The 121,896-nt window shown below is 51.0% G+C and overlaps 5 protein-coding genes, 1 long non-coding RNA gene and 1 pseudogene across 10 annotated transcripts; 3 read left to right on the plus strand and 4 right to left on the minus strand.

Moving 5' to 3' along the window:
* Nucleotides 1–700: 700 nt before the first annotated feature.
* LOC148638849 (uncharacterized) lies at nt 701–2,286 on the plus strand (annotated as a pseudogene).
* A 3,627-nt stretch (nt 2,287–5,913) lies between these two features.
* Nucleotides 5,914–34,858, plus strand: LOC148638850 (insulin-like growth factor-binding protein 4). Of its 3 annotated transcripts, XM_088623224.1 has the most exons (5): nt 5,914–6,419; nt 6,474–6,924; nt 27,438–27,604; nt 28,278–28,403; nt 29,229–34,858. In XM_088623224.1, the coding sequence occupies exons 2-5, from the start codon at nt 6,585–6,587 to the stop codon at nt 29,364–29,366; spliced, it is 771 nt and encodes a 256-aa protein (XP_088479350.1). In that variant the 5' UTR covers nt 5,914–6,419; nt 6,474–6,584; the 3' UTR covers nt 29,367–34,858. The 3 variants fall into 3 exon arrangements, with proteins under 3 accessions (XP_088479350.1, XP_088479349.1, XP_088479351.1); XM_088623223.1 differs by having other exon boundaries at nt 5,914–6,924; XM_088623225.1 differs by having other exon boundaries at nt 5,914–6,924; nt 27,441–27,604.
* Nucleotides 34,859–57,717: 22,859 nt separating this feature from the next.
* LOC148638851 (tensin-4-like) lies at nt 57,718–72,280 on the minus strand. Its single transcript, XM_088623304.1, has 13 exons — nt 72,034–72,280; nt 68,986–69,415; nt 65,591–65,966; nt 65,095–65,471; nt 64,923–65,009; nt 64,103–64,234; nt 63,259–63,351; nt 62,307–62,414; nt 61,570–61,632; nt 60,377–60,545; nt 59,273–59,341; nt 58,935–58,961; nt 57,718–58,831 (listed from the first exon to the last, which is right to left on the minus strand). The coding sequence occupies exons 2-13, from the start codon at nt 69,362–69,364 to the stop codon at nt 58,687–58,689; spliced, it is 2,025 nt and encodes a 674-aa protein (XP_088479430.1). The 5' UTR covers nt 69,365–69,415; nt 72,034–72,280; the 3' UTR covers nt 57,718–58,686.
* Nucleotides 72,281–78,549: 6,269 nt separating this feature from the next.
* LOC148638852 (death-associated protein 1-like) lies at nt 78,550–86,566 on the plus strand. 2 transcript variants are annotated; one of them, XM_088623305.1, is made up of 4 exons: nt 78,550–78,800; nt 81,323–81,425; nt 83,771–83,813; nt 84,003–86,566. In XM_088623305.1, exons 1-4 carry the CDS (start codon nt 78,746–78,748, stop codon nt 84,120–84,122), a joined length of 321 nt encoding a protein of 106 aa, XP_088479431.1. In that variant the 5' UTR covers nt 78,550–78,745; the 3' UTR covers nt 84,123–86,566. The 2 variants fall into 2 exon arrangements, with proteins under 2 accessions (XP_088479431.1, XP_088479432.1); XM_088623306.1 differs by lacking the exon at nt 78,550–78,800 and adding an exon at nt 78,973–79,473.
* LOC148638853 (uncharacterized) lies at nt 80,239–86,606 on the minus strand. Its single transcript, XR_015931023.1, has 3 exons — nt 86,572–86,606; nt 82,861–82,926; nt 80,239–80,553 (listed from the first exon to the last, which is right to left on the minus strand). It is a non-coding gene; the product is annotated as an uncharacterized LOC148638853 (long non-coding RNA).
* Nucleotides 86,607–87,144: 538 nt separating this feature from the next.
* ccr7 (chemokine (C-C motif) receptor 7) lies at nt 87,145–94,945 on the minus strand. The gene is made up of 3 exons (XM_088623303.1): nt 94,774–94,945; nt 91,167–91,213; nt 87,145–89,438 (listed from the first exon to the last, which is right to left on the minus strand). Exons 1-3 carry the CDS (start codon nt 94,787–94,789, stop codon nt 88,374–88,376), a joined length of 1,128 nt encoding a protein of 375 aa, XP_088479429.1. The 5' UTR covers nt 94,790–94,945; the 3' UTR covers nt 87,145–88,373.
* Nucleotides 94,946–106,643: 11,698 nt separating this feature from the next.
* smarce1 (SWI/SNF related BAF chromatin remodeling complex subunit E1) lies at nt 106,644–121,407 on the minus strand. 2 transcript variants are annotated; one of them, XM_088623301.1, is made up of 11 exons: nt 121,302–121,407; nt 120,374–120,425; nt 118,930–118,973; nt 118,233–118,337; nt 116,925–117,005; nt 115,649–115,780; nt 114,814–114,985; nt 112,002–112,174; nt 111,763–111,864; nt 110,247–110,514; nt 106,644–107,362 (listed from the first exon to the last, which is right to left on the minus strand). In XM_088623301.1, the coding sequence occupies exons 2-11, from the start codon at nt 120,378–120,380 to the stop codon at nt 107,145–107,147; spliced, it is 1,302 nt and encodes a 433-aa protein (XP_088479427.1). In that variant the 5' UTR covers nt 120,381–120,425; nt 121,302–121,407; the 3' UTR covers nt 106,644–107,144. The 2 variants fall into 2 exon arrangements, with proteins under 2 accessions (XP_088479427.1, XP_088479428.1); XM_088623302.1 differs by lacking the exon at nt 118,233–118,337.
* Between the last annotated feature and the right edge of the window lie 489 nt (nt 121,408–121,896).

The following is a 121,896-nucleotide window of genomic DNA, read 5'->3' on the forward strand; positions in this document are numbered from 1 at the left end:
ACTCTTAACAGTTTCTTCTCGCAGGCTGTCAGGCTCCTCAACAGCCTGGAATCTACTTGTACCCACCCCAATTCCAGAAACAGGGTTTAAATCCCCCCAGTGGGTTGTGTAGATTGTATTATGTATTTGCCTTGTAATTTGCACTATCTGCACTTGGCACTGTGTGTCCTGTCTACAATGTCTGTCAGTGTCCTGTCTGTCCTGCCTGTATTTGCACCGTGGACGAGGAGGAGCGATATTTCCTTCCACTGTATACTTGTATATGGCTGGAATGACAAATAAAAGTGAACTTGAACTTTTCAAAAAGCAGCCTTTTTTCTTTTAACACTTTCAACAAGCAATATCCTACTGTCTCCATCTTCACACATCCAGTCTCAAACTCTGCAACACCTTTATAATGAAAAAAAAACGCTTAAGGGTTAAACAAATAAAGAAAACGGGATTAAAGACCTTATCCAGAAAAAAATAATCCATGTATTTAAAAGTACGGGGGAAGTATTTCTTCCTTATGCTGCAGATTGCGCCTTAAAGCTGAATAGGTCGCCCTGTTAGACGCAGCGCGCGTCTGTAGTGTGGAAACACGGGGACGCGCGCAGCGCTGGTGACGGCATCCCCGACTGCGGCGCCGCTTCCAGCGTGTCCTCCCGCGCGGCCCGCGGCCACCAGGGGGCGCGCGCCGAGCGCTTCCTGGAAACGGGGAAGTGGCAGAGACTCGCGCGCCGTCAGGGCTGCCCAGGTGGAGCTGTACGCGCTGTCAGCCCGGGGGTATAAATATGAGCGGCAGGCAGGCAGGCGGGACAGCACAGATTCTCTCAGCCCTGGAGAGGCAGAGACCAAGAGAGCCCGCGAGCCTTTCTGATCCTCCTGCAAGCGAGACGCAGGGACTCTGCCGGCAACTTCTTCAGATCATCGGCTGTTCCACGTATATTCTCGCGCCCAGAGGACGCCGGAGCTGAGCTGCTTGGGCTGACCGAGCTTTCCCCTCTCCTCCTGCCTGCTCCGGCACCAGATTAGAGAACAGCAAGAGCGAGCAGCGAGCCGGGAGGCAGCATGGGCCTGATCTTCAGCCAGCTCTACCAGGCGCTGCCCGGCCTGCAGGCACGCGTCCTGCTGCTGGGGCTGGACGGCGCGGGGAAGACCACCGTCCTGTACAAGCTGAAGCTGAACGAGGCCGTCTGCACCATCCCCACCATCGGCTTCAACGTGGAGCCGGTGGAGCCGGTGCGCGGCGTGTCCTTCACGGTGTGGGACGCGGGCGGCCAGCAGCAGATCCGGGCGCTGTGGCGGCACTACTACAGGGGCGCCCAGGGGCTGCTGTTCGTGGCGGACTCCGTGGACGGCCCGCGCCTCGCCGAGGCCCGCGAGGAGCTGGAGGCCATCCTGGCCCACGCGGAGATGAGCGGGGTGCCCTTCGTGGTGCTGGCCAACAAGCAGGACCTGCCGGGGGCCCGGGGCCCCGCCCGGCTGGCGGACGCCCTGGGGCTGGGCAAGCGGAGCGGGCAGGACTGGCACATGCAGGCCTGCTGCGCCACGAGCGGCGAGGGCCTGACGGGGGGGGCCCTGGCGAGGGCGTGCGTCTCCAGACCGCTGCCTAGGCTCACCCGCGGGATCCCTGTGGCCCTGTGTCGCAGCGTCGCGGGATGTGAGCCCCACAATTCAATTCATTCGATTTATCTGTCGTGATCCTTCCACGGGTGCATAGTATAGTGAAAAGTGTTTCTCATTAGTCTCTCAGGTGCAGTATATAAATAGAAGACAAGACAATAGACTGTAACACAATAACTGTGTGGTAACAACCAGGACAAAGCAGAGACAGGTGTTCTTCTCAGCACCCGTTTGAGTTATAAAGTCTGTTTAAAGGACGCAGTCTTGTTCACCACAGCTTGTGACTTTGCCTTCTTCAGTTTGACGGTTGAGACGGGTCACCGGTGGCCACTCATGTTATATCTGAGGCTGGGCGTGGTCTCAACCCTGTACGAGATCAAGAGGAAACTCTGGGCACCTGGCACCTCATCTCGCCTTCTCCTCTTTCCTTCGTCTGGGCACTGTTTCTGGGGGTTTCGTCCCTCAGCAGGACAAGCATTCATGTTTTCGTGCTCCGTAACGCAACTTTGATGTCAGTGCGTGTTCATGCACTTTAATGTACAAAAATGGGTTTTTTAAATATATATTTTTTCAATTTAAAGAATGCCTTTTTTTTTCAAAAAAAAAATGTAAATCTGTCAGGTATCTGCTCTGATTGTATTCTTCCTGACTGTAAAAATCGAAATAAACAGAAGTTCTCAATCTGGTGTCGGTTTGTCGCTCCCACAGCCGAGAGTTGCAGAACTGGGCTGAGCCGCCCCGCCTGTGATCCACGTGTCAGAGAGAGACGGGCCGACAGTTATCACAGGCGAGCAGCAGGGCCACTGTTCCTCAGCCAGTGTCCGCACCTGAGTACTCTCGAGTGCACAAGTCCACAGAGCTCATTCAGGCTTCCTGTTAATTCTCTGGGCCACAGCACCAGCTCTGTATGAATGAATTTGCCTCACACATGGCCCCGGCGTCCCTGGATAAGCCTGATCTCTGCAGGTGTATGAGGTAGAGCTGGGCTTGTTCAGCATTTGCACAGACCAGCCCTTGAATACCAGGAGCACAGATCCAGGTTTGCTTCTGTGTGCCTGTAGAGGGCGCCAAGATCCCACACATTTCTGCTTTTCTTTTGGCACAGTTCAGTCACAGCCTGCTGACTGCCTGCTGGACACTGTCTCAGAGGGGGGGTTTGACACAAAACCAGAAGACACATCAGCAGTGATAATTTTGCTTTAGTTATCAGTGGAAGGCACTGAAAGTGCACAGTACATTAACACAACAGTGAGAGGATTGGCTTAGACAGAAGACAACAGTGAAATAAATGAATGAATGAATATCCACTTAACTCATTTCCTGCTTAAGGTGGAACAAGCCTCCTGTGTATCTAAGTACACTGCTGGGAAGCTCTGATCTTGCAGGGCCACGGCACAGGGTTTGCAGCTGGTCTTGAATTCAGCCAGCAGCTCACAGCTGGTAGCCCACTGAAGCTCAGCAGGTTTGGGCCTGGTCAGTACCAGGAGACTCCTGGGAAAGCTGAGGTTGCTGCTGGAGGAGGTGTAAGTGGGGCCAGCAGGGGGCGCTCACCATGTGGTCTGTGTTGATCCTAATGCCCCAGTATAGTGACGGGGACACTATACTGTAAAAAGGCACCGTCCTTCGGATTAGACGTAGAACTGGGGTCCTGACTCTCTGTGGTCATTAACAATCCCAGGGCATTTCTCAAAAAGAGTAGGGATGTTACCCTGACCTCCTGGCCAAATTTCCCCCTGGCCTTTACCCATCATGGCCTCCTAATAACCCCCATTCCTGAACTGGCTTCATCACTCTGCTCTCCTCCCCACTGAGAGCTGGTGTGTGGGGAGCGTTCTGGCGAACTATGGCTGCCGTCGCATCATCCAGGTGGGACTGCACACTGGTGGTGGTGGAGGGGATCCCCATGACCTGTAAAGTGCTTTGAGTGGAGTGTCTAGAAAAGTGCTACATAAGTGTAAGGACATTATTATGATACCTGGAAAGTGGCTACATTTGTTCAATTCAGTAAATTAAGGGGTTCAGTTAGGTAAATAAAAACCCAGGGCGAAGGGAAAACCAGGAGTGGCTGCTGCTTCTGAGGATCTGTGGGTCACTGTTGTGGGGAACTGGGTGGAATCATAGAGATCTGCCATTAGATGGCGATAATGTACTATCAGTAGCAGGACTGGCCACTCTCTGGATTGCTCACAATAACGTGAGTGGGGCCATGTAAAAGATCTGACCAACATTTCACGTGTCCAGAAACTGATTGCTCTTCCACAAGAAATACGAAAGCATGTCACCAGTGTACATGTAAATTATAGTGCTGCTGTGATAGAGAAGCGTGCCGTCAGCTGCTAGAGCTCTCGCTGTGAAGTGATGATTGGAGGTCAGTTTTGGTAGATCCTGGCCAGGTCACTAGAGAGGTAGAAAGAGCCATCTGTCTTTTCTCCATCTTCTATACAACAAAGAGGGAGACAGGATGACTTCAGCACCGACCTTCTGCATGAATATCTGTGTCTCCCTCTGTGATGCATCAGGAACATCTTCCTGAACCTTCTGAGTGTTTGGGGCTGCTCAGTTTTATGTTCAGTGTTAAGCTGCACACATATAGCCCTTTTGGCTTCTTGCTGGAATATGAAAGGTTTTTTTTCCAGATTAAAAAATTCTTTCAAAAAATACGCCTCACAACTCCCTACTGTCCATTCCCCTCTCTCACAGTCCAGCAGGGTCCAGCACTCCACCAGTCCCAAGTCTGATACCTCAGGTGCAGCTTTCTCCTAATTTTTTTGTCAAGCGGAGCTTCAAAACGAAACAGTTGAGCTCCCAGGAGGCCTGTTTTTTAAACACGGACAGTTTTGAGACAACATACAAGTTACAAGCCAGCGTTCGGATCAAGCCCCTGGTGCCTCTGGAGAGTGGCTCCCCAGCGGGATTGTGGGAAGGAGCGGAGCTGGGTGCAGAGCCCAGTCCCTGACCGTGTTGTTGTCACGGCCGCCACAGAGAGAGCACCGCCCCTCCCAGAGGCCTTCCTGTGCCACAGGGTTCCCATGGAAACACTTCCCTTGCCTGCTCTGTGTTGGAATGGGACTCAGGACTGGTCAGGCTCTCTCTCCGGCCTGTGGCTGATTGACAGGGCTGTTCCATCCAGCTGCTGCTTCTGAGGGTTAAAGCTGGGCGCCACCAAGCACCCAGTCTGTTCTGTTCTGTTCTGTTCTCTGTCCTGTAGGCCAGGGGTCCCCACGGTGCTAGTGGCCTCCCTTATACTGATGGCAAAGCAAAGCAGTTTCCTTATAAAAAACATAACAAATTGAAAAACGAATCAATAGCTCATGAGGAAAGTAAAAAATGTGACATGACAGACCAGTCTTTGGCCTCGCCCCTTCCTAGCCTGTGCAGTGCCCTGGCCAGTGCGTGCTCACAGTTCCCAGCAGAGCGGCACCTGCTGGCAGCCCGTGCACACTGCGGCTGAGGGACGGGAGGGCAGTGTGGGCCCAGTTCGAGCCAGGCCTTGTGGGAATCAGGCAGCGATCAGCTGCGCGGGCCAGCGGAGAGCCTGCAGTGCTCAGAAGGAGTACCGTCCGCCACCAGCACACAGACTCTGGGCACATCCTGCAGCGGTTGTGGGTGTGACAGCCCCCACCCTTCCTCCCAGCTGCGCCACCTGTCCGAGCTCACCATGTCTTGCCTGCTGGTGCAGCTCGAGGACAATGTTTCACAATTGCTCTGCCCTTGCCTGTAACAGCCGATAATGGTGTCCTTCGGCTTGGGGAAGGCTGTCACGGTCGACGTGTCCCAGTTTACTGGAGGACAGGACTGGACACTTGAGACCCCAAAAGACCTGGTTAGTCCATCCTCTGTCACACTGCAGCCAGTGGTGGCAGGAGCACCGCGTGAGAAAGGAGCAGTGGGATGATTCAGTGAGAGACCTGGGAGAACTGGGAGAGCTGGGAGCACACCGGACTGCGTCCCTCTCAGTCCAGCTGGAGAGCTCTGCACATTCCTGCTGCCTGCGTGCCAGGCTGCCTGAGCGACTGAGCCCCAGAACTGCGAGCAGGGATACTGCCTGTTTTGTAATTAGCACAATAACTGCTGAACTCCTTGTGTGTGCAGGGGTGGGTGGGACTAGGGAGGTGGTTTCCAGAGGGGGGAGGAGGGGTTACTGGGGTAGGGGGAGGGGAGGTGGTGTTGGGGAGGGGGGGGGGTTTGCCTGCTAGTTCTTCCCAGTGTGAGAGCTCCTCCACCGGGCTGGCCTCCCCCTCCAATCCCTGGAGCTGCCTGGAGGATGGAGGAGGCGTGTCTACAGGCCTGTATAAAGTCCAAGGAGCTACTTCTGTGGAGCCATTCTAGAGTGCTTCCCTGTGCAGAGAGCGTGCGCACGAGAGAGAGAGAGAGAGAGAGACAGAGCAACAGGGAAAGGGCCTCCGCGCTGTTTCGTGCTATCAGTCATCAGCACCTGGGCCTCTGCAGATCCCCGCCTGGGTGGACTTTGTGCTGCCAAGCTGTGCTTCAGGGCGCTTTCCACTTTAAAGGGACCTGGGCGTCCGAGGAGATTTTCTTTCAGAAGCTAATGAACAGATCATTCTTTTAAAGGCAACTTTTTTTTTAAAAAGCATTCAATGTCTACCTGTAAATTACCGGTCTGAACCAAAGCAAGCCCTCGCGTTCCGACGGAACGAGAATCCCCCCCTGGCAGGGAGCAGCTCCTCGCCCTCGGAAGAGCCCCTTGCAGAGGCACGCAGCCCGGAGGAGGGACCACCAGCCTCCTGCACCTGCCCCAGCTCAGGCTCCGGCTCCTGCTCCGGCTCCGGGTCTTACTCCTGCTCCAGCTCCAGGTCCCACTCCGGCTCCTACTCCGGCTCCGGGTCTTACTCCTGCTCCAGCTCCAGGTCCCACTCCGGCTCCGGCTCCTGCACCTGCCCCCAGCTCCAGTTCCCGCTTCCGGCCCCTGCACCTGCTCCGGCTCCTCGGCTAGGGGGGGGAGAGAGAGTCCGTTCCCCATGGGGCGCGAGCCTCGGACCAGTGCCCTGTGGGCGGCGTCCGCGCTGCTGCTGGCGGCGCTGTGCCTGACGGAGGAGGCGATCCGCTGCCCGCCCTGCTCCGAGGAGAAGCTGGCGCGCTGCAGCCAGCCGGCCAACTGCGAGGAGACGGTGCGCGAGCCGGGCTGCGGCTGCTGCCCCACCTGCGCGCTGCCCAAGGGCGCCCCCTGCGGGGTGTACTCGCCCCGCTGCGGCTCCGGCCTGCGCTGCTACCCTCCCCGCGGCGTGGACAAGCCCCTGCACTCCCTGATGCACGGCCACGGCGTCTGCACAGACGAGCGGGAGGTGGAGCAGCTCATGGGTAAGGGAGGGGCGCTCTTCGCTCTTTCTGTTCCGTCTTCCGGGTGTCCCCCTCCCCCCCCCCCCCCCCCTTTCCTGAGTCTGTGAAACCCTGTCTCTGCATGTGTCCGTCCTGCCAGGAGCACGCTCTCCCTCGCAGGCTGGATCCTGCTCAGTGTTTGTGATGGTTCCCCTGGCTCTGCTGCGCTGTGGGAGGCTTTGCTCTGCAGACCAGATAAGATCAGATCACTTTATCAGCCCTGTACAATTTCTTGCATTAGGAATTTGTCTTTTCGCAGACCCCTGCTTGCTCTCCCTGAGACACGCAGACAGGGAGAGAAGCTGGGGGTCAGAGTGCAGGGTCAGACATTTATACGGCGCCCCTGGAGCAGCTGGGGTTAAGGGCCTTGCTCAGGGGCCCAATGGAGTAGGAGTCCCCTGCCGGCTGTGGGATTTGAACCAGCAACCTTCCAGCCACAGGCGCAGATCCTGAGCCAGAGGGCCACCGCTCCGCCCCAAACCCGCCGCCGAGTATGAGCCGGGCAGTTTCTGAGCCCCATGGCCCCCCAGGCTCTCTCCTGTCCAGCAGCAGGACTCCGTGCCTGGCGGGCTGGCACCGTGCCCCTCATGCGGGCTGCTGTGCTGGAAGAGCCCAGCGCAGCGCGGGCCCCAGGCGCGAGGAGCAGGGCGCCAGCCTCCTCTGAGGGTCAGTGCTTGTGCGCCGTCCTCACACAGCTGCGGGGAAACGGAGCCTCTCGGTCGCCCAGCTCTGTCTGCGTGCGCCCTGCGATATGTGTGGCTCTGTAAAGCTAAATTGCGAAATTACCTCCCTTGTTTGTCCCTTTATCGTGGCTTAGTACGTCATTCCTGGAAGTCTCTCGCCGGAGAAAGCCGAATCGAACAGCTCAGTTAGTGAAAGGTGAAAAGGTTTCGCGGGGTCTGAGCGTCCGTTTGAAGGATCGTCTGTGCGGTGTGACCCGCGTCCAGCGCTGCCTCAGCGATGAAGACAGGGAGGGAGGGGCTTGTAAGGCCACCAGCAGAGCTGAGCCCCAGGGAGGGCAGGTGGGCCGAGTGGAGAGACCCCTGTGCTCCTTCGGGAGCCTCTGGGCTGCTGGGAGCAGGTGTGTGACAAGGGGCAGGGTGTTCATTTGTAATCAGCGGCTCAGGGCTGGGGGGAGAGGGGACACCTGTGCTCTGGACAGAGAATGTGAGACAGTTGTGGTCAAGGACTCTGCTAGACAGACAGGAGGCAGAAGTCACCCGTGCAGATAAAGTGGGGCGGGCCTGCAGTCCAGAGAGGTCCATCCAGCCACTGGCACAGACTGGCACAGGCTGACATCTGTACCTGCCTGAGAAAGACATGGCTGATATCAGTCAAGGTGGCCACCATGGGCCCAGTGATGTTAGCCGAGCTCTGTCCCGTTGTGTTATTTCCACTTACTGACCTGCTCTTTCGATGCTGCGTCTTCTGTGCGACAGAGGTACCCAAGCTCCCCAAACAGCGGGTTCTCAGCCGAGCTGTCTGATTAAATAAACGCTTGCTATCATCGTGAGTATTATGACCATTGGACAGAGTGTCCTTCTGTTTCCTGAGAGGATTATGCTAAGAATCCGAAATGGGACAGGAAAAGACATTCGCTGGGTTCTGGGTTCTGCGTCCCCAGCTCCTGTCTCTGTGACTCGCTGCGCCCCGAGATTGGCGTCACAGCAGGGACCTCTTCAGGCCAGTGAGTGAAGTGTTGAGAGGCTGTTTCTCATCAGAAAGACGAACCGTTCGCACTGGGCTGCGCCAGTCAAGTGGAGTGAAGAGCACAGCACCGACAAGTCAGTTCCGGAATAATAATGAAATCTCGTAAATTCCGAGATTTCACAGAGAAACCCCTGCCTCCGCTGTTCTGCGTTCCTGGGGGCAGGGCCTCCTGTTCTGGGCTCTCGGAGGTTAACCGGAGGGTCGTGGGGTCGGATCCCAGGTTACACTGCTGCTGCACCCCTGAACCGTGGGGGCGCCCTCACGAACGGCCCCTGCAAAAGTCCCAGCGGTGCGGACGGGCGCAGACGGAAGTCGCTTCGGATAAAAGCGTCAGCCCGAGAAAGTCGTGAAACGCAGACAGGAGCGGGCCCTGCCCCAGGGGCGAGAGGTGAAAAGTCACAGGAAACACAGAGTTAACGAGCGAGGCCTCTCGAATCGAGAGCCTCTGTTCTTGAAAGTTCTCTTAAATGCCTGGAATTCTAATTTCAATTTGGAAACCCCCCCCCATGTCTCCAGCTGCTGTGTCATGACAAAGCAAGTATGCCTTTTAAACAAATCTGACATCACCGCCGTGCTGCAGCCCATGACATACTTTTCTTTGGATCGAAACAAAAAAGAAAAGAAAATCTGACTTTCACATCTGTGGCACAGTCGGCGGAGTTATCCATTATTAAATGGAGTGGAGTGAGTATTCTGGAGATGGGAGCTCTGCAGCCCAGAGTCCTAGCAACAGCGAACAGACAACAGTTATAAATAGCAGGGAGCTTAACAAACTCTCCGTATTAACAAAGCCCATGTAAAAAAGGCTGGCGTTTCAGCCTCTCAGAGCGCACCGAAAAGACGAAGAACTAGCGCCTGATACAGTCCCAGCTTGCATCTTAAGGCGTGCACTGAAACACCCCAGTCTGCCAGGGGTCCCCCTGGGGAGTAGGAGGCTGTTTCCTACTGTCCAATTTGCGAGACTGAAAAACAAACAAGAAAGAAAAATTGCTTTTGTGAATCGGAGCCTGCCAAGCACACACACCCAACGTGCAGCTCGGCTCAGCAAACAAAGAAGGCCGAACTCTTTTTTTTTCCCCTCTGCGGGCAGACCGTCCCCTCTGCAGCAGGCCCGACAGGAAGCCAGGGTCAGAGTGGGGAGTCCGCTCAGGTGAAATTCAGGGCGTGGGGGAGAAGACAGAGACACAGGGCAATGCCAAACCGGGCAACTCTGGGGCTACAGCCGTTTTGGACACAAGCGCCGAAAGGACTTGAAAGCATCTGGCGAGGTGGGCGGGTTTGGCTGTTTTGCAACTGAGAGGCGGACGGGACTGGGGAGGAGTAGGGGGGATCAAGCTCTGGGGAGCCTGGAGGAACGTCAACATCCAGAACTCTCAGTCAGAGAGGCTGGCGCCCAGGAAAGGCCCGACCTGGGGTATTCAGTGTGGATGGACGGGACAGCACAGCGCCCCACAGAGATCCAGGCCAGTCTGTCCTCTGCTGGCCGTAGACGTGCGCACTGGGATCGAGGCAGTGGGATACGATAACCGGGGTAAAACACAGCAGACATTTTGGGAAGGAGCCCCCCAGGGATCCCCCCAGCTCCTTGCAAGGAGATCGGAGCAAAATGAAAACCGCACTAACTCTACCCACCTCTAGAGGTCTGGAGCCGCCCAGGACTCAAGACTTCCAGAGAAACCTGGCAGACTGGGATCGCGACAGCATGTAAGAAGCGGGTTCGAACAGAGCAGGTGTTCGACTAAAGCCAGAAGGAAAAACCCGGGGTCGAATCTGTGTCACCAAGGGCCGTGGGCCCAGAGGGACAGAAGGGACTCTCCGGGCGGGGGCGGCGCTGCCCCTGCAGGCCCGGGACCGAGACGGGTGCACGCTGAGGAGCCGAGGGCAGAGGAGCTGCACGATAAGATGAGTCTCCTGACGCAGGAGCCACGGGTCGCCTTACTTAATCAGTAACTGCGCTGCTGAACCCGGGTTTGACTTCGACTGGCCGGCCGTGCAGCCCGAAGGGAGGCTGCTGACGGAGCACAGGGGGGCACGGTGGGGCTGTTTATTCTGGCTGATAAGGGATATGGGGGGGGTCAGGTCGAGGGAAGGGAGATGCAAACACATAACACAGCTGGTGAGCGGGCAGCACAGCTCGTCTCCTCTTCCAGCTGCGTTTTCATGACAGCGATGCTTGTTTAATACCCTGCCTTGGCAAACTGGCCAAACTGGCCATCAGTCCACACCTCCAGTTCCCCCAGCCAGCGAGCACCTCCAGCCTGGGAAGGAAACACTAAAAACACCGGCTCTCCTGAGTCACGGAGTCAGATCCTGCAGCCTGTCGATGACACTGTCAAGCAGCATCCCTGCAGACGCCCGCAGCAGCAGGGAGAGGAGAGAGGGAACTGGTCCCGTCTGAAGCTTCTCTCACCCAGCAGAGCTCCTCCTCAGCCTGGATGGTATTGAGCTGCTGCAGCTGGTCTACATGGCCGTGAGGTCTCGCCCAGCCTGGTGCGGCTGCTCTCTGACCTGGGTAAGAGCCTCTTCCATCACGAACTGCACTCAACCCCTCTCCCGTAAGAGGAGCTCTTGACATCCTCCTTCACAAACTCCTAGCAAGGGCTTTAATATTTGCGTGGAAGGGGCTTTGTGCCATTTCAGTACCTACTACTACATATTCATATTGTCTTACAGGGATAAAAAAAACTTTTTCAGTGCCAGTTTGCAGAATCCCAGAGCCCATCTTTGACAGCTGGCAGGGGATCAGAGTGTTTTCCCAATGCAGACTCCCAGGCATTGCCCCTCTCTCAGCCCCCTCCCCAAGACCTCAACCCAGGCAGCCCTGAGGAAGAATGTGCCCGTCCCAGAGAGAGTCTTCCTGGAGCTTCTGTTGGGCGGAATGCTGCCTCCTTCCCAAACAGAAGGGAAAGAAAATCCGGAGAGCTTATCGGATCGTCACTCCTGATCCCTGATGCCCTGGTCTGGTACCACAGTCCGCCACAGATCCAGGCTATTAGAGAAGCCGGCAGACAGTTCTGCTGACTGCTTGTCCACCTGTTGCTGAGAGGCCTGATCTGCGGGACTAAGCAGGTCTGACATACGGGACACACCGCCCGGCACAGAGCGGAGAAGACACACACAGCACAGTGTGGCGTGGCTTAGCGCATCATGTGGGGCCTGACGCAGATGCTCACGCAGGAGGAAGTGGAGGTGCTCAAGTTCAATTCAATTCAATTCCATTTAGTTTTCTATAGCGCCTTTCACAACAAGGTTGCCCCAGGGCGTTTAACAATGCAAGTGATCACACATGAGAATACAGAACAGAAAAGACCAGAAGACAACGGAGGAGAGGAACCAAAAACTCCTCAGTAAGGAGAAAAGAAACCTCTAGGGGTCCAAGGTCAACTGGCTGCCCAACCCCTTTGGGCATGCTAACATTATACAATTAAAAAAAGAAATAAATGAATGAGGGTATTAATCCATCCATCATGTCTTCTGTATGTCACTACTCCATGAAAATCTCTGTAGACCAGCAAAATCCTCCTAAACCACAGCTATATCCACGATGTCCCTCAATTTGTGTCCACGATGTCCCACAGTTCAAACCAGACATTTCTCTTGCTGCTCCCTGCGATGTGGCCTGGCCTGACAATTAACTCTCAGTGTGTGCTGGAGCTCAGTCACACACAAAGCAAAGGACTGACGTCACAGGTTCAGGCAGGGTCACCATATCTCAGCATTGTTTTCACAACATGCTTCTTAGAAAAACGAGCCTGGCAGTTGGACCTGAGCTGCAACAGTGCCTGTTTGCTTGTAGTAGGGTCAATCATTAACGTCTGAGCTCTGTCAGGGCAGAACACTGTCATTTACTTAGGAACTCTCTGAACTCCAGAGATACCACCCTGTTCCCATCACAGGGGCAGGTGACATGCCACACAATCCAGTTTCAGAACAAGCAGCCGTCTTGTCCAGCAGCCTGTGGAATCTCTTCTCTGCAAGTGCACACTGGAGGAAAATGAGCAGGTGCTCAGATATCACAGCGTTTTCTTACACCTGCTGTTCAGCCTCCTCCTGGCACTGCTAGCACTGGTGTTGTGTTAACCACCTGCTACAGATGGGTCTGGAACAGCGCTGCCTGGGGTCAATGGTGTCTGGGGGTCAATGTGTCAGTGGAATCTATGGGTCAGTAATGTCTCTGGATCAGTAGTAATGGTGTCAGTGGTGTCTATTGTGTCAGTAGTGGCTCAGTAGTATCTATAGTGTCTGTAGCTCATTGTGTCTATAGTGTCAGTAGAGACTGTGGTTCAGTGTGTCTATAGTGTCAGTAGAGACTGTGGTTCAGTGTGTCTATAGTGTCAGTAGAGTCTGTGGTTCAGTGTGTCTATAGTGTCAGTAGAGTCTGTGGTTCAGTGTGTCTATAGTGTCAGTAGAGTCTGTGGTTCAGTGTGTCTATAGTGTCAATAGTGTCTGTGGTTCAGTGTGTCTATAGTGTCAGCAGAGTCTGTGGTTCAGTGTGTCTATAGTGTCAGTAGAGTCTGTGGCTCAGTGTGTCTATAGTATCAGTCGAGTCTGTGGCTCAGTAGTGTCTATAGTGTCTATAGTATCAATGGAACAGCAGCATCTTCAGTGTCTGTATGTCAGCAGTGTCTATAGTGTCCGTGGATCAGTGGTGTTTGTAGTGTCTGTGGGTCAGCAGTATTTATAGAGTCTGTGGGTCGCAGTGTCTGTCTCTGCAGTGTGTGTCATCACTGCCTGAGAGTCTATAGTGTCAGTATGCCTGCAGTAACACCGAGTCAGTGGTGTCAGCGGGTCAGTGGGTCAGTGGGTCAGCGGGTCAGTGGGAAAGCTGTCGGAACACTTTGAACACAAACAGACCCTCCTTGGCTGCTCCTTTCTGGATACAGGAGGTCCTGCATAGGCCTGCGTCCCAGCCAGCTGGAGAAAACACTCCACAAGCACAGTCCTCCAGCTTACTCGCTGACAGGACAAAGCTGATCAGAAGCAGCTCAATCCCTCTCAGGCCCGGGTTCAGGACTGTGTGGGCCACAGGGAAGAGTCGAACCTAGAGTTTGACCTCCGATGAGTTTGGAACATTTACCTAGAACATTCAGCTCCAAATCCCTTCACCACCTGCAGCCCCAGCCCAAACCCCATCCTTCACCCTCACCTGCACTGGCTGCAGGGCTCAGTCTTGGTAAAGGTCAATAATTAGGCTTAACCCAAAAATAATGCCCTTGGGACACAACTGCAAGCCCAGAAGAGACCAGGCACAGATTCGTTATTTTGTACCTTGGGCCTTGTGCATAAAGTAGATCCTGATGCAGATGTTTGTGTTTAAGATTCATTTCTAATAAGGCAGGGCTTTGTCATGAAACACTTCCAAGAGCATTATCTTCTCTTTTTTCAAGGCAATTTTTAAATTGCAGCAAAGGAAAGGACTTGATAAGCATTGTCTCCCATGGCTCGTGTTGCTGAGAGATATTAGATCTCCTGAGCTTTGTCAAGCATGTCACAGCTGAGGGAGGCGGAGGAGAGGAGGCAGAGAAGCCCGGCAAATTGCCGGAGGAGAACTGAGCTCTGCGATCTGCCGGGAATGTTAATGCTCAGGCTGTGCGCAAAGCAGACCTGGCTGGCCGAGCTCTGCAGCAGGATACCTTCAGAGCAGCGCCAATCACTCTCCCCACAGCCCTGCCTTCCAGGAGAGAAAGCGCAGCCCCCAGTGCAGGCTGAACAGTCCAGATTCTCTGCATTGCGCAAGTGTAGCAGTGAGCATCTGTGTCAGGACCTGCAGGTACCAGATGCTTATATGTTTGTGCCTGTTCCTTCTTGGACTAGGTGTTTTGCAGCATTCATATTCTTCACACTGTGCTATACACAGATTTTTAGGACTTATTTTCAGAGGGTTTATTCTGTGCAGGCTTTATAGCTATCTGTTCAAAAGCGAAGGCCAACTCCACTACGGTGTTACCCCAGATCCCTTCAGCAGGCTGCAGAAGACACAGTCAACTTCGTGTGCTGGCAACTGCTCGCACACACTCTGCACGGCCTGTTTCAGCTGCCTCGAAAATAAACGGACAGCAGTGATAATAATACAAACACTAAAATTAATCCCACAGCCTTCCCTGTCACCTCTGGTATTTTCAGCTGTGTATTTTAAGCGCTGAAAACACAATGCGCGAGACCCTAGAAGGGCATTTTAAATCTCCGCACAGGCATTAAGTTTCTCCACACCAGGCCAGGGGGGCAAGTCCTCTAAGGGAGGAACAGTGCTGAAAACAGATCAGCGAAGACGGGAGGCGCTGGCCCCAAGCACAGCGAATACAGTTGTTTTAATGGCAGCTGTGATGTTTTAGGCCGCGGCTCTACAGCTAAAAAAGAAATAAAAGCACAGACACACACAAAATGAAAGAGAAGAGTGAAAAACAAGACTCCAGGGAGAAGCGAGCACAATCGCTCTCCGCCTCCCACACAGGAAAAGCCCCGATGACTGTGCCACCGCCGCGCAGAGCTCAGGAAGCAGCGCGGTGATGTCATGACGAAGGAGCAGGCCGCTGCGCCGCTCTGCAGCCCTGGCCTGGGAGGACCCTGTCCTCAGGTGAACCCGGGAAGGGGGCGGGGCCAGCGCTGCAGCCAGGGGGGGGGAGGGGAGGGGCTTCACTGCTCTTCCCCGCCCCCGCTTTCCAAGTGCTCTCTCTGTCTCCAGCAGCAACACGCCGGCCCGCAGGCTGGCGCAGCCCCACTGGCGGGAGGGCGACGGGCGCTCCGCGCGGCCGGGGGCTCTGAGCAGGCGGCCCGTCCTCGCCTAGCGAGCGTCCGGCCCGCCGCTGTTGCGGGCCCGCGGGCCATCCCAGCAGCCCCAGGGCTCGTCGGGACTGAAAACAAACCCCCCCCGTGGGACCCCCTCTGCTGCAATTCCTGCCGGGACCGGGTCGGACTGACCCGAAACTCTCCGGGCCTGGAAAGCTTCCCGATGAGGAATTAGGAAAAAGGTGGGGGCGCACACTGTAGGTGGGCACGGGGGGGGCCACATGCCACTGTGCGTCGGCTTTCCGAGACGAGACGGGGGCGGCAGCAGAGACCAGACCAGGTTCTGCCTTTCCTTCCTGTGCAGCGCCGCGGCTCGGAGAGAAGGGCTCGAGACCGACGCGCTCCGCAGCCTTCTCTGTAAGAACCCGCATGGCAGCTCGGGGGCCGGAGCTTTAGATAAACAGTGTGAGCTAATGTTTCCAGAGCGGGAGGAGAGGAGGAGAGAGGGAGAGAGGGAGGGAGGAGAGGGGCAAGGAGGAGGCGGGGTGGTGTTGGAAGAAGATGGAACACGAGCTGGAGGGAGAGCAGAATGAATTCTGGCACCAGGAAATACCTGTGGAGAGACGGGGAGTAAAAAAGATAGACCAGCAACCTTCCCTCACATCCCAGACTCCCTGCCCCGGGACCGCAGGCCCCCCCCGAGGCCGGCGGACAATGGGGCTGGGGCTCCGGGGGTCGACAGCAGGAAACCCAGGGCTCCTTCCTCTGTTGCCGTGGTGACCGCAGGCAGGGAAGGAAAAGGTTCGGACTCCAGGATGCCGCGTGAGCCGCGGCGCTGGATCGGCCCGGGCCCGTGCTCACAGCTGACACACGGGCCGGCTCCGGTCGCCTAGCAACACAGCTTGACGTCCGGATCCATTTCTTGGAAAAAAGTGTTGTTTTTGAACGGCGCACTGCAGCACCTGGATACAATAGAAAGAGTTTCTCTCTTAATTAATTTTAGCTCAGCCCCCTCCCCCCCCCCAGCCTGTTGGCCTCTGTTCGGTGACAGTAAAACATTACAGTAGCTCGGTGCACCTAATTGTCTCCTGGGGGGTTTAAAACCCCTTTAATCCGGCCTGTTCAAGGGCAGAGCCTGGCACACACTGTGGGAGTAAAGTGTTAAACAAAACAGCCTTCAGACCAAACGGGCCTGCCACCCCACAGGACACTGAGTTAGTACCGAGTAACGAGTGAGTACCGAGTGAGTACTGAGTGAGTACAGGGAGCCCTTTAGAGATTACTGAGTTAGTACCAAGTAGCGAGTGTGTACCAAGTGAGTACAGGGAGCCCTTTAGAGATTACTGAGTTAGTACCGAGTAACGAGTGAGTACCGAGTGAGTATGGGGAGCCCTTTAGAGATAACTGAGTTAGTACCGAGTAACGAGTGTGTACCGAGTGAGTATGGGGAGCCCTTTAGAGATAACTGAGTTAGTACCGAGTAACGAGTGTGTACCAAGTGAGTACAGGGAGCCCTTTAGAGATTACTGAGTTAGTACCGAGTAACGAGTGTGTACAGAGTGAGTATGGGGAGCCCTTTAGAGATTACTGAGTTAGTACCGAGTAACGAGTGTGTACCGAGTGAGTATGGGGAGCCCTTTAGAGATCTTGCGGAATAATAATTATACTAATCATAATAATTGCTTACACTTATATAGCGCTTTTCTGGACACTCCACTCAAAGCGCTTTACAGGTAATGGGGATCCCCTCTACCTCCACCAGTGCGCAGCCCCACCTGGATGATGCGACGGCAGCCATAGTGCGCCAGAACGCTCCCCACACATCAGCTCTCAGTGGGGAGGAGAGCAGAGTGATGAAGCCAGTTCAGAGATGGGGATTATTAGGAGGCCATGACTTGTAAGGGCCAATGAGAAATTTGGCCAGGATGCTGGGGTTACACCCCTACTCTTCGAGAAACGCCCTGGGATTTTTAATGACCACAGAGAGTCAGGACCTCGGTGTTACGTCTCATCCGAAGGACGGCGCCTGTTTACAGTATAGTAATGGAATGGGAGTCTCGGAGTAAACAGGGAACTCAAGCAGGACCGGAATGTTGTAGGGAGGTCAGGCATGCAAGCGCCCCTTCTAAATGCTTACTGGGATGACCCACAGGAAACGCACTGTGATGGGCATTGTGGGAGTATGAAGTGAGTACTGTGGGAGTGTGGATAAATACTGCCCAGCCATGGTTTTGAGGCAATATTTGGGCTTCTTTCAAGAAACATCTGGATACGATTCAGGGATTAATTAGCTACTACTGACCCAAAGGGCTCCTCTCATTTATGACCTGTGTTGTGTTCTGATTGATCAGGTCAGAGTCAGCCTGGTCCGGAGTTGAACCTGGTTTCTAAAGCATGAAGTAAAAAGAGGGGTGTACAGACATGAGGACTGCATGTTAAAAAAAGTGTATTAAGGCCCACTGAAATCATAGTAAAAGCACCCTATAGATGTGGTAAAGCGTGGTACCAGATGCGTGGAATCATGGGGCAGCACAGCAAACGCAAGGCCAGAGTCTGACTGCAAAACATTCCAGGGGTTTGGGGTTCCAGGGGTCAGGGGTCGGGGGTCAGGGGTGAAAGTGCCAAGAGCAGGGTGGTCTCCTGAAGTCGGTGCCTCGGAAGAGGCGACAGAAAAGACTCTGCGCTCCGTGCGCCTGGCCTCCCCTCCTCCACCCGCCTGCCTCTCCGGCTGCCCGATCCGATCCAGCTGTGGGAGCTGGCTGGCTCTCCGGCCTCCTTCTGAGGAGAACCTGCCTGCGGCCGCGCCAGGGCGGGGGGGGGGGGGCGTGGCCAGGCGCCAGGCCCAAGGAAAACCATTCTAATCCCAAGGCCTGGCCCAGCTCCACATTCCCATAGGCCCCGAACAGAGATTAAACTCCCTGCTCCACGACACGAGAGAAGGGAGGCAGGAAAGCAAGAAAGAAAAGGCAGCACTTGAGTTTTCGGGCATCAGATCAGTTCTGCTCCTCGGCTCACAGGCGTGTTTATTTAAAGACGTGGAGCTCGGGGTTGGCACAGAGAGGAATGCACAGCAATCCCCGTGAGAAACGCAGGCGAGAGCGGTGGGCTCCACTCCCCCCCCACAGCCACTCGCTCTTCAGAAACAGTGAGCAAGATGGCAGGACCCCCCTGTGCTGCTCGGGGCTGCAGAGAGAGGCGATTGAAACAGCTGGAAAACAGAGAGGAGAGAGAGGAGGAATAATCACCCCAATGCCCCTCTCTTCCTGTCCTGCAGAGAGTGCCTTACTCGGGGTTTTCACCCATGGGCCACCATGTAGCAGCTTATGGGGCGTAAAGATCAGTGCCGGTAACACAGCTCCCCTGTGATACACAGGGCTAAGGTATGACCTGGTTTCCAACGCCGTTCAAATACTCTTCTGATTAGACAATGATCAATTCTAACAATCGTGCAATAACAATCATCTGCAGGCTGGCTGATGCTTTTATCTAAGGCAAAAAATCCACAATTCACATAACGTAGTCTAATTGTCAGAATTCAACAGGATGTTTACGCCTTAAGTATGCAATCATGCAGAAATCGACATGTGGACTACATACAGTAGCTCGGCCTTTTACCTTTTTTGACGGGTACATCTGAGAAATAGCTCCAGATGTCTTCCTGAAATGACAGATTTCTTCCAAACCTGTCTTTCCTGTGTCCCTCAGTAACGGTGAAGATCGTTACCAGGTGTTTTGGAGTTGCAGTGCAGGTGACTTTCCCTTGAACATTTCTGTCAGTAATTTATAGCGCTTTTTAAATCTAGCACTGATGCGCAATGCATTTAACACTAAATATAAAATGCCTGTAGTGCACAATCTACAAGGGCAAATAAAAAGACTTGGTTGTACCACGGTATTGTATAGGGACCACTTGCTGAGAAGCATCAGTACAGCAGTGTGAGAGGAGAGTGTGTCGATACCTAATCAGCCCTCTCTCCTGACCGCTGCCCCTGGACAAGCTGGAGGTGTGGGCAGTTACTCTCCAGCCACTGCAAGGTCAGACCCAGGGGAGTGAGCAGGCTGAGCTCAGATCCTTGTTAATCTTTCCTGGGCTCTGGTGCTGCTGCAAAGTGGTGGGGGGAACACGAGCAGACTGGGGGGGGCGGGGGTCGAAGGAGGGGGCTTATTCCACAGCATGCGGTCTCAGATGGCTGGAAACCATTGATGGGCCTGAGAAAGCCCAGCTCGGAGCTTGAAAGAGCAGAATGGTAGAGCAGTACGGCATCCTCTGAACACATGATGACTCATCATTCCAGGGAGAAAGCCCTGGTGCGAGCTGGGCATTGTCATCCTGCCCTCCCTTAGAGCCCTTATGCTGCTAAGGGCCGGGAATGCTTTCACAGCAAGCCAGACGCTCCTTCAGGAATTCATTCATCCTCTCTCTCTTGTTTAAGTCTTTCTTCCCGTCTTTTGTAAAGAGGGGGAGCGCAGCCCCTCACCATCCGACCGGCTGCGGGCGCTGATTCAGCTCCCCGGTTCGCTGGGGGTCCGGTGGGGCCACCCGAGGCGCAGGAGGCTGGCAGGACAGAGACACGTGAGGGACCGGCCGCAGGAGAGCTGCCACCTCCGGCCCAGGAGGCCCACTGCCTCTCTGTCGCCACCTGCAGGGCCCTGACTCCACAACCTGGACAGCTTTCAGTTTCACTTGCTATCAGGCAATACCTCGGCAACATACACACACGCCTTATGGCTACAGCAGAGAGCTGAGCGTTCTTCCTAAAGAACTTCCAATTTCCTAATGCCCAGAGCATGACTGAAGAAGGTGGAGGATTCACAGGTTGACTCGATTCGAAACAAGGCAGCCCCAGCCGCTGCCTGTAAGAGCAGTGAAAGATACTGGGCAGAGGGTCCACATGGGAGACTCTCCACAGGGACGCAGGAGGGGTCTGCAGCAGATGGAACAGCTGCTCCTGCTTTATATCCGGACAATGTCGCTCTCCCTGAGACTGCACTGCCCATCAAAACTGAAACTGCATGAGCAGTGTGACAGAAGGGAAGAGACAATGCCGCAGTTGATATGAACGGTTGATATTTTGTTCTTTTATTTTAATGTCCAAAAATTCTGGGTCTATTCTGGTATTGTATCACACAGTTTCGAATCACCAGTTGCGCACGTTTAATCAGATCAGATCACTTTATTGGCCCTATACAATTTCTTGGATTAGGAATTTGTCTTTTCGCAGACCCCAGCCTGCTCTCCATGAGACACACAGACAGGGAGAGAAGCTGGGGGTCAGAGCGCAGGGTCAGCCATCTATACAGCGCCCCTGGAGCAGTTGGGGTTAAGGGCCTTACTCAGGGGCCCAACAGAGTAGGATTCCTCAGCTGTGGGATTTGAACCAGCAACCCTTCCAGATCCTAAACCACAGTGCCACCCCTCCGCCCCACTGGACTAATGTCTCGACTCACGGCCATGGAGCCCCGAATTGAGGGCGTCTGGAGCTCGTGTCCCTGCTTTCAGGAAACACCGGCTGAGATCCTCGGGTCCGTTAGCCACTAACTGCCCAGAGGGCTGGTGGCTCGCATGGCCTCCTGGCGCTTGTGTTCTTGAGAGACCTTGTGGCCGCACACGGGAGAGAGTGAGGGGGAGCAGCAGGCTCAAGCCCCTTGTCTTTCAAAGTGATGCAGACAACACAGCCTCATCCCGACTGGAGGAGAGCTTGGGCGGCATTCCTTACAACCAATGGGAGGCCACAGGGGGGCGCTGTGAAGCTAGCCCCCCTCAGCTAACAGAGGCCCCCGCATAGAGAATCCAACAACGTGCCACTGGCTCGAACCCGTGGTCGCAGAGCTCAGCCCGCACATGGGAAGCCCTTGCAAAATCAGCCTGGATCATCAAGAACATGACCGTGGGCTGCAAGGCGCTGCATGTTTCCCGGCAGCTTGCACACGGAAGCACAGCGCTCGCCAAGGAGGAAATTAGAAAAAGGAAAATCCCAGAAAGTCAGGACGAGAGAAACGGAAAGGACTGAAGCACCGTGAAGAGGCCCAACCTGTGAGCGCTGGTGCGTTTCAGTCACGGCGATTGTGGAGTTTATTTTCGGGTTGTTTTTCTGCCTCTGCGCGTGACGAGGGGCAGGGAAGTTGGCAGGAGGCTCCGGGGGTCTTTGTGGCAGTGCCCCACCGCCAGGCCTGTGTTATTGTTGTATCTCCGCTGAAAGGGGAAACTCATTCAGCCTGTTTCCTCTCCTCTCCTGCTCCATCTGTCAGGATGGATCGCGGAGGGCCGAGGAGGGCGAGGGTCCCGTGGAACTGGAGCTCGGCCGCGTTCCCACGCAGTTCCTCTGCGACCACGGCTCTCCTGCCCCCTCTCGCTCCGGGATGTGTGCCAGTCCTGCCGAGGGAGCTCTGGCGCTCACGCAGAGAAGGGAGTTTCCCAGAGAGTCTCTCGGTGCGCCCCGAAAAACACGCAGCAGGAGCAGGCTGAGGTCGCTCAAGATGAGCTCCCTCCTCCTGGGTTCAGCAGCTTATTGCGGAGCTGTGTTTCTGCAAAAAGAGGGGGAGAGGGCTTCGGATCTTAACTTCCACCGCCCGAGCAGTCTGGAGAGAGAGACACGCCGGGCTGAGCTTGCCTGCTTGTGCGCACATGACCAGGGCAGGACTGCACCTCAGCATGAGACCAACCTCAGGACAATGTGGGACATTTAGGAACGCAGATCGAATTTAGATACGTGAAGCCTCGATCACTTCAGCAAGGACACCCCTGGTTCCAGTGGAGAGGAATCTGTGCCGTCAGCCCAGCAGCAAGAGTCCAGAAGGAAACTAAAGCTGAAAACTGACTCTCTGTGGTCATTGAAAATCCCAGGGCATTTCTCAAAAAGAGTAGGGGTGTTGCCCTGACCTCCTGGCCAAATTTCCCCCTGGCCTTTATCCATCATGGCCTCCTAATAACCCCCATTCCTGAACTGGCTTCATCACTGTGCTCTCCATCTCACTGAGAGCTGGTGTGTGGGGAGCGGACTGGAGCATCATCCAGATGGGGCTGCACACTGGGGGTGGTGGAGGGGATCCCCATTACCTGTAGAGCGCTTTGAGCTGGGTGTCCAGAAAAGTGCTATATAAGTGTAAGCAATTATTATTATTATTATTATTATCATGTGTGCACAAAGCCTTTCCCTGCTGCTGTCTGCATGGGGACCCCTGTCCGTCTGACTGACCCCCCCAGCGCCAGGTTTGTTTCAGCTTTGCTGCTGGACCCTGGGCAGCCTGATGGTGCTTCCACTGGACTGGTCACTACGGCCCAGGCTCCCAAGCTGGTCTACAGTGCCTCAGTGGAGTACAGACGTCCTTCTGCAGCAGCTCTTCTTCCGAACACAGAGGGAGCCCAGAGAAAACACTCCTGAGCACAGGTGCACCAACCCAGATCCCTAAATATGTGTCTGAAGGAAACCACTGGGCTCACTGTCACATCCGCTGCTAATAGCAATCCTCCACACGAACGGTCTCACCCCAATCAAACAGCAGCTGGAGGCAAGCCCCTCAGACACCGCCGATCTTCCAATCAGAGCGCCTCACTTGCTAACACACCCTCCACTGCCAAACCTCCTGAAGCTACTCCTCCGGCTCACTGAACGCGGCTCGGGATTTTTAGCTGCTTCGGAACTCCCTGCCTCGCCCGAATAAACCTTCGGATCTTGCTTTTGGAAATGCGAATCCCCGAATTCACCTTCGACCGTGACCCTCGTCTAGCAGTTTGGATTTGTCTGCCTTTCTCCTTTTGGGTAACCTTTGGAATCGGACCCCGGATCCGCCCTCGACTACGTCTCTGCCTGACGTTTTGGGCTCGTCAGGAACCTCTCCTGACTCTGCTCCCCCAACTCCGCACAGGGTTCCTCTCTCGAACAACAAGGCGGCTCGTGACGCTCACTCACTTGCACCTCTGGCTGTTGAGCGCAACACGAGAGATGTTGGGTGAGCTGTCGGCAGCTCCGAAACGGTTCTGTGCTGGCACATACCTTCCCCTTGCAGAGAAACCCTCCAACCCGGCATGTGTGTGCAATTTCCTTGCCCGTCAATCGCTTCGCACTTCTGTTCGGGGGCGTTGTGATTTATTGCAAAGAATTCACAAGAAAAATACTCCAACGTTGTCGGGGAAGGTGGGGGTGGGGGAAGAAGAGTGCGGCTCACAAGGAAACCCAATGTCTTCAATATTCTGCGACTCCCCTGCCAACATCTGGAAGACGAAATTCCAAAGATTAGCGTAGAAATTCCTGCGTCTGCTGCCCAGACCCTCGGGCTTGGAAACTGGCTTTCTTGCTCTCTTTCTTCTTGGTCCTAAAGAGATCAAGAGACTACGCCCCCCCCCCCGTGCCCCTCGTCCCCGATATAGGAACAGCCAAACCTCAGAGCAGCCGTTTCCCAAAGGGGACAGCGCGAGCCGAGCAGAACAGGGTGAGCAGAGGACAGTTTGTCTCCCTGAGGACTTCATCAGGAGCCCAGCTCCGGCTTTCAGGGGTGTCAGGCACTCAACAAGCCAGCTCAAAAGTCACCAAGCGCAAAACAAACAGACTTCACGGGTTTGAAAGTATACGAACTGCTGGCTGTGGCCCTATCACAAAGAGCAATCAGAAGCTGACATGAACATGTCTGAGGCCTCTGCCAGCCCCTGGGTGTCAAGGATGCCTATCCCTACACAGGAAAGCAGTGCTCACTGCTGAGCACACTGGGCCTGCAAACGGCACAGACAAGGGCTCTGCATCAACAGTAACAAACAACAGAGGGAGCACATGCTGATCTGGAGCCCCCCCATAGAACATTCCAAATATGCTGCATCCTGAGCACAGCAGAGCCCAATCAGTGCTGAAAACGATGATGTTCTGGTCTTTACCTGTTTACGCGGCTGGCTGTAGTGAACTTCCTTGCTAACAGGCTCCATGTGTTGTGCTGCGGTCCGCCTGGAGGTATACCACCCAGGAGCTGCTGCTCGTTAGGCCCGGGAATCTCAGGGGCTCGTGATCTCAGGAGAGACTGCCAGGGCTGTCTCAATGCTGCAGTGCCCCACGAGCTTCTACAGAGGGGGCTGTTCTGTTCCTCAAATTTGGACACATTTTTCTAAGGTTGTGGAATGTTTTACTGCTTCCTTGACCTCCCTGCTTGTCCCAGTAAAATTTATACCCATGGTAATCTTGTGCCCACATGCTCTGCCTCTAAAGAGCCCTGTCACATTGTAGCTGACTAGCTGCAAGGACAGGGCATCACCAGCACAAGAACACGGCAGAAATGACAGCAGCACATTGCTTGTCCTGCAGGGCCTGATGCTGACGAATGGGTGCAGTGGGACTCCTAGTTTTAAAAGTCATATACCTGTGAAACTCCAGTTGCGCAAACATGTGACCTGCCCTCTAACTGCCAGACAAAATCAAGTTAACTTCAATGTTAGTTACAAGGAATCATACAAGCAGCCCCTGTTATAACTGCTGTATCTTTACAGGTTGGGAAATGTGGTCTTCGGGATACGTGATTCGGGAGAGTAGGTCTCCATTTTTGTGGCGGGCCCTCTTACACACCTGCCAGGAAGTAACAGTACAGGAAACCCAGCTGCAGAGACAGCTGAAATGCGAGAGACTGGGAACTGGGAGTTTACTCTTGGCAACACAGTGACACTGGGGTGTCTTCTAGAGTTTGTATGCATTCCCTATGGGTGTTTCCTCCCACATCCCACTGATGCATCCTAGGTTAACTGGTGTTAATACACGCATGTGTCAGTGTCCTGAGATGGACTGGTGTTGTCCTGTCTCACTCCCATCCTGCCTTGCACCCTGTCTTCAGGGATCTGCTCTGTGTTGCCATGACCCTCACCAGGAAAAGGCAGCTTTCCGATAACAGGAAAGCAGGATGGGAGGTCAATCCAGCAGGATTTCACCTGCCTCCCCAGTCTCGGTATTTGACATGATCAGCTTTTTCTCTGAATTTCTCCTTGTGCAGGGCTGGTCGGACCTGCGAATTCTCCAAGGCAAACAAACGCAGTTGCCACTGCACAGACATTTGATCTTCTGCAGGTCTCCCTGCGCTCCGCACCACACAGCTCCCTCTCAAACAGAATACAGTATCTCTACCTCAGCATTGCGAGACACAAGACCAGGTGGGGTCGAGCAGAGACCCAGTCTGAAGCAGGCAGATAATCCGAAGCAAAAGGAACAATATCCTCACAAATGCAGCAGCTTTCTGTGAACTGAAGTGATCCGGTCTGCTCTGTGAGTGTTCACATTCCATCAGAGCCTAATCTCCTTTCAATGCATATTTTCTGGAAAAAAAACACACAACCTTTAGTAGCACCTGTGCAGCTTGCTTCTCCAAAGTGATCTCCCATGTAATAATCTCTCTATCCCTTCAAGACCAGATCTGACTCTCGACCCCAACAGTTCCCTGTTCTGACCCGGTTCAGAACCCTCGTGCACTGCACGTTCCCAAGTTAAGCTTGGCCATCAAAGCCCACTTGCATTAACTTGAATGCTGAGCCTAATCAGAAGACTCAATTGTTGCCCCTTTGTGCGGGGGCTACCAAGCTCAGCCTCCACGCCACTGGTCTGAGTCTCTGCGCTCTGGGTTCTGAAATCACCCCCACCACAGCGCTGCTGCAGGACCCATGGTGCGTCTGAACACCTGGCGCGCTGGAGGGCTAAAACCCTGAGCAGAGCCCTGCCAGCAGGCTTTCAGAGAAGGAAGAAAAACGCCGTCTTAAGGCTTTTGTCAAAAAACTCTTGATTGACCCCAGCGCTGCACTCTGGTGATAAAGAGCTTAGTCAGCATGGAAGCCTTTCTCCAGGAAGGAAAAACTATCTGAATGCCTCTATGTGCCCTCTTATGTGAAACAAAAGAGCCTGAAAAAAAGAGTAAAAGCGTTCCAGCGCTCTGTTTAAGCACGCACAGTGCTTGTGTTTACCGTGTGAAGTAATCTGGTTAGAAGGGCTCTCTCTCTTCCTCGGAAAAACCCCGGCACTCTTCAGGAGATTAAATTCCACGCTCAGAGCCACTGAGTGCGGGCACGAGGAGCGAGAGGGGAGCTCTGCCCATCACACGGCCGGAGCTCTGGGGGTCACGGGGCTGGGAGGTGCTGGGAGACCACAGCTCTGTTGCGAAAGTTCACGTTGGTTTTGTTGTGGGAGGGGGGACAAACCTCTGTCCATTAGGCACGCGTGAGGAGAACTCCATGGCTTATTCCATGTCCCTATTATGAAAAAGATGAGAGACCTATAGGGAAAACCAAGCTGCTGCTGTAGTTGGTGTTGGTGGACCAGTAGGTGGCGCTGTTCCCTCTTTCCATAACAATGTCCCATTGTGGTGACTGCAGTACAACAAGAGGTGCAGTTAAAGAATCCCTGGGACTATTGATACCAGTGTCCTGGCAAAAATTAACTTCTCTACCTGATCTGCTGTGTGGTGGGGCTGCTGGTGCAGAACGGCCGCGGTGTGTCTCCCAGGTGGGGATACTGGTGCAGAATGGCTGCGCTGTGTCTCCCAGATGGGGCTGCTGGTGCAGAACGGACGCTGTGTGTCTCCCAGGTGGGGCTGCGGGTACAGAACAGACCCTGTGTGTCTCCCATGTGGGGACACTGGTGCAGAGTGGCAACTGTGTGTTTCCCAGGTGGGGACACTGGTGCAGAGTGGCCACTGTGTGTCTCCCAGGTGGGGCTGCTTGTGCAGAACAGACGCTGTGTGTCTCCCAGGTGGGGCTGCTTGTGCAGAATGGCGGCTGTGTGTCTCCCAGGTGGGGATACTGGTGCACACTGGCCGCGGTGTGTCTCCCAGGTGGGGATACTGGTGCAGAATGGCCGCTGTGTGTCTCCCATGTGGGGACACTGGTGCAGAGTGGCAACTGTGTGTTTCCCAGGTGAGAGACGCACTGCAGCAGTATAAAGTGGTGCAATTTCCTCTTGCAGAGAAAGAGCCAGCAGGGCTCATTCTCCATAAACAGTGCTACAGAAGTGCAGGGAATGATTAGTCCTCCCAGCTCCAGGGCTGTGGGGTTCTCTGTGCCTCCTGCCGCCTGACAGGACTGTTCTGATGTTTTGTCTCTGGAGCAGCGGAAAAGGAAGAGCAGCTGAACTTGGATCATCCCAACAACAGCCACATCCCCTGCAGCCCCCAGGACAAGAAGTGCATCCAGAAGCAGATCGCCAGGCAGCAGCGGGAGAAGGGCAGCAACCAGAAGACCAAAAACAACCGCGAGGACCCCAAGCCTGCCCTGGTACGGGTCACGGGTTCGAGCACAGGCCCCATTGCCAGCCGATCGAGACCGGGGGTTCCCCTGGCCCGCAAAAGCGGCCGAGCCCTGCTGAGGTTAGGGTGGGACCCGATTCCCGGCCTTCTCCTGTCTCGTCTTTCTCAGTAGAAAGAGCGCCCCCCTGTGGCCTCCTAGCCGCCTGCAGGCTCGCGGTTACGTCAGCGAAGGACGTGCCCCTCCTCCAGGGGGCGCTGAACCTTCTGCATGCAGCTGCAGAGCTGGCAGAGCATCAGAACCGGAACTGGTGGGCACAGAGACAGAGGGGCCCAGCTGGCGAGAACCAAGCAGCACACAGGAAATGACCAAAACAAATGAATTCACTAGTAAAAGCTCAGCCACCTTTTGCATGGGTAATGATCATTCAACCTAAATGAGAAGATGGGTTATAAAGCACCATATTAACTTGGATTCATAACTTAGAGCATAACCTTCAGAGATGTAGGTACTGCACGTAACTACGTGCCAGGAGAGAGAAGAGAAACTATCAATGCTGAAGGAGAATGAGCTGATTATGTAACAAAACCTGCAGGACATTGCTGACCGAAGAACCTGACGGAAATGGTGGTGCTGTTGCTCTTGTGTCGGTATCTCGTAGGCGTGTGAGCACAAACTCTTAACTTGCGATTGTGCCCTGCAGGCGCCGTGCCGTGCTGACCTGCAGAGGGCGCTGGAGAGGCTGGCGTCTCACACCCGGACCCACGAGGACCTGTACACCATCCCCATCCCCAACTGTGACAAGAACGGAGACTTCAACCCCAAACAGGTCTGTGCTCCTCTGTCGGGGGTCCCCCACTACGTCACTGTCCTGGACAGTGATCCTCATCTTACACCTGTAGATTCCAGAACTGGGGTGCTGTCTGTGTTGCAGCCCCACCTGGATGATGCGACGGCAGCCATAGTGCGCCAGAACACTCCCCACACACCAGCTCTCAGTGGGGAGGAGAGCAGAGTGATGAAGCCAGTTCATAGAGAGGGATTATTAGGAGGCCATGATTGGTAAGGGCCAATTGGAAATTTGGCCAGGACACTGGGGTTACACCCCTACTCTTTTCTCCTCGTGTCTGAGTGGGTTTCCTGCAGGAGCTCTGGTTTGCTCCCCCAGTCAAAAGACACACTGGTAGGGCAACTGGCTTCTGGGAAAACTGGCCCTGGTGTGAGTGGGTCTGTGTGTGCCCTGTGATGGACTGGCCTCCTGTCCAGGGCGCACCCTGCCTTATACCTGTTGCTTGCTGGGATAGGCTCCAGCTGCCCTTAAGAAAATGGGTTTAAAGACACATTCACAATCTGGGACATGTTCAAATAAAATGGGTTTTTGGGTGTATTCCCAAGCCTAGGAGTTAATCTGTGAGGTTGGGTCTGTATTGCTCCCGTGCAGTGCACTGACTGGACCCTGACCCAGCTGTACTCAGGGGGTGTGGGAGAATGGGGGTTTCTGCACCCCGCTTTCACCTGGGGCTGCGTCCAGCCTGTATTGCACCCCCACCTGCGTGAGTCGGGCCCCACTCATGTCACAGGATTAAGAGCAGGCAGGCCAGGGACCGGAGAGCCCAGAGCTGACTGTCTCTGCGCGGGCCTGTCTGCTCCACAGTGCCACCCCGCGCGCGATGGCCAGAGGGGGAAGTGCTGGTGTGTGGACCAGAAGACCGGCATCCGCCTGACCAACCCGCAGGACATGCGAGTGGACCAGAGCTGCCAGCAGCTGGCCGCCGACCCGCAGAGGAAGTGAGCCGGGCCCGGCCTGGGGCCTGAGGCCCGCGGGCCAGACTCCCCTGGCGCTGATCTGTACAGTAAAGGAAGGACTAGACCACACAACCTCACCGGACCAGCGCGGAGGAGCCGGTGTGGGGGGAGGGGGGGGAGATCCGTTACTTTCACTTCGCGTTTCGCGCGAGTAGGGCGTTTTCCGTGGAGACAAAGCCAGCCGTTCCCTCTTCCAGTACGATTCGTTAGTTTGCGGAAAGAAACCCAAGAGAGACCGACAATCAAAGCAGTTAACATGATGCTCTCGCAGGGGGCGTGAAAGCAAGGCCATGCAGTCTCACGCCACAGTAAGACCGTGAAACTGGGGCTTCGACGGCACCCCCAAATACCCGACCAGGGGCCGTGGGTGTTTTCTGAACTATCCGGGGATTAGGTGAGCTCTCTGGTTTCACATTCTTACTGTAACATGAAAGTAAGCGCCAGTCCAGACCATTAGGAGAGGAGCTTGGAGATGAAGTGAAGTTTTTTCACTTCGTTGCTAAAACTACAGGGGCGACAGGCGAGGAGCCCCCCTCAGCGACCTGGAGACTTGAGTTTATTTGCACATCCTGTCCAATGTTTAAGCTATTTTTTATTTTTATTATTATTCTGTTTTTTTTTCTTTAAAAAAAAAAGGTTTGTTCGGTTTTTTTTTAAATCTAGCCTCACAGATAGCAAAATGCACAGCCTGCCGGCTCTTCAGCTGCAGCCTGTAGTGCCAATAACATCAGGGGAACCAGGAGCGAAACTGGCAGGAATTATGAGCTCCAGCTTTCCAGCCCCGCTGGAAGAGAAAAGGGATCGCTTTGAAGAACTGCAGTCTAACTTCACAGGGCAGGAACACATTCTCTCTCACTCTCCGCTCTCGTTTCCTGCCCCGCGTTTCTGCATCGCCGCCTGCGCCAGGGTCCGAGCGCCGCGCGCCTGGAGACGCGGGGGCAGTTTGCGCTCTTGCCGGCGGCCTGTGGGAAGGAAGGGTATCTGCGTGAGCGGTATCGGCGCTCTCTCGGTGCACAAAGAGCAGGGTGGGGGATCGTTTAGGGCTTTAAAAAACGAAACAAGACATCGGCCACGGCTCTTCATAGCCGTCGGCGGTCTCCAAAAAAAAAACTTTCCGCTTATCCCGACTCTGGCAGCTGACTCTCTGAGACAGAAAGCTTCGTATAAACAAGAGGATTGAATGGACGTGCTCTGGATTTGACTTCCAGGGGAGAGCTTGTGAAGATGAATTTAAAAAAAAAATCTAGTTTTTCCTTTTCTAAAACGCGCGCGCCTCCTAATTCGCGCGAGCCCGTCCCCGGATCCGGCTCCGCTCTCGAGACCCGACACACACAGCACGGGCCGGCGCTCGGGGCCCTTCCGCAGCGCGCGCGCGGCCCGCGAAGAGAAGCTGGACTCCCCGCTCGGGGAGCGCGCGCGCGCGCGGCTCGCCCCTGTCCGGAAACTGCTCGCGCCGGTTCCAGCACCAGGGGCGTGTGCTGGAAAATCCCGATAGCCGCGCGCAGTCCCGCCGGGCCGCCGTGTTTCCTGGACACACATTCAGAAACGGCTCACTTTCCCACAGGGAGTAACAAAAGAACAAGGCCGGGACTTTGCAAAATCAACCACTACTAAGAAAAGGAAAGCTCGATCTAAAACCACTTTCCCACTCGTGTCCGCACTTTCCCTCCGAGAGCCTTCGCTCGGGACGCAGCGAGGAGAGTATTTCCTGTTTAGTCTCGGTTCTGTTATCTGAATAAAAAACTGGGGAAAAGTAGGTCGAGGTGGTTCGAGTCAAGGAAGCGAACGCATGGCGAATCCCAGACGAGCCGCTGTGATAGTGATGCCAGACGAGTGCGTCTTGTTTCACTCCATTTACACGCGTAGCTTCAGTCTGTAACGACCGCGGGTTTGGGACTCAGGAAATGGGGTGGAACAACACAGTTATTAACTCGAACCGGGCAAAGGTACACACCCAGGGACAGGGGTGACAGCGCTGCACCCTCACTGACACACACGGAGGGGAAGGACTGTCCCCCACCCTCCGCCCCACTACATACAGTCCCGCAGTCCCGCCCCCGGGCGCTGTTCTCAGCGCGCCCCGCGTGGCGCTACATACCTAAACGGCGTGAGGGGGCCCAGCGCACGTGCTCAGCGCGAGCCCCTGCTGAGGGAACGAGCCGGTTTAACCCGGGTCTGCCCGGGCGCGCGAGCGGAATCAGCATGAAATCTGGGGATGGCTTCCTCTCGGCCCAGCCGGTGGATCTTCAGCGGGCTGTCGAGTGTCCGTGCTGAGACAGCGTTGCAGCATCTGACTCTCCAGGACATTATAGCAGCACGCTAATCAAAGCCTTTTAAAACTATTCAAACGGCGTGATGACACTTACATCAGCATCACAGCGTTACACAGCGTGCAGGTAACCTAACGACACGCCAGTCATTAACCCTTCGCCTCTCAAACCCAAGTTCTGTCTCCCCGAAGAGCCGCGTCGGACCCCGGACAGCACCGGGGTCACAGCTCGCCCCCCCCGGGCACGGGGCGCGCCCTCCCCTCTTCGACACCGCGCTCTTCCGCTGGGCGCCTGTCTGCACCAGCAAGACCCGATGCCACATGAACCCACGGAGGAGCTCCAATATCCCCTGGAAGCCCACCCCATGGTGCTGCCTGTTCCACGAGCAGAACACACTCCGGACGCTTCTCCGTGTAAAATAACCGCTTGCCAACAGCCCGCGTTCCGCCGCGCCGCGGGCAGGGCTGTGTTCCTGACGCTGTCACATCGAGCGCGTTCCCCGCTGGGGCGAAACACAGTGGCTCATGAGATGGGAAACGAAAACCTTGTGGAAGGCACAGAGTTGTACAACATGGCGCCTAGGGTCACTGGCAGTTAAAAGCAGAAGTGCCCCCTGAGTTAGAGGGGTACAAGTGCAGCCCCAGAGTCAGGGTCCCGGGGGGTCAGGGGGTCACACTATTGCCCTAATCCACACCGGCAGGGGAGCAGGCTCAGCGCAGTACCGAGACGCTGGAATTCAAGACACTACTGTGTTGCAGGAACCGAGTAATGACGTACGGACACAAAAACCTTTACTGTTTATGAAAGACATCTTGAAAATGTACCTAGATTGCATCGGAAAAGCCAGTTAAATCACATTTAGAAAGCTACTGTAGCTAGACCTCTCCTATCTAGAAAGCGATCTAGATTCCACCTGGAAAGCTATCTGGATTACGTCTGGAAAGCTATCTAGATCGCATTGAATCTGCAAATGTTATTCACGTACTATGCTAAAAAGCAAGATCAGAATACAACCTAGCAAGAGATATATTGCGGAAGAGACAGCCGTCTTTCAGACAGAAGCCAGATTTCAAACACTATCACAACAGTAACGCTGTTGTCAATGTTTTTGTAGAAGAAGTTAGAGCTTTACCATTTTGTATAAACAAACTTGAATCTTTGTCTCAGTGTAAATCTTAATTCCGTATTTAATTTCTATTTTTTTTAATTTAAAGGTATTGCTGTTTAATGTAGGGTAAATCAGTATTTGATTAAAAAAAAATAATTTGCTGAAAGACTATATTGGGAAATTATGAAATATTGTGCCTATGTAATTGGACAAAACTGTAATTGTTAGCTTTTCCGTGCCATGAGGAATGAGTGGTGTTAGGCATGTTTTTACATGATGATTTGCTTTAGTGGGTGTGGCTCTCAGTGTTACTGGCGAGGGCGCTGGGGCTGGCTGGTGAGAGCTCCTGCAGTGCTCTTCTACGGGGTCAGAGAGGAACGTTTCACACTTCATCACAGATTAAAATGCTGTCATTTTGGTTTGGCTCAGCACAAATAACCGATTGCACGGCGTGTATTTATATCTGTCTGTTAGCAGATTTAGAAAAATAAGCCCTCGAGTCATTTTGCAAAGCCAAAGAGTGGCCCACAAATTCTCTCCTGGCGTGGAACGAAGCAATTTGATTTTGTGTTCCTTCCATTGTTTAATCACAGACTCCCGTGCTGGGGGGGGGGAGGGAGCCCCACGCTGCACGTGGTTCAGAATCTGAGGCACGAGCGATCCGAGTGTGTTACTCTCGGTTACTCCCTCCTCAGAGGCGCGCAGGGAGCCTTCGGCAGGTGCCAGAGCTAAGCTGAGAGAGCGAGACAGCCAGACCAAAACACGGCTCTGACACTGAGTCTCACTTCTTAGTAAAGTGCTTCAATATCGGATCTGTGCCAAAACGAGAAAAAGCTCGACTCGGTGACATACATGTACAGTACGTTTATATAAAAAAGTGTTTTGCTTTCTGACATGTTGATGCACATTTGTTCAGTGGGGCTTTACTAACTGAGCTGATCTCTGTCTGCTGTGTGGGTGTAGCCAGCGTGCTTTGTGCCCAAAACCTGATACCAAACAGACTGGACTGTATGTAAACCCATCAACGTGTGAACCTCCACAAGAGATTAAAGACCTCCCAGCCACCTGCTTACAAACTGTCAAACACCAAGCAGAAGACACAGGCCAAAGCCAGACTGCCGCTCACAAAATTGACTTCTGCACCCCGGCGTGTTTGTGTTTCACTCCTTACTGCTGTCCAGAACATTCAGTTGTGGCAACACACGTACAAGAGGCCCTGAATAGATTCCACCGTGGCAGCGCTAAGCTCTGAAAGGAAATGCATACGTGCTGCCACAATTTTCATGACCAGGGGATTGTGGGATAGGATGCCCTTCATTAGAGGATTAATGAGGTGCTGTATTCCGGAAAGGGCACATAGGGCCTGTCTTTTTCCCAAGAAACAGCTTGTAGACCCAGTGCCGCTGTTTGTTTGACAATTCCTTTTAGTATCAGCGTAATCTTTTTTTTAAATAACAGGCTGAAAGAGAATCTTTTGTTTACTTCCTGCAAGGCCAAATAAACAGGGGGAACCGTACTGTAAAGATGTCGGCAGGAAGGTAACTGTGCCAGAGGCGGGCTGGATGAGACAGTCTCAGGAGAGTGGTGCTTGGGTCGAGTCCTCTCTCGGCTCGGCTCGCGGACGGCGTGACCGTTGGTCCCCCTGGTGCGCGGGGAGGCTGTGGGGGACCGAGGGCCGCCTGGGGTGGGGGAGTCCCAACTGCACCGGGAGTGCCAGGACACCGGGCCCACTGTAGCCCCGTCCCCTCTGCTCCGCTGTCAGGGCAGACAGCTGCTTCTCTCGTTTTCTGTTTCACTTGAGGCTGAAGCAGAGGCCCCAGACCGGCCTGTCTGACCCTCTCCGCTCCGCATGAGGACTCTCTCCCTGGACGGCAGACCCAGCCGTGGTTCGGCACCAGCGCCCGGGTCCGGAGGCGCTCCTGGGGCTGTGTGTGTGTGTGAAGGCAGGACGAGCCCTGGTGGGGTGGGGTCTGGCTCTTCCCCACCTGGATGACATTGTGTATGTGCTATAAACCACCAATTGTTTTCACTTCTTAAGGATGTATTCAAGACAATTGCATAAATGTATTACATTTTATTAAAGGTATAATAGTACACCACTTCCCGCCTTGTGCACTGGTCTCTCTGGGTGCAGGCTTTGACTGGTCCAGGGTCTCTCAGGTAAACTGGCCCAGCAGCTCCCGCCGGAATTCCCGGGTCCTGAATATTCCGGCTCAAGGGTTGTGAAGACACTGCATCGCACCTTAAGAAGTTTCCAAACAATTTCATCTTTAGCTGAAGGGTGGGGAGGGGGTGTCATTACTCTTTTGAATCAGTACGTGAATCGTGACACACCGTAAATGGAGAACTATTTCCTCAAGAGCTTGAAAAGTGAAGCGTCTTGTGCGCTGGCTGCAGCGGGTTACACGCAGAATGTTGTCCCATGATGCTCTCTGCTCTGCCGTCAGATCCGGCTCAATCAGTGACACTTTCAACCCGTTCCTCTCCACCGGCCAGCGCGTGACAGCTCATTAACACTGAGCGGAAGCAGGGCTCGTCAGCCAGCATCAGTGCTGATTTAGCACTTTCCAGAAGAGGTGCCGAAAATAACCTTGGTAAGAGCTGTGCCGGCTCAGGACGTAGGGGTGGGTGGAGGGCAGGGAGAGCGGTCCTGCTCCACACAGCCCCTGCGGACAGAGCTGGATTCAGCTCACTTGGCATCTGTCCCGCGCAGGAAGACCTCTTTAACGGTAATAATTACTGAGTCATCACAGCAGGTTGGGCAGGGGACCCACAGCAACACTCTTGTCTCCTGGCTCAGAGTTCTGGCAGAGTTTGCGCAATCTGGGCACCCCCAGGGGTCGCCCTGCTCGGTATCGTCCGGGTTCGTCACTGCGGCTGCTTTAATTGGAGTCGGCGGTTAATGCCCACCTTGGCGAGGGCAGAGGAAGGGTCTCGATGCAGAGACTAACTCTGCGCAGATGGATGCGGTGCTGCTGCTCCCCCGAGCGGCTTCCTCGACTGCGCTGGTCAGCCCGATGTGCAGAGTGGGGGGCAGGTGAACCCCAATCCAGCTGCCAGGCACAGAGGCGGGCACAGCTGGGCATGAGGTGGGGGGGGGCTCACTGTACAAACCAGGCTGGAGAAGGGTTGCTCTTACGACAGTAAGGACAGAGTGGGGAGCCTCCTGGCACAGAGACAGCTCCTCACCTGATTCCAGGAGAATATTCCTGCTCCTTCTTGGTGACCTTTGACCCGAAAAGCTACCCGTTCCGCACTGTGTGAGCTGAGAATCTGAATCAAGGGATGTTGTGTTGAGAACGTATAAGGCACTTATAGGGCCCCATTTCGAAAAACTGTGTCGAATTTCGCTCACGAGGATATAGAAATTGCTGCTCTGGAATCTGTCAAGGGACGATCAGCCCGATATGGACATGGGTAGTGTGGCCCCCTCATGTTTGGCTTTTGTGACTTCACTCTGTGCCACACTGGGGCCGCTACCGACCAACAGACTGACCTCTAGCCCCCCCAGGGTCCTCCCACATCCACATAAGTGTCCCCCAGATTTTCAGGCCCCATCGGAGAGTGGCCCCCATGAAGAGGGAGGGGACAGGGGGCCGCTGTGTGCTGCTCCTGCAGGTCAGGTCTGCTCTAATTTAACCTCCAGTCAATTCCAGCTGCCCCCGTCATGGGGGGTCAAGGCTATTGTAACACTGCAGGGATCATGTCTGTGGGCGGGGCGGTGGCTCTGTGGCTCAGGATCTGCACCTGTGGCTGGAAGGTTGCCGGTTCAAATCCCGCAGCCGGCAGAGGAATCCTACTCCGCTGGGCCCCTGAGCAAGGCCCTTAACTGCTCCACGGGCGCCGTATAAATGACTGACCCTACGCTCTGACCCCCAGCTTCTCTCCCTGTCTGTGTGTCTCATGGAGAGCAAGCTGGGGTCTGCGAAAAGACAAATTCCTAATGCAAGAAATTGTATAGGGCCAATAAAGTGATCTGATCTGAAGCGTTTCTCTCAGGTGTGCTGCACTGGTCGCAGATCTTTCCATGTACAACGTGAGAGAAGAAAAGCATAAACCCCAAGTTAAAAAAGCAGACCTGGATCGCAGAAAGCGAAGACAGTTCTCCAGGGTGAAGGCTGCACAACCTCCCATGGATTTTACAAACCTCTCCGAGGCTTCGCTGGTCTTCCCAAAATCCCAGCCCCCCCCGGGCCAGCTGATCCCGGGAATCCCCACATCTCTGTGGCGCTGCCACTCGAATCCAGCACCAGCTCCGGGTTTTGCCCAGGACGCTCTCCGGTCTCCCAGCAGCCCAGAGTTCACACGGTCTGCCCGCAGGAGGGCCGTCGGCGTTGTTTTCCTGGCCAGAACACGGAGGGCCTCTCCGAGCAAAATCGGCCCAACTTTAAGAAAACGTGTCAATTTTAATAATAGCATTTGGTTTCCATTTTCCAAGCCATTAAATGTTAGACAGCGCAAGTAAAGCCTCCGAAGTATGTTTTCATAAAGTCTGCTGCCCTTTAGCTGTGAAACCATTAAAACTATTCAAACGAAGAATGTGCACAAGTATGTGAGGCATCCCAGCTCTAACAACAGCGTCAGGGCTCCAGGGGCCAGAGCTTTTCTTATAAGCCTGTTTGTGAGAGTGGAGGGACTGTACTCTACCGCTGTGTTTTCCGACCTGCTGGTCTGTGGATTGGGCTGTGCCGGCATTTGAGAGGGAGATGCTGAAGCGCTCCCCCGTTTTCATCCCGAGAAAGAAGAGCGTCCCCTTTGTTCTGCTCCCGGGAGCTCCGAGAGATACTGTGCACTCCAGAAAGGGATGCTTGTCGTTCACAGTGAAGCTGTCGGAGGTTGGCGTAGTCTGTTAATTTTCCAGCAGAAGCTGTTTCTGTACGGTAAAGTCACTGCAGTCCAGGCTGGTCTTCCCAGATGCGCAGTTTGAACAGCTAGCAGTCGGGACAGAAGTTCCGTTTTTTTTTAACACAGTAAGTAAAATGAAGAGTGAAATGCCCACACAATTTCCGACTGATTTTTTTTTAATAGTGTTTAATAATATTTTCATTTCCACGTCTATACAAACGTGTTCTCCTGTTAGATTGGCCCCATTAAACTCTGATAGTTGATTCCAGAAAAAGGGGAGCAGATATTTGCTCTGGAGAACACAGATCGGAAAGCAAAACCCGATCTGTTGCTTCCTCCTGTGTCTAAGAAGCACCCCCCCTGTCTCTACAGCCTTCTGCCAGTTATTGTCAGATCCCCAGCAATTTGCCTTTGATTTAAAACCTCTTAATTCTGATTCAGGAGGAGAATCACATGAAAGACTCCAGGAGCCACACACCAGAGCTCCTGAAACAGCCCTGGGCTGGGCTAGCTTAGCTCTCTCCTCACCTCTGTCAGAACTACAGAAAGATCTTTTCCCAGTTGCGCAAAAGGGAAATGAAGAATGTTATTCATAGACCTTTAACTAGGAAATTTCGGCTCTCACTGAGGACTGGAGCCGTAGCCACAGGTTGTAGAACCACACATGCAACAGTTCATCAGAAGACCTGAACGAGGCAGTCAGTCTTCCTTACTTACTGCTAACGTTGTGGAAACATCTGAGTAGATTTATATTTGCAAAGTAATGGCATTTAAAGAGACAGCCTTACTAGGATTCTTTGAACAAGCAACAAGGACAGTTGATATCAATTAGAGCGTATGACATCATATACTTAGAATTCAGGAATGTTTTTGATAAAGTCCCTCATAAAAGATTAATTTCCCAAATTAAAAGCTGTAGAAATCCAGGGTTATGGATGCACATGGTTTGAAAACTGGTTAGAGAACAGAAAGCTGCATTTTGTCTCAAGGGGGGAGAATCTCTAATAGGCAGATATGTAAGCAGTGGTGTCTGATTGGTCAGATATAAGCAGTGGTGTGCCTGATTGGTCAGATATATGCAGTGGTGTGTCTGATTGGTCAGATTTAAGCAGTGGTGTGTCTGATTGGTCAGATGTAAGCAGTGGTGTGTCTGATTGGTCAGATGTAAGCAGTGGTGTGCCACAGGGATTCATTTAGGGCTGTTCATCCTGATGCATACCAACTTTTTAAATTCTGATAAAGTAAGCAAGTTAGTTAAGTCTGCATATGATAAAAAGGGTTTTGTAATGGAGCAAACAAATTATCGTGTATGCAGAAGAAAGTGTGGATTTTAAGTCTTGGGAAGTGATGTTCAAGCTTTTCTATTCACTAATAAAACCTCATTTAGAATATTGTGTTCAGTTTTGATCACCTTACCACAAAGGATATCTTAGGAACATCAGGTGGCGGAGCAGTGGCACTGTGGCTCAGGATCTGTGCCTGGGGCTGGAAGGTTGCCGGTTCAACTCCTGCAGCCCGCAGAGGAATTTCTATTCCGATGTGAAAAGAAATTCCTAATGCAAGAAATTGTATATGGCCAATAAAGGTGTCTTTGAAAAGCCAAACAAGCTCAGAAACTACCACAGAATTCTAGCTCAGAACCATTTATATAAAACAGAATGAACAATCAGGTGCAACTTCTGCAACAACTTGTCATTTCAGTTTACAACGATCCTATTGGGATTTTGTTATAATACACCCCACCCCAAGCACACCCCTCTTGGCGCCCTCAGAAATGTTTTTCACTCTGCTGCTCAGTGCACACACCCCTGTCTGACCAGAGGCCCCTGGGCCTTCGCCACACCCCAGGGTGGAAATCAGAGACAGAGCAAGTCGGGGTGCCACTGAGAGAACGAGATCAGTTGGAACCATGCATGAAAGTGATTATTTTCCAAGCGCTGAGGCCAGCTGCTGCCAGAGGGGAACGAGTTTCCAGCACAGCCAGCACACAGAGTGAAGTTAGCAGTGTGGTAATGATAGATGCTCGCTGGCCTAACTCTGCTTTCTTTAGAAATCCTCAGTTCGGCCAAGGTTCAAAAAATCAAAACACTTTCTGAGCACGAATTCTAAGCGCGCGGAACAGACCGCTCTATCCCCACCCCTCCTGGATGCCCCGGTTTTTGGTGACTTTTATCGCGGACAGCTCCACGCATTCGGCTTCCCTGTGGACAAGCAGGATGTTCAGGAAAAGTGGCTCTGCTGTTGTGTTTCGGGAAAGAGAACATCCCGCAGGCAGCAGGTTCTGCAACAGGGGGCACCAGTCTGGGGGCTGTAGAGGTGTGAGCCAGGTCAGAGGGAGGGTCTGCAGTGTCCACTTCCAGCGAAAGGCTGCCTTCCCTGTCCAGCCCAGTTCCTGTCACCTCCACTGCGATCAGCTTGCTTCTCCTCCTCTTAACGAGCGCTCGCGTGCGTCAAAGGCGAATTTCCAAGAAAAACAGCATCTCGAGTTGAAACTGAATCTTAAGTCATCGACCCCCCCCCTCCCTCCCGCACAGAAAACAGAAATAAACTCGGGGACACGCCTGTCAGAGCACGGAGGCTCAGGGCAGTGCGGTGTTTTGCGCAGTTAGCAGAGGAGGCTGTGCTGGGGTGTCTCAGTGTCCCTGCAGACCAGAGCTGGGATTAATCAGGAATCATTTGGCAGGGTTGGAGCTGCTAAAAATGGCCTGTGATGCCTGCAGGGCACAGAAAAGCAATCTGACAGCACCTCATAACCATGGCTTAGTTTAAACAACGGCTGCAGTGGCAGCTGTCCAAACTTTTTTTTTTTAAATAAAAAAATATTCCATGTAATCCCTGGCGTGTAGCATCTGCCCCTCTTCTTCTTCTAGAATGAGCAGCAGGAACATCTAGGCCGTGCATACAGTGTGCTGTGGACCACAGCTTGCAAACACTGGGGACTGGTCCATAGTTGTCCTCCACTTGGGACTGGACCACAGCTGTCAACCAATGGTCCACAACTGTCCATCACTGGGGACTGGACCACAGCTGTCCACCAATGGTTCACAGCTGTCCACCACTGGGGACTGGACCACAGCTGTCCACCACTGGGGACTGGTCCACAGCTGTCCATCACTTAGGACTGGACCACAGCTGTCCACCACTGGTCCACAGTTGTTTACCACTGGGGATTGGTCCACAGCTGTCCACCACTGGGGACTGGACCACAGCTGTCCACTACTGGGGACTGGTTCACAGCTGTCCACCACTGGTCCACAGCTGTCCAACACTGGGGACTGGACCACAGCTGTCCACCACTGGGGACTGGACCACAGCTGTCCACTACTGGGGACTGGTTCACAGCTGTCCACCACTGGTCCACAGCTGTCCATCACTGGAGATTGGCCCACAGCTGTCCAACACTGGGGACTGGACCACAGCTGTCCACCACTGGGGACTGGACCACAGCTGTCCACTACTGGGGACTGGTTCACAGCTGTCCACCACTGGTCCACAGCTGTCCATCACTGGAGATTGGCCCACAGCTGTCCAACACTGGGGACTGGCCCACCTTCTCTTGCTCCCTGTCCGCGCGGCGGCCGTGTCCGGAGCTTAAGAAGGGTAACGCAACAAGCTCGCCTTGTGTTCACCGTCTGCGGTGAAGGAAGAGAACACACAGGGGGAGGAGGGGGAGTCGCCCAGGAGCCGGAGGTGAGTTTTCCAGATTTCACAAGAGAACAGCAGATGGGAAGAGGGTGCTGTTACTCGGGGTCTTTTTTTCACAGAAATCCGACCCCCAGCTGCAGACAATGGAGAAGAACTGAGACGCACAACAAGCAGGACTCCCTCACCCAGCTGCACGTCAGCAACCTCTTGATCACCAGTGAAGCAGCCGCCTGTCCTTCCTCTCACCCTGGGCTGCAGAGCCTGGAGGCAGACTGACTCCTGCGCAGCCCATCTCTCTGCTTGGTTTTACTCAGTCTGGCACAGCTCGGCTCGGCTCAGGTCATTTCAGTTCATCTTGATTGAGTTAAAAGCAGTTACAGGCAGCTCAGCTTGCTCAGTTCTCTTTTGCCATCGCAGTGACTCAGATCACAGCAGAGTGTGATTTTTCTGAGAGCAAGACAGAATGCAGGATTGGGAGCGAAAGAAATCGAATCTCTTAGTTGTTTTCTTTTCCTGCAAAAATCAAGATCATTTTTTTTTAAAAAAAAAACAGCTGTCCGGGTTCGTTAGGAGTTAGAAAAAACGAAGCCAGAGTAAAAAGGAAGAAAAAGGAGGCTTTGAAAATGTTCCTGCCAACATCTTTTGATGTTGTTGTTATTGCATAAATTTTCTGCACTGTTCTGACATTGACCCACAGCAGGACTGGGCTTCAGTTTAACTAGAAGTTACATTTGTACAACTAGACCCTGGAGATGAGCCACAGGCAGGGAGGAGCCAAGCCTGACAAAGGACAATAAACTTTTAATGTGAAATCGAGCAGGCTGGGGATGGGGCCGAAGCACACTGTCTTCTCGAGCAGTCTGCAGAGAGCCCAAGTTTCAGACAGCCAGCGAGGGGAAGAGATCTGGAGGGACAGAGGCCATGTGTGTGCATGCCAAGACCGTGCACGAAACAGAGGTGGCACCAACCCTGCAGCACAGGGGCACCACCGGTCGTGTCTGCGCTCGTGCATATGGCTGAGAAACTCACAGGACTGCTCTGGGACAACGGGGAGATCCCTCTGGGTCTCAGGGGTGCTGGTTTCTGACTCTCAGTAATGGGTGGGCTATGCCCAGTGCCATTGCTGCTAACAGGTCCCAGATCCTTCATCCATGAAGGCACAAAGCAAGCAGTTGCCTTTCCCCTCATGTGCACAAAGCATCCTCCCTCAAGTGCCTGCCCGTAGATAGATAGATACTTTATTGATCCCGTGAGGGAAATTGCAATGCAACAGCAGCTTCACACAGACAACACAGCCACAGTGTAACGAATGATACAATAATAATAATACAATACAATACAATCAGTACAGTGAGGGGAGCACTAAAAGAGTTACTCACAGTCCAGGACACACAAAGAACAAACTAGAACAGAACAGTACGCAGAAAAAATCGTATTGCACATAGAGCTGGGCGATAATTCGATAACGATATTTATCGCGATATCATTTTCCTCGATATAATTTTAACAAAAGTGCGATAAATGTTCGATCTATAGGTTTACGCTTTGCGCATGCGCACAAAATACTGCGCGAGTGCGTGTGCGTGTCGCAGACCGGGCAGCTGACAGATTTGTTTCATGTTTCTGCTGTTTGGCAAGTGTTTGTTGTGTTCTTAAAATAAAAAGTTGTTTAATTGACCAATTAACTGTCTGGTTTCTTCAACTTTCACTCAGGAGAAAAAATCTGCCTTTAAAGAAATAATGATTTGACATTTATCGTGATAATTATCGATATCGACTGATATGAACATTTTTATCGTGATAATGTTTTTGGCCATATCGCCCAGCCCTAATTGCGCATATGAATATAAATATAGACCTAAATATGAATATAAATGTATTGCACGGGTCCCTGGCATATATTGCACAAAAACGGTTGTAAACGGGAAAAGAAAGAGAACAGATGTAGCAGTAGATGTGTAGATGTGTTCAGTCCAGAAACAGGTCACTGTCAATGTTACCTCTGCCCAGACGCAAGGTGGATGTGTTGTACAGTCTTATGGCAGAAGGCAAGAATGACCTCCTGTAGCGCTCCCTGTCGCACCGTGGATGGATCAGTCTATTGCTGAACGTGCTCTTCATTTCTACAAGCCTGTCATAGAGGGGATGGGAGACGTCCATGATGGCCTCTAGTTTGGACACCATTCTCCTCTCAGCCACTACCTCCAGGGGGTCCAGGTCAGACCTAATGACGGAGCTTGCTCTCCTGATGAGCTTGTCCAGCCTTTTAGAAGAGAAAGAAAAAGAACAGATGTAGCTGTAGATGTGCAGATGTGTTCAGTCCAGAAACAGGTCACTGTCGATGTTGCCTCTGCCCAGACGCAAGGTGGATGTGTTGTACAGTCTAAAGGCAGAAGGCCAGAATGACCTCCTGTAGCGCTCCCTGTCGCATATGACATGTCTTCGAGCCACGTGCAGACACCAGTCCCATGCTGGTTTTGGGCTGGTACATGCTTTTCCTCTGCTGTGTTTGTTCTGAGCGCTGACCAAAACCAACAGAGGCTGGATCACTGGTTTTTAATCCACTTTCTCTACATGTTGATGGGAAAACGTTTTTTTCTTTGTCTCCAATGCTGTGCTGGCAGACTGGAGCAGAACTTGCCGAGACATCGGAGCATTTGGGCTGGTCCCCAGTGGTGCACACTTGCTCGCTGCCTGTTCGAACTGGACCCCAGATTCCCAGCTCATGCTCTCTGATCTCTAGTCAAAGCGCACTGGTATCTCTGTGAAACAGCACCATTCTGACTGCACAGTTTTCATTTACAATCAACGGATTTAAAGGCCTGTTTGAAAGATTTATGTCTAAGACAAAGACAGCTCATTCGAAAAGGCCCTTGCGAGTCGATGTGCCACAGATTCAAGGACTCAAGCGATGAATAAACACAAGTCATGCCCAGGAGTGACATGTCCTGGTTTCTTCACTTTTGAGCACTGAGCTGGTCTGCTATCCAGAGGCTGGGCTTGTTCCCCGGGCCTTCCATTGACTCACCACACTTACCAACAAGGAAGAGCTGGTCAGCTCTGGGTCCCGGGTTCGATTCGTGGCTGGGGTGCCTGTGTGGGTGGAGTTTGCATGTTCCCATTGGCTGGTGTGGGATTTCCAGGTGGTTGACGGTACTCTGGATCCTGGCCATTTGAGCTGGATGGGCTGACGGGCTCTTCTTATCTGATGTCTTACACAGAAGAAAAGACACCTTTTGAAGTTACTTTTAAAACCGAATCACAGCATTCCTTCTCCCCAGAAGCTGTCTGCTACAGTCGTGTTTGAGGAAATCCATCCACGTATTTCCCCTGGTGAAGCAACAGGGTGTTTTTGCATATTTTTCCTGGCCTTTCTGTGCTAACACCCTGCATCTGCTCCACTTCACTGTAGTTTTCCCCCACCGGGTCCCGTGTGACCTCTGCACGCTTCAATCGCATGGTTTGACCGTGTCGGTGCTTCACCGCGCTCGTCCGAGGCCCCAGCTCTGCCGCCCGTCCGCGTGCTTCTCGCTCCCGTTTCCTCGGCGCCTCTCATTCATTTGCACGCGCCGCCCTGACAGCTCCGCCGGATCGTAATTACATGGGCACGACGTAATTATACAGCTGCACACGAGCAGTTGTTTTTAGAATTAAAATTGCATGGGTGTGTTTATGCAGACTTCTATTTACACGATTGCCTTTGATTTAAGGCGCTATTATGCAATAAATCTCAGCCTGCGCTAGGAGCTGAGCGCTGGGGAACCCGCACTAAATCACAGCCTCCCTGCGCTCTCCCTGCGTGGCCGGGCCCACGACTCGCACGGTTCGGCTCCAGCGGCTTCAGTAGCGAAAACAGGACTCTCTAGCGAGGGCAGCACTGCAGTGCCGTTGCGAGTCTCGACTCAGCACAACCTCAGTCTCTACAAGGCGTCTGCAGGCGACACACAGAGATGTCAAGTATGTAGGAAAAATATAATTGTCAGAATACAGAGATCACATATCTCAATTTCTGATGAACACGAACACCAAGGCGTCCGCACAGCCCGCAGACAGCCCGGCCCCGCAGGGCCTGACGCAGACGCTGTGCGCGGAAGGGGTGCGCTGTGGCCACGTAGGCCGTGTTGCCCGGGGAGACGGGCCGCTGCCGCCTCTCGCGGGGCCTCGGTACCGCCCGACCCGAAACCCGAGCTCTCCGACATCCGCTCTGCCAGCGGAGCAAAAAAAAAAAAAAAGACAGAACAAAATTTATCGAGGAACCATTTGTTCTTTCGCGTCGTAAAAACAAGCGCACATCTGTGTTTTGAAGTGGGTTCTCCATCCCAGGACGCTTTCTAGGAATGCCTGACTTCGGGTTGATTTGTGGTTTCCTGACGTTGAGGAAAAGCTTGCGAGGGGGGTTGCGAGGCTCCGCAAACATGCGATCCCCTGTCGGAGGAGACAAAGCGCCGAACATATTTAAAGACTGACGACCCCGAGTATGGTATTGATTCTGGAAATTTACAACCCTCAGTCCGCACCGTATTTCCAGTGCTGCTCTCTCACAAGGCCAGAAATCTGTTGTTAGTCGCAAAATACAAGGAATTAAAAAAACAAACGTCTCTCCGGCTCTCTCTAGGGTTTGCTTTTCAGCTGCGACTTTGGCAGTGCTTTAAAACCTGTAGCTGAAAAAAAAGCAAAAGCGCTCTGGGATCATCAGACAGCCTCTCTGCTCGCACACTGACAACTGGGAGCCCACAGAGAGCGGATATGGTTCCTCGTGGTTTTTCCTGCCCAGCCAGACCTATCCCAGGAAAATGAGTTTTCTAGGAAAAGCAAGAGGCCTGGAATCTGGAGTTCAAAGGCTTGAACTCAGACTTGAACTCGGCTTTTGCGCGTCAACATGCCAGACTAAGTTTGGTGTTAGATAATAACGTACTCTCTAGGTTGTAGTTACTAACAAGTAACTTACAAGTTACTAACAAAAAAATACCCGAACAGTAGAAGGAGTGTAAACAGACAAAGAAAAATAACACTCAATATCGTTCCGAATGACAAGGAAAGCAAACAGTTTGGGAAAGTAAAACAAAATGGAGTTAAAGCGATAAAAGCCACCCGTTGGAAACTCCTGAGCTCAGCCACAGCTCTGACACCGAAGCTGAGAGAATCTGCTGTTTCTGGGGAGTCTGATCCTCTGTGCATCAGGCACTGTCCTGCCCTCAGTCTTACTGCTCCAGGGCGCCTGACACCTCTACACTGTGGTCCCACCAATCACCACGCACCAACACTCATGTCCAGCTGAGATATATACAGCACTGTTCACGATATCCAGACATACAGTACAAAGAGCGCCATTTATTTCATAATACTCATGAATAATGATTATAATAATTTCTTACACTTATGGAGTGTTTTTCTGGACACTCCACTCAAAGCGCTTTCCAGCTCATGGGGATCCCCTCCACCACCAGCAGTGTGCAGCCCCACCTGGAGCCAATAGGGGGCGCTCACCCTGTGGTCTGTGTGGGTCCTAATGACCCAGTACAGTGACAGGGACACTGTACTGTAGAAAGGCGCCGTCCTTCGGATGAGATGTAAAACTGACTGTCTGCGGTCATTAAACCCACAGAATACACCATCCAGGTGATGCATCCACCCGGATGATACACCAGTACTCTCCCCACACAGCAGCTCTCAGTGGGGAGGAGAGCAGAGTGATGAAGCCAGTTCAGAGACGGGGATTGTTAGGTTGCCATGACTGGTAAAGGCCAGGGGGAAATTTGGCCAGGACACCAAGGGTAACACCCCTCTTTTCGAGAAACACCCTGGTGTTTTAAATGACCTCATTAACGTCAGAGAGTCAGGACCTCAGTTTTATATCTCATCCGAAAGACGACGCCTTTTTACAGTCTAGTTTCCTCATCACCATACAGCAGCAGCCTCAGCTTTCCCAGGAGTCTCTCCTCCAGGTACTGACCAGGCTCACACTGCTGAGCTCCAGTGGGCTACAGGGTGACAGAGCTTCTGGCTATAATGTATAATGCATAATAATTGTATAATAATGAACATTGTTGTTTCTGAGTTTGACCATGGAACTGTTTTGCTCATTTGATTTTTTAATGTATGTAGGGAGAGAGAAGGAGCAACATTTGCAAAGGATTTAATTGATTAATGTAACAAGTTAAATGAATAATTGTATGATACAACAATTTTAATTGAATGATTGAATGAAGTGACATGTTTAATTGAGTGACTGGGTGAAGTAGCAAGCCTAATTGAATAATTGCATAAAGTAACAAGCTTAATTGAATAACTGAATGATGTAACAGGCTTACGTTTGAGAGAACAAACTTGCATTACTCTTCCAATTTGCTCCATCCTTAGTGTCGTTTCATTTAACGTATACTTACCCTGCTGTATGTGCAGGGTTATTCTTTGTACTTGTCAAAAATGTCAATTTTCCACATTGAAAAGGCATGCGCAATGTAATAAATAATAACGAGAAGAATAGATCTCTATTTCTGCTTCATCAGCGGAAGTTGGTGTAAAAACCTGGTGTCTGAACTGCCTGGACCAGTCAGGACCAACGGAGATCTGGGACGAATGCACACCTGAGCGAAAAGCTACTGCTGGACAGGCCTCGGATTCTGCTAACTCCTGGCTTGACGCAGTACCCGCGGTTTATCCCAGATGAGACACTGGGGTTTAAGGCTAGGCTGCCAGTTCAAAGTACCTGACTCATGCAGGGCCCTCTCACTTGTTAATGGGCTCAGCCGCTGGATCAAACGCACATTCCTTTATAATAATAATAACTGCTTACACTTATATAGCGCTTTTCTGGACACTCCACTCAAAGCGCTTTACAGGTAATGGGGATCCCCTCCACCACCACCAGTGTGCAGCCCCACCTGGATGATGCGACGGCAGCCATAGTGCGCCAGAACGCTCCCCACACACCAGCTCTCAGTGGGGAGGAGAGCAGAGTGATGAAGCCAGTTCAGAGATGGGGATTATTAGGAGGCCATGATTGGTAAGGGCCAATGGGAAATTTGGCCAGGAAGCCGGGATCACACCCCTACTCTTTTCGAGAAACAACCTGGGACTTTTAATGACCACAGAGAGTCAGGACCTCGGTTTTACGTCATCTGAAGGACGGCGCCTGTTTACAGTCTAGTGTCCCCGTCACTATACTGGGGCATTAGGACCCACATGGACCGCAGGGTGAGCGCCCCCTGCTGGCCCCACTAACACCGCTTCCAGCAGCAGCCTTAGTTTTTCCCAGGAGTCTCCCATCCAGGTACTGACCAGGCTCACACCTGCTGAGCTTCAGTGGGCTGCCAACTGGGAGCTGCAGGGTGATATGGTTGCTGGCAATTTCCATAATCCATAATTATTTCCATAATCACAGCCCGGGAGGGGGGAGCAGGGCACCTGCAGTGGGAGTGCTGCTCTCAGGCCATTTCTTTTTCATCTTCAACAATGAGAAGAAGTTCTTCAGAAGTCCAACTTGAAAGACAAGGGCTTCTCCCTCTGGGCGTGCCCAGATTAACACCCGGAGCGCCCCAGGACGCAAGCTGAAACAGACAGTCAGGCTCTGCAGCACTGGTCAATAGACACAAACACAGGGGCCACAGAAAGGGCCAACACTCAGGTGTGGGTGGTCTGTGTATCACGCCTCACCTGTTCGAGTTCCTTCTGTCTTCAAATCGAACGTGGCCGTCAGCAGACAAGCTGCTGCAGAAGCACAGGCAGGAGGAACTGTGAGGGAAATGAGACTGATGCTGCCCGGGTCTTTATGGCCAGGCTTGATGGCTAAGATAAGATCACTTTATTGGCCATGTACAATTTCTTGCATTAGGAATTTGTTTTATCGCATACCCCAACTTGCTCTCCATGAGACACACAGACAGGGAGAGAAGCTGGGGGTCAGAGCACAGGATCAGCCATTTATATGGCGCCCCTGGAGCAGCTGGGGTTAAGGGCCTTGCTCAGGGGCCCAACGGAGTAGGATTCCTCTGCCGGCTGCGGGATTTGAACTGGCAACCTTCCAGCCACAGAGCAGAACTTCCAGGCTACTTCCAGTACGGACAGCGAGCTCCAGCACGGAGCGACATGTTCAATCCTGTGTCAGGAAAGGAAGCCCAGAGGAAAAACTGGACAAGTTCTGGATGTTTACCAACAGACTGATACCAGTGGTCAGTGGTCAGGTGTCCACTTTGCCCTCCACCCCCTCAGGCCACACCTCTCCTGACCGGCGCACCTGTCTGCTGACTGCCCACACGCCGAGATATTGTTGGCAGGAAGTCCTGAGAGGCCACCCTGGGAATTTTCAAACTAGAAATTCCCAACTCAGCAGAATTGATTCCAGATGAGGCAGCAAATATTTTCTCCGTCGCTGTTGTGGTAGAATCTTGCACCTTTAATTCATCTCTATGTAGCTGCCCCCCTGTTCTAGCCACATGGAGGAGTGTGAATTCATTCCAGAGGTGCCCTGGTTAGGTGGGAGATTTTGCTGTAGCTAGAAGTGGTGACATGGTGGTGCAGTGTCAGCACTGCTGCCTCACAGCTCTGGGGCCCTGGGTTGAATTCCGGACCTGGGGTGCTGTCTGTGTGGAGTTTGCATGTTCTTCCCATATTAGTGTGGGTTTCCTCCGGGTGCTCCAGTTTCCACCCACACAACTGTGCAAGCATGTTAGAACATGCTCTGGAAAACACACTGGCGGTGTAACGGGAGACGGTTCAGGACCCTTTGCAGACGGTAGAATCCGGAAGTAAGTGGAGAAGGACATCAGGGGAAGGTACAGCAGGATAGGATGGGCTGACAGACGGGGGGGTGTGACGGCGGTGATCCGGGGCTCGGGGGGCGTGGTAGGCAACTAGTCCAGGGAAATTCGGGGTGCAGCCAAAAGTCCAAACACCGGGTGATCCATCCAAGACACGACAAACAAGGTTAAAGCCCGGAACGGGATCCGGAACAGGGACAGGGAATAAAAGCAGGATGACGAGGCCAGGCGCTCCGAGCCCCGGGCTCAGACGGTCAGGACGCCGTGATGAAGCCTGTGTCGTCGGGTCTCTCCTGGCGGGCTTCCGGGGGTCCATCTCCCAGTGCTGAGCCAGGAATAACCGGGCTTTAATAATGAGACGCAAAACAGGGGGCAGGTGCGCATAATCAACTAAAATCCGAAAGGGCCGGAGCGCCCTGAAGAGGAGGGGAGGTGATTGTGACAGGCGGGTTAACTGGATTCTGGGAAAGCTGGGAGCGTGTCTGTGGTCACCTGTGTGAGCCCTGTGACGGACTGTCCTGCCCAGGGTGCATCTCGCCTTGTGCCTGCTGCTTGCTGGGATAGGCTCTGGCTCCTCCGCGACCGGCTGACCAGAAAAGAAGAAAAGCCATTAGGTCAATGTACTGATTTGTGTCCCACTGCTGTGAGTGGAGAAGAGAGGCACAAAAACAGGTCTCGGGGGTGGCATTTTATTGGAAGCAGGCTCAACAGTTTGCAGGTCTCCACTGAGCATCAGCCACGTGTGGAAACACCTTCAAGGAATAACAGAGACTTGGGGTCGAGTGACACGGGATGACCGTTATCTGTGATCCCGAGACCCGCACAGCTTGTTCCTGATCCACAGAACAAAAGGTGCACTCCTGCTGTGTGTGCGTGTCTGTTCCTCGTTGTGTGTCTGTGTGCATGTATCTGTGGGGGTGCATGTGTCTGTCTTGGTGTGTGTGTGTGTGTGTGTGTGTGTGTGTGTGTGTGTGTGTGTGTGTGTGTGTGTGTGTGTGTCAGTGGGACGCACAGAGGTGGCAGTGAAGGCACCTCAGTCACGAGTAACAGCGTCCTGCAAAATCCCACCCCTTCCACACCCACTGCATCTCTCAGACTCCTCTTCCTCTGCAAGGGATCACAGACGAAGCAGGTTGTCCCACTGCCTCCCACTGCAGGTCACCCTCTGGGGAACAGAATCAACCAGGGACCCGCCGACTCCCATCAAGAACTGTCGTCACCGACAGGAGGCTACAATCCCCTTGCAGGACGTGAATGCCCAATTTGGCTCTTGTTTCAATGTTGTTGCCGCTTTTCAAATTAATTTCACTCCCTTCCTCTTCTTCTTCTTCAAGGGTTGACAGGAATGACAGCGAACTTGGCACACAGCGTTTCGCGGAAGACACGCACTGTGCTGGAGCCTACGGCAGATGTGTTAAGGGCTCTGGGAGTGGAAATGTCCCAGCTGTGCGCCCCATCACGCAGAGAGACGGGACTGAATCCTCACGCAGGGGCCCAAAGGGGAGTTGGGGTGTTCCTGGGAATGAGGAGGGGGATCCCCTGGGTCCATGGGGAGCTTCATGTGGTCAAACTGCAGAGATCTGATGGGACAAGCCCAGAGAAGCTTTAACTGGCATAACATAACATCATAACATAACACAACATAACATCACTTTATTGGCCATACAATTTCTTGCATTAGAATTAGTCTTTTCGCAGACCCATGCTTGCTCTCCATGAGACACACAGACAGGGAGAAAAGCTGGGGGTCAGAGCGCAGGGTTAGCCATTGTACAGCACCCCTGGAGCAGTTGGGGTCAAGGGCCTTGCTCAGGGGCCCAACGGAGTAGGACTCCTCTGCTGGCCGCGGGATTTGAACCGGCAACCTTCCAGTCACGGGCGCAGATCCTGAGCCATTCAGACATGCAAACCAGGAAAAAAACTGTGGCAGCTGGATACAAACCTCAACCCTGTCCCCATCTGGGATGGGATGGCAGCAGCAGGGGGAGGGGTAAATGTTTTTGGGGGGCACGTGGGAGCTGCGGAGGGTTTTCTCGAGCAGGTGCCGCCCCCGAGAGACGAAAGTGGCACAGCCTGGGGCCAGTCAGCCTGTGGTGTCCTCTTACAGCCCAGCTGCTCGAGAGGCGATTCAAAAGGTTCTCGCCATCCAGCCCACAGACCCCACTGCTGTGTCGGGGTCCCACGGTACCCTGGGACTGTACTGCTGGGGGGACAGTCGGAGTTTGGGGGACACACCCTGAGCCATCTCTCCAAACCGACTGGAAAGAACAAGTTGGACGCTGGCAGGCCCGAGAGCCGACCAGCTGTCTCAGGAAAACACTGAACGGAGCCTGAGATCTGTTCGAAAGCTAAAAGAAACACTAAACTCCTCTCCCTCGAGCTCCCCCCCTGCTTTAAGAAGAAGAATGCTCGATCCCTGAGCAGAGATCAGTTTCCGACGGAGACAGCGGTATGTCCACAGGAGGCTTTTCTCTCCTTTCTTTCAAAGTTTTCCTACAACTATTAAAACATGCTGAAATAATAACTTGGGCCGTTTCATTTTGCGCTAACTGCTGATTTCCTCGAGCTCTGAAGGGGGACAGGATCTAGGATGGGAGCTTAATTACACAGGCGCTGCTCAGAGGATTGCCCAGAACTGGCGTTCAATTGCTTTTCTGCTTTACACCGCCAGATCCGTGCCACCTCCTGTTGTGCCCAGAAAGCTGTCCTGTGGGTCCACTCAGCAAACAAAAGGAGCCGAATACTCTGAGGTTGAGTGTGTGCTTGCCAGGTCAGCTGTTTATAATCACAGGTTGTGGGAGTGCATTGCGTGGTGTGTCTGGAATGAGCAGAGCTCATTAAGTACTGCCTGTGACAGCAGCTCGCTGCAGCGCTGTCACTACAAAGCCAGCACACATACCTAGCATTCAGGGCTGTGTACCTTGCTTTTATTGCATTATCCTGTATTATAGTCTACTGTACTGGAGTGCATTTTTCTGTCACGTTGCAGTTTTTGTACCATAATATAGTGTCCACATGGCTTTACAGTAGAGGAAAATACAGGGCATTGTTATTCTATACACTGGTCTTTACTGTGTGGTGTGATTTCTCACTGTTCTACTGTGTAATATGGCGCATTATTCCTGTGGACAGTAGCCTTTCCAGACTGTGCCAGCTCTGACTAGGCCTCTCCTAGCCTCCTGTTCACAGCAGTCATGGTGCTTTGCATTGGGGGAGACGGTGGTCCCTCCACAATTTACCCACCCCCCCCTCAAAATGCATGTTGAACGCTCAGGGGCCACCTCATTGACCCTATCGCCCAAGGTCTCCCATCTTGCCCCCTAAAACCTGAAGCTCTGCAGCTTCTGCTGCACCCCCGTCTTCATGTTACTGTAACACTCACGGGGTTCGCCGGCAGACAGAAACAGGCCAGAGCTCTGGCGCGGGTCGGCAGGACACTTATTAAAGACTCTGAGGGGGGCTACACACACAGGCGCAGGGGAGACACGGCACTGCCCCACACCTCCACCGACACAAGAGGGAAGAGGGCATCTCCAGCCCTGTCCCACTATATACAGGCGCCCCTCAGCCGCCATTCCCAGCCTGCCTTGCGTGCGCGTGGCTGCAGCGCCCCCTACCAATTCACTTTCCCAGACGGGGCAACTGGACAGACCCCCCAAAATGACAGACTCATCGAATCCCATGGCATTAGCCAATCTGATATACTCGCGCGGTGGAAAAGCCTTTCATCACCCCGCCGGGTGGGGGAACCCCTTCACGTGCCGCCCGACCCTGCCCCTCGGGGGGCATCTGACATTCCTGCACGAGGCGAACCGTCACAGCTCCGCCACCACGTGACACCGGTTTTAAAAACTTTTTTTGTTTCCCTCTCGTCTGTGTGACACTGGCGTGAGAAGGCCAGCTGGTGTTTCTAAACACGAAGCGTGAGTCTGGATCAGAGCAGGAAAACATAAACCCTGCAAAAGTCCACCTGTGAGATTTCACAATCGCGTCACTATCTGTCCGCTGTAAACAAACCCAAAGGGGCACTTCTTCCCTCCCCCGACCTCTAACGTTCAAAGAATATCGTGTAATTTTCTGCCTGCTTTATTCTATTTTTAATCAGATTATAAAACTCTTCCAGGAAGCGGCGCCTCGGAAGGGGTCAGGGAGTTCTCGGAAGCAGTTTACTGTCGCCGTTCAAGCTGTACGTGTGCAAACAGACGGGCGCTGGTCACTGAGCACTGCTGAGCACTGAACATCAGAGCGCTCGTTACCGGCCGCCTCACTGCCTGAGATCTGGCCTTTTGTCAGCAGAACTGGACTGCTGAACAACATATTTTTCTGGTTAAGATTAGTTCAAATGGTCATTCTAACAAAGACCATATGTATAATGATTAATGAACTCAATACAAAGTTCCTATTTTTAATTTTTATTCATCGCGAATGGCTCCAGTTCACTGCCTGGTCAGGATAATATTTAAAGCTTGGCTTTGGTTCACAATTAATGTTTTGCAAAGCATCCCCTTCTCTTCTCGTTAAAGACTGGGAAAAAAAAGGTCTCCTGAAAATCACGGTCACACGCGTCGCCCGACCCCCCCACCCGGGGAACCAGCGGCTCGTGGTCTTTGTGAGGAAAAGTACAACCTGGGAGAGCTCTGCTCTTGCCAATGGAGAAACACAACATCGCAGTCTCGGGCTGCTCGGCTTTCCAAACATACAGTATACACCAGGCTCAATTCTCTTCCGTTCCTTCCACAAATTATATCAGGCCCCAGCAGCTGCCAAACAATCAGGGTTGCTGGTGCCGGTTTGCGGACTGTGGAGAAACTGCCGCCCGCTTCCTGTCCCGAGACCCCGGGAGAAAACAGGATGAGGGAGAAGCCCCTGAGCGTTTCACGCCGCACCGATCGCCGAGGGCAAATATCGGTCAGTTTAAAGGGTACACCGAGGAACAGAACACGGGGGACATGAAAACCAAGATAAAAAGAGAAATACCGAAGTTTTTAGAGAAAGAGAACCTCTAATTGTCCGACAGCATACCTTCTGTATATCACATTACATCGACACTAGGCTAGTGGATAGGATAGTTTTCTCCTGACTATTGAGGTGGAACAATGAAGCCACTCTTTGATTACGTTCAGGTGTTCTGCAAAGATGCACAGCTACATGCTGCCACCCTGTGGCCGAAACGTGAAATCGCATACAGATTCAGACGAACCCCGTCCAGATGATTTTCTAAATGAACTGCCGCCCTCACCGGTTTCGAGGAGGTCGGTCTTCAGCGGAATGAGGAGACCAGACACGGCAGACCTCAGGTTACAATCTGGGCTGTACTCGTGCAATAGGTCCTTAAACTTACCTGGAGCACCTCATTAGTTAACAGGAGGTCCTCCAGTCTGAGTTCCACAGGGAGCTGATGCATCTTATATAAGACAGGAGTAATGTGATGAGGCAGAGTAGCTTCAGTCCTGGCACAAACAGAATTATTATGGACAGGTGGGGAGCTGCGTCAGCATGCATAGGCTACAAAGGAACAAGTAAAGGTTTATTCCTGCTGAAAAGAGAAGAAAGAAAACGCAACGTTTCAGCTGTGGAGCCTTCGTCGGGTGTGAACCCTTAGCACAAGAAGAAGGCTCCACAGCCGATACCTTGTGTTTTCTTTCTTCTTTTTTCAGCGTGGAGTAAACATGATCATGGACAGACAAGCCTGCTCAGGTTTTCACCTGTGTAGCTTTGCCCAGTTGAAGTCCCAGCTTCTCCGGGTGGTATCAAAAAGCCCCTTTATAATAATAATAATTAATAACTGCTTACACTTATATAGCGCTTTTCTGGACACTCCACTCAAAGTGCTTTACAGGTCATGGGGATCCCCTCCACCACCACCAATGTGCAGCCCCACCTGGATGATGTGACAGCAGCCATAGTGCGCCAGAACACTCACCACACATCAGCTATCAGTGGGGAGGAGAACAGAATGATGAAGCCAGTTCAGAGATGGGGATTATTAGGAGGCCATGATTGGTAAGGGCCAATGGGAAATTTGGCCAGGACGCCGGGGTTACACCCCTACTCTTTTCGAGAAACACCCTGGGATTTTTAATGACCACAGAGAGTCAGGACCTCGGTTTTACGTCTCATCCGAAGGACGGCGCCTGTTTACAGTATAGTGTCCCCGTCACTATACTGGGGCATTAGGACCCACATGGACCTCAGGGTGAGCGCCCCCTGCTGGCTCCACTAACACCTCTTCCAGCAGCAACCTTAGTTTTTCCCAGGAGGTCTCCCATCCAGGTACTGACCAGGCTCACACCTGCTGAGCTCCAGTGGGTTGCCAGCTGTGAGTTGCAGAGTGATATGGCTGCTGCCTTTAAGGCTTCAGTTGAACAGGATTAGCCTACAGGTAGCAGCACTGGAGTCTGTGGGTTTGGGAAGCCACTGCGATGTCAGACAGACGCCTGTGAAGTGCAGAGACTGGAGAAGCTGTACCCGAGCTGCACACAAATTCCAGTGTCATCAGTATAACAGAGAATCCAAGTGCCCAGTGGCAGAGAAACCCGCAGTACGTGCACACAGCCCTCCCCGTCTGACGGCTACATCATTCAATCTAAAACAGGCAAGAACTGCAAACTGTCTCCTGTGAGTGACTCAGGAGTCACACCAGCGAAGGTAAGTCCCAGGGATCCCTGCACAGTGTTCCGTACAATCCAGCAGGCGATCAGGACTGGCAGTATCTGAAGCTGCACTTGAACAAAGGACAGAGCATATTCAGGGGTCCAGAAGAAGAAGCCATCAGCAAACCATGAATTACCCTGTTTCACTTCTGTTTTTAATAGGCTTTATTCTTTCAGGTAGTTACGAATGCACTGATGTTTGGGGTTCGGCTGATGTGAGTACTCATCACAGTCTCTTTGCAATGTTGGAATTAGGGTAATAGATGCTGGTCTCCTGGGGTGCCCAGCCAGGTGTTACACAGGTGAGACAGCAGCAGGCTTTCAGACAATATATAAGTCATATTTCAGGGACTCCTGGTTGAAATCAGAATCAAGTGGATAAAGAGAGAAGCCCGCTTTCAGCAGGGGGGCAGGAACAGGGGAAGGGGGACAGGCTGGCTTCATTCAGCCTCCTGCTCAGACACACAAGCTGCACCAGGCTGGAGGGGGCAGGAGAGGTGCTGCCGGGCCTGTCCTGACTGGATCAGGGCTCAGGAGGTGAGCACAATGCTTAAGCCTCAAGGAGAGCACCTCTCCAAGAGTTCAGTCACAGGCCAAGCAACAGAGGGGCAGCTTCAACATCAAACACCCTAAGGGACAGCAGGCTGGTCAGAGAGGCTGTCCAGCGAGGACAAGAGGTGAGTAGGCAGGCAGGGAGGAAGGAAGGAAGACCGTCAGTCAGGAAGACGGCTTGAAAACATTCACAAGACTGAGAAGAAGCAGGAGCTGGGCACTGCAGTTTAAGCCGGCCCAGACAATAAAAACCAACCCAGTGTCCGTGGGCGAGGAACCACACAGCTCTTCCCAGCACACCTGGACAGTCCCTCCTGTGTCCACTGAGCCACTGCACTGTCCACACGGCCACACAGAACACCTGTGCAAGCGCATTAGAGCACGCTCTGGAAAACAGCTGGATTCGATTGACTTGTTATCTTTAGTAAACGACCTCATTTAAAGAGCAAATACAGTTTACTGGCTGTAAAAGCTTTTGTGAAGGAAACCCATTTTCAACACGCTCTGCATATCTCTGATAAGTTTATTATAACATTATAAAACATCTGGTTAAAATTATAATACAAACAAACGCACACATAAATAACTTTAGTGCTGGCAGATTCCTCATAAACATTAAGATCGGCAAACAACCTCATCTGGGGCCGAATATCGCCTTAACTGGACGTTTCTGACACACCACAACAGAGGTAAGAGCCACGGGACCCAAACGCTAAAGTATTAAAACAGGCTGGCTGTCCAGGACAGGGACAGATCGCCTGCAGAACGTTCAGGCTGGCAAAGTGCAAGGCAGTTCAGTTCAAACACTTTCAAGATGCGGTCTATAAACCACGTCTTGTGCAGCAGATAATTAAAACAACATTCAGAGCTCAGCCGCTCTGGTCTGTGCGAGTAAGCGCTCTTCACCCGCAGGGCCAGCTGCTGCAGAAGTGAGAGCCAGTAACTGTACTCTAACATATGGACTGTGAAAATGGGAACTGGAACAATGCAACTTGTTTCATAATGAAAATTGGAGACCATGCAGCAGTCTGAGCAAATATGTCTTGGATGATGAGCCCTGGACCATGGACCAAGCCCACAAGATATTCGGCAAAATCCTTATTCCTGTCTTCGATTAATTCTAGAAGTCCATCTGATTGACTTTAGTTTTATTGGGTGTGCTGAGATCTTAAGGGCGGTTGGAGAATTGCTCCCAAGTGCACAGAGTGTATTGGGGGGGGCATCTGGGGCTTGGCATCCCCAGTCTCCATACCTCTGGCCAAAGTCTTTTGTTGAGAAATGTGGCCCATCTCAACATCCTCAGGCTTGCACTACAGCATCGGTCACCTTGTGCTCCAGTCTGTTGAATTGTCTGGTGAAAGGTCTGGATATCACAATATTGTTGAAGATGGCACGTCCTGGCCACACACAATTCTGTCCAGGTCGGCCCGTTCTGTCCTGATACTGGCCTGGCTGGGCACAGGGGGGGTTTGGTCTACTGGAGCGCCTCCTGCTGGGCGAGGAGACTCGTGACCAGGCTGATGGCAGTGCTGGCAGGCTGCAGGCTGTCGTACTCCGCAAACAGGTGGCAGATGTTCTCCATGCTGACGTCTGGGCCCTTTGCCACGAACCCGAAAATCCTACAGAAAGAGCGGGGACAAAGAGAAACAGACTTAGTACGTTCAGCCGGATGGCTGGGGAGTTTATCAGAAACCGTGGTTCAAACGTTGCAGTCAGTCTTACCTGGCAGATCTGCAGTCTTTTTGCCACCTGTGTAAGGAAAGCAAAAGTGAAAGAGTTAATAGGGAGGGTTACAACTGGGTGGGTGAGTGTCTGTCCATGTCTGTCTCTGTCTGTGTTGCTCTAGACAGCCTGGAGAAACACTGGAGACAGAGGTTAAGCCTCCTCTCCACACCTGAGGCTGGGTACCCCTGGGGCTGATGTCGGAGGAGAGCACTGCAATTTCACCGAAAGGTAACTAATCCGTTTTTCTGCAGCCTAACAAGAACGTAAAGGGATGAAACAGTAGAACTTCGCCCTGCGGAGACGGTGAGAGAGAGAGAGAGAGAAGCCGGACTCACTTCCTTCCTTCAGGGTCTTCTCCGCAGTAGCTGAGCAGGTGTGTGGGATAATGCCTTCGGAAGAACAGCCTGCGGAGGAGAGACAAGCCAGTGGATTAGTGAGAGGGCCAACCCGGCCGGTCCCAGCTTCTGCCTGACTCACAGACACACGTCTGCTGCATCAGGATTGAAAATCCTCGCCAGGGGTCAGACTGTTAAAACATATCAGGGCACTGATCCAAATAACACTTAAGTGTTCTTTAAGGCTCTCAAAGATTTGCATTTGCAAGTCAGAACTCTTCTGAAGAAACTGAAATGTTGTTGTTGTTGGTGGTGGTTTTTCTGACAGGCTTTGTATTTTGCTTTGCCATGGTTCGCCTTTCAACCTCACTAAGCTTTAAAATGGTTTTACCAGGATTCCACTGTCCTGTGCTCCATCTCTGCCACAGCATGCATCAGTAATCTATATCTAGCCAGCAGCTCCCAGCTGGCAGCCCACTGGAGCTCAGCAGGTGTGAGCCTGGCCAGAACCTGGATGGGAGACTCCTGGGAAAGCTGAGGTTGCTGCTGGAAGAGGTATTAGTGGGGCCAGTAGGGGGCGCTCACCCTGTGGTCTGTGTGAGTCCTAATGTCCCAGTATGCTGTCCTTTGGATGAAATGTAAAACCGAGTCCTGACTCTGCGGTCATTAAAAATCACAGAGTGTTTCTCGAAAAGAGTAGGGGTGTTACTCCGGTGTCCTGGCCAAATTTCCCCCTGGCCTTTCCCAATCATGGCTTCCTAATAATCTCCCATCTCTGAAATGACTTTCTCACTCTGTTCTCCTCCCCACTGAGAGCTGGTGAGTGGGGAGAGTACTGGCGCATCATCCAGGTGGGGCTGCACACTGGTGGGGGTGGAGGGGAAACCTGTAAAGCACTTTGAGTGGAGTGTCCAGAAAAACGCTAAATAAGTGTGAGCAGTTATTATCAACTGTATCTCAAAGTTGGGTATGTCGATATTTCGACAGTGGGAATTTTGTGATTCACTGCCATTTTAAAAGCAGAAGCTAAGCGCTGGTTCTGACTGGACCTCAGCCCTCAGGCGCGTCGGGTCAGGATAGCGCTGGCGACGAGAGTGCTCTTACTTCCTCTGCACGTCGGTCAGCGTGACGCCCTGGGCGGAGACCTTGAGGTTGACGATGGTGGGGGTGGGCAGCGCCGGGCCCCCGAAGGTGACGGAGATGGCCTTCTGCACGGCCAGCGGCCCAGTCAGCGTCTCGGTGTTCACGGAGCTCAGGAACAGGAAGTTACAGGCTGCAGGGGACAGAGAGGGGGGGGGGGGTGAGACAGGGAGCCACTGAACACACTTTCACCGCCTTCCTGCTTTGCTGTGCCTTGATCTCCCTGCATCTGCAACCTGCTTCACCAATCCACAACTCCACTGGGGCTGGCTCAGCTTTACTCTGAGTGTAACATTCCAGGGCTCTAAGTGGATCACATAATACAGAGCTTCACCACATTCAAGTAATCAAAATCCCCCACTTGGCAAAGTCAAGCCAGTGGACTCCCTGCATAAACCAGCAGTGACACACAAACCCTACAGAGGAACTGAAACCGTTTTTATACACGCGGTGGTGAGAAGATGAAGTATTGAAGAGAGTTGCAGAAGCTACCTGTCACACCCATTACACCTAGAGGGAGTCTACTTCTGTCCTGTTCCTAGTTCCCTGTGATTATTCATGTCTTTTTGGTGTGTCTTGTTGTGTAGCCCATTTATTTCCTGCTTCTGCTCTGCTCCTTCGCTCAGCACTGAGGTTCGATGTCCTGAGACCCGCCTAGCACCAGGTCGCCCCATGTCCGCTACCTGAGGGCATAGGTTTCTATACGGCATTTTCTGAACAGCTGAGCCCGGGCTAACCCCCATTTCGCTGCTACGCATATGGTCTATTTCGCTCTCCTGCCATTCCACGGTTCGTCTCTTCCGACATCCGTGACACTACCCAGCCATGTTATTGAAGCTCACACCCTGGTTTGGTATGAGAAAAAGGCTGGGTGGGATCCTCAGATCAGTTAGGTTCTAGTAAGCAACCAAGCTAGGTGGGTCAAATGTGCTCCCCCTTGTTTCTAGTGGGCTCGTGGGACTCAGGTCAAACTGAATCCCAGTGTGCAGGACAGAGACTGGAGGGTCACCGAGCACAAATACAGCAATGGTGCACAGTGAACAGTGGTGAACAGTGGATTCGTGTCACAGCTTTGTAATATTCCTGTAAGCACTGAAGGGTTTCATGTTGGGGACGTGGACACGAGCACGCTTCACGTACAGAGCCACTACACCTACCGGCTGTGGCTTTCTCTGGCTGTGCTGACGCGTCGGGACCATGGTGTTCCTTCGCTGAGGAATCTGTGCAGAAGGAGAAGCATTCGTCACCATGAGGCCTGGACTGGCAGCAGCCCCGCCCGAGACACTTGGACCGCAAGCAGAGGGCTGGCGTGGCACACAGCGAAGGACGGGAAACAGCTATTTTTTCTTAAAGAAAGTGAGTGCAATTCTGACTTGCGCTTACAAAACGGCCACAGTGGAACATTGTGCTTTTTTGTGCGAACTGACTCAGTTATGGTCCAGGACAAAAGAGAATTTGTTTTCAATTTTTAACAGGCAAGCCGTGGAGACCCGCTCTGAAATGAAACAGTTTGTTCCTCTGCAGGAGCTCCGATCACATTCCTGATCTTGGAATAAGGCTCTTGTTGCTGTAAATGGCAGTGGGATCCCTTCTGCTGACAGCCCACACTTGCCTCCTTATTCCCATAAAACCTCCACTGCCCGACAGCGAGAACAAAAGAGCAATTCAACTGGGACGCGCAGGTGTTTCAATCTCCTCCAGTGGACTGCAGGAGCTTGAACCCGCTGATGACACCCTTGTCAAGCAGTTCACCACGGTGAACTGGCGCCACTCCACCATGACGTCATAGCCGTGTCTCGTATGTCACTCAGCTGTACCCTGGTAAGAGGTGCAATGTCATGCTCATGCAGTGATCTGGGGTGGAGGCAGTTCTGGGGGGGACTCGGACTCTTACTTGGGGGTGTCGGGGAGCAGGGGGTGCCCCCGTGTCCGGGGATGAGCAGCTTGCAGGGCAGAGCGAAGCTGGTGATGGCGTGCTGATACACCAGGGCAGACAGGCTCCCTGCGTCAGAAGAAAAACACTTCGCTCAGACATCCGAAGAGCACAGACACCTTAAACAGAGCTGATCACAGTTCACAAAGTGGCACTAGCAAAGTCGCAAGCTCCCCAGCTGAATTCTTCACAGTCTGACGCTACGCAGGAGTGCAGTAATGTTGCAGCCGTGTTTCTGAAGCTCTCGCAAGAAATGGCTGGATGAGATCCTGGGATCAATTTAACACACAAAACTACTAAACGGACCAAACATGACAGATCCTCTCCACTCGTCCGTAACTGGTCCCCTGGTCTCTGTGATCTACTGCGGCATGTCGTGGAATTTTATCGAAGAAGAGCCAGGAGAGGTGTCCGCATTCCCTCAGTAAGGTCTTTATTCATATTGCAATATGGGACAAAGCCATCACTGGTCTGTGCAGAGAAGTGAAGGCTGATTCAAAAGCAAGCAGGGAGAGCCCTTGTTTTATATATACTTTTAAGCTGATGCAACACTTCAAGGACAGGCAAAGCAGTAATTTTCCATTACTTATAGGTTTTTGCTTTAAGCAAAGAAGAGCAGTTATTCAAATAGTTTCTCACACTCCCTTCTTCAAGCAGCAGAGATAAACATTATTAAAACATCCCGTGCCCTTGACGAGCTGGGTGCTATCACACTTTGTTCTAAGTATCCAGCTGCTTCTGCAGCACAGCTCTGTCCGTAAACAACATTTTTAGGATAAAACACTTTTTCTCAGTAACTTTCCATTACAGGCAGCAAGACAAGCATAAAAACAAGCCATTGTGTTTTCCCTGATTGATTAGTGCGACGGCGTACTGATCCGCCCAGGCCCGAAGCCTCTGCAGCAGGACTCACCGAAGTAGGGCTCCTCCGACGAGCCCTTCAGGCGCACTCCTCTGGCGGAGGATTCGATGAGGTAGTGCCTCACCAGCTCGGTGGCGCCCTCTCCTGGAAGAGATGAGATCAGATTTTTATTGTCCCCTGAGGGAAAGTGTTTATGGAGAGCACATCCCGGTGTGTCTGACACAAGCCCAGAGCCCCTGAGGAAGCCTCGATCACTTCAGCAAGGACACCCCTGGTTCCAGTGGAGAGGAATCTGTGCCGTCAGCCCAGCAGCAAGAGTCCAGAAGGAGACTAAAGCTGAAAACTAGCCAGCAGCTCCGTCACCCTGCAGCTCACAGCTGGCAGCCCACTGGAGCCCAGCAGTGTGAGCCTGATCAGTACCTGGAGGGGAGACTCCTGGGAAAGCTGAGGCTGCCGCTGGAAGAGGTGTTAGTGGGGCCAGTAGGGGGCGCTCACCCTGCGATCTGTTTGGGTCCTAATGCCCCAGTATAATGATGGGAACACTATACTGTAAAAAGGTGCCATCTTTCGGATTAGATGTAAAACTGATGTTCTGACTGTCTGTGGTCATTAAAAATCCCAGGGCGTTTCTCGAAAAGAGTAGGGGTGTTTTTTTTCCCCCTGGCCTTTCCCAAACATGGCCTCCTAATAACCCCCCATCTCTGAAATGTTTTCATCAGTCTGCTCTCCTCCCCACTGAGAGCTGGTGTGTGGGGAGCGGACTGGCGCATCATCCAGGTGGGGCTGCTGATGGTGGAGGGGATCCCCATGACCTGTACAGCGCCTGGAGTGGAGTGTCCAGAACAGCGCTCTATAAGTGTGAGGAGTTGTTATAATAAAAAGCAGCGGCAGGTACCTGACTTGCCGGTTGCCGAGGCGCTGGCTGGCACTTCCTGGACCTTCAGGGCCAGGCCGAAGGAGCCGCGGTACGAGGTGCTGTCCCGCACGATGAAGGACCCGGGTTCCCTGTCCCTCAGGAGCGCGTCGGCTGGAACAGAGAGGCAGCTCTGAGGAAAGGCTCTGGGGCGATGTCTCTGCCCCCTCTCGACTAGGAGACAATCACAGTGTCCTCCCCAGAGACGACCTCACTCTCCAGCACCAGGAAGAGCAGCCTGGTGGAGGACTCCGGAGCAGCAGCGATGCAGTTCGGCTTGCTCCAGAAGGTTAGGGCAGTGATATTGTAACGCATACGGCCGACATTACAGGTTGTGACGTCACCGCCCTTCCCTGTGGATAGCAGGGGCCTCAGGCGGCAGACTGAGGGGAGATCTCCCTTTAGCTCAACTGGCTGGTTCCCTGTTGAGTGACGGCGGAGGGCCGGGTTCGAGCCCCCAGCGGTGGAGGGCCGACCTGAGGTGGGAGCAGCGAGGGCGCATACCCACGTGAACCCGAGAGCGCTACAATATCAACAACCTGAGGTCTTCCCTCATTTTCAAATCAAAAGACAGTCTGTGTCTGATGCCAGGTCTCCAGTGAGTACAAAGAGGCAGGCTTTGGAAAAAAAAGAGACATCAAGAACCGGCTTTGTAGTCGAAGAGGAGGGCGAAGGTTGTGATTTGATCTGGGCTTGGTGGTTTTACTGGTGCATAACGGTAACAAACAGCCCCCTGCGAACGGGGCCTGTGGCAGGCCGAGTTCTGTTCTGGCCCGGTCCAGTCACCCCTGGCCCAGCTTACCTTCCTCGCGAGTGATGTGCGGCCGGAACCAGAACTGCGACGTGTCCATCACGAACTTCATGGAGGGCAGCGGGCCGGACCCGTCACCTGGGAGAGGCGGAGGAGAGGTCAGAGCTGGCGGGGTCTGGGGGGGGTGGCTGGCCCCTCTCCCTGCCCTTCGGCGAACCCTTACCGTGGAGAGCGGACGTGCTGGAGGCCTTGCAGCTCCTCTGCAGGGGGGAGGCAGCGGGGCCCCCGCAGGAGGAGGGGCGCCCCCTGCAGGCCTGGCTGTCTCGGGGCGGCGAGCCGTTGACCAGCAGCACGGGGATGTCGACCAGCGAGCTGGCCACCGAGGGAGGGCAGCTGCTGGGGAGCCCCGGCGGGGAGAGGGCCTGGGGGCCCCTGGCAGGGGGGGGCTTGGCGTCGGCCGCCAGGCTGTGCTCGGAGAAGAAGGGCTTCTGGGGCCCTGGGGATTGTGGGTAGGGGCTGGCGATGTTACTGAAGGAGCCCGAGAACCCGAACCGTCTTTGGTCGGAGCTCTCCGCGTCCGCGCTGAGCAGGGAGTGGCAGCTGGGAAAGGAGAAATGGGCGTTAGGGATTTGCAAAGCAGGAGGAATTCGGCAGGGTTCTAGGACTTCCAAAAAAAAAGCTCTCTGGAGAGTACGGCCGTCCGCAGCGGCGCCACTGACCTGCCCGTGATGTAGCTGGTGTCGGAGCCGGGCGAGGCGGAGAGCAGGGAGCTGGCGCTGGCCCTGTGGCGGGTGGGTGGCAGCGCCCCTGGGGAGCAGGAGAGCTGGTGGTCGCCGTGCTGCGGCGGGAACGCGCCGGCGGCTCTGGGCCGGGAGCACGGCAGGGGCGGCAGGGTGCCGGAGGCGCTCGGGGAGCTGGAGAAGACCAGGGTGCCGTTGAGGGAGCAGCTGCTGCCCCTGGGAGAGCGAGCGGGAATGGGCCGACTGCGGGACACGAGGGACACCCTGGAGACGGAGCCCGCCGGGCCACTGCTGGCCTGGGAGGAACACCCCCTGGGCACCAGCACTGCCTGGGACACATCCTCGTCGGGGGAGTCTGCACGGGGAGGAGAGAAAATCCACATGTTCACAGAGACCACCGCAGCCCAGCACTGGAGTCTGATCCCACCTGCCCTCCTGGATCTGCTCCTGGGGGAACAGGGGGAGCATGCAGACTCCACACAGACAGACTTACTCTGCATTACCGTGACGTCCTGCAGTCTGAGTTGCACTTTCCTGTACCGCTCTAGGCTCTCCCAAGGTTTGACAAAGATCTGTGATTAAATGCTGCCAGGCCTTTACCACAGCAACCAGACTAAACATTTAGAAACTCAGAAGGGCCGCTCGAGCACATCGTGCTGGGTGGTCGGATGCAGACAGCCGCTTGTGAGACTGATGTGTATTGATCAATGGGTTTCAGCAGCGCTGAAGTCAAATGCTGCCCTTCCACTGTGTTTGCCCTGGGGGAGGGCCCTCATATGATGACCAATTTAATCAGGTTTCATCTGCAACTGATGCTATCATGCCAGGACACAGGAATCTCTCCCCTGTGCCAACAAAGTGCGACGTCAGAGCACGGACCACCTGAAGCAGTGCTTTAGAAACTCCGGTGTGGTGCCACAGCCTCTTGCCTGGGAGGGTCCCCAGGTTATGAAATAAACTAGGCAGCACGTGACATTACAGAGCAAAACATACCCTCTGGGCTATAATTTCCCTGTTCATTAGCTGCGCACTGTGTCTTGCTAATGCTGCGTACAGACCTGGTCCAGAGCCTGCTGTCTGGATACAAGGGTGTGAGCTGCTCGCCCTGTTGTCGTCAGGTTAATTAGCATAGACTCACAGTCTAGTGCATTTCAACACCCTGAGTAGGCAGTGATTTATAAGACAAATATTTAGACACCCAACCCAGCTGAGGCACACTCACAACAGGAATGAAGACTGCCTCCCTCTGCCAAGACCATACCACGCACGCAGGAATACAATCCTTATTAAGTAGCCAGAACTGGAGGTCTCTAAAGCACAGCAGTACTGAATGAAGTTCTCTTTGGCACTTCCTGTACCGACACACACGGTTTCCTGCCCTGCAGGGTTACTCTGCCTGCGGTGGGGGCGTGTGTCCCCACACCCCGCGCCCCGCCGCCTGGCACAGCACCACAGAGACAGGGTGGGGACGCTCCCCCTCCTCTCCCCCATACGAGCGGGGAGGTCACGGAAGGACACGGAGAGATACCGCGGCCTGCAGGAGGCTGGCACATTTAAGACAGGCTCGGTTTTCCGGGGTGGGGACAGGGGACAGGGATCGCTGTCCGAATTTGACTGAGGAGAGGCTGAGGCTGCCCTGCTCTCAGAGGGACCGGCTCCCCAAAACTAAAGAGATAAAGTCATTAAGACACAAAAACTATTCTTACATCTCTTTTTTATAATCCGCTCGCTCAGTCGGACTCAGAGCTGCACTACCTGGCTTGATGCCCTGTGCTCTTGCCCTGGTCAGACCTGGTCACCCCTGTGCTCCTGTCCTGGCCAGACCTGGTCACTCCTGTCCTGTTGCCCTGGCCAGACCTGGTCACCCCTGTGCTTCTGTCCTGGTCAGACTTGGTCACTCCTGTCCTGTTGCCCTGGTCAGACCTGGTCACCCCTGTGCTCCTGCCCTGGTCAGACCTGGTCACTTCTGTCCTGTTGCCCTGGTCAGACCTGGTCACTCCTGTGCTCTTGCCCTGGTCAGACCTGGTCACCCCTGTCCTGTTGCCCTGGCCAGACCTGGTCACTCCTGTGCTCCTGCCCTGGTTAGACCTGGTCACTCCTGTCCTGTTGCCCTGGTCAGACCTGGTCACCCCTGTCCTGTTGCCCTGGTCAGACCTGGTCAACCCTGTGCTCTTGCCCTGGTCAGACCTAGTCACTCCTGTCCTGTTGCCCTGGTCAGACCTGGTCACCCCTGTCCTGTTGCCCTGGTCAGACCTAGTCACTCCTGTCCTGTTGCCCTGGTCAGACCTAGTCACTCCTGTGCTCCTGCCCTGGTCAGACCTGGTCACTTCTGTCCTGTTGCCCTGGTCAGACCTGGTCACTCCTGTGCTCCTGCCCTGGCCAGAGTTCCACCTGACGATTTCAATGTCTCATTTGCCTCCTCGATCAACCTCTCTCCCCTCTCAACAATGCCAGAGCCCTCTGTCATCAGAATGTTATCACATCTCTCCTAATCAGCCACAGAAGAATGTCATTAACACACGTTTACTAATACATGTCCATCTCCAGGGTTACCAGTGTGCAGTGTTTCCCAGCTGCTAGGAAACGCACAGGCAACACTGCCAGGAAGATAGCGGCTCCGCGGGAGGGCGGGAGCTCCGCAGCCGGAGCAGGGGGAGAGCCGTCTGCAGGGCTGTTACCTGGGCGTTGGCGTGTTCCCGCGCAGTGCTGGAACAACAGGCAGCTCTCACCTGGCCCCGCCCGGCCCTGCGGGCGCACAGAGCAAGCCCAGGCCGCTCGGCTGCTCCCTGGCCAGCCCTGCCCAGGGGCGGCCCGAGCACACTGTGCTGCTCCTGTCCTGCGGCCCAATTTACAGCCTTTCAAGCGCAAAGGATCTCTCTGCTGCGGTGAATCTACAGTCTGTGCATCGCGGACAAGGATGTTTACATTAACTGTACCTCCCTGTATATTCAAGGGTTATAAACACTGTTTGTTACCCTGGCAGGGACACCTCTCAACACACTTTTATCTCAGCAAGCTGTGGGGTTTAAAATACAGGCCTGCAGCTATGTTGAATATACAATCTTCTTAAACAGAGTGTTAAACGTAGACATCACGATTCATGCGGAGTGTAAATACTATATCGTACTATATTGTTTTTGTCGCTGTTGTTTCGTGTTAACAGTTTGGGTTGAGTTGCACATTAGAGCAAGAATTCCCTTTTGAACAACAGGGGCATCACGCTCAGACCAACTCCAGGGACACTCTAACCCCTCAACTTTGACCCTTGAACCCCGACCCCTGGCAAACCCCTATGTGAGCCCTGAAGTGGCACGGAAACACTCACACCAGCCACACAATGCGTGGCAGAGAAACAAAAGCAGGCTGTCCCGTACCTGCGCCCTGCGTCCTGCCTGGCGGGAGCCCTCCTCTCTCCGAGCGACTGTGGAGGGGAAGGGGTTCGAAGGAGGGGTCCAGCTCCAGGATGAGCTGGTTGAGGGTTTCCAGGGACACGTCCAGGGTTGGGGAGTCGGGGTCTATGTCCGTCAGCTCCGCCTGCTGGCTGCTGGGAATCTTGGCCGGATGAGGGGCCCAGGAGTCCGAGGAGTAGGAACAGGAGATCTGGGACAGGGAGTGACAGCCCTGGAACGGGACTGGGGACAGGGAGCGTCCCAGTGGGAGCACGTCCTCTTTGGACGAGAGACAGATGGTCTGTCCCACCCGCAGCACATGGCTGGGGATGAGCTGAGACATCTGGCCAGCTGTGGGTCTCATGCGCTCTGCAGGCCTCCTGTTGGGCTGATCTGAGGACAGGCAAGAGAAAACCTGGAACAAGAAACAAGACAAGGTCGCTTTCGTCACGTGTGCATGGATGACAGGCAAACTGTGGGGGACAGGGGGTACGGTACAGCACCCCATTTTTTCAACCTAGAGGAAACTGAACTCTATCTTTTATCAAAGCTAAAATGCATCATTTAGTACCTGTACAGGACTGCACTCGTGCAAAACAAAGTGACCTAAATAAGCAGTTATAGTGTGTTGCTGTTCATGCAAAACAACTCTCTTAAGCCACACCTTGGTGTCATGAGGGCCGTTAAACCCCTCAGATCACTGCTGTTTTCAGGAGGCATCCTTGTGTTCATCTTTAAAGCAATAAAGGCATCGAGTTACTTCAGAGTTCCTTTTCAAGGCTGGTGGAGAGCGCTTGCTTCCTAACTATTATTGCTAATCCTGTTCACTAACGTCAGTCTTTTCCACAGACAGAAGATAGCAAACACCCTTTCCGGAAGCTTATCCGGGTAAAATTCAATGGGAATTGTGGATGGGCAGTTCTCCGAAGCCCGTATCAAACAGCTGCTGGGTTATCATATCGTATTGGTTTCCTCGTGTTCTCAACCTAAAGTTCACCTGGGGTTACTGCAATTCACTCCTCTTTTACTATGCAGTACTATAGTAAATCTTCCCAAGGGTTGAAACAATGGCAGTTTTCACTGTTGCAAGGAGTAGCAGAGAGACTCAAACCATTATCCTAGTATTTTCCAAGCATTCGTTAGTGTGAAACACTCCTTTACACTACTGTGCTTAACACTGACCTAAACACTGGGCTGCATGTAGGCACTTTACCTTTACACTGACCTAAACACTGTACCTTGAGCTACACAAACAGCCTTATGTCACAGATTGAACGCTGTCACCTCAGTGTGTTTATGTGTGCAAACGCAGGACACAGAGTGTGTTTATTTGCCTTCACAGTCACCCAAACCACAGGGCTGAGGTACAGCGATTCACTCGAAAAACACAGAATGACATCAGCTCACAGACAAAACAGGCACCCCTCTGTTTTTACCTTTAATCTGCAGCTTATCACAGCAGAAACAGGACTGCCCAAACCAGAGGGTTGGGAGAGAAGCCAGCACAGCAGTAGCCAGACAGGAGCCTGGCCTGGTTAGTGTGGCATTAGTGCTGTGTTCCTCAGTGATGCAGAGGTAACATCTCACAACAACAACAACAACAACAAGGACGTCTCTTTCATCACTGCAGTGCACTGGCATTGTCTAATCCAGGGGTGCCCAACTCCATCCAGGTCTCTCTAGAAGGATTTTTTCACCCTAAGAGCTGTGAAAACCTGTCAAACTGCTCAATTTAAGATAATAATGTATTTGCTTGAGTAGTTAAGAGTGAAGCTGAACTGAAACCCAGCAAACAGCATGAGAACAGGAGTGAGATAGCCCAGCTCCTGTGGTTCGGTTATACTGTCCCATGCAGGGACCCTTTTGATCCATTCACTGCACCCATCTGCTTGATTAGCAAACAGCTAATCAATTAACAAGATGGTATTTGCCAGATCGTAGAGTCCATCTAAAAAACGGACAGGAATGATCTGTATTGGCCATATCTACCTACTGAAAGCAGGACCTTCTAACTCTCCATACACTGCATTGATAACAGATAGCTGTGTTAAATCAATCTGGAAGTCTGATCAGTCAATAAGAAACAATGGGTGTAAGAAAAGCTATGTTCAAAGACCTGCGCCTGTTCCTGTTTTAATGGGGTATGCCATGTCTTTGTAGGGTGAGTAACTCATCAGACTGGCTACCACAGCAACAGAGGGCTTGTTTTGGCTGAACAGGACCAGACTTCTCTTCCCCATCATTCTGCTCTGCTCAAGACCCCACAGAGAGGCGAGTGGCGCCCTGGTACCCCAGAGAGGAGGCTTGGAGGAGCCCCTGACAGCAGTGAGGAGCTCCTGCAGCCTGAGGCTCCTGTTTTTTGGAAGGCAGGACTAGGTGCGGCGCAGAGTAATAGGACACACCCTGCAAGCCATGCAGCGCTGCGCTATGCAACTGAAACGCACAGGGGAGACTCAACTCAACCAACTACATGCTACACCGCAGCACCACATTCTGCAGGAAACTCTGCTGACAGACGTAGCAGGACCCCTATACAGACGGCGCTTCTGACAATCTCACAGTGACAGCCGAAGAAATCGTAGCAAGCTGCTGTACAGTAACTTCCCTGTACAAAACATCCATTCCAATGTTATAAACCTTCAAATTAGAAGTAACTGCTTTCCAAGCAATATAAATACGATTTTTCATCCAGAGAAAAACAGTTGATGCCGCATCGGCCCTGTGACCCCAGCCCTTCAGCAGAACTCAATGGACAGCCTCCGGTGTTGGAGCAAGCAGAGAGTTCCTTTTACATCCCCTCCTTCAGAAAAGACGGCACACCACCCAACTCTACCATCGTACAGCAACCAAATATAATCTGAGAACTAAAAATCAAGACTACAGAGTTATGTATGAACAGGCTTCGCATTCAGCTGTCCATTCCTTTCTAATGTGATGCAAACCAAGGGGCATCTCAGCCTCTGTACAGATGACCCTCAGCAATAATCTGAAAGCCTTCTGCCTGAGCAAGCGTGCAGCGGCGCGGCGTCTCACCTGACTGGGCTGGGGCTTCAGTGGCGAGCTCTGTGTGGAGACAGTGGGGGAAATCCTTCCTGGACACTCTCTGTGTGAGCGCAGGTGCGAAGCACATGGGAGCTTTTATACAACCGGCCTGCTCCTCCCACTCCCAGCCTATCCTGAGCCGGAATCCGGGAGTCCTCCGCCCACCTTCCAAGGTGCGACAGGTGACGTCACCGACTGGAGGCCTGCCAGAGCGGAGGCAGGGAAGGGGGTAGCTGATTCACTGCGGGACGGGAAAACCGGGACCGACTAACCAGTTAATTCCTTGCGTTGATTTTGCACCTTTTTTCGAAGGATCCCAGGGTGCTCTGTGTCCAGAAGGGGGCAGCTCTGGGACTGAACGCTCGAGGAGCAGGAGAGAGGGCTGACTGGCACACAGCGGTGATCACAGACCTGCAGCAGGACACTACATCCAGCACGCGCAGAGCCCTGAGAGCATCGTGCAGAGCCTAGAGTAGAAACAGCCCAACAGGTAAACTAGGGACACTGTAAAAGTGCATCGATTCAGGGACATAACAGTCCCGGGGGGAAAGCATGTTCTGACAGCAGCGAACAGGCATTGCGCAATCCCAATTCTGCAACGGCGGAGCGCCTGTGGCTGGAATGTTTTGGTTGGGCTGTTGCTGGGCAACACGCTCACGGAACAGGAGGGATCAGGACTGTGCACCGGGTCTGACCGGCAGACACGAGGAAACATGCTGACTGGAGGAATGAGGAAAACGACACCAGCCAGCCTGGGCACCACCAGGAACCACCGGGATCAATCCTGCTCTTCCCAGAGCCCGGAGTGGCCCAAAGCCCACTCCTCTGCGCCGCTGGTCTCAGTACGAGCGAGCGATGCGGCGATGTGTTTACTTAAGACCACTGACGCAGCACGAAATGAAATGGGAACACAACACTTCACAATCATAATAATGTATAATTACACAGCAATCAGTGGGAAGCGGCAGCATGGCCTCATAATAATCTGCCTTCCCAAGGTGTTCAGTACGAGCCTAGCACAGGCAGAATCGCGTAACGAAACAAGGTGCTCAGCCTGGCTGGAACCTCTTCACTGATTTCATTTTCGGCTCATCCCAGGCCTGGTGAGAGGCCTAGAACTGTGCTCACCTCCTGGACGCCTGTGTGCAGCCTCACTGCTCCGTGGGGCCCCAGACACCCAGCAGGAAATAGTGTATATAGAGGAGTCAGCTCTGTGCTGTAACTGTAACCCCTGTACATCCTACTGTAAATCCTGATAGTGAGGGAGCGCTGGAAGAGACTTCAGTCGCTGTACAGGGGACTTAAGAGAAAATCCCTGCTCCCTGAGCTCCTGCGGAGGACTGGACAAGCGCAGTTTCAGCACCGGGACAGGGACACAGCACGGACAACAGCATGTGGAAGGAAGTCCAGCCCCAGCATCCACTTGCACTGATTGATAATGGACAGTCACCCGATTAAGACAGTTCTTGATGTAGGTCTGTTAGAGTGCGTACTTATTGTAAGGCGTTTTATGTGAAAAAAATATCCCTTTATCCTATAATTTAAAGACGGTATATCTAGTATTAAGATGAATAGCAAGGCAAACCCAACTGTACAACTGGAACAATAACCTGACAGAAATCTCTCCACACGATATCAACTCTAGTCAATCATGTTCTGCATGAGAAACACCTTCAGACAGGATGTTTTAGACTCACTGCAGACATAATGAGGAATTCTCTTATCTCATTCTCAATCAAAGTGGTGAAACATTAAATGAGTTCGCTGTAAAGGATTAGTGGTTTATGGGCGAGAGTGCCTCCTGTTTGGTCTACCATTCAGTCAGGCCTGAGAGGTGTATGGTGAGCTCTGTTTCAGGACTTAACTTAGACAGGCGGGGTTCTTTATTTTAAACTCAGCCCAATAACAACAATAACAATAATAATTGCTTACACCCATATAGCTCTTTCCTGGACACTCCACTCAAAGCACTTTATAATAATAATAATAATTAATAATTGCTTACACTTATATAGCGCTTTTCTAGACACTCCACTCAAAGCGCTTTACAAGTAATGGGGATCCCCTCCACCACCACCAGTGTGCAGCCCCACCTGGATGATGCGACGGCAGCCATAGTGCGCCAGAACACTCCCCACACACCAGTTCTCAGTGGGGAAGAGAGCAGAGTAATGTAGCCAATTCATAGATCGGGATTATTAGGAGGCCATGATTGGTAAGGGCCAATGGGTAAGGGCTTTAGAAGTAATGGGGATCCCCTCCACCGCAACCAGTGTGCAGCCCCCACCTGGATGATGCTCCAGTCCGCTCCCCACACACCAGCTCTCAGTGGGGAGGAGAGCAGGGTGAGGAAGCCAGTTCAGAGATGGGGAGGCCATGATGGTTAAAGGCCAGGGGGTAAATTGGCTGGGACACAGGGGTAACACCTCTAGTCTTTTCGAGAAACACCCTGGGATTCTTAATGACCACAGAGAGTCACAGAGCTGCCAGGACACAGGCTGCCTCCTCTGCCTGCCCCCCCTGGACTGGGGCGGTGACCTCACCTGCAAACCCAGCCCAGAGCTGTGGACTTCAGCACAGGCGCTGTCCCTGCCTTGGGGGCGTCCAGACGGGTCGGGGAGAAGCGTTTCAGTCCTGAAAAAAAAAACGTGGCTTTCTCCTAACGAACCACAAACAGAGGGAATCTTCCGGAGGTCTGTTTGAAGAACACGCACAGGCCTCACACCCAGAAACCACTGTCCAGCACGCCTCTCAGGGATGGTCATCTAACATCCATAACAACACCAGAAGAGCTACAAACACCAGCAGCTCATTCAGGCTCGTTTGGCTGCTATTAATTGACCTGAGGATCTCCTCCAGCTGTTTAATGAAGGAATGGAGAAAGCCAGGATTTTGGCTTCTTATTGGCTGGCCAGCTTGAAGTCTATGTACAGGACACAATACTGAGCACAAAAGGAGCAGCCTCTGCTCACCCACATGGTTATCTTGGCTTCTGCTTACTGTAGAGCTTAATGCCAAAATATGAATGTTATTAGAATAAATATGATCATTGTTTCAGTTCTTGCATGTGGTCTCTGTTTTGGCAAAGTTCTTTTGTGAACAAAGCCAGTCTGTGAGAAATATCTAGACATGAAAACCACAAATAACAAAAGTTTTTCCATTTTTTATCCCTCAAAGTCGCCGCCCATGCATTCCGGGCAGGGAGGAGCCCCAGACGGTGCTCCGGCGGGTCTTCAGGATCGGGGAGGCGAGGGAGAGGGATTCCCGGATCAGCCAGCTTCCACAGCCTCGGCTCTTCCCAGAAACGGCCACGCTGGACTGGAGATCCGGGCGCTGGAATCCGGGATCTTCCGCTGTGAGTCAGGCCGCACTGAACCGGACCAGAGGGGCTGGAGGCATGCATAAGACCAAAGATATCTCCAATAAAAGGGATACAATTTACAGGATGATTCATTTTCCTATTTGGAAGGGCGAATGACTTGCTCCTTTGTGAGGATGCAGCTTCCCGAATTTTCCTGACACATGTTGTTACTTGAGCCACTGTTTCCTTTAGACTCAGAGACACAATCGAAGGCAGCAAACAATAAATCACGAACTTGAGCCCCCCGTTAAATGACATCACTGTGTCAAACAGCACGCAGAACCTCTTAATCCCCCCCAAACCCCCACACTCCTCCTCCAGCCCGTCTCTCACATTTCAGACTGGGAGGCCAGGCGTGAGGCGAGGCTGTTCAGCCTTTAATGGAGAGAATCAAACACAAATAGGGGTGGGACAGCTGCAGGGTAAGTTACAAAAACACCTCTGTAAAAAATGAGGACATCCAAAACAAAACGTCCATCCATTTTCAATAACCTCCCAGTCCAATAAGACAGGGCTGCCTCAGCTGGGCAGCACGAAGGAGGGTGCATCTCGGGACACACTGAGGGGTTGGAGTCACCTCCGTTTTGTGCACAGCAATGTGTGTCAACGAGCCTCACAACACTGAAAGAGAAGAAAAAATGTCAGCCCTCCCCAAAAGAAACAAAAAGTAAAACCTTGCGCTTGAGGTGCTGATGAAGAAACAGGCCCGCACAGGAAGGGCAGACGCCTGAGCACACCTGAGAGAGCCTGCAGCTCTGACAGGCGATAATTACAAATATGCAGAAAATCCCTTGCTATGACTTGGGAGTGTGCTGGCCCTGTCCGTCAGGCAGGGAGTTAGCACTGAGAGGCAGCGAAGACGTGCTCCTGGCCTGGAGAGGGACTTCGGGTTCAAACGGGTGCTGGTTTTAAAAGTGGGGAGACCAGTTAGAAAGATAGGGAAAATTTTAGAACAGCTGTGAGATTGTGAGTCCGACAGTCAGGAAATAAACATGTTCACTGAGCGAGACACGAGCAACAGGATTCCTCACACTGGGGAGTTTTTATCAATTCATAACAAGGCAAACCCATCCGTACCAATGGAAGTACAACCTGACTAGCAATACACAGAAAACACGCTACACAACCTCAATCCCAGGCAAACATGTTCTACTCGAACAATACCCACTGATGCCTTCAGACAGACATTTTACAGAGCCTCAGTGCAGACTAAACAAAATGAGGAATTATTTTAGCTCATGCTCAAACTACTCAAGCATTACATCACTTCACAATACAGGAGTATAGGGTCATGGACAAGTGCAATCTGTGGATTATGTGCAAAAGTGAAGTAGAGGGGTTTATTTAGGAGTGATTGCGAGGGGAGTACATTTACAGGTCCTGGTGTAGCTGTGAGGATTCCTGTTAGGAGTGGGGTGTAATGACTCAATGGGTTGTTATCTTTTATCTGTGTTACATTTGTACACAGAGTTGTTACATATGTTTTGGTATTTCTCTGTGTGTAAATAACAGGTGCTTGGGGGCAAAATAGATTTCTGAGAAATCAGACAACAAAGTATAATCGTATCCTGAAGTGGCTCTGGACAACCCAAGCCAGAGCAATGGAAAGAGTCCCTCAGCGCAATGCACGGATAATGTCCTCGGATAAAGCAATCTATAATCATCCAGGTGGGGCTGCACGCTGGTGGTGGTGGAGGGGATCCCCATTACCTGTAAAGCGCTTTGAGTGGAGCGTCCAGAAAAGCGCTATATAAGTGTAAGCAATTGTTATTATGATGATGATGATGATGATGATGATGATGATGATGATGTCCGGGTCAAGGTGCGCGTGTCCGCAGGTAGCACAGCCGCCGTGAGCGCGGCCCCGGTCGCCTGCCCGAGGGAGACGAGCCTCAGAGCCGCGCGACCCCCCCTCGGCCAGGACGGCGGAGCGTGTGCCGGTACTGGAGGAGTCAGCGCAATACTGGAAGGAGACAGCGGGCTGTTGCACGTCACGTCACGGGCAGCAGAGAGAAGCGATAAGCAGGAAGGGTCGGGCTATTATTACCTATTATTAGGCTATTACTATGGGAGGGGACTGACGTCTGGAGACTGCTCTGTGAAACCTCCGGTCTCGGCTGCTCCGACTTTCCCTGGCCGGTTCTCGATGAGTCGTCAAGCCTCTCCGACCTCTCACAAACCGTGACGGATCCCAGAGGCAACACCAAGCACGAAAAGGAGCACGTACAAGCCTGCCGTCGCCCGCTCGCTCTGCCACCCCTGACTAGAGCGCAGCGGCGCTCGCTCAGCTACTGACTGATGAAGAGGCGCAGCAGCAGTCACAGCAACAAGAGCTCAGGAGATCAGATTCCCGAGGCTCCTCTGTGGAGGTGGTGCCCCAGCGTCCTGCAGCGGGTCTTTAAAGAAGGACAACGCTCAATGAACCCTCTGCAGGAACTCGAAATCGTCTCCGCGGAGCCACCTGGTGGCCGGGGGAACAGTTACACGCTGTGCCCGTTGCCCTGAAGCGGAACTTCACAGGACCGACCTGGGCCGCAGTGTTTCTAGGGACCAGAGAGAGAGGCATTTAATGCACCAAGAAAGTTGTTGTGGCGCGCTCCTTGGCCACTGACATAACCGCTTTTGAAAACTGCTGGCGCCGGTTTGCGCGTATCAGGAACTGTCTCTTTGAGTCAGGATAATCGCTTCATGACAACTCGACAGAAAAGAACAGTCGTCGAGCTGCCGCGTAAGCTCCTGTTGTGAGCTCACTGTTATCAGCGTTACACCTCTGACGCCAACAAGGGCCGAGTACATGAATAAAAATCCGAAATATCTGTTTTCAAAGAGGGACACAAAGACCGACTCGACACCACCTCTACCAGAACAGAGCGACACCTCCTGCGCCCGCGCGCAGCGGGCACGCGAGCGGGGCAGGGTCACGTGACAAGGGTCGGACTGGTCCATCCGAGCGCTGCGGGGGCCATCCTGAATATTTCTGTGATAAATAAAGGCTTACTTGACACGAAAGTCTTAAATGTTCATTCTTTGTACATTTTTAAATTAAATATAGTACTGATATTAAGATCATATTTTACATGGACAAGATGAAATAAAATGTGTACCCCACGCTGCCTGTGCACATGGTATCATTTGGATCGTGTCCAGCAGGGAGCGCTGGGAGAGCTGGATTGTTTGTGTTGATGTTTTTTCACTCTTTAAAAAAAAACAAACCCCGCCGTTAGGGCCTTCCTACCGTAGCTGTTGTCTGTTTGGAAACACTCTATTAAAAGCAAAAGGATTACTGTTTTTTCTTGTTTGTAAATATTTTATCTGCCCTGGAGTGACGGAAGGTTTTGGAAAATGTCTTCGCCACCGCGAGAGAAACCTCCGACCAAAGGCGGACACCCACCTGCAGGTTTCCTGCTGCTCCTTACTGTTGTAGAGAGGGGAGAGAGGGATGGGGTGGAGGGAGGAGGGGGTAGAAGATGGAGGGAGAGAGGGGTGGAGGGAGAGGAACAGCAAAAAGAAACAGAGCCTGACGAAGTACAGGCTCAGTGACCACAGCCTGGCCATAGAAACTGGGCGACACAGGCAGACCTGGCTGCCCAGAGAGGACAGGCTGTGCTCCCACTGCCAGCGGGGAGAAATAGAGACAGAGGTGCACTTCCTACTGCACTGTGACAGATACTCTGGGATTAGAGAAACATTCCTCCCGAAATTAACACATCTTATCCCAGAATTCCCACGCCTTCCAGAATCACAACGGGTCCCAATCCTACTGGGAGAGAGGAGGGAACTCCGTTGAACTGGCAGCCCAGTATGTGATCTCTTGTCACAGCCTGAGGAACAGTGAGCCTGTCTCTCAGTAATGCTCTATGTGCTGTATGCAATTGTACTATGATGTTTATATTATAAGTGCATGCAGATATTGTATTGTATTATATTGTATTGTATGATCCAGTACAACACAACACTTAACACTGTGGCAACACTAACTTACCGGGCATGCCAATGAAGCTGTTTGAATTGGAATTTGAGAGAGTTGGGAGAGAGGAGAGAGGGATCGAGATGAGAATTTGAAATGGCAGGTGAGGCGTGTACATTATAGACAGAGTGACAGCTTTTTATGATCTATTTCACAGGGCCACTTGGTCCGATTGGTATTAAGGTCTCACTATCTTATTAGTTCAGTAATGTGGTTCTTAAGATGTTATTATTCTTAGTACCTGTACAAAGAGTAAGTACAGGTAATTAGTAAGTAGTCGTCTCCTTTTGATAAAATAAAGTAATCTGATTATGATGTATAAATTTATTATTTGGGGAAATTAGTGTGGAGATGCTACCCACGAGGCTGGTGGGTGACTTAAATAAATTTTGAGCGATCTGAAGACAGAGTCTGGAAATGAGACAGTATTGAATACGTGAGGCCATCTGTTGCATTCAGCATTGTGTTAAAATTAAAGATATTAATGGTCACATCTCTTTAGCAGGACTGACAAACTGTTGATATAAAACAATAACAAGGGAAATGTACGGTTTGATTAAATCTGTAGTGTATATAGGTCCAACATATATAGACTACAAAGGAACAAGTAACAGGTTCCCTGCTTAAAAGAGAAGAAAGAAAACACAACGTTTCGGCCGTGTAGCCTTCTTCAGGTGTATAGACTGTATTTTATTTTGCTACCCATTATTTATTTAAGTGGCCTAAAAAGTAGAAAATCAATTTAAATAACTGTCTTTATAGAGCAGAACTTTGTGGGGATTTCAGAATTTCAGTGGGAGCCTTTGATCAGTGAGGCTCCGTCTCCTAGCAACAGCGCTTTGCGGTCTGCCAGAGACCATTGTGGTGACGCTGATGTGTTGGACTGCGGGCACACAAGGGAAGCTTTTTGGAGTGTGACGTGCTGGTAATAAGGAATAAACAAAACAAGCAGAACTGAAAATCGTTGATTTCAAAGTGCTACGTAAGAGAACAGGAAAAAAAAAGTGACAGTAAAAAGGCAGTCATTCTTGCGTGCAGAATACACTTTTAAAATGGAAACGAGTCCCTTCTGCACCTGTTTACATACGTGTGCTGAGGCCTCCTGGGGTTGGGTGATGTCAGCTGGGCCCGCATTCATGCTTTTGACTGAAGAGCCGCTGTTGGGGTCCTGTCTGTTTCAGAGCTGTTCAAAGAAGGAAAACAAACTTGCACACCTGCCGCTAGAACAGAATGAATGAATTATTCGGGCATGCTTCACGTTCGGAGCCTTTGTCCATAAAGAGAGTTTCCCTTTCAGTCAGACGGTGTGACCTGAGATCAGGAATCTGAATTGTGTCACACACTTGGGGGTTAGTGGTGTTAGTGTCCGGGACTCTGGACAGGTACTAGGTGGTTGAGGGTTTAGCCCCCAGCTAAACTATACAAGCTGAAATGTCACGATAGTTCACAAGCTTAGTATAGATACTAATATATATAGTAAAGGAACAAGTAAAAGGTTTATTCCATGCTGAAAAAAAGAAGAAAGAGAACACAACGTTTCGGCCGTGGAGAAACGGCCGAAACGTTGTGTTCTCTTTCTTCTTTTTTTCAGCATGGAATAAACCTATTACTTGTTCCTTTGCAGCCTACGCATGCTGACGCAGCAACCCACCTGAACTAATATATATAGAGCTCTGTGATGGGCTGGCGTCCTGTCCAGGATGTATCCGGCCTGGCACTTGTTGCTCACCAGGATAGGCTCCCCGCAGGAACTCTTGAATTGGATGAAGCGGTTGGGAAATGGATGGATATATAAAGCAATACACTCTTAAAAACTGACGCTCAACCACTTGCTGAAGGATCCTTTGAGAGCAAAGCCTGTTCCGCTGAGCGAGGGCCTGCCGGGGTGGAGACCTGGGGCTGCTGTCCTGTTTAACACCCCTCTGCCTTCTCTCTTGCTCTCCGGGTTCCAGTGAAGGCCGGGGGGATGCGCATCGTCCAGAAGCACCACGCAGCAGGAGACCACCAGGGCCAGGACAGGGACAAGGACAGTAAGGACTGGGAGACCGGCGCCAGGTGAGAGCAGGCTGGAGCTCTGGGCTTCCTCCGGAGGCCTGGGGTCACGGCTGGGACCGCCGCAGGGACGGGGTGCCACACCTGCCCCGTCACACTGTTCGTTCTTCTGACTTGATCACTAATAATAATAATTGCTTACGCTTATCTAGCGCTTTCCTGGACACTCCACTCAGCTTTCCAGGTCATGGGGACTCCCCTCCACCATCACCAGTTGTGCAGCCCCACTTGGATGATGCTCCAGTACACTCCCCACACACCAGCTCTCAGTGGGGAGAACAGAGTGATGAAGCCAGTTCAGAGATGGGGATTGTTAGGAGGCCATGATGGGAAAGGCCATGGGGAAATCTGGCCAGAACACAGGGGTAACAACCCTACTCTTTTCGAGAAACGCCCTGGGATTCTTTATGACCACAGAGAGTCAGGACCTCGGTTTTACGTCTCATCTAAAGGACGGCGCCTGTTTACAGTATAGTGTCCCTGTCACTATACTGGGGCATTAGGACCCACATGGACCGCAGGGCGAGCGCCTCCTGTTGGCCCCACTAACACCTCTTCCAGCAGCAGCCTTAATTTTCCCCATCCAGGTACTGACCAGGCTCACGCCTGCTGAGCTCCAGTGGGCTGCCAGCTGGGAGCTGCAGGGTGACATGGCTGCTGGCTATATGGAAGTTGACTTCCAGTAAACTCTTTTCATCCTCTCACTTGCTGTCCACCTTCAAGCTTTCCTCCCTGTAAGGTCGCCTTGACATGCAGCCACAGTGGCAAACGAGAGGCCAGCCATCCCCAGGGTGAGAGTTGTTTTCTCTCAAGGGACAGAGAACTGGGAGGGGCTCCTGACTGGGTGCTGACAGTGAAACCCAATGCATTCATCTGCGCTGGTTTGTGCTGTTGAAAGTAGCATCTGAAGGGCTACTATATTCCTGAAATATAGCGCCTTTCTTTTTTCAGTGTGACGTTGCTCAGCCCCCCCTACAACGGCGACAAGGGTCACATGACTCCCTGAAAAAAGCAGGCGCTGTCTCGGGAATGAAAGCATCTCAGATCCTACTTTCAACTGCACAAACCAGCACAGCCTGAGCGCAAATGAAAGAGGATGAGAGACTTCACGCCCCCCAAAAAATATAAGGCGCTATATCTCAGCATAAAAGCAGCACCAACACTGCTTTCAAAGGCACAAGCAGCGCTGACGAATGCGGTGGGTTTCATTGTGATGTTTGCAGGGGTGTCAGCTTTCACGGAGCTTGATCTGTCGGCTGTGGTAGAGCTTGTGAGCAGACCTGCGACTTTCAGTCGAACGTGTGTGTGAGCAGACGGCTCAGTGGCAGCGTCCTGTGGGTTAGAAGTGTGTCAGAGAGCATGCTGTGCTCTTGGTTCCTTGCCGCATGTGTGCACACACACACAAGGTGTCAGGTTCACAGTAAACCGTGGAACCGACCTGCTCGGATCTGGAGTTGAAATACACAGCCCAGGGCTCCTTCTGGTCTGAGCCAGCTCCTGAAATCTAGACACAGGAAGAGATGATTTTCAGTTTCTTTTGTGCATTGTGTGTGCGTGCACTCCTAGGGTGTAGCCTTTTCAGTACTAGATTCTTTGTACTTTTTAATCTTTTCTTACCTTATCTAAGGATGCGATCAAAGCTGCTAAGAAAAAAAGAGGTAATTGGTACCACAGGTTACCATTTTAGGGAGCATGCAGCAGACAGGATGCTGCTCTTTCGCGGTGTGCAGAGAACAGGTGGTGTCAAAATGGAAGATGAACAGGAAGGGGTCATCCCTGGGTCAATCAAAAAAATAAGAGCAATATCCACAACTGTTTTCCTGCAGCGAAGTCAAGATAACCTTCGTGATTACTGAAATTTAAAAAAAGCATTGCTGTACTTGGCACCTACAGAATGATTTTTAAATGAAGACAGTTAAAGACAAAACATCCCTTTCCACTGGACATCTGCTGTGGCCTGCTTCTTGACAAAGCCAAGCTGAAGGTCAGAAAGGAGCTCAGAGCCAGACAGATGTCTCTCTGTGGCGGGGTAGCTGCTCGAAATCCATCACCGGGGACAGGAGAGTTTCTCTGTGCCTGACGATCATAAGAATCATTTGAAACTGTGCTTTTGGAAACTCTCTAAAAACCGACACAAACCCGAATCCTTAATAATGAAGTTTAAATATTTTGTTGTTGAATGGCTGTAAATTCCTATGCTGCATTTCCTATGTGTAATTATTAATCACTGTTGTAATAGAGCTGTTATGTAACTCCCTGCCTGTGAGTGAGCCTCAGGGAACCCAGGGGGCGTTGCTCCTGTGCTTGTCACCACTAATGCGCTCTCTCTGTCTCTCTGTCTCTCGCAGCCCCCCCAAGCCAACGTTATTCATCTCTGGAGCAATAGCCCGGGTAAGAGCTGCTTGTCACATCGCCTCAGCTGGAGTATTAAGAGCTCCGGCAGGTTTGTGGGTGTCTACCCTGCCCCGGCTGCTTGCGAGGGGAGAGAGTGTTGTGAAATTTGAACGGGACACCGACTATAAAGTGTTTTGCTGTCTGCAGGCCCTCTGAAGCCCCCTACCCCTCTGATCTCCCACACAGGGCGATAAGGACTTCCCCCCTGCTGCTGCCCAGGTGGCCCACCAGAAACCCCAGGCCTGCCTGGAGAAGCTGCCCCCCCCTCACCACCTCAACCAGCACATCCACCAGCCCCGCAAGTGAGCTGGCCCGGCGCCCGCGCTGCCTTGTCCCCACACCAGGGGGCGCCGCCGTGGCCCGGAGGATCTCCTACACTACAGTGGATGGAGGACGGTCCTCTGGAGCTGCGGTTCCCCAGGAACATCTCTGTCTGTCTGTCTCTGTTCTCTAAAGAAGTTCCGCTCGACGCCTTGTGTACAGCGCTAAGGGGTGGAGGGGTGTGTGCATGGTGGGTGTCAGGTAAGCTGCTATCTTTGTGAGGTCTCTCGGTGGCAACAGGGCAGGGGGGGGACACTGTTTGACGGCAGAGGTGTCTCTGTGCTCTGACTGTACAGGGCGATGCCCATTTCACCCCAGGGAATACCTGCTTCCTGCGCCATGCATCATCAGCAGACATTCCTGTCCCATCTCGAATCCCCAGTGAGCGCGCCATCTGCCAGGGCTACCCAGCCCAGTACCAGACCGCTGGGAGGAGTGAACTGAACCAGACAGATCAAGAAGTGATGTGCAAGCCCTGCAAAATGATTTCCCCCAATCCAAATACCAGTCAGAGAGCTGTGTCATGCAATCTGGAGCAACACAGCCAACATATACAGTACCAAGAGCTATTCCAAGTTGGCAGGAGTAACAAAGTATTGTTTTTAAGGCACTGACAAAGACATGATTGCCTTCCCAGCTTTCGTAGCCAATATACAACTCCAGATTATCTAGGATAATTTTAAACTAAAACGAGCTTAGCTCTTAGGAAAATGAGAGCCGAAGGAAAAAAATAAAACTCAGGACAGACATTTTGTGTTTCTCAGAAAGCTGCAGTGTTTTGCTGGCAGCTCTGTGGGTTTTAAAACCCATTTTCTGCACGATGCCTTCAAGAGCCTTTCCGAAGGGATTTCATTTGTTTCGGAGACGGCTATGAAGTTACATTGTATTTTAAAATATTACTTTTATCTAGTATTTCTTGTACAAATCAGGAGATTGGGAAATTCAGGAAAGTATAAGGCCCTTTACCGGTGATATTGACTGCTGTTGTTATTGAAAGATGTCTGATATTAGTGGTGTTAGTAACGTTAATAGCTGTATTTCAGACAGGAGGCAAGGAATCCACATTCGTTCCACTTGAACCACAGGACACAGCAGGGTTTCTGTTCAACAGGTAGAGCTGTTCAGTCCTTTAAATCCCTGTCAGGGAAATTGAAACACAAACGTCTGTACAGCCAAAGAAGTAAGTGTTTAGAGTATGACGTGAGTCTTCATTACAGATTTTGGCCTTTAACTTAGTTGGTCTTGGTATCTTTTCAGAAGAGATCAAAGCATCAACATTCTTTTCCTTTTTCCTGACTTGAATGTCCAATTGATTTTGCTTTATTGATCCAAGGATTGAGCTCACATTATGTAGCCACATGCTCCTGTTCCTGAATGACACTGAAGTTTTTTAGATCTTTTTTAATATTTTCTGACCAAAAGGAAACCAGTATTTGCACTTTGGGTGAGTGTATATTTAATCATTCTTTTAACCTGAGAGAATGGTCCAAGCCATGACTTTTATCTGCTTCAAAATAAAAATGAATAACTTAATTGCTTTTAAAACACAAAGGGGAATCACGTTGTCAAAGGGCATAACTATAACAAGCACTATTAACCCAAGGAAAAAGAGTCTCTCCGGTACTCCTGGAGCTGTCTGTGTCTCACCTGCGAATTGAGTGATTGAATAAAAAGATCGTTTCCACCCATCTGAAACACACACTGCATGGGTTTGTCCTCATGTGGACAGGGATCAGAAGGGGTTTGCTAACAGAAGAAACTTGCAAAAGCCACACTTGTTCTCATATGTTCTTGCAACGTTTTGGCAACACAGGATCAAAGGCAAAACGAGCACAATTCTGCAACCCTGACTCTCCCCTTCATTCTCAGCACTGGGGGTTTAGTGATCAGGGTTCGGGGTTTGTAACTGCAAGACGGGGGGTTCAAATCACAGGTGAGACACAGCTGTTGAGCAGGGTACTTTACTCGAAAGGGTTCCAGAAAAGTGCTCAGCTGTATAATTGGTGCATGTGTCAGTCGCCTTGGATAAAACATCAGCCAAAGCAATTAGCAGCAGTAGTAAATGGTTATCATGGGACAGCAACGTGTTCCTGGGCTTCAGTCCCAGCAAGACTGAGTGCTGCTGTTGTTTCACTGTAAAATACCCTGCTGCTGACGTGGGTGTTCTCCAGGTTGGCAGTGTGACTGACTCATTTGATTAAATAATAATTTCTATGGAAAAAAAGAGAGATGTGTTTTATCCTTGGCAGCTTGACAGATCTCTGAATCCCCTGAGTGTGATCCACTCGGTCCTAGCTGGAGGCCCAGTCCCGGTTCTGAAAGAACAGGAGCTTCGCCCTCTTGAGAGTTATTGTTATTAGAGTTATTCATCGTTGTTGTTGTTGTTGTTGATGAGGTACTTTGTGTTATTAAAAATCTTGTTAAAATAACTTACCTTCTCGACTGCTCTGTGGTTCTTGTCTTCTCATGTCTGTGAATCTCTTCTGTTCTCAGACACAGTTTCCATGCACTATGTTTTGAAAAGATCGTTTCCACCCCTCTGAAACACACAAGGTAAAAACAAAACTCCCCCCACCGCAAAAACAAAAAACCCCAAACCTGAGCATACTAACCTGTTCGAGAGTCACATGTTCCCCTGTGAAGTTCAGCAGCCAGACAGTGTGCACCCACAGTTCGTTCCCACGAGCCCTTGCACACAGACTTCCATGGCCTCACGAACCTTTTGATTAAGTTCCATGAAATTTTCCACTGGACATTAAAGAAAACTGAGGTATAACATTGCTACTAGAAATTTATTTTTCATACCTCAGTTGATAACACTCCCTACAGCAATCACAAATGTTTATATCATATGTCAGCATGAGGTTGTTAAACTCATCATCTAATTTATGGCCACACGTCACTGAGAAAATCATCTGCTTTAAGAAAGAGGGGAAAAAAATGTAATTCAATACATTCTTCCTGGTAGACTTAAGACGGAACTGTTAAGAATTTGAACATTCATGTGTTTGAGATTTTTGTAAATCATTTATTAGAATAAAATAGAAAATATCCAACAGCTTACAATCATAAAGCAACACTGAACATTAGTTTATGCTTATTTTAGTATTTGTGTTGGCTGAAATACTGAATACTGCATAACATTTAAGGACTTAAGTTTATGGACATTGTGCTCTTGTATTTGTTACAACATTGTGCAATGATTAAAATCGATTACAATTTGAAATATATATATATACCTGAGCAAGGGAGGCAGAATTACAATATAAAAATTAATTACGACTTTTGTCCAGTAGGTGGCAGCCTCTGATCTGTCTAGTAGAGTCGCATGCTAAATCCAAAACTCTGCCAGTAACTGAACCCGAGGCTGCAATATCATTCAACTTCAGCTGCCTATTCTGTTAAAATGTTTATTCCTGTGTAGCTATTTTATCAGATACTGGCATGCAATTCATTCCATTTACAATCTGAAAGAACTAGTATTTTTTAATATTTGGAACCTTTTTTAAAATCTGTAAAAAAATAATACAATCTCTCTTCGGACAAAATCTAATCCTCTTATAGACCACTGAAACACTGGAACTCAACATCTTTTGATGCATTTAGGAGCTCAACTTCATTTTGACAAAAACAGACACAAGTAAAGACGACAAAGATGTCCTTAAATCTACACGTCACACGAACGCCTGAAGGATTTCAAGCGAGGCCATTCTATTCCATTTAGCTGATTAGAGTCACGAAGTCAGTCGCTCCCTGAACTTCAAGAGAACCATCGTTGTGCTTGACGTCTGCTTCACAGAAAAAACGTGTTCCTCATTAGGCACTGGATAGGGCTGGAACATAAGCCCTAATGACGAAAGGAGAGTAAAAATGGACAATACCCGTCTTCAAAACTCCCCCCACAGTTTTTTCAACCTCCTCCCCACCCCCGCTGAAAGATATACGAACCCTGGGTTCAGCTGGGGGTAATTGCAGGGGGATTCACTTTGCAGAAAAAGAGCTCGTGTCCTGTCCCAGTATGTCTGACGGTGAAATGTGTGTAGGAAGCAGGCTGTACCGGGAAGAGGATCCTGTGCATGTGGTGGTCTGCGCCCCAGTGCCCTGCCCCGACAGCGGAGCGCTCCGTTGGGACAACGTTGCTCATGGAGCAGCACCGACGCGCCCCTGCAGCTGCCGAACAGAGAGCTAAACCCTCCCGAAGACTCGGAGTCCGGTCGGGCCCTGGCGGCCCCCCGGCTAGGGGGAGTAGGTGGTGGTGGTCTCGGTGTCCATGGCGATGGAGCCCCTCTTCTGCTTGCAGGTGGTGTAGCGGAAGAAGCGCTCGTGGCTCACGCAGCCCAGCTCCTTCAGCAGCTTGAGCAGGTCGTTGCGGAACTTGACCCCGATGAAGGCGTACAGGAAGGGGTTGAGGCAGCAGCGCATGAAGGCCAGGCTCTGCGTGACGTCGATGGCGAAGACGATGCGCTTCTCGAAGGGGCAGTCGGAGTTGCCCATGGTGACGGTGCGCAGGAGGGTGGCCACGTTGTAGGGCAGCTGGAAGGCCAGGAAGACCAGCACCACGGCGAAGATCACCTTGATGGCCTTGTTCTTCTCGAAGTTGCGCGCCTGCAGCAGGGTGCGGATGATCATGAAGTAGCAGAAGAACATGACCAGCAGGGGCAGCAGGAAGCCGCCCACCATCTGCCCCACCTGGATGCCGATCCGGAGCCGCAGGGAGTCGTTGGCGAAGGGTGTGCACATCTTGAGGTCGGTCACGCGGGCGTAGACCATCTCGGGCACGGAGAAGAGCAGCGCCAGGGCCCACAGCACCACGGAGGAGACCTTGCTGAAGTGGACGGCCTGCGAGCGGTGCCGGTGGGCGGAGGCCGCCCGCGCGATGGCGAAGTAGCGGTCGATGCTGATGCACATGAGCAGGAGCATGCCGCTGAAGAAGCTGACCTTGTAGATGCCGTAGATGGCCTTGCACGTGCCCAGCCCGAAGGCCCAGTCCCTGGCGTAGCTCATGGCCCAGAAGGGCAGCGTCAGCAGGAACAGGGTGTCGGCGGCGGCCAGGTTGAGCAGGTAGACGTCCGTCATGGTCTTCAGCCTCTTGAAGTAGATGTAGGTGAGCATTACCAGCAGGTTCCCCACCAGCCCCACGAAGCAGATGGTGGAGTAGATGGTCGGGAAGAACCAGGTGCGGAAGGCCCTCACATCGTCCATGGGGCACTGCTGCTGGAACTGGCTGTAGTCCGGCGTGATGCTGCTGTCGTCGTAACTGTAGTCGGTCGACATGGTCTCATTCTCCTCCGAAGCACGGGCCTGCGACAGGAGCGGATTTTCATTTTAGAAGCTCCCGTTTGCCAGTTTGGTTTCTTTCTGCACCCCACCTGAGAGACGTTTAGCAAACCGCAGTATGGGGGCCCACTGGTGCGAGTGGCAGGACCAGGCCACCAGGGGGAGCCCTCCGCAAGGAGCGCGCAGCCACACACATACTGCAGCTGAGGTGTGGATCAGCTGTTGACAGACTGTCCGTCACACAAATTTGAATGCGATATCTCTGGAATACGGGGTTCAGTTCAATGGGCAGGTTTTTTGCTTAACAAGTAAAGTGAGCTCCAGTGTGGAGAGTTCTGTTCTCATAACTGGAAGGTTGTGGGTTCGAATCCCAGGTGAGACACTGCTGTTACACCCTTGAGCAAGTTACTTACCCTGAACGGTTCCAGTGAAATACCAAGCTGTATAAATAAGTCACCTTGGATAAAAGTGTCAAGCAAGTAAACTGATTATGTGAGAAAGCACATTAAAATAGTTTTTTTTTTCCCTCAGACGTTACTGTTTGCATTTTTTTAATCTAGTTTCTCTCCAAAGGAAATCTATCCAATGGCTTTCTCCAATTTCAAGCAAAGTGTGAAGCCTGTGTCTTTGCACTAGCCTCTCGCCTGGGTGGCTCTCTGTGTGCTGCCTGGTAGGTGGCCACTGAAAACAGAAATCCTAACGTTCTTATTCTGGAGGGTCTTGCGGCCTTTATGTCCCCCAGAAGGAGGCTTCCTGGTTGCCACCCCACCACCTGCAGCCTCCTCAAACCCCTCCCCCAGCCCCCCTCTGCACCTGCCCCACGTGGTGAGTTCTGCACTGAACATCTCACTCACACATCAAAGAGTTTCAAACAAAACCCGGAAAGGAAAGTGTGCAGGTTTACAAGAAACGGATGAAAGCCCCTTCTGTTGTTCTGCTATCGGTTTGAGCAGAACTCAATTCCCCAGATAAACAGCATCTCCTTAAATAATTCATCTTCACCACTTCCTGAGTACTCTGGCTGTCTTTTGTAGCTCTTCAATTTGAAAAGAAAAATAGTGCAGAGATGCAGCCAGCTGGCAAGACCTATGACATACTGACAAGAATCGCCACAGACCTGGACATAAACACCACAATGGTGAGCTTGGTGAAAATACCTTCAGCCAAGACACCTCACTTTCAAAAAATCTTCTTTCGCTCCAGTGCCCTTTCTGCTACCAGACGAAGAGACTGACAGATAGTTCACAGCTTTCAGACCACTTCTCCTGTCACGCGCTCCTGACTTGATTTGTCTAAAAATTCTCGGCAGCATCGAGAGGTTCAACGCGCTTGGTTTAACACCTCTTGAACATGCAGAAAAACAATCGAAATTAATTTCTCTCTCTTCTCATGCAAGGAAAAGGATGTAGACTCGACTGCACTGGCATCAAAACAAAACCATGAGCTAGAACAATTTTGGAAGACGCATATCCATGAAGTTGTCTGTCAAAATGGAGCAAAAAGCGGAGGTTTTGCTGGTGTTCTGGGGACTTGTTATGAATTTCATGCCAAACAGGCTGACTGTAGGACTGTGACCAGATTAATGTGGGGTTTGTGTGTCCCAACTGGTTGTGCCTCACTGGTGATGCTGGAGAACGCCAATCTGCTGGGCTTCCAGAGACGAAGCTCCGCTCAGTGTGGGCCCTCATCTCCTCCTGTTAGTTACTTCTCCAACCTCCACCCCTCCCCACTCTCTGTGAATCAGAGTCTTACCTTTATGAAGAACCAGAACAGCAGAGTTTTGCTCAGCAGATGGACTCCTGAGGGAGACATAGTATTCATGTTGATCAATATTCACTGATTCATTGATTAAGCTTATTTAGCAATGTTTCATGATGCCCATTGCCAATATTATGTTATAATGGATGATATTGAGCTCTTTCTTATATTTTAAGATACTAAAGAGACATTCTTTTCCTCAGTGATTATACCAATGTGCTTTTCCTTGAAGGTGGTGAGAGAAGACTTCATTTACACAGGGTTAAGAGTGAACACAGGCCAGAGAGCAAAACAGTGAAGAGAGACTGAGCACTGGAGGCCCTCCTGTACACAAACAGTGGTGGGAGAGTGGGACAAGAAGTCAAACACGTTCGCCAGGTCTTTTCTAGTGCTGTTGGTTCAAAGGAGCGTGACGTCGGAATTGGTGCCAGTTCGCCTCCAAGAGACCACGAAACCCCGGATCAGTCACTGACATGGAAACATCAGTTCAGGCTGGTAACGTCTCTGAGCGCCACACGGCCACAGCCGGGGAGTGGAAGAGCCGAGTGGAAGGACAGTACAGCAGCGCTCGGGGTTCGGACCGGGACACGAACTGGCCTGGAAACTGAACTATACTAACGCGAAAATAAAGCGCAAAATCTTGATTAAATAAACTGCCGATTCATTTACTCATTTACAATCTTTTTTGCTCATTGAGCCTTTTTTAGCTTTGTTTTCTCCTCGCCTGCAATACACTACGCACTCAAGAAAGCTATTAAGATTTTATCCTTTTATTATCAAACAAATCTCTGCAAAAACAAAGTATTTTAAAACACGCCTAGATCATTTTAAATTTCCACTCATATAAGCCGCGAAATCAGTTTAGTGAAGGGCTCCTTTCACACATCCGTTTCTTTCCCGTCGCGTCACGCAGGTGCCCGGGGGAGGATGCCAGGTGGGGGCTCTGGGACACTGCGTGTCTCGCTACGTCCTCCCGGCCTGAAGCTGCTGTTCGCTGCTCTCAACCTAAAACATTGTTTCCAGGTAGGAGGTAGGAAAGAAGTGGTTTTAAAGGGGCCCGACACTCGCACTAACCGCCCCTCAGGCTGATCGCCGCTGAGGGCTACTGCTGGAGACGGGGACTAATGCAGAAAAAAAGAGACCTCCGTTGACTTTTGATCTTTGTCAGATGCATCGTGTCCGGACGGATGCTCCTTCACCGATGAGCAATCGAGTGAAAGCCTAATGAAACCGCGTTGCGGTCTGATTTCTGCGAATCGGGAGCTGGCTGCCGGAGTAGCGGTCTCCACACCGGCTTTCACTGTCCCGGGACTCTCACCGCCGGAGAGAGAGAGAGACTCGTCTCCTGCTTTCAGCCGCAACTCTCGGGAGTTTCACCGAGAGTCACTGACCCGGGAGATACTAAAATGGGGAAGCACGCCCCCCTCCCTGAGCAGCCCCCAGGCGGACACCGCCGAACCGCAGTCACCCTCATTACCCTCGTCGCCGGGCTCCCGTCCTCCCTCACAGCCGCTGCCGAGCTCCTTGGTCTGGAGGAGACAGAGATCCCCGCTCACGTTTCCAGAGAGCCGGCGACTCTCAATCCGTAACTCGCACGAAAAACAGCTACCAGGCTTCCTGGAAACGGCACGGGTCCCTTCTGCTCTTGAACAAAACACGTTTCGTCTGAAAGCCCAGTGTGGGTGGATGATGTTGGAGGGGTTGTCCCGACGGATGGGTGAAAAACAGTCTTGACGTCTGAGATGAAATATTTCAGTAGCATTTTTGTTTTTACATTATTGATTGGTTTTAACTTAAGAGGAGCTGTAGTTTCTCACTGCCGCCCTGAACCTCTGACGCCTGTGGGGCGTTAATTAACGGTTGCAACTGTTCTGGCAGTGATGTCTGGGAGTAGGGCTGTTAATGTCTCTCAGCTCAGCATCACAGCAAGAATACTCAACGTGCTGCCCAGTCACCTTCCACTCCAGTGTTTACCTCCAGCAAGCTGCTTCATTATTTAGAGCAGAGCCGTCCAGTCCCGGTCCTGGAGTGTAGGCCAGCTCCAGGTTTTCATTCCAACTCCGCTCTTAACAGGCTACACTAGCTGGTTACTATCTGACCTGGGCATTTTAACTTCTCCGGGCTTTAAAAAGGCCCTGAGAACCTGTGGACACAGGACTGGACACCCCTGATTTGCAGGAGCAGTTTTACTGTGAAGTTACTCTGCAGTGGAATGAGTGGATGGAGTTGCTTGTTTCTCTTCAGGGCTGTGGAACTCTGTCAGGCGGACAGAAGGAGTGACAGAACGGGACACGTACTGTGGACTGGATTCTTCTCTCTCAAGGCTCAAATGACAGAACTGCCACAGTCCCTCCCAGATACCCATCCTGTCACTTCCCGCCATTTATAAGGAAACGCGTTGAAGTTGTGGGATTCCTGATTTTCTGCAGTCGTGAGAAACGCAATATCACTGTTCTCTCAATTAGTCGAGATACGCAATATCTAGGGCACAGTACTTGTGGTTTGTTCCAAAGTGCAACCATCCCTGCCTTGAATGCATTAGCTCTCAGTGCTCTGCTTTGTGCAACAGTATTAAACTCTGCACCAAGAGACATTGCGTCTCCCGCTAAAACAACTCTTTGAAAAGAGCTACAGAAAACACAGCAGACGATCAAAATCTTGCACCATTTAATTGTTAGCCTGCACGGCTCATTGATTCCCTTCTGCCTTGGTGTTCACATAAATCTCACACCTCACAGGGAGTCCTGATTGCAGCCCAGCAACACAAATCACCACTCAGTGGTGAACAGGACTTTCACATGCTGAGAGGGCTGGAGAGGAAGAGGTCTCAGTCTTCCCAGCCGGGCTGCGAAGAGAAGCCACACTAACCTTCGAGAACCTCAAGAAGTCGTGCAGTGACCACGGGGCACCGGATGGTCACCCACGAAATGTGGCTAATATTAAAGCAACAGAACCCGTGACGATTACAACAGTAACATACAGAGACGTGGGGGGGGAGCTCTTTTGAATGAAGCATTTCAAATCTGTCTCTGACAGAGTGGCACACCTCTTGTTCTTTCTGGCCACGAACAACTCAGCCAAAATCAGCAGACTGTGCCGATAAACATTTCAAGTTGGCTTAACTTTTCGAGTTGGCTCGAAAAGAGTAGGGGTGTAACCCCGGCATCCTGGCCAAATTTCCCATTGGCCCTTACCAATCATGGCCTCCTAACAATCCCCATCTCTGAACTGTCTTCATCACTCTGCTCTCCTCCCCACTGAGAGCTGGTGTGTGGTGAGCGTTCTGGAGCACTATGGCTGCCGTCGCATCATCCAGGTGGGGCTGCACACTGGTGGAGGTGGAGGGGATCCCCATTACCTCTAAAGCGCTTTGAGTGGAGTGTCCAGAAAAGCGCTATATGAGTGTAACCAATTATTATTATTATTATTAAACCCTCCAGGCAGCAGCGAAGACAATGAAATAAAAACCATGCGTGTGTGCAACTGAATCTAATATGGGTAACAATGAGCAAAACTAGAGAAACAAGGGCAAGAAACGCAGAAAACAGAAGAGAGACCAGTACAGGCTCTTCCACGTGCGGCGCTACATCAGAAGACTCACGTGTGGCTCCAGCCATGTTTGCTTGACAGGTCCTGCTCCTCAGCGATGGGCTTCGTCCTCACTCGCCAGCCTGGTGCAGAGAGACAGACGGGGCTCTCGTGTCACTGCGATCTTCCCCCTGCTGCCTGACAGATCAATCTGAAAGCTGCTCTCTGTTCTATCAAAAGTCTTAACCACAGTTTCTTCTCTCTTAAAGGAACAGTGACAGCTACACTTCCTGAGGAGGCTGCTGTCTCGCCACAGATCGAACTGGCCATGCCCCTTTCCTCACCTCTTGACTCATTACAATTACATTTGGACCACCTGGCTCGTTTGGGTTTTAGTGCTTAATTAATCCAGCCAGTTTTTGAAAGAAGCCAGGGCACAACATAACTGACGGCTTGTTCCAAACCTCCACAATCCTTTGTGTAAAGAGGTGCCTACGGTTACACAGAGTCACTTTGCTGTAATTGCCACCTGCTTCATCTTTCAGAATTGATTCTGAAGAGGCCCACTGGGTTAACTATATTGCCACTTGCAGTTTAAGTTATTCTTTTCTTGGGCACAGTATCTAAAGCCTTTTGGAAATGTAAATATACAGGCTGTTCTATTTGTACTTTTGCTACTGGTGCTTGCCTAAAAACCCTAACAAATTAGCTAAGAAAGACCTAATTTAACTGTTCATGTAACTGAATCCACGTTTATTATCCTCCTAAAATTCTATTGGCCCTGAGACGCAATCCTCAAGCTCAGTTCGAGAGTTTTGCCTGTTCTTGATGCTCAAATCTGCAACGCTGTTCGAGTTGATCATAATTCTCACTGTCCAAAAATGTATTTGGTCAAATTCAATGCAGTTGTATTAGTGTACACCAGGACAGGACACCTCCCCAAAGTAACACCCCTGCTCATCAGGTTTGCTTGATGGTTACAGGCAGCTCTCAGTGTTCAGCTGGAGCTGTGTATCTCTTGTGGATGAGAGCCATTCTCTCCTCCTGGTCTTTCTCAGCAGTAGGGTTTTGTTTTGAGTGTGCTGTGGTCACACGAGCTGTGTGGGAGACAGAAGCAAGCTCTCCATCTCGAAGGCTGCTGTGGAGAGCTCATCAATGAGCAGAGGGCAGGGCTCACGAGTAACATGTTCCTCTTGTGCTAGTAGTAGCTGTAGTAGCAGCTGTAGTAGTAGTTGTACTGTAGCTATGGAAAGTTTAGGTGTGATGGTGGTCTGTGGTTATTTGTGTATCACCAGAACTCCTCAGGATGTGGGTGCAAAAGGTTCACTTGTACCTGTCTATCTGTGGTGTCAGAAAGTGCTCATGAAAAACAGCAACATGTCAGACTCCCATGTGCAATTGGTGCCCACGCAGAGACGCAGAACAACAGTGCAGTACGAGCAACAACTAAAACACTGGGAAAACCTACCCAAACCGGCCCAGTCGCCCCTCACAGAATCCCCACTTGTGACAGAGGCCTGTTGTCAAATGCAAGTGCCTGGTGCCAGGAGTTGGGAGTGCAGGTGGGTAACGTTTCTTATTAAATTGAGCCTGAGCCCTGCAGGTCTGCATCAACCTGTCCACCTCCCAGCCTCCTCCTGGCCCTCTAGCTGCAGGGCAGCGATTAGCAGAGCGGACCCACATAGTCTGCAGGGTGAGCGCCCCCCGCTGGCCCCACTAACACCTCTTCCAGCAGCAGCCTTGGTTTTCCCCAGGAGTCTCCCATCCAGGTATGACCAGGCTCACACCTGCTGAGCTCCAGTGGGCTGCCAGTTCTGAGTTACAGGGTGATACGGCTGCTGGCATTACAGTAGCGACAGGAAATACATTTGCTCATGTTTGAAGATGGGGGTCTGAATCTAATCCAGCACAAAGAGTCACCTACTGCTGTCCTGCCTGCTGGTTTCAGATCCGCATTCTCTACCTCAGGAGAAAAGATGGTTTCTTTTTTTTGCATCTGCCTCATTTCCTGTTATTATCCAGCACAGGTGGGTTGTGGTCTGGGGCCATATGCTGAGGCCAAAGGCAAGACACAGGTTTTACCCAACAGTCCTGTCCAGGCAGTTTCACCAGGCTGCTTAGGTCCAGAGAAGAACCTTCTCCCCCTGTTCAGAAAGCAGCTGTAAAAGCTTCGAGCTGAAAAGAAAGACGATGGGTTCCTTAGGTGTAGACACACTCAATGTTCATTTTCCTTTGCTGAAACGTGAAGGGTCTTATGGGCTCATCCAGAGCCATGCTGTCTGGTTGTTTTTCCTCTCGCAGTAAAGCAGGTGTGACGGGTGTGAGGACAAGGAGGTCCTGTTCGGCACTCAGCTGGTGAACGGCAGTGCACCTTCTGGCAGACGGAGACTGCGAGAACCGCCACATTACACCAGCAGCCACCAGCTACTCCCAGCGATCCAGCTCCTGGTGGACCTTCAAACCTGGGTCTTCATTCCAGCCGACAGCTCAGTTACTTAAGTGAATGCATACCATGCTCAGCAGGAATGTTAAAAAATAAAGCAACTATGGTTTCATAACCATTAAGAGGTTTTAAGACCTATTTGAAAATCTATTTTACCGAGAAAGAAAACTGCTCTTCTTCATCAAAAATACTGGTTCATATGGGGATCCGAATCCATATCGAAGAAATCCAGCAGCCCTGTCTTCTGTGCCGCACGCAGCTCGCTGCCTTGAGCATGCTGGAACCATGACAACGAGACAAAAAAAAGTTTCCAAATCAGATCTAAAAAGTTGCTGAATGCGAGGCTGGACGCGGGCAAACTTCCCCGCAGCGTCAGAGAGAAGTCGGATTGCTTCATCAGGGTGGTCGGTTGCTGACAGGAGCTGTCACAACTGTGCTCGGCCCGCTCCTCTGCTCTGCCACCCTAGCAGGGCGGTTGGCTCTTATTGTTAATAAAAGCAGATGTGCTCCTGCTGATGCAGGGGCCTCAGACCCAGTTCCTTCTTCGGTGTTCTGCTCTGCTAATCGCTGCCCTGCAGCTAGAGGGCCAGGAGGAGGCTGGGAGGTGGACAGGTTGATGCAGACCTGCAGGGCTCAGGCTCAATTTAATAAGAAACGTGACCCACCTGCACTCCCAACTCCTGGCACCAGGCACTTGCATTTGACAACAGGCCTCTGTCACAAGTGGGGATTCTGTGAGGGGCAACTGGGCCGGTTTGGGTAGGTTTTCCCAGTGTTTTAGTTGTTGCTCGTACTGCACTGTTGTTCTGCGTCTCTGCGTGGGCACCAATTGCACATGGGAGTCTGACATGTTGCTGTGTTTTTCATGAGCACTTCCTGACACCACAGATAGACAGGTACAAGTGAACCTTTTGCACCCACATCCTGAGGAGTTCTGGTGATACACAAATAACCACAGACCACCATCACACCTAAACTTTCCACAGCTACAGTACAACTACTACTACAGCTGCTACTACAGCTACTACTAGCACAAGAGGAACATGTTACTAGTGAGCCCTGCCCTCTGCTCATTGATGAGCTCTCCACAGCAGCCTTCGAGATGGAGAGCTTGCTTCTGTCTCCCACACAGCTCGTGTGACCACAGCACACTCAAAACAAAACCCTACTGCTGAGAAAGACCAGGAGGAGAGAATGGCTCTCATCCACAAGAGATACACAGCTCCAGCTGAACACTGAGAGCTGCCTGTAACCATCAAGCAAACCTGATGAGCAGGGGTGTTACTTTGGGGAGGTGTCCTGTCCTGTTCTGGGGTAACATTATGTAAATAAGACTGCCTTAAAGTATGAACAGAGAAGACAGATTTAAAATGAAAGAACAGGCTAGAAAGATCTCATGTAAACTGTTTTTTAAAAATCCAGATTTCTTTTACTGAAAAAATACAATAACCACACTGGACCAAATACATTTTTGGACAGTGAGAACTATGATCAACTGGAACAGCGTTGCAGATTTGAGCATCAGTAACAGGCAAAAATCTTGATGCGATTCTTCCTGTTTCAGTCCATCATTTTGTCTGAATCAAATTTGCTACACAAACAAGGTGTGAGCTGAAGAAAGGTCAATGAAATTCATTTTTGATTAAGCAAAAGCTCAGATTTCATTTTTGCACTTCGAGCTTCCAGCTACACCTCCTCCCCTGCTTACTTTATGAAAAACATCTTTCTGTCCTTTTTATTACAAAAGGATTCCAGGCTGTCAAAGACTTTAACAGTGCACAGCAGAGCAAACACGCCCAGCATTGTGTAAAAGTTCAAACAAGCAGACAAGTGTTTATCAGTGCAGATAATTTCTTTTTAAGCATATCAACAAGAAAATCTTGTTTTCCTTAAGTATGAATAGGGTCTCGCCCAGACATTTCAAGAACAATAAGACCTAATTAAGGAGTTCTTGTTCTGAAAAAAAAAATCCATCCTTCAACGCAGTCAGACTTGTACTGAGATGCCAACAGGAGTCGGGATTCCGAAAGAGAGCTGACGGTTCCTTCCGTTCCTTCTTATTTTCCAGAATCCGTGGGGAGCTCCATTCCGAACAGCAGTTTCCCACTGCCGGCCTGCAGAGATCCGTGGATTGGTGCAGAAACCCGACTAGCCAAACAGAAAGAATCACATCAAGATTATTTGCCTGTTAATGATGCTCAAATCTGCAACGCTGCTTGAGTTGATCATAGTTCTCACTGTCTATAAATGTATTTGGTCAAATCCAGTGCACTTGTATGAGTGTACACCACCAGTCTCTCTTCTCAGCTGAGAGTCTTTCTTGCACAAACATAAAAATAAAATAAAAAAACGGAAAGTACGTGAAAAAAGGATGTAACTAGAAACTGCATCTTTCCCCAGTTTCTGTATTTCTTCATTCTGTGACTCATGACTGACTGATCTGGACAGCCCTCGAGCTGCAGAATTCCCCTGGGACTCCGACCTGGAGCTGTGGGACTCCCCAGCAGGCAGTCCCCCACCACCGAGGCTGTCCTCTTGCCCACTGCTGGAATTTCAGGGGAACCTGTGGCCCAGTCACAGGACTCTCAGGTGGCCTGACATCAGCAGCAGCCTGTGACTCAGACAGTCCCCACTAAGAGCAGGACAGCAGAGAGCCCACAGACGAGAGGAGCATTCAGTCTGGCGTTTATTAGCGGGCTAATCGGAGGATCACAGAGGTGTTTCCTGAAAGAAGCCGGGGTACCGTCTTTGATGGAATGACAGGGCAGCTTGTTACAGACCCCTGCACCCCTGTGTGTAATGCAATGCCTCCCGTTTTCAATTTCAAAAGCACTTTTCCAGTTTCTGTTTGGATATAGGATATGTGTGAAAGTAGCCTGTTCTATCGCCTGTTTGAGGCAATATGTCTTCCTGTTGTTGTTTGATGCAGATGTTGACTTGGATGATAGAGAGCAATGTGTTGCCAGACTGGGCTACACTAATCAACGCTTTAACATCTCTTGACTGTATGTGAGGAAAAGAACCAAAATATACTGATATTTATATGCTGCCGTACTGAAAGTAGTGTAATATTAAGGAGGGGAAGAATATAGAAAGGTTCACAATTAGTCAATCACGATAGTCTCGACACGCCTGCTATATTGGAAATAAATCATCTGTACATCCTGATGGAACAGATAATAGACATTTCGGCTTGGTTACTTTGAAGCACAGCTAATCAGCTAATCTGTAGATTAATTAAACCATACTTTCCTCATTAGATTTTCAGAATTGTTTTCAGTTTTACAAATGTAAGAGATTTTACATTTAGCTATAGATATTATTAGTTTCAAAACAGCAACTTTTTAGGACCAATACAACAAAAAAAGTGTAATCAATCACTCAGGTCAGTTAAAGGTTAGGGTCTAATCAATCAATATTAGTTCAGCTAATGGCTCAGTCCATCAGCCGAAACTAAATTCACCTGGACAGCAGTGTGTCCAGGCACAATTTAGAGGAACGGAGGTACTGTATAAACGTTTATAATTTTTGAAAAAAAAATAATGTCCAGTCTTAAGTAAATATTAATTGAACACAATTATGTTGTCTAGAAAGGAAATACTTGAACAGCTCAAATATGAGATGGAGCATGTCATTTGAATGCATGCAACATATTTAATTCTGAGCGAAATGATTGAAGTACAGATAATTACATAGATATGCAGCAGTAACCAGGCACAAGTATTATCCCAGATCCTGGTCTGGTTAGGTCCTGTCCTTCCCATCAGCCCTCCTGCCATCAACTGCAATTAAGTTTGCAAAGCAAACCTGAAGTCAGCTCTCCTCTTCCTGAACTTGAACAGCCTGAGTTACAAGGATTGAAACGAAGAAAAACTTAGGGTTTTATTTTTCTGAAAAACTCTTTCAAGACAATGTGTCCGTTACAAGAGCAGACGCATAATTATAGATGCAGGGTAGGACTTCATGGAAACTGTAAGTGCACCCAAGTGAGAGCAGCACCTCTTTACACAGCAAGCAGTGGGCGTCTGGAAAAATCTACACAGCAACTCCGTCAAAGAAACACCGGGATGAGATTCTCAGATCAACACAAGTCACACGGCCGCCTCTCATTTCGGAACTTTCCCGATCTTCTGCAGTTCACAAGTAAAAGTGCTTCTCGCGCATCGCACCTATGACGCAACATCTCAAGTGGTGCACGGTGTGAACGGCGCGTCTGCAGGCCAAGGACTCACCTGGTACTGCAGCCAGTTACAAACAAAAGTCCTGACGCGACCAGGGCTTCCTGAAACCCGAATCGCCGACACTGAACCACACATACAGCTGGTAAGAGATCACTTGGTCCCGAAGATCAGGATGTGGCTTCATTAACACGCCACACAGCAGAGGAAACTCGATGGATACAGTTCAGGCACTGCTGGTGCGAAACAATCGGGGCCCCAGGCACAACCACAGGCAGGTCCAGTGGACCCGTGAAGACCGACAGAGGCCCAGAACGAGCTGGCAATGTGGTCGGCTGGCTCTGCTGGCCTCACGAATTCAATGGTTTATACCGGTGGGGCCCAGCCTGGCCCTGCAGAGCCACTGTTCAGAGACCCTTAACCAATCTGGCGCATGTGCGGGATCACTTCAGTAAGTTAATAACCTCAAGTGGGTGATGAACCCCAGCTGAGACCTTAAGAGAACTACAGGATGTTTCTGGTTGATTTCAGATCCTTTATCACCAGCTCATCTGCCTCAGTGGCTAACACACGTTTGATGGGTTAAAGGCTCGGCCTGTCCTGGTTTGCTTGTGTTACACTGCCTGCAACAGTGTTCTGACTGCACCAGTTCAGCCAGCAGCCTCGACTGAAGCCACGACAGGTAACCTTGCTGGAGATAACCCCAGCTGTACAATAATCCCATCCTTAACCTCACACATTTTTAAACCCAGATTCAGACGGTACCACACCCCATCCTCATAACAGTTTGTTCTATTGAAAATTACCCAAGTGTAGAATTGCATTAAAGACAAATATGGCTGCGGTACCACATTTTGTTACCAAGTGAGTTAGATAAAAGAGCACAACTGAGGGAGTTGGCTTCTGCTCTTTATGAAAACCCCTTGAAGTTTTAAAGGTGATGCAGTACCTACCACTTCTTGCACACCTCCGTCTCCGAAACGTCCATGTGGTTTCTGCATCACACCCCTGGCTTTCGCTTTGAGAGACATCTGCTAGAAACTGATATAACAGAACCACCACAACACAGATATTCTTCTAGAACTAATCGGATGAGAACTTATTAGCTTATCAGCAGGGCTGGAGAAAGCTTCTTTTCAAATGTGACCTATTCCAGTTGCACGTTACATGTGTAAGGGGCTGATTTTTAAATCAGCACGTAGCAGAGTTGGAGGGGGGGGGGAATTCATTTTAAAAACTGATCGGTTACAGTGATGCAGTGTGTGCAGTTAGACAGATAGATGATAATCCCGTAGGGAAATTGATGAATTGAGATGTTACTCACATCTCACACCTCAAAAAGCAATTTCTCCCTCTTTGATTAGTGTTTTAATTTACACAGGGAACTGAAATGGGTTATTTAAAAAAAAATGTAGAAATTATTTTTCTCTATTCCACCAGCTATCGGGTATCTTGAATCTGAGGGGATTTAAAATAGTGAAGGTGCCTGATGAGACGAGTCTCCACGCTCTCTCTTACCAGATGGTATCGCTGCTCTGCTCAGTCTTGTTTTGGCAACTTGCAGATGTTTCGAAACTGCCCCGGCAGCCGTTAGGCACAATTGCACAGCCCGTCAGGCTTCACGAGCACCTGACCTTGCAGAAACCATCTTCTCCGGGGCTCTGAAGAGGTGGAAGTCAGACAGGGTGACACGGTGTGTGGCACTGTCACACTGCGGTCACCACCCTGTGGACCCCAGAGAGTCAAAGATCTGCCAGGCACAAGTCACAAGCAACTGGGGCCCAGCCCAGCACAGCACCCAAAACCAAAAACCTCAGCAACTCGATTAACAGACAGGAGGCTGTCTGTTAATCGAGTTGCTGAGGTTTTTGGTTTTGGGTGCTGTGCTGGGCTTTCTTTTCAAAACGATCTGCTATAATCAATAGAGGTAGGGGCATGAAATATAGGTGTGGTGAAAGATAATCTCTCATGAATTAACACTCCTTTGCTCTGTTCGTCATCCTGTGAAGATTTCGGTTTCAGACACAGAGCTGATCTGCTTTCTGTGTTTTATACACATTACACTGCCCTGCTGTGAACAACACTAGGACGCTTCTAGTAGTGTTAAACCAGTCAAGGGAGCAAGAAGAGTTTCCTATTGAGAAACCGTGCTTGCAAATCATAAGACAGCACTCTGATTGCTACTGTGTGACTGTCCCGGCTATCAGCATCTTACAGTTAAGACAGCAGGGAACAGGCTCAGCTTCAAATCATATCACATATTGCAATGTGCACAATCAGGTTTCCTAACAGAAAAAGAGAGCAACCTTTCTCACACATGCGAGATCCCACACAGTTTGGGCTGCCAGACCAAGACAAGTGCATCAGGCAGATTGAGGCACAACTCTCCCCGGAGTACAAACCTGAGCCTGCAGAAGACGACTGGAGAAACACGTTTCCCAGGGAACAGGACTGAAGGGTGCATCGCAATACGTAGCATATCACAAAAATAAAACGCATACAGTGCTGTGAAAAAGTATGTTTGTTGCTTTTTACATTTTTGGACAAAAGGATATTTGATCGTCATTTCAACAATATTGAGGTGATCAATATTGGTGATATAATATAAGGTGATCTAACTTGAAAAAAATCAAATTTTTCACTCATTTGTACTATTCAAATCAACAGAAATGTTATTGCCTTGTGCGGAAAACGTTAGTACACCCCTACCTTTATCATTGCATGAAATGCCTCCAATTAGAATCAGGTGCACCAAAACAGGTGCAAATGATTAGAACATCACTAGAGAGTAACTTGGAGGGCACTGCCCGATACAAACATCAGAAAGCTGAGGTGTGTGGCTACATCATGTGAAGGTCAGAAGAGCTCTCTCAGGCCCTCAGAAGAACGATTGTCGATGCCTAGGAGTCTGGGAAGGGTTTTAAAGCCATTTCCAAGCAATTTGTAGTCAATCACTCCACTGTCCGAAAGACCATCTACAAATGGAGAAAATTTCAAAATTTCGCTGCCAATCTGTCCAGGCCAGGTTGTCCCACCAAATTCAGCCCAAGAGCTGACCGAAAGATGCTGCAGGACGTCTCCAAGAACCCCAGGATAACATCAAGGGTTTTACAGGCAAGTCTTGCCTCTGTCAATGTCAAAGTGCATGAGTCGACCATCCGAAAGGGACTGCACAACTTTGCGAGATCAGGAAGGAAGAAGCCTCCGCTTTCAAAAAAATAATATAGACGCACGACTGAAGTTTGCCAGACAACACCTAGGTGAAGATCATGACTATTGAAACAATGTGCTCTGGACGAATGAGACAAAGGTAGAGCTCTTTGGCCACAATGCCAGATGTCATGTTTGGCAAAAACGAAAAACTGCCTTTTACCAAAAGAATCTCATACCAACTGTGGTGGAAGCATTATGGTTTGGGGCTGCTATTCTGCTTCAGGGCCCGGCCAGCTTGCCATCATAGAGACAATTACAAGAAAACACCTACAATAAGTGATTTCTGCCAAAGGGGGCAACATCAGCTATTGAAATTAGGGAGTGTACTTATTTTTTCCACAGCAGATAATTGCATTTCTGACTTTTGTTGTTGAATAAATGATTGCAAAGAATAATTTTCATTTTTATTTGTTAAATTAGATCACGTTTATCTATCAATATTGTTGAAATGAAGATAAAATATCCATACATACAAATATGTTGGAAAAACACACCTTTTCATGGGGTGCACTTTTTTACAGCACTGTACGCATTCTAACCTTTACAAGCCTGAGTCTGTGGGCAGCATTCAAAGAGTTTACGAATGTGATGTTCAGTAATATGATTAATATTTTTTAAATGTCAACTGCCATTCTACCCAGGTTACATTGAAGAGAGATCAGGCCTGATCCAATAAAGACAGGACTACACACACAGCAATGTAGCTCTGAACAAGGTAGCTACTGCTTCTGAACAGTTTATTTCAATGTTCGGAAGCATTAGTGCATCTAGAAGTAATTAATTTTTAGACATCAAAAGGCACAGTTTGTGCATAATGCCCCATCGTCAAAACAGGCGTTTCAATTTTTGGTTTCAACAAAACTTTCAACAATGGAAGGGCAGTCTTCTTTAATTTATATGCTCAGTGCACAAGGTGTCCTGTATAAGTCAAACATTCATTCTGCAAAGCTGGTCTGCAAGTTCTGTTCCTTATCCCTGTAACATGAATAAGGAAGAATAAGGAAATGGGACACTTTTTCAGACAGGCTAGGAGCAAATTAATCAAGGATTCAATTTTCCCCACAATTTCAGCATCCTTCCTGACCAAAGTAAGGGAAGTGAATGGCTCATACAGACCCAGCACAGGGTGAATGATCAGGAGCAAATTGGAAGGACAAAACTGTACCATAGATTATAAGTCATTTCAGAACAAGCACATTTTGTCAGCTTCCCCAAAACACCCAAAAAAATGTGAGCAACCAGCAGCTGCCTTCGCCCATAGCCCGTTCGGAGAATCAACACATTTTCCACTGATTGTGGCCACTTCTTCATTCGCAGACTCCAGGAATCCAGGTCTGGGCGCGGACCCTGTTTTGCGGAAACTCTGGATCAGGAGACACAAAAGTTGCTGCAGGGATTCTCTCTCCCAGGCTTTGGAACAGTAATGTGGGGGAATTTTAGACTTGGTTCAGCTGGCACAGAAAAGCTTCATAGGTCTTCCACAAGAGAACTGGATCGATTACTTTAACAACTGTGGCTCCTGCAGCAGAAAGGTTTTGAGGTGCCTGTTTTTTTCTGGTTACACTGGGGGCGGAGGGGATCGAGACGAGAGATGTTAAAAACAGGAAACCCAGCTCTAGTCATCTCTCAGTATTTTCAGGTACCAGCAAAGCCAAAACAATATTCCCTTTTATCTCTCACCACATCCTTTGCTTCAAATTCATTCGCTGCAGCTCAGTATTTATGGTAAAAACAGCCCGCTTCATCGCGAGAGGCCAGGGGCCTGAGCAGGAGCACGTCTCCACTGTGAAAGAGCTTTAACAATAAAAGGGCTGACGAGCACAGGTGTTGCTGCGGTCCGAAAAGCTGCAGAAAGCTCCCCTGCACCTTCTTGCCCTCACATTGATGACAAATGCGGTATTTTTCATTTGACCTAGAAAATCAACGTTATGCGTTTCGCCATCTGGGAAATAAAAAAAATGAAAGTGGCAGACCCCAACGCATTTCTGAGACTCGCCCCCACCACAAATAGTTTTTCAAAGCTGGAGATGGCACAAGCTTTCCCAGTCCAGCAGCAACCAGCATAAACTTTCTGGACCCACACACACTCAAAGCCCACAGACCAGCACGTTGAAGTTCATGGTTTTATTGGGGGGGGTACAAAATGGTAATTAAAAAAAGATTTAAAATTCATGTTTTTTTCTGTGCTATATAGCCTGATATCTAAAACACTTTACTAACCCTACAGGTTCACAGACTCCACCGGACCATTTTGAAGTAGCCAGACATTCATTGGCCATCTGATAACATCGAATACATGCGAAGGAGAAAAAACATCCCTTCTCACTAAAACGTCACTTTTGGGTGGTTAAGGCTGTTGGTTTGTCATACCAAAAACTGGCAACGTAGTTCATATTTCCCTGAAAGATAAAAATCGACAACATTTTCAACACCACAGCCTCAATCGCCCAAATTAAAACTACAAATGGACCAGATTTCCCCCGTCACGGGTTTTGACAGATCTAGAAAAACACGAAAGCGCAGACGCTCTCCACATCCCACAGAGGAAACGGACAGGAAGGGGGATGAAAGGAACGAAAGACCTTGCGGGGGGCCGCGACCCTGCCGCCCTCACTCGTGCTTCTCGCCGGGACCCTCGTCCGGGGCCGGCTCGGCGGGCGGCTCCTCCGGGGCGGCGCTGTTGCTCTCCGAGCCGGTGTTGCTGTCGCTGGTCCCCTCCTCCATGACGCTGTCCCCCCCCTCCGGCACGCTCTCCTTGTCCTCCGTGGTGGACGCCCCCTCCTCGCTGGCCTGCTGGCCTTCGGAGGCCTCCTCCGCCCGCGGCTCCTCTGCGGACGGACAGAGACAGACAGACGGACGCGGGGGGCGTTACGCACAGGCGTGAGGGCGAGCACGCGCCACAGGCGACACGCGCCGGCTGCAGCCCAGATACGAGTGAAGCTGCAGCGCAGGGAGAGCGACACCAGCTCTTCAGAAAAAGAGACAGCGACCCCATTGGACACGACGTGCGAGATTCACGTATGATCCCAGCTACATGGCACCCGGATGTGTCTGGAGCGCAGAGGAAAGTGGACCAGCACCTCAGCGATTTACTATAAACCCTGTGAAACCTTTGCTTTTCCAGTGGCTCAAGCACAGCAGTAACTGTGGTAAGCGGTGGTAACACAAAGGCAGAAGAAGGTTCCTGTGAAGTAAACGCGTGCACCGCTAGGCAGAGTCTTGTGCTGGTTTGACCGGCCTTGGAGAGAAAGCAGTACAACAGAAGTTCCTTTGCAGAACAACACAATACCGTAATTATGACACTAATGATCTCAAGAGCCTGGTGGGACAGGAATATTTCACAGCCATGCAAAAAAGCTACCACCAAGGGGCGCTGTAACACAAGATTTTCTTCACTTTCGCACGAGGAAGTTGCTTTTCAAATGCTCCCACTTGAGATGTCATTTATTTTTTACTTTGCCATTTCAGACTGAGCTGATCACCTTTCATTTCTTGTGTTGGAACACAGCGAAGACACGGGTTCACCACGTCAGACATGCAAGAAGACCCATTTAACATCCGACAGCTTTTCCATAAATGTTAAAAGACCCCATTTCATCCAGCATCATGCATAACTTTACTGGACTGAACTACACCAGGGTTCATAGGCCATAACAGACACGAGTCAGTGGGGTCTCAACGAGTCAGCACTGTCTTATATGGACGGTTAACATGTCTGTGCAAGGGTGCAATACTATAAAGAAAAACAATATTTAAACAAAAGAATGATTATATTAGGACAAGTGCATCTGTGTGTCTGTGTGTCTCATGGAGAGCAAGCTGAAGACAAATTCCTAATACAAGAAATTGTATAGGGTTAATAAAGTGATGTTATTATTATTATATTCTCAGTTTATGGACAGGTTTATAAGACCAGCAGTGTGAAGGAACATCAGGGCTCTGGACTGCTGTTGTGCCCTTGTGCAAGGCTCTGTGCTCCAATAAAAGCCCAGCTGCACAACTGGACAACTGAAGAAAAGTGTCAAATAAATTAATGATCACCTGCTGAAAACAACAAACTGTTTTGTACAGTTTTGTAACAACCAAGGACCTGTTTTTTCTCATTGTACCATGTCTTTTCACTTTTCACAGGAGCTGGGCAGCTTTGCTTGCAGAAAATGTATTGCAATAGGATTTCAAATTTAAATGGGCTTGTACTTGTACCAAGAGGGGTTTCTTGAAGAGGGGTACCCCTCAAAAAAGAAAAGGCTGAGAAGCCCAGCAGTGGGTAAACTGTGTTGGATATCTGTGAGGGCTGAGGAAAGGATGAATGCTGTCCAGTCAGATCCACACCTACTTCTTCGCCTGCCTGTGTGAACAGGGGGAGGGAAAAGGAGACCGCGTCACCGCTGGGAAAATCAATTTAATGGCTTGGCAGCAAACTCTGCTTCCATCAGCAAAATCTAGTTTTCACAACAACAATAATCCAGGTTACACCTTGAAATCCCCAAAACCAGTGAAACTGCCTGCGGATCTTAATGTGAGGAATAATCCTGCATTGTTTCAGGGATAGGGATTGTCACCTGTTGAAAGGCAAGATTAAGCTGGAACCCAACAGGAAAAAAAACTGACAGACTTTTCCCCCGTATCTGATCTTATCTATTTTCAGTTGACCTTTATGAGAAAATTTTAAAAAATGACTCATCGTCACACAAAAACATACCAAATGCGAGAGCAGAAACCATGCACAGTGAGGCTTCAAAATAATTCCAGCAAGGTTTTAACTCGTAATTATTTTAAATGTTCCTCCGTTGGCCAGATTAAGCTGCCTCCCCATGGCAAGCTGCCTTTCATGGGCACTGTGGGCCAGGCTGGCCCTGGGGTAACCCGTGGGTGGTGGTGGTGGGGGGGGGCGCTTTTTCGAGAGGATGCTCTTGAAAAGCAAAGCGCTTCGGTATCTCCAGTGCAGCACAGCAGAGCGTGAAGCCGTTCCGCCCAGGTGTCGGGGGATGAAATTATTCAGCGTGCATTTTTATCCGCCTTAGGAAGTCTCACGTGTGTAAGTTCAGTCATTTTAAAGAAAAGGGGAGCCGGAGGCAGTGAGTTGTATACAAACATCCCCAGAGAATCAAACAGTAATTAGTGACTTGAATCTGAACACGGAAACAGTGTGCATGCGTGCAGTTAGATGGCACACTGACAGCACAGCCAATTCAAGAGAATGATCTTCCACAGAGGGAAGCAGGTGAACTTTTAACTGGGCTACACGCACAGGGAACCTGTGAACAGTGGGACTCCTGCCATAAGAGAGAGAGATAAGATAAGATCACTTTATTGTATATACAATTATTGTATATATTGTATATTCCAATATACAATTTCTTGTATTCGAAATTAGTTTTTTCGCATACCCCAGCTTGCTCTCCATGAGACATACAGGCACACAGACAGGGAGAGAAGCTTGGGGTCAGAGCGCAGGGTCAGCCATTGTACAGCACCCCTGGAGCAGTTGGAGTTACGGGCCTACTCCGTTGGGCCCCCGAGCAAGGATTCCTCTGCCGGCCGCGGGATTTGAACCAGCAACCTCCCAGCCACAAGTGCAGATCCAGAGCCACAGGGCCAGCGCTGCTGCCGCTACAGCGAAGAGCAACGGCATAAAGGGATGGAGAGTCGGGCACCCCTGCTGGAGAACTGCAGTAATGCAGGCAGGCGTGACTGGGGTGTGGTGCTCACCTGTCTCCATGGATACGGCCTCAGTCTCCTCCTCGTCCTCCTTCTTTCCTCCCTCCTCGGGCTCGTCCTCGGGCGGCTTGGCGGCGGCGGTGGCGGCGGCGGACACGCGCTGCTGCTCCTCCTCCAGCGCGGCGGCGGCGGCCGCTCTCTCCGCCTGCTCGGCTGCCTCCCTCTCGCGCTCCTCCGCCCGCCGCCGCGCGGCCTCCTCCGCCGCCGCGATCTCCGCCGCGATCTTCTCCATGTCCACCTCCACCTTCAGACCGCACAGCTGGGGAGCACCAGGCCAGAGCACACACGGGTCAGCACCGCCGCCCGCAACACTGGGCTCATCAGCACACGGGTCAGCACCGCCGCCCGCAACACTGGGCTCATCAGCACACGGGTCAGCACCGCCGCCCGCAACACTGGGCTCATCAGCACACGGGTCAGCACCGCTGCCCGCAACACTGGGCTCATCAGCACACGGGTCAGCACCGCTGCCCGCAACACTGGCCACCCAGCACACGGGTCAGCACCGCCGCCCGCAACACTGGCCACCCAGCACACGGGTCAGCACCGCCGCCCGCAACACTGGCCACCCAGCACACGGGTCAGCACCGCCGCCCGCAACACTGGCCACCCAGCACACGGGTCAGCACCGCTGCCCGCAACACTGGCCACCCAGCACACGGGTCAGCACCGCCGCCCACAATACTGGGCTCATCAGCACACGGGTCAGCACCGCCGCCCACAATACTGGGCTCATCAGCACACGGGTCAGCACCGCTGCCCACAACACTGGCCACCCAGCACACGGGTCAGCACCGCTGCCCGCAACACTGGCCATCCAGGGCTCATCTGGAGAACAGCAGTTAACTGTTCCATCCAACTTCCTTAGGGAGATCCCAATGATCAGCAAGTGGGCCAGGCAGTTAAAACCTCCGGTTTGCACATTACCTCACTCTTGCAGGTCTTTGTGCTGTTGTGGGAGATTGGCCTCGTAAAAGCAAAGCTGGTTCGCTCTACAGTAACTGTTCATAACCTCAGAAGACCAATTTGGCACATCAGTGCGTCAAAACCATGTGCACTAGCTGGAAACTTTTATGTTCTACTGATGTTCCAATAAACATCAAAAAGTGTTTATGCTTCCAGTAAGAGATTTAAAATCTTGTGAACAAAAATTAAACGACTACAGAAAAAACTAGGTGAGGTTTCTTTGATTTCTTGTGTTTCTTTGATGCTCAGTATGCATTCAGACTTTTCCACAGCAAGGAACTCAAAAATATTCTTTAAAACTGGAAGATCCAAGAAGTATCTGTATCTGGAGTGGAGCCCTCCCTGCAGTCCTAATCCTCACTTAAACACTCAGCCTTAACCAAGCGCTTAACCCAGAGCAGGCAGGCTGGCTGGGGGAATCAGGCTGGTCCTGCAGCACAAGTGCATGTGAGTGTTGGACCCCCCACAGGCCAGAAACCACTCGCCCCCGAGCCTGGGCAGCTGCAGGTCACCCTGGGGACACCAAGCTGGGCCTGCTCACCCGCTTCAGCTCGCTGTTAAAGGACTCCGTTGACTCCAGAAACTTCCTCTTCTTGTCCTGGTGGCGGTCCTCAATCTGGAGCAACTCGGCTTCCAGCTTCCTCTGCGAGAGAACGAGACAGATAAGTGCCGGGGGCTCAGGAACTCGATCGGAGAGACAGCGAGGCCGTGGCAGAGCCGAATCCGACACCAGGAACCTCCCGGACACGTGGCGACAAGCCCTCGCCCTGCGCCTCCTACCTGGTGCACCATGAGAGACTGGACCTGGCGCTTCAGGACCTGCATCCTGGCCGTGGTGACCACGGAGCGCACGTCCGGCACCACGCTCTCGCTCAGGATCTCGCTGATCAGCCGGTGGTTCCTCTGGAATCGGGCTGCGGCTGAGTGCTTCATGGAAAACCCGTCGTCGTAATCTGCCCCCGCCACCCAACAACAGGAAAAAAAACAACAGACATCATTCGCTTACGCTTCGTGAAAAGCAAAAGGGGAAAAGCATGATGCCCTTTGTAATGAAAGGTTAAAAAAACACCTCGGCAAACAGAAGCTGGACACTTTTTTTTTTAAGAAGAAATTTTGATTCAAACAGACTCGTTGCGGAGGAAAATCAGAGTCTCAAAGTCCAAGAACGACGGATCATAATTTCACATTTTTTTCTGCTGCAGACAGATCAGGAACCCGTCGGCACCAGTTTTATTTTTCGAAAACACACCCGGAGAAGGCTCCACAGCTGAAATGTTGTGTTCTCTTTCTTCTCTTTTCAGCGTGGAACAAACCTTTAACTTGTTCCTTTGCAGCCTACGCACGCTGATGCAGCTGCCTACTTGAACCGTCTTATTTTTCCAGTTTGAGAATTTGGAACTGACATCACAGGGAACGCATTGCAGTAAATTCAAACGCATCAAAATAAGGGGAGAAACGCAAAAAGACAGAAACAGAAACCCCCCCGATGGCGCCCTGCCGGGATGAGTTGAGGAGAGGGCTTGGTACGGTACACGCCACGCATCCTTCACTTTACCGGAGCTCAGCTGGTGCCTCAGGGCAAGGTGGAGAACACCACCACAAAACCTGTCAGACATGCATTGCAAACCAGCGTGCAAGACCACCCCAGATCGCTACATCTTTTCTAAGTCACTTTGATCGTCTGGGAACTCTGAGAAAACCGGCCCTGTGCGCGGAGCTCGGCACGCCCAGCTTGCCCTGACAGATGGCTCTTCCAGCCTGCCAGCTGAGAACAGCAGCGGAGGGCAGATTCTCACACGGCTGTAACCGAGAGCTGTGTGCGGAACGGAGCACCGGTTGGCAGATTAATTCTACTGGGCCGTGGCCGAGGACCAGAGGAGCAAAAAGACAGCAGGTGCTCCGTCCCTGAGAAAGCAGCTCCGAGCTGCGCAGCCAAAAGACACAACAGCATCGCCTGCAATGGGAAGCTGACCACACCGCCCTCTGAAGTCTACACTTCATTGACAGCGAGAAAAGGAATAGTGCTGTTCCTTTTCAACAGTGTATTAAACATGGTAAATGTGATTTTTTTACTATAACCCTACATCCTTAACCAGCACCTTTCATACCACTTCCAATGGAACAACATGAGAATGAGAACAGCTGGGCCTCATTAGCCACAGTCTAGTAACATGATCTTGATCCCACACTATTTCATCTGATCTTCAAGGGCAGGTAGCCATTTCAGAAGCATATAGCTATAGCTACTTCAAAACCCAGCTAAGGTAAGCAGCAATTCCAAGGAGTAATTTAAATCTGAGTTTCAGGACCTGGGGGCCAAGAGCTGAGTCGCACACTCAGGCACAGATATCAAGGCCACAGCTGACTGGGGTCCTTTAACATCCTCCTACACCAATTTCAATTTGTACTGCATGTCAAAAACATGAAGGGCAGGATCTGCATGTGCACCCATACCCTTGAGCAGAAAATGTAATTACACAAGAAAATAAATTAACTTCAGACAGCAAGGAGGAGCAGCACTTTCAGGCAGACAGGCTTCATGAAGCACAGCCAGCGAAAAGTAAACTGGACCCACTCCCTTCGGTTTCTGTTCTGCCGACAGCAGCAAATGGCATCTGCCCCACTTAAGATTAAGCAAGCTCTCACTGAGCTTGCAGAATAGGGACTCTGGCTTGAAATGAGCCAAACACGCCTCCTAACTTCACAGTAAAATCCTGCCAGACTCTGCTCTCATCACATTCCAAACATCTGAAGACATTTTAATAATCTGGCAAATGATAAAAAGACGACTCTGGTTGTAATTCACCAACTGAAAGATGCGTCACCATTCAGACAGGGTGTTATGGTTTCCTTGCATCAGAATTATTTAAATCCCAGGAAAAAGAAAATCATTGATGAATGTGGTTGGAAAGAAACATATTATATGGCCTCACAATATCCACAGAGGACATTTGTACACAGGGAGAGCCAAAGTGCATAGAAACTACAAGGAAAGGTAACACGTAGAACAGGTGTGTAGTCAGACAGGTGAGCAGCTCAGTGAGGCAGCAGTAGGACAGGAAAGCTTTAGAGCAGCAGGCAGGGCAGAAGGACAGAGCAGGGCAGGAGGCAGGAGGACAGAGCAGGAGGCAGGAGGACAGAGCAGGAGGCAGGGCAGGAGGGCAGAGCAGGGTAGAGCAAGAGGGCAGAGCAGCAGGCAGAGCAGGGCAGGAGGGCAGGGCAGCGGGCCAGAGCTGGGCAGCGGGCCAGAGCAGGGTAGAGCAGGGCAGGAGGGCAGAGCAGGGTAGAGCAGGGCAGAGCAGCAGGCAGAGCAGGGCAGGAGGGCAGAGCAGCAGGCAGAGCAGGGCAGGAGGGCAGAGCAGCAGGCAGAGCAGGGCAGGAGGGCAGAGCAGAGCAGCAGGCAGAGCAGCGGGCCAGAGCAGGGCAGCGGGCCAGAGCAGGGTAGAGCAGGGTAGAGCAGCAGGCAGAGCAGGAGGCCAGGACAGGGCAGAGCAGGGCAGAGCAGGAGGGCAGAGCAGCAGGCAGAGCAGGAGGCCAGGACAGGGCAGAGCAGAGCAGCAACAACAGGCAGCTGTAGCAGTGAATTTCTCACCGTCAGGGTCCTCGGCGGGCTGGATGCTCATGTAGGGCTCGCCCTTCTCCATGCGGGACTGCCTCTGCCGGCTCTCCTCCTCCAGAGCTGCCTCTGCTCGGCTCTTTGCGTTGATGTAGGCCAGGTAGGCCGGGGAATTGTGGTAGGCTTTCATTGATTCATTATACTCAATCTGGACAGGTGGGGGAGCAAGCAAGAGGCAGGGCCGTGGGTCAGATATAGTCATCTACTGGGCTTTCGGATAAGACGCATACACGAAACAAACAAATAATGTTCATTCTTTATGACAAGGCATGTATCCCATGTAGGACAGAAGTGAATTCTGGGATCCATGTCAAGGAATTATAGGGGTTGTAAAAGAGAAGCCTTCATAATGGGAGGCATGCTGTCAAACAAGAGTGCATAACTGAGCTAAGCCACCCAACTCCTAGCTTTCAGAGTCTATTCTCCTCTTTTATAATCAACAGGAATCACCTCGGCGTGACTCTTGCAAATAAGCCAATTCAAGTGATTATTATTATTATAAATTATAATTGCTTATACTTATATAGCGCTTTTCTGGAAACCCCACTCAAAACGCTTTACAGGTAATGGGGACTCCCCTCCACTACCACCCCACCTGGATGATTATAGAATATACCAAATCTGAGTGACCGACTCCACCAGAACTTCTGTGAGGTTGGGTTGTTTGTCACCAGACAAGTGATACACTGATCAAATAACTGCTGTGGATTAAATCTCAGCCACAGACAGCTTTTGACTTGAGTTCCAGAACAGCTGAGGCAGACTGGAGGTGCACAGTCCGCGGGCAGGACCCTCCGCCCACTCAACACACCTTCTCAGCCTCGTATTCGTTCAAGTACTCCTGCTTCTCCTCATCAGTGAGGTCCCGCCACATCCCACCAATTATCTTCCCAATTTCCCATAGCTTCAGGTCCGGGTTGGAGGCTTTCACTTGGTCCCAAACCTGCAGACAATAAAAATCAGAGTCAAAAAGATGACAAATACACACCACATTTTAGCCATGTGTTGATTGTCCCTCATCCCAAACTCCTTGAGATTGATTCTCAACATCAAGGCATTTATCTTTGTGTGTTTATTGCTCTGCACTATCTACATGTTGCTGTGCATGATAGTCTGCTGTGACTTTATTTTACATTATGATGTAATGTACTGTGCACATTGTGTGGTGTTGCCTATTATACCCGTGCACATCAAGAGAGAACAGCACAAATAAGAATCGCAGTGCAAATGTACATAAGGCAAATTAATTCCTCTCCCAGACAGACAGATGGGAATTAAAATACAAAGTTCTTCTTTTCACACCGTTACAAATCGATTCAGCACAAATGAACAACTGTTCAAGTAAGACAAGTCTCCTTCCGTGCCCTGAACACAACTGCTGTCCCGGATAGACAACTTATATCCCTGTTGTGCCACAAGTGCAGTTAAAACCTCCAACAAAAAGAATTGAGCTAACCTTATTTTTCTAATTATATTTATACTCTTAAACAGGAATACATCATGTCAGCGACTCCTCTAGACCCTGCATCTGGCTGGTATGAAACAATGCTTCAGACTAATCGAAAGTTTCATAGATTTATTAAGGAATGATTTACTAAAGTCAGGAGTGGCTACCAGTCGCTTAGAGCCACTGGTCAGCAGGTTTTCGGAGTTGTTCTCAACTGATTTCCAAACAACTGGAACAATTTCCTATTGGTAGGTTACTTGGTTAATTAACCTAGTTCAGAGATACATTTTATAACACTCCAACAGCCCTATATTGCTCAAGCTGGCCATTCCTGAAATGACTAAACCAGTTAACTTACTTTCATCCACTTAACATTGATGAAAACTCACATTTCAGGACCATACTAATCAGTGGTGGCCCTACAGGACCAAGGTTGTCCACCCTGAGCTTTAAACTGAGGTTTTGTGAACTTTTAATAAAGCATCCATAGACACACAGTAGTGATTTTCCTAATCCTTACCTTACCCAATCACTGCCAACTGCTTACATATTCTTCATGGAATCAACCTAAAGCAGGACAGCCGTTTGCATTAAAAACGTTTGCGAACCACGAAAAAGCCCACCCTGTCAGACCTCTTACCTTTCTACTGTATCTCATATAGGGCATCAAAGGCTTGTCTGGGGGCTTCGGAGGTTTGGGGATCGTAATTCCTGATGAATTCTAAACAGAAGCAAACAGAGCAGAAACAAACCTGCGGTCAATCAGATGTGATTCTTTAACGTTCAACAATACATAAACACGGAAAAATATAAAAATATACTATGGAAAAAAATATCAACAGGAAAAAATGAAAATGGCTTAAGCTGCTTGGAAGCAACGCAACATATACTGTATACTCAAGGATTGAGGAACAGATTCAAGCTGTTCAGAATATGCTTGTTTTTAGGATACTGCTGTTTAGGTTTTGCACATAGACTTCATGGGAACACACGTGAACAGTTTTCTATAGCCACTTAGTTTAAGCAGAAGAGGCCTACATGTTTTTAGGCCTTAAAAAGACTGAACTGCTGAGTCTCGGGGAACAAAAGGCTCAGAATATTTTCATGGCCTAAGGGTTTGCATATTTGCTGCTAGCAAAACCCTAGGCATCATCATATTTCGAATGCTGGCACCGTGACCATGGAATTGTAACACGGATTCCCAGTCATCAACCTCCACTCCACTGTAGCCACGCGTGTGCTGCACCGGGGTTACAACCTCGCCTTTGCTGCGCTCAGTCACGCCAAGCAATGCAGTCTGATGCCATTCACGGGTTCGGTTCACCCACTCCGAAGGCCCGCTGCCACATGCATGGAGCAAAGGCGTCTGCCTGGCACAGCGGACCGGGGGAGCTACAGGGGGGCAGGCTGGCACGCTCATACAGACACAAACACACACGTAGAGCCTCCATAGAGACACTGGCGAAGTGAGGATATTCGTCAACAGCGGGAGGTGGGTGGTGAGGAGGTACTGGAGCAGAAGGGCACAGGAGGTGTGGGACTGGAGCAGGCGAGGCAGCTCTTGGACTCTGGCTGTTAAGCTCCAACCAGCTGGAGCCTGAGGAGTTATTTTCTGAAATTCACCTCCAGCAACAAACAGCGGTTGGCACAGATGGGCCAGATACCCCAGCCCCCTGCTGTGAGAGCACGTGGGTCATTTCACCCCAGAACTGTACTACTCCTGCAGGCAGGCAACAGGACCCTGGGAAGTCCATGTAAAAACGCTCACATAGGGAAAGACCGCAAACCAAGTCTGTGAAAGCAGCAGCCAGTGGTGTGTGAATAGTCACTTCAGTTCTGGGGGTGTGCAGCTAATCCAATAACTAACATGGCTAAGACAAAGTACCCCTCTTGCGGCTATTGACAATGGGGTTTTAACTCGCCCTAAATTGCAAGTTATTTCTCCTACCGTGACCCGGCTGTTGCTGCCTGGGTTCCCTCCCAGCCTGTAGTTGTTGTAGGCCAGATGGCTGTATGGGTTGTATCCCACAAACCCTGGGGTGTTGGGCATTTGCTGATGGAAACAAATGAGACAAAAACACGAATGAGAAATGACAGAAACAAAGAGGGGAGGAAAAAAGAATGAAAAGGAGAAAAACGAACCAAAAAACAAAAAGAATATGGTCTGCATACGGAGTCATGCAAAAGCAACTAACCATTTTTTTTTTCAAAGCAGCAATGGTAGTGATCTACATTGGCATTATTGACACTCCTTGCGTCAGGACGACCTTCGCTTACAACCAAACAGGAAACATACCCACAGCTAAGGCATTACTTTAGAGTTACAGTCACACATAACTGGTGTCTGCTGAGGACTAATGGCATTTGAAAGCTGAACGCTTCACCCACAGTACAGTAACTGCAGGGGACAGTTCACTGGCCCTGCAGCACCAGCACATGAAGTGTGGAAAATTCAAGCCCTGCAGGGACCTCCTCCTGTAAGTGGTTTATGGAGGAATGAGGGAGAAGACTGCATCTCTTGGAGATGTTCGAACACATTTCTTACGGACTCAAAGGCCGGATCCCAGCCTGTTATAAGGTTTAGAGGCCCTTGCACAGTGAAGGAGCCCCCTCGTATGTCTCTGTGCTGCATCTGCAATACTTACTGTGGTGGGGGCTGGGGCAGGGGGAGGGGCATAGGATGGCCTTTCTGCATGAAAGAAAAGGGGAAAGAAATTAATGACACACGGAGCTGCACGGAGCCATTACTGCACTGCTCACAACGCACCTGTGGGGATGGGGCAAACCGGGGCACACCCCAGGGCGATTTGGCTCCCCCCACACTGCGGGTGGCTGCAGAGTTGCTTGAATTAGCACCGATCACCCTGCAGAGCTACAAGCAGCCCACCGAAACTCTCCGAAGAGGCACCATGCCCGTCGAACTGGGGAGCAGTTATCAGTACTACGATGCAAAGGACTAGGTCCAGATCTCAATAAATGGAAAAACTGTCCGATTTTGAAGCCAGATCAGCTAAACCAAGCAGTCCAATATATATTCTCTGGCTGGGATCCCCGCCAGGCACTTCTGTCCTTCCAGGCCTATCAGTATTCATTCAAGCAGCTGCTTTCTCCTAGAAATCACCCCGGTCTGCAACCTTTAACCCTTCCCATGTGTTTCAGAAATTAGCACATGCAACCCTACCAAAAAGACCTCATTTACTACCCCTACTCACACCTTAAAAACAAGATATATTCCCCAAAGAGCTGACCTGCATCCTGGTTGTGTGTACATGCATAACACACAAAACACACAGGGAAAAGTCTTCATAGGATTATCTATGAAATTCTTCACCCATTTAGTGGAAAGATTAATTCCTGAAGAAAACTATCAAGGTCACTATTTAGCTTTTTTTAATGCAAAGCAACCTTCAGAAAAAGTTTTAAAAAAAACATCAAGTGGAATCAGTCTCTGGTCAGCCCAATGCCAAGTAAATGTCTGTTTATTGCTGAGAACACACTTGAGCTTTAACACTCCTTTCTGCTCAAGGAAATCAGCCACACTTAAAACTTTTTAAATTAACGTACAGCCCATTTAAACTAAAGGTTAAGCATGAAGACAGGATTAGATTCTCAATGTCAGTATCTTTTATAAACCGGTTACACCCCTCTTGAACTCTTCCTGGTCTCTTTTTGTCCGCAAAACAACTGACAACAAAGGACAGAACACAATTAATTAAAGGGGATTTTAAAAATAAAAATCAGGTTTTTACAAACAAGCTCTAAGAGACCCATGGTGTTTTTGTAAACGCGGGACTACTCTGTGAATGCTGAACTTGGAACACGGCAAAAATAATTTATGTGGATTTTATTTCTACCATTTTGTGTTCTGGCAAACAGCACATCGTCCTGCTTAGACAGAAAAAGCAAAACGTTTTCCTGCGGGCCAAGAGTTATGCCTGCTCAGTGAAAATGCTGAGTTTCTGAACTGGACTGGAGCTCTGGACAAGCCTGGAAAGGCCAGCAGGGAGGGGAGACTGGAGGCGACAGGGAGACCTGTACTCTTCTGATACTACAATCAAACCACATGAACTGAAATTTAATTTTCCTTACTTGACATCTTGGATGATGGATGGAGGATATCAGGCTATTCCGGTCATTGGTTCTGTAATAAATAAATCTTTTTAGAACAAAAAAAGGAAAAGAAAATAATACAGCATGTTGAACTGTTTGGTATGGATACGGAGATATTGAGCTACTCATGATAACCAATCCTGCCAGTCTGATTAGAGACGCCAATGATGCCAAGTCACGGTTCTGTGCAGTGGCAGCTGTTTCGTTGCAAAGTATTACAACATTTCAAAGCCTCAAAGCAGCCCAGCTACATATACAATAAATAAAGGCGGTTTTCTCTCACTGGCAAAGAAAATATGATAAAGCAGACTTTACAACACAAACACGAGAGAGACATGCAGTTCTGTCAGTAACACCTGAATAATTATTATTATTACACCAGAGAACGACACGTTCATCACAGCAGAGTACAACACACTGTGCCGATCTTACTCTGAACAGCTCATTCCTTGCAAAGAGGATATCACCGCTCAAGAGACTTGTGCTTGTATACATGTATACATCTGCTCACTGACCCGTCTCGTTGTCTGTACACACAAGGCCTCACAATAACAAAGAAAACCTCGAGTTCTACCGGCACACTAATCTTCCTGACCCCTACAAACAATATCTTGGATGAACGCCGGCTCTAAAGGGCTCTGGATACTAACAAGTAAACAAAAATCAAACTAAAAGCAAATTAAACAACAGGCCATAAGATGACAGATGTTCTGCAGCAACACCAAATGAATGGCGGCAGACATTCCGGCGGCTCAGGGATGGAGATAAACCAATACGCCAAACTATGTCGATGGTCACGCACAGCAGCACAACGTCTGGGATGTGGTTACTTTTGGGTCACTTGCTGGCCAGTTTTCACTTGGACATTTTGTAGAAAACGGTGAAAATGAACCTAAAACACACTCACCCCCACACAGCCTTTGTTCGCTCGCACCACTTCCTCTGCCTCCCCCACGCTAACCTTCGATTTAACTCGGGAGATTCGCTGTTTCAAACCGGCCCGGAGAGATAGGTAGGAGATCTACGAGGGGCGAGAGAGGCGAATTAAATAAAAAAAATCTTAATTAAAAGCCTAAGAAAAATAATTTGTATTTTATATTTCATTATATATATATGTTTTTGACAATACTAACTGAGCTTTGATTTAACGTTCTTTTGTTTTTCGAAAGTGCCGCTCTTGACTCTCAGATAGAATTTGCGTGAAGTCCATGTTCTGGATTGTGTGAGAAATACACTGGAGAATTTTTGTTTTTTTAAATCGATAATGAAGAATTTTTCAAATGCTTTTTCAAATGCTTAGCTAATAATACTTAAAAAGAAGTACGGGCTCTACTGCAGGGTTTCTCATTCTAAAGGGTCGCAGGGCGCTGTACACTTGGAAGGGGTCTCACGTCATCCCGCACTGTCCTGCCTCACCTGGGTGACACTGCAGGTCCGGGGACAAGGGAGATTGAAAAAATAAAAAATTGAAGCTTCACGTAGGCCACGGCGTGCTGGATTTC

This window comes from Lepisosteus platostomus, chromosome 28 (genome assembly GCF_059453375.1).
Source record: "Lepisosteus platostomus isolate fLepPlt1 chromosome 28, fLepPlt1.hap1, whole genome shotgun sequence".
Lineage (NCBI taxonomy): Eukaryota > Metazoa > Chordata > Actinopteri > Semionotiformes > Lepisosteidae > Lepisosteus > Lepisosteus platostomus.

Excerpts from the sequence above, each read along its gene's own strand:
- LOC148638852 (XM_088623305.1), top strand. The coding sequence starts at position 78,746 with ATGTCTTCGCCACCGCGAGAGAAACCTCCGACCAAAGGCGGACACCCA. Across the intron at positions 78,801-81,322 it reads AGGCGGACACCCACCTGCAG|TGAAGGCCGGGGGGATGCGC; the intron begins GTTTCCTGCTGC and ends TCCGGGTTCCAG. Across the intron at positions 81,426-83,770 it reads GACTGGGAGACCGGCGCCAG|CCCCCCCAAGCCAACGTTAT; the intron begins GTGAGAGCAGGC and ends TGTCTCTCGCAG.
- LOC148638850 (XM_088623223.1), top strand. The coding sequence starts at position 6,585 with ATGGGGCGCGAGCCTCGGACCAGTGCCCTGTGGGCGGCGTCCGCGCTG. Across the intron at positions 6,925-27,437 it reads GGAGGTGGAGCAGCTCATGG|CAGCGGAAAAGGAAGAGCAG; the intron begins GTAAGGGAGGGG and ends TTGTCTCTGGAG. Across the intron at positions 28,404-29,228 it reads GAGACTTCAACCCCAAACAG|TGCCACCCCGCGCGCGATGG; the intron begins GTCTGTGCTCCT and ends TCTGCTCCACAG.
- ccr7 (XM_088623303.1), bottom strand. Across the intron at positions 89,439-91,166 it reads TGTTCTGGTTCTTCATAAAG|GCCCGTGCTTCGGAGGAGAA; the intron begins GTAAGACTCTGA and ends CTCCTGTCGCAG.
- smarce1 (XM_088623301.1), bottom strand. Across the intron at positions 114,986-115,648 it reads ACGAATACGAGGCTGAGAAG|ATTGAGTATAATGAATCAAT; the intron begins GTGTGTTGAGTG and ends CCACCTGTCCAG. Across the intron at positions 107,363-110,246 it reads GGCCGTATCCATGGAGACAG|AGGAGCCGCGGGCGGAGGAG; the intron begins GTGAGCACCACA and ends GTCCGTCCGCAG.
- LOC148638851 (XM_088623304.1), bottom strand. The coding sequence starts at position 69,364 with ATGAGACCCACAGCTGGCCAGATGTCTCAGCTCATCCCCAGCCATGTG. Across the intron at positions 61,633-62,306 it reads CTGCTCCCCGACACCCCCAA|ATTCCTCAGCGAAGGAACAC; the intron begins GTAAGAGTCCGA and ends CCTTCTGCACAG. Across the intron at positions 59,342-60,376 it reads CTGACCGACGTGCAGAGGAA|GCTGTTCTTCCGAAGGCATT; the intron begins GTAAGAGCACTC and ends TCTCCTCCGCAG.